The sequence below is a fragment of the Rhamphochromis longiceps genome, linkage group LG23, assembly GCF_057381845.1.
Source record: "Rhamphochromis longiceps isolate RC_006_pf linkage group LG23, R_longiceps_female_GT1.1, whole genome shotgun sequence".
Taxonomy (NCBI): Eukaryota; Metazoa; Chordata; class Actinopteri; order Cichliformes; family Cichlidae; genus Rhamphochromis; species Rhamphochromis longiceps.
This window is the reverse complement of record NC_140578.1, coordinates 21,959,073-22,103,251: the sequence shown is the minus strand read 5'-3', so window position 1 is coordinate 22,103,251 and position 144,179 is coordinate 21,959,073. Positions and strand designations below refer to the sequence as shown.

Here is a 144,179-nt window from a genome sequence, read left to right as displayed (position 1 = left end):
CGGGCTTGGTTAGCCTGTGGGACTCCGGAGGCAGCCGACAGGTATCGACAGGCCAAGCGGAATGCGGCTCGGGCAGTGGCTGAAGCAAAAACTCGGGTGTGGGAGGAGTTCGGAGAGGCCATGGAAAAAGACTTTCGGACTGCCTCGAAGAGATTCTGGCAAACCGTCAGACGTCTCAGGAGGGGAAAGCGGTGCTCTACCTGCACTGTGTATAGTGCTGGCGGAGCGCTGCTGACGTCGACTGAGAAAATTGTCAGGCGGTGGAAGGAATACTTCGAGGACCTCCTTAATCCCACTGACACGTCTTCCGAGGAGGAAGCAGAGTCTGGGGATGAGGGGAATGACCCGCCAATTTCCGGGGGCGAGGTCACTGAGGCAGTTAAACAACTCCTTGGTGGCAGAGCCCCTGGTGTTGATGAGGTCCGCCCCGAGTTCCTGAAGGCTCTGGACGTTGTAGGGCTGTCCTGGTTGACACGCCTCTGCAATGTTGCGTGGAGATCAGGGGCAGTACCTGTGGACTGGCAGACCGGGGTGGTGGTCCCCATCTTTAAGAAGGGGGACCGGAGGGTGTGTTCCAACTACAGGGGGATCACAGTCCTCAGCCTCCCTGGGAAAGTCTATGCCAGGGTGCTGGAAAGGAGAGTTCATCCGTTAGTCGAACCTCTGATACAGGAGGAACAATGCGGTTTTCGTCCTGGTCGCGGAACACTGGACCAGCTCTTTATTCTCTCCAGGATACTTGAGGGTGCATGGGAGTTTGCCCAACCAGTCTACATGTGTTTTGTGGACTTGGAGAAGGCATTCGACCGTGTCCCTCGGGGTGTCCTGTGGGAGGTGTTGCGGGAATATGGGGTGTCTGGCCCATTGCTACGGGCCATTCGATCCCTATACAACCGTTGCAAGAGCTTGGTTCGCATTGCCGGCAATAAGTCGGACTCGTTCCCGGTGGGTGATGGGCTCCGCCAGGGCTGCCCTTTGTCTCCGGTTCTGTTCATAATTTTTATGGACAGGATTTCTAGGCGCAGCCAAGTGGCGGAGGGCTTTCGCTTTGGTGGCCTCAGAATCTCATCTCTGATTTTTGCAGATGATGTGGTTCTGTTGGCTTCATCGGGTGAGGGCCTCCAGCTCGCACTGGAACGGATCGCAGCCGAGTGTGAAGCAGCGGGAATGAGGATCAGCACCTCCAAATCTGAGGCCATGGTCCTCAGCCGGAAAAGGGTGGAGTGCCCACTCCGGGTCGGGGATGAGTTCCTGCCCCAAGTGGAGGAGTTCAAGTATCTCGGGGTCTTGTTCGCGAGTGATGGGAGAAGGGAGCCGGAGATCGACAGACGGATTGGGGCTGCAGCTGCAGTAATGCGGACGCTGCACCGGTCCATCGTGGTGAAGCGGGAGCTGAGTGTAAAAGCGAAGCTCTCAATTTACCAGTCACCCTCACCTATGGCCACGAGCTGTGGGTAGTGACCGAAAGAACGAGATCGCGGATACAAACGGCAGAAATGAGCTTCCTCCGAAGGGTGGCTGGCCTCTCCCTTAGAGATAGGGTGAGAAGTTCGGCCATCCGGGAGGGGCTCAGAGTAGAGCAGCTGCTGCTCCACATCGAAAGGAGCCAGCTGAGGTGGTTCGGGCATCTGACAAGGATGCCCCCTGGGCGCCTCCTGGGTGAGGTGTTCCAGGCATGTCCCACCGGGAGGAGGCCCCGGGGCAGACCCAGGACACGCTGGAGAGATTATATCTCTCGGCTGGCCTTGGGAACGCCTTGGTATTCCCCCGGATAAGCTGGAGGAGGTGGCTGGGGAGAGGGAGGTCTGGGCCTCTTTGCTTAGGCTGCTGCCCCCGCGACCCGGCCTCGGATTAAGCGGATGAAGATGGATGGATGGATATATATATATATATATATATATATATACACTCAACAAAAATATAAATGCAACACCTTTGTTACTGCTCCCATTCCCCATGGGATGGACGTAGAGACCTAAAATTCATTCCAGATACACAATATAACCATCCCTCCCAAACAGTGGTCACAAATCAGTCCAAATGTGTGGTAGTGGGCACATCTGCTATATTGAGATAATCCATCCCACCTCACAGGTGTGCCACATCAGGATGCTGATCTGACATCATGAGTAGTGCACAGGTGTACCTCAGACTGCCCACAACAAAAGGCCATCCTGGAATGTGCAGTTTTTTGCGCTATTGGGGGTCTGTGCGAGGTTGTTGGATATTCGTGGGAACTGGTACACGCTGTCGTATACGCCGGTCAAGCACATCCCGAACATGCTCAATGGGTGACATGTCCGGTGAGTATGCTGGCCATGCAAGAACTGGGACATTCTCAGCTGCCATCTGCCCTGAACAATGTGAACCATGATTCATCCGTGAAGCGCACACCTCTCCAACGTGCCAGACGCCATCGAATGTGAGCATTTGCCCACACAAGTCTGTTACGGCGACGAGCTGGAGTCAGGTCAAGACCCCGATGAGGACGACGGGCATGCAGTTGAGCATCCCTGAGACGGTTTCTGACAGTTTGTGCAGAAATTGTTTGGTTGTGCAAACCAATTGTTCCAGCAGCTGTCTGGGTGGCTGGTCTCAGACGATCTTGGAGGTGAACCTGCTGGATGTGGAGGTCCTGGGCTGGTGTGGTTACACGAGGTCTGCGGTTGTGAGGCCGGTTGGATGTGCTGCCATATTCTCTGAAACGCCTGTGGAGACGGCTTATGGTTGAGAAATGAACATTCAATGCACGGGCGACAGATCTGGTTGACATTCCTGCTGTCAGCATGCCAATTGCACGCTCCCTCATTGCTTGTGGCATCTGTGGCATTTTGCTGTGAGACAAAACTGCACATTCCAGGGTGGCCTTTTGTTGTGGGCAGTCTGAGGTACACCTGTGCACTACTCATGATGTCAGATCAGCATCCTGATGTGGCACACCTGTGAGGTGGGATGGATTATCTCAATATAGCAGATGTGCCCACTACCACACATTTGGACTGATTTGTGACCACTGTTTGGGAGGGATGGTTATATTGTGTATCTGGAATGAATTTTAGGTCTCTACGTCCATCCCATGGGGAATGGGAGCAGTAACAAAGGTGTTGCATTTATATTTTTGTTGAGTGTACTTTGTAATTTCCAACTGCTTTTCTCTTTCAAGCATATTAGACATTAATCTTTTAACACATTGAACTGGCCTTTGTTCACTTTTGCATTGTTGCATGACCTATGCTAACATTAATGTGTAGTTTTATGTGGAACTCATATCCTTTAAATCTTTAAATTTCTCTTTCTGTTTGTATTCTATACCTCACACACATTAAAAACACATGCAGGTAGATGTAAAGTGGAAGGTTATTGGGAGTGAAACCACCAAACAAATTTTTTAGTTTGCATACAGCAAAGTGCAAATGCTCCAACAATCCATCAAGCGGTGTGGCTTCGTAGCTTACCAAAGTCGTACTAACACTTTTTGACAGAGTTTTGAGCGCCGTGTACTACATAAAATCAGTTCGAGATCAGTAAGCACAACCAGAATTCCTACATAAGGCGCACCGGATTATAAGGCGCACTGTCGATTTCTGAGAAACTTAAAGGATTTTAAGTGTGCCTTATAGTGCGGAAAATACAGTATATTAGTGTTTTATCATATTATTTAAAAAAGTATTCATTACAATGAAATATTAGCTACATAAAGTAACAGAGAGGGTCAGAGCACTACGATGATTTTGACTTTTGCCAGTGTCACCTCGAAACAGTTTCACCCCAGTCCTTGGATTCCTCAGGCCTCCAGAGACGACACGAGGACTCAGTAGTTACTTCACAAAACTGTTATTCATCCACAATCACTGATGCACCTTCTAGAAGGGAGATGTACAAGACCGGGCAATTCCTCTGCAAGATCTCCATTACCCGCTGTTTTATAGAAGCGACCCCCACCGTAAACCCTATATGATGTGCCATAAAACTAAAACACTGTGTTTGTGTATGTGTGTGCAAGCACGTGACTGCCTGCGTGTGCACATACCTGTGTGTGTGTGTGCATGTGTATATATGTCTCTGTGTGAGGGACTTCCTGCCGGTCATAAAAGTCCATCTCCCGTCCAGACCACAGTTATCCAGTTACAAATACTGAGACCCCCACCCAGGTATCCCCTGGAGAATTTCCACTCATCTCTCTTTGTTTTACTTTCACAGCTCAAGGTGGGGGAGGGTCTCCTACAAGTCTACTCCTAACTTTGTGACACATTTAGGCCTTTATTACATCCAGGGCAGTTTCAGTGTCTTTACAATACTTCTACATCCTATCTAACACATTTCTAAATCCTAAAATAAGCTACAAATATCTTCACCAGTAAGTGGCAGTAACAGCTAGGACAGATGGCACAGTACTCTCTTACAAAAGTAGCACAGACCAGTTATGGCAATGAAAGCCCACAGTATCACAGACCTGCTATTTTGCTGTTATTAAGTGAGAGTAGTATACAAGCATTATACACAGTTTTTATTTTTTGCTTTTTTTTAAGTTGATACTTCTTTAAAGTAGAAAGGTGTTTAATGTGACAAAGTAAGGGGACAGGGTGCGTGGAGGTTATGGTTGCGCCAGCTGAATCATGTTAGTCCAATGTTAGTGACTTTTTAACTGTATTGTCACATCAGGAATAAAAGAAATAAATGTAAATAAAAATAAAAACATCCATTTCTGACCTAAAAAAAGGTGATTTTTAAATCTGACAATTTTTGTATTTTAATACTTCTGTGCTTCACTAAAGGCAAATATTGTCATTTTTAGTTCTGTATTCATTTTGTTATTTTTATTAACCTTATAATGCCCTTTGTATGATATTTGATACATGAGTTTATGAGACCTCTATCTCATCAACATGATCAATACTTGCCATAATTTCAAAATGTTACGGACAAAACTCTTTTTTTGTCTGAAATTAACATTGTTGTTAACAAAACGTTGCCAAAAATGCCCAATGTATGAAACACAATACAAAAAATATATAATAAATACAAAAAAATATATATCATGCACAACATGATATAGCAAAAAAACACTTGTAGATTTTGTTATAAGGGTAATAAACATCTCAGTTCCAATCTGAATTTTAATGCCTGGTTCTGATGAATGTTAAATGCATCCCATGAAATTTTGTTATGTGACACAAATCTCTCTCCATGTGTCTTTGTGTCTCTCTCTAAATTACTATAGAATGTAATGAATGGCTCATAGTAAAGGGGAAAGAGGGACAAGACATTTTGGAAATGAATGAAATTTCAGACACAGATAACCCAATTTTTTTGAATTATGATGTCATTTATTAATGGAAAAAGTTATTCAAACCTACCTAGCTCTATATGAAGAAGTAGTGTCTTTCTAAACTTAACAAATGATTGTTCCTTACTTAGCAGCAAAAAATTGCAATCAAGATGTTTTTGATAACTGAATTACTGTGGAGGAGTTTTGGTTCACTCTTCATTGTAGAAACTGTTTTAATTCAGCCCCATTGGACAGTTTTCCAGCATAAACTGCCTTTTTAAGATCACGAGAAAGCATCTTAATATGATATAAGTACAAACTTTGAGTAAGCTACTCACAAACCTTTATTTTATCAATTTTTTTTACCAATTTAGAGGTGGAATCGCTATTTTGTGGATCATAACGTACATATCTGTAAGACCATTGAGCATAATTTAACCCCATTACATCCCTCATCCCAAGCTTCCCTCTAACTCGTAAACACATGTTTCTTCACTATGTCTGCAAACAGTGCAAACTCAAATCTTAAGAAAGTACTGTTGCTCTGAGGGAAGCAATATGGAAAAACATCTGGAAATGATCTCAAAATATTTTTATTTACTTTGAGTATAAAAGTAATAACATCAGTATCATTTCTCTTAACATTGTTACTCAGTGGAATAAAATTGATGAAACAGTTTAAGACAACCAAACAGACTTTTTAGCATTCTGACAAAACAGAAATGAAACTACACATCTACAATGACACATCAAGAAAGAAAGCACAAATAATTTAGATAAATAATCAACCTACTCTAACCACAGTAGATAGAAGGTAATTAATTTTACAATGTAAAGTAGCAAATAAAATTTAGTCTCTCCTCGCAGTCGTGTGCCTTCCAAGCACCCTTGCTTCCAACTGTCACCTGTAAGGCACCACACCTCATCTTGGCATGTGGACATGATGACTTTCCCTCTTCACCCCAGGCCTCATAGTCCATCTCCTGCCCGTCCACCCACAGCCAGTCACCAGCCAGGAAACGCAATCCAATCCAGACGTGTTCAGTGGTGTTTTGTTTGCTCAGCTCTTTCTGGATCAGCAGCATCTCAGTCTCAGACCCCACACTGGCCAGGTCATCGTTGTGCTCTCTGCAGTACTCCAGAGCTTCCTCCCAAGTCTTTTTCTCAGTCACCACTGATGCACTGTAGCAGAAAAAGGGTCTTTTATTCCATTGGCCTACATCATGCCACTTGCCTTTACGCATAATGCCATAGTCTTCTCTATGATCATAGTCATTAGGTTCATTTATTGCCCAGAAACACATAGTTGGTGCTCCACCTCCTGACCACAGCCATTCTGTTCTGTCTGAAGAATTTCTTACCAGTCCGATCCAGATATTTTCATTGACATTGCTGGCGAGCTGCTGAAGTTCATTATTATCCCTCTCATTACTGACAGGAGCCAGGTCTGTGTAATGCTGCTGACAGTACTTCTGAGCTTCAAGCCAATCCATTTTCTGGTCAATGTAAACGTACTTGGAAAAACATGCAGACAGGCTAAGCAGGAGCAGAATGAAGGTAAAGATCTGATCCATTGTTAGTATCTTTAGAGAGTCCCTCAGAGCAATGAGGATCCTGTCACGGTCGGACGGCCCTTTCCGGACGACCCTGCTTGTGTTTATGTTTTCTGTATATGTGTTTGCTTCTCCCTCCCTGGCCCTCGGGGTTGTTTACGGAAGTGCGCGCCGTGGGAGAGGCGTGTCCTGGCGACTGTCGTCATTGGGAGTCCCTCTTCGCTGTTGCCGGCCCACCTGCAGCTGATTACCTGACCAGTGGTTGGTAATCATTCCTCCAGGCTAGAAAGGGGTATTTAACCTGGACTCACGGCGACAGTCGACGTGGGATTATTACTCCGAACTGGTATAGTCTGTGCGAGCAGTGTGAGTGTGTTATTCGGCTAGCGTGTGGCTAACGCTGGATTTTCCTTCTTCCTCCAGGAGGGGCGAGCGGAGAAGCGAGTTGGGGAGCACACACACTAAGGGAGTTACTACACGGAACGCACTGGGAGCAAGGGACGAGCACGATTGGAAAATTGCACTTTTGAATGGATTGTTGGACTTGTCTGTTTCACTGTAAATAAACGCACTGTGTTTCTGTGAGCAAGAACCGCGCCTGGGTCCCTCTTTTCCGTGACAGATCCAAAAGGTTTGGAAAATATATGCTTGAGCTCTGAGTTTTGCCTGTCAATAAGTATTTGCAAATTAGGGCAGCCATGTTATTCTCGGAAAATGGTTCAACAGCATCAGGAACACACACCTATTGCACACTTGAAGTTGTTCAAGTAGCTGATGTGTCATGGTTATTATTTTGGTTTCATGATTCTTTCCTAGCATAAAGAAGATGATTTAAGTTCAAGTTTTGCATGGTTTAGTCTTAAATTTAGTTATTTTGTCGTCTCTGAGTTTATTTGTATTTCTGGTTCCCTGGTTTCTTGTCTGTTAGGTTCCAGTGAGAGTTAGTCATGCGCTCTAGATATTGGCCTGTTTCCTCAGTCATGTCTCTGTTTGTTTTCTCTGTGTGTCTATTGTGTCTCTAGCTCCCTGGCACTTGGTCATTGTCTGTCTATCATGTGATATTCTCTTTGTAGCAGAATGAGTATTATATTTGCTTTATAATTAATTTCAGGCCGATTTCAAATTTGCCTTTTCTAGCCAAAATTCTCAAAAAAAAATAGTGGCTGCATAGACACCTCACTGGAAATAACTTGTATGAACAGTTTTGGCAGTTCATCTTGTAATCAGAAGGTTGCCAGTTCGAGCCCCGGCTCCGACAGTCTCGGTTGTTGAGTCCTTGTGCAAGAAACTTCACTCGTTTCCTACTGGTGGTAGTCAGAGGGCCCAGTGACGCCAGCGTCTGGCAGCCTTGCCTCTGTCAGTGCGAGCTAGGGTTGCCAACTCCCTGAAAAATAAATAAGGGACACCTCGTGGCCAGGGCCGGGCAACCCAGTTCACCTTTCCCAGTGTGGTGAATTTTGTAGCTCTTTTTTTTGTGTGTGAAATTATTTTTTAACCATTTGACTCTAATTTGATTTAAGCAGATGCATATTCTTTGTGATATGACCATATGGGAAACAAATGATCATTTAGCCATTTATTTTTAGCTCAAAATGATAACATTAACACAGTAAAACAGGTCTCTTTCTTAAACAGAAGCCTGTCATGCTTAACTTTTGAGAATATAAGTAAATCTTTCTTTAAAAGAACTCTGTCCTGCTTAACTTAAAATTATATAAATTAATAGAAAACAATAGAACGAAAAATATTCTTGTAACAGTGCACATATAGTGCATTTAGTACAAATGGCTTCAGTTGAGGTATTATTTCAGCTTTTCTAATTCTAATCAGCTGCTCCTGTTTGTAAACCCACTTGTTCCCATGATTGCGCATCTTAACTCATCATCATTATTAATCTATTACTTTTATGTATTAGTCATCTATTTGTTGTAATCATCTATCCTTGCAGTTGTTTATTACACAAAATAAATTATATTATCACACTTCTGGCCACATAGCGCTGATATTCACTGCACATGCCCATAATAACCTTAACCAGAGGGTTTAAAAAAAACAAACCAGTGTTTACATACCATATCTGCTTCTGCCGTGGCCTGGTGGACAAGAAATTGGTTAAGGGTTCCCCGAGCTTTCACGCCCACCATTAGAAGCATACCTATGGAAAAAGTGCGCCGGCACATAGTGCAGTGCGCTTTATAGATGTTATCGTGCATTTTCCCAGCCAGGTGTTTTCCTTGTCCCATTCCTCCCTGTGCTTTTGCAGCCTATTTTTCTTTCTCTGAGGGGAACAAACATTGCTGCTCTAATGCTGGGCTCACACTGTGCGATTTTTGGCCAATTTTGAGACGATTTTTGAGTCGTGCGACCGATTTGGTGATCGGCCCGATTTTGGCCTTCATCGTGCATCGTGTAATATACGTGAGGTAACGAGAAGCGATTAACACCTCACGACCAGCTCCCGATCATCAATCGCTCGTGAGAGTGTCACCACAGCCGCTCACACTGCTCACGCGCAAACACGTAAACATCAGTGAAAAAGATGGAGCAGCACGGCTGTGCGGCGTGTGATCTGGACACAAGCGATGGAGGCACAACTTGTAGAACTTTGGAAAGCTCATCCGAGCCTTTTCGATGTGGCATCACAAAATTATCACGACCACAACAACCGTGAAAATAGTTGGATTTACATTGCTGCTCAATCACAGCTGCCTGATCAGTGTTTTTCATTAGCAATTTAGCAAAGTTGATGGTGGTGGTGTGAGTGAAAGACAGAGAGAGAGAGAGCGACAGATCTTCTGTTATAACCTTCATTTTATGGAGGCACAGTGTGAGCACTCAGGTCGCATCAGAGCATCGGGTGGTATAGTGTTTCCCTGTTGGCCATGCTTCTTGTTGTGGTCATCTGTTGCCTTCCGGTATTTTCTCCGTAAGCGACCTTTCCTGGACCAATGAGATGAGCGGTAATCTGAATTGTCATACTCGAATTGTCATAAGTGTGCTGTCAGCTCATTGGTCACAAAGCAGGAGAGGGGCTGGGAATTATGTTTTCAAACAAAGCGTTAATTCCATAAACATTTATAGACTACTTTTGATTCTCACTGTAATACGGGACAAAGTGCGTCCCTTATTAGCTCAATACGGGGCGTGTACTTTTGTTTCTAAATACGGGACGATTCCATTTTTTAAGGGACGGTTGACAACCCTAGTGCGAGCTGTAGCTACAACGTAGCTTACCATCACCGGTAAGCTACGTATGAATGGGTGGATGACTGAATGTGTAAAGCGCTTTGCGCTCCTTAGGGCCTAAGTAAAGCGTTATAAAAATACAGGCCATTTACCATTTTAATCTGGCTTCCGTTCATTTCATAGTACAGAAACAGCTCTAGTAAAAATCACAAAAGATCTTTTGCTTGCAGCTGGCTCTGGACTCATCACTATAGAATAGAATAGAATAGAATAGAATAGCCTTTATTGTCATTGTACAGAGTACAACGACATTGGAGTGCCACTCCCTTGGTGCAAGTTTCAATAATAAATATAAATGTAAAATATAAAAAGTACAAAAAAACAAACGTAAGTACTCAAACAATAGTATGTACAATATATACAGGATAGCAGCATTAATATAATGACAGTGATGGTATGGAATAGGTTCAATTGTTTTTGTGCTTATTTACTACTGTCACGGCCGGCGGAGTGAGCCGTGTGGTGTGGGGGAAAAGGAGGACCCAAAATGCGGCAGTGACTGATGATTCGAGTGTTTATTTACAAGTGGTGGAGTGGCAAAAACAGGCAGTGAGGCATGACAAAACAACTGAAGAAACCTAAACTGGGAGAACTAAATGACAAACCTGAGGCCATACAAAAGGGGTGCGGGGCAGAGAGACGCAGAGACAGGAACGGAACACCATAGAACGCAGACGAGCCGACAGAATAGAACAGGAAATCCAGAACACGAGCCTTCAAAGTAAAGTAGGTAACACACAGACTGATTTACAACACAACACGGGGACATGAACAGAGCACCAAGGACAGACACAGGTAGGGCTGAATATACACCAAACTTCAGGTTCAACCCTAAACTAATACAAAATCAGAATAAACACAAGGCACAAAAATTAACTTCAAGGAAACACAAAACGCTGGGTCAACGACCCAGGACCATGACAACTACGGTGATAGCTCTGGGAAAGAAGCTATCCCTGAATCTGTTTGTCCTGGTTTTATGTGACCTGTACCGTCGGCCTGACGGTAATAGTTCAAACAGTTGATTGCTGGGGTGAGAGTAGTCCTTGATGATATTGCCAGCTCTGCTGAGGTACCGAGAGTTTGCAGTGACCTGCAGGCTGGGCAGAGAGCAGCCAGTGATCTTCTGGGCTGTGTTGATGACCCTCTGCAGTACTTTCCTGTCCACAGCTGAGCACCCTGCATACCATGTTGTTATGCCGTACGTTAGGATGCTCTTTATGGTGGCTCTGTAAAATGTCACCAGCAGCCTCTCCTCCAGGTTGTTCCTCCTGAGCACTCTCAGAAAGTGGAGATGCTGCTGGGCCTTTTTTACCACCGCCGTGGTATTTGCAGTCCAGGAGAGGTCATCAGAGATCTGCACGCCCAGAAACCTCATGGAGTGTACCCTCTCCACACAGTTCCCGTGAATGTAAAGTGGGGCCGGGTCTGCTCTGCCCTTCCTGAAGTCCAAGATAAGTTCTTTAGTTTTCGTGGTGTTCAGTTAACAACCTCGTTAACTGAACACCACTCAGTCAGTCTGTTGACCTCATCTCTGTAGTCCGACTCATCCCCCCTTGAGATGAATCCAACCACTGTGGTGTCATCCGCGAACTTTATGATGGTGTTTGAGAGATGGGTAGGGGAGCAGTCGGATGTGTAGAGCGTAAACAGGAGGGGACTCAAAACACATCCTTGTGGAGACCCGGTGCTGAGTGTGATGGTGCTGGACCGGTGGGGGCCGAGTCTGACAGACTGTGGTCTATTTGTCAGGAAGTCCTTGATCCAGAGGCAGTTGGGGGTGGAGAGTCCCAGGTGAGACAGTTTCTGGACCAGGATCTCCGGGATGATATGATTGAATGCTGAGCTAAAGTCCAGGAAGAGCATTCTCACTATCCTCATTCTCCTTGACCTTCAGCTTACAACTTCCCACCTCATCCTTCTTCATAGATTACCATCTATTGGCATCAATGATATAGCACTCACCTGGTTTTCCTCATATCTCTGGCCGTTCACAGTTAGTTCAATTACTTACAGACCACTATCCGTTCCAGTGAGTGGGTCCTTCACTTTTTGTTATCTATCTCCTTCCCCTAAGTAATATTTCCAAGAATTATAACATCAAATTTTACTGTTGTGCAGATGATAGCCAGCTCTACCTATCTACCAAACGCACACCTACTCTCCCACCCACATCCATTTCTGATTGTTTAAGTGAAATCAAGGCTTGGTTTACTTATAACTTTCTTGAACTTAATGGCAATAAAGCAGAATTTATTTTAATAAGCACCAAATCAAAACTGACTAAAGTTTAAACCAGAAGTCTTTGATTATGCATTGATAACTCTGTTGTCACAACTTCCCCTCAGGTTGTAAGTCTTGGTGTCATCCTCGACAGAACTCTTTCCTTCACAGCACATATAAACAATATAATTCGGTTTTCTTATTTTCATCTCCGTAATATTAACCGCCTTTGTCCTTCACTCACTCCAAACATTAACGCCATACTTGTCAATGCTCTTGTCACATCTCATTTAGATTACTGTAATTCTCTTCTCTATGGTCTACCTCATAAATCTGTCAATTAGTGATGGGATTTCCGGCTCTTTTTAGAGAACCAGCTCTTTCGGTTCGGCTCCCAACCGGCTCTTCAGGTTGTTTTGTTGCTTTAATTAATTTATTATTAACAACAATATAAAATTATGCACAAAAGGAATTACTAATGTAAAAAAAAGTGGTTTTATTTATATATGTTTATATATAAATATATGCTGTGGCCCCAAGAGACAAAACACGTACAAACTCCAAAAAGCACATACAAACTCCAAAACACATTCCTGGCGTTAACTGAACTTCCAAAACAGAACTACCTAGATCACTTAAATTACACAATTGAAAGCATATGTGTATTGTTTGTGTATTTATACACAAGTACTCATATATATTCAAATAATTTAAAGAAAAAATGTTCATGTACCTGTTACCACACCAAATCCAGTCGTTGGTACTTGCTGCCTTGTGTAGCCACTAAGTAACAAAAGCTCAACACTGTGCCTAGCATCCTGGAGCACTTCTGTTGTCTTTTGTGCGTGCTATGGAGTTTTTACGTGTTTTGGAGTTTTTACGTGTTTTGGAGTTTGTACATGCTTCAGGGTATCATCGTAAATATACTTTTTTTTAATTCACTCCACATAAAATGTAATAAATAAATCATATAATACAAAAACCAACTATTCACATTTCAACTTTTAACTATTTAAATTTTCAGCTTTTTCCTTTAAAACAAATTTTAAGTGAAACAACACAAAACACTACAACCCACAACACAATTAAATATAAATTAAAATATGAAAACAAAAAGAAGATGCACATTCTCTGTCATATGGGCCATCCATCCATCCATCCATCCATCTTCATCCGCTTTATCCGGGGCCGGGTCGCGGGGGCAGCAGCCTAAGCAAATGTCATATGGGCCTGCATGAATAAACTTTTTGTATACTTTATCATCTGCAACTGAATATAGTTGTGGATGATTACTATACCTTTCTAATGTGACGTTGTTGTCCCTGGCTCTCTTTCTCTCTCTCTCCCTCCTGCTCTGTTCCTGTGCTACTGTGAGTGTAACTACCGCCCCTCCCCCTTTTCCCAGCACAAAGCACAAGGCTCGCATGCGGAGTGAAGCAGGAAAAAAGTGCGAAAGAGAGGGTGAGAGAAAGAAAAAAACAACAACCCACGGCTCGCAACAAGGAGCCGGCTCGCGTCATTCACGTCAAAGACCCGGCTCTAAGAGCCATTTCGTTCGCAACCGACACATCACTAATTTGTTTATGCTACGATTCAGCACAGGAAGGGAGGGGGTGAGTGAGTCCTGAGTGATTTGTTCATGCTACGATTCAGCACAGGACAGGAGGGGGTGAGTAACTCAAATGTGCTGTTAGCATGTTAGCAGAGCGATGCTACTGTGAACTGAGGAGCTATTGTCTTGATGTGAGCTTCTACTCAGGGTTTTTTCTTCCAATTCAGAGCAGATATGTTTTTGATAAGAAACTGGCTGTTGTTTTTTTTCCCACACAATTTTAATTATAAGCTAGATATATTTCTACTAATGAAATTAGTTTGCTAACAGCAACAGGGATGAGTCAGTGAGTCAGTTGGGCTTGTGAATCATGATTCACGAGTCAGTAAAGTGATTCTCGAGTATTGAATGATTGGCTCATGATTCGCGCATCACTAGCGTAGTCTCCTTCTGTTTAAGTTTAAACTTGCCTGCGTTCAACTTAATGTTTTTCTGCCTGCAACGAGTCAAAAACTGTCTCATCTTCTCGTCATGGTCACGTACTGCTTCAACATCTGAGTCCCCCTGACCAGTGATCAACACATCATCTGCAATGATGTAGATCTCTGCCAGTCTATCCAAAGCTTGTGTGAGCTTTCTCTGGAACACTTCCAAAGCTGGACTTATCCCCATTGGCATCCTCAGCCATCTGTAACGGTTTTGGATCGATGCACACCCTTAAGTCCCCACTCTGCTTTTGGACCACAACCATCCCACTGATCCACTCTGTGCTGCTTTCGACTGGTGTGATGATCCCTCTGCGCAGAAGATCCTGAAGCTCATTCTTTAACGGTTTTATCATTGCAATAGGGACACGCTGTTTTGGTAACTGCACTGGTTTCACAGTTTCATCCACCTCGAGCCTTAACTCTCCCTCCAAACAGCCATCCCCTGTGAAGACATCAGCATACTCTGCTTTAATCTGATCCATGTTCCACTCATTCGCTGTTGGGTGCTCTGCAGTAACAATGCTGTCCAGTTTCAAGATGTTTTCATAGTGCATTGAATATGTAGTCCCTTTAACTTCTTTCCTTCTATTATTAAACCATTCATTCATTCTTTTTCCTTACGTTCTTCTAACCTTTTCACTGTGTTTTCTTTGCGTCTTTACAACAAGAGTGTAAAGTTAATAGCAGTAAATGTCAAGGCTTTCTGATTCTCAGTGAGATAGAGCGAGCTAGAGGAGCAGAGAGGGATGTATTAAATGAGGGTTAACTACCACACTCATCCCAGAACAGAATGCATGTACAAATCAAGTTCTCTCCTTAGTTCGTTTTCATCCTCCTAGTCCTCCTCCTCATCTCCTTGTAACCCTGTTAGTGAGTCAGTATTTTACTGACTCACTAACTGACACTGGCACTATCGGGGGTTTAGAGGCGGTGTATGCACACAGATTGAGGAGGATCTAAGTATGACGTGGATGACAGAGGAAATCGGGCGTTTTACGTCTATCTTGCCTCCGACGGTTTTCTCACCTTGGTGGCCAGCTCCTTCTCACGATCCACCAGCTCTCGATGTCAGCGGAATCGTAGCTGCTGCTCTCGCTCGGCCTGATGGCGCTTTTGAAAGGTGGTGCTTGAGATCTGCAAGGAGATGGAGGTGGACGTGGACAGAGTGCCCGAGCTCACGCTGGGGGACAGAGACTCGCTCAGGGACTTGGTGGTGGGAGCTGTTCCCACGGGAGCCGCCTCTCCCAGTTTCTCTCTCAGCGCCAGAAGGTGACGGGTCTTTTCATCCACCTGGACGAAAGATGGGGACGAATGTGAGGTGGGGAGAAGAGGGGAGGGTTAGTCATGTAAAGTCTGTACTCTAAAAAACCCTTTTTAGAATAGCACTTTGGTCTTTGAGTTGAAAAGTCTTTTTTCCCTCTACGATATTAAACAGAGATTCATTTCTTTATAAATCTTTTAAGGCCCCACCTCCTGCAGCTGCTCCATCTTCTCTAGCTCCCACTGGTGCTCAAGGATGAGGCTATCTAAGGAAAGAAGGAAACTTTGTAACAGGGCAGATATCTTTGATTGTGAAACAGAGATGGCCACAGTGCAGCAGCCCAGATTTACCAGTCAGGAGTTCTGGAGTATTCAGTCCCAAAGAGGTTCTTGCGAGAACGGGGTGGGGACAACTGCAGATGTCTTTGGTGATAATGGCAGGCTGGATGCAATGGTCCAGCTGTAAAGAGGAGATAAAGGGTGTGTGTTAGACACGATGACATCAAGAGACTTACAAACACGTAAAAAAACAGGTACAACACGGCGGAGCAGCGGCTGACCTCCAGATACGCAGATAAGGTCATGTAGATCTTCTCTCCATAGGGAGTTACGCAGTTGAGCAGGGAGCTGTCCCACACTGCCTCAAAGCGATAGAAAGTGCTAAAAAAGACAGAAAGAGGAAAAGTTATCTTAACAGCATTATTTTTTTATGAAGTCCTACTTGGTGCTAACATTACAGGGTCTCTGTTTACAGCAGTGTGTCATGTTGTTAAAAAAAGTGAGTGACGTGAGCACAGTTCTGACATATCAAGAAGTGAACACAGTGACTGAAGCGGTGTTCACATTCATAGAATAGAATAGAATTCAACTTTATTGTCATTGTACATGCACAGGTACAGGGCAACGAAATGCAGTTTGCATCCATCCAGAAGTGCTTTAGTGATATAGATATATTACAATATATATTAGCAATAATATAGATATGTGAGTATATTACAGAAATGGGTCTATTATGGTATGTTATAATATACACGGTATGAAGTATGTTGTGAATATTCTATAACTATAAGTATGTACAGGCTGTAGTGAGTACAAGCTATGTACAGGATATGAACAGGATATAAATATGAAAAACTATACAGAATATGAAATAAATAACTTTACAGAATCTGGGATATACAGCTATACAGAAATGGGAACTATGCAAGTTGTAAACAGTTGTAGGATTAAAGATTATCGAATGTACAGAATGATTATTTACACAGAGCTATACAGTAGTGCAGTTAATCCTTTAATCATGACAAAACGTGAGGAATCGCACTGAGGTGAGACCTTGACAACAGACAAATCAGGAGCCACAGAGTGTCAAGTGTCAGCCGACACCAATCGGGACAATGATAAGAAAGAAATTCATTTACAGACACGTGAAAAAAGCAGTTTAAGGATCTGGATCTGGATTATTACACCACATCATCATTATACCTGTGATTCAGCAGCTGATGGAACCAACTTTAGCAGCAAAAACTTGAGGTAATCATTTTTTATTAGTGTTTCACAGCAATGTGGACGGATTTCTGGCCCATTTGTCTTTACAATGTTTCTTCGGTTCATTAAAGTTTGCAGATATTTATTCATTCACAGCTTTCTTAACGTTCAGTCATGTTGAAGTCTCAACTTTGAGCCACTGCAGCACCACTCTGTTGTTGCTTTGCTGCTGCGCTCTGGAGTCACTGACCCAACGATGATCTCTTTGACTCTCGAGTACTTCATGTCTCACTCAGTGACCTGGACACTTTGCAGGTTCTTTGGCAGCAAAAAAGCTCAAATAATCATCACCCGAGCAAAACCGTTGGTATGACCTGTTTGTCTGATATGCCGTGTTTGGTTTTCATCAATGTTGAAGCTGTGCATTAGGGCTTAGGTTTTCAACTTTGCAAACCTAACCCATGCTGCCATGTTGTATTTAGCATGCTAACTGTGGCCTGTAGAGCCTCAGATGTGTGGGGTGAATTTTCTGGGACGTCCACTCCTGGTAAGATTGGAAACAGTCTTTGAATTTTTTAACTTGCGAATAATCTTTCTTGCTGTAAAATGATGGACTTCAAAGCCTTCCCACATTCATGGGTATCAACAACTGCTTCTCTAATCCTCAGTAGTGGTTACACTTACTGATGATCTATTTCATTTGATTAGCACTTGGCTGATACTGACCCTCTTAACTAATTATGGAAATAGCCTTGGATGTACTACACCACATCTGAATTTCGGCTCAGTGTTTGTTAAATAAATAATGGCCTGGTATAATGTGTTATGTGTTGTTCATCTGAGGTTGCATTTACCTCATATTAAGACCTACTAAGGACCTGATTGGTTTTTTTTAAATTATGTCCTGATACATAAAACCTGAGAGCTCACATAACTGCATATGCTCAGAATATACAGCACACATGGATACAAATGACTGCCTTGCAGCAGCAATCGTAAGGCCATCACTATGAGCTCTATACAAGGTTACACTGTTCCTGTTATTAACAGCAGGGGGCACTATCAGCCACAGACTGAGAGCCAGATATGCTCTGCTGGTGCCTCATTGGCCTCATTGTTACTGAGGTAAGACTTTATAGTGAGAAACAGCTGAGGGGGAAAACATTGATCTGGAAACATCTGAGTGTTACAGAGGATATACATAGCACTACGGTTCAGTGTCACACAATCACAAACAAATACAGAAAAGTACTAAAAAGGGTGTTGCCTCCAAAGATCGCTTTTACTGGTTTGGAGCTTAGGAGGCTTAATATCGACAGGCATGAATGAAGACAGATCAGACAGCTGTTTTATCACAGCATCCAGTACCAACACAACCATCCACACTCAAGAGCCCTGTTGGCTTCAGAGTCAGCAGCTGGATGTCTAAAATATGAAATGCAATTTTTTGGTCCATCAGCTACAGCATGAACTGCTTACAGTGAGAAGCAGCCTAAAGCCCGACAGATTCATCTTTCCAGACTGAAAATATCTCAGAGTGGGGAGGAAGGGGAAGTGAGATAGCTGGTCAGCCTCGTCCTTCAGACTGGCCAGAGCAGAGGACACCAGGGAGTTGGCGTGCTCGGACAGCGTGTCCAACACTTTGCTGTTCACATAGCCGCTCATGAGGTAGCGGGTCAACTCTATCTTACGGGTATAGTCTGGATGTGCGATATTGATGAACGGTGAGAGAGATTGAAGGGGAAAAGAAGAGGAAGGAAGACAAAGTTGGGTAAGAGGATTACCGTAATTGTCGGGCTATAAGCGGCTACTTTTTGCACAAGCTTTGAACCCTGCGGCTTTTAGTCAGGTGCGGCTTTTCTATAGATTGTCCATGATTTTTGTGATATCGTAAGACGATTTGTTTTGTTTGTTCCGCTGTTGTACGGCACTACGTTGCCTGGCGGAAGGATCGGGGTTCAAGAGTGGTATGTTGGTCACATGTCCATCCGCCAGGCAACATAGTGCCGTACAAGTAGCGCGAAAAACAAACTTCAAAGTAGCGCTATGCGTTCAGCGGGAGTCGTGGATGACGAGCGGCGATAAACTTGCGAAAAGCAAGTTGTGCTCAACTCTACCGGTGGATTCTGACAGCGTGGAAAAGTGTGCAAACATCCACGATCACCAACGGATTTCGAAGGGCTGGACTGCTGCATGATGAAGAGGAGGACACCGCCACGGCCTTTCAGAGGGTGTTCGACTCCGACACTGACAATGACAATGAGGATTATCTTTGGTTTTGAAAGTGACAACGAAGGAAAGAAGCTGAGAGTGGATGACGAAGCCATCCTGAGCCTGTTCGTATCCGACACTGGAGAAGAGGACTTTGGTGGTTTTTTGCGCAGGAAGAAGAGGAAGATGGTGGTGAATGACTGACTTTTCTTCTTGTTAAAGCCGTGTCACTGCACCTGAGCCTAAAAGGTAGTCTGAATCTATTTTTCTGGTGTGCTGTAGGTTACTGTTATGTACTACATTTGTTACTCATTTATGAAGCACAGCACATGTGCAAATATGTACCCATAACTTGATTTTCAAAATATTAATAAAAGGGGTGTGTCTCCAAACAGCCATCTCTTTCCTGACAATTCGCTTTGTGCATATTCTCTTACATATGATAAGTCAATATTGAAACACCTGCGGCTTTTGGTCAGGTGCGGCTAATGTATGTACAAAACAGGATTTTCCCCTGATTTTAGCTTGTGCGGCTAATATTCAGGTGCGCTTTGTAGTCCGGGAAATACGGTATATAAATTGTGAGGAATGATTGAATAAGAGACAAAAGAAAAAAACAATCCAAAGGAGGTAATAAATGACAAGGGAAAAAAAGTGGAAGGACACATGACGCGTGCTTATGTAACAAAAAATCAACATAAAATTATTGATGGCAAAGAACACATTGAAGTGACATGAAAACACTTGCCTGGTTTGGACAGAGGCATGGGAATAGGATAGTACTTCCTGGATGCTGTTGGAGGACTGTTGACATAATAAAAAATACCTTTTATTTATATATGCATATAAAATTAGCCAATGTGATTAGAATACAATCGTTTACACATTTCTAACAAAATGCTGCTGCATTAAATATGAATTATCACTGCATGACTGGATCTGCTGTTTGACCCCCACCAACCTGGTCCCGTCCTGATATTCTAACTCTGTATGCAACTTCTGTCAGTGTTCTGATACTGGAAACTGAATTTCCCGGAGGAACCACCCGAGGGATTAATAAAGTTCTATCTAATCTACATCGACAACAGAAAAAGAAAATCTGCTGCTTGCAACAGCATTGTGTTAGAAGCATTTTTACTGGAGTGAATGCATTTAACTGTACTTGCATCATCTGTTAAAAGTACTTACATATTGCAATAAGACTGCAAAAAGCAAAGGGGACTGAATTCTATAGTATGTGGTATGTGTATAAGGTGACACATGTATGTAGTTTCCTGCCATTAGTGTAATGTAAACTTGGAATCATCACATATCTACAGGTATTTGTACTGAATGAAATGAGCTGTGGTGATTAAAAGCATTAGCAAAAGCATACTTACTAGTGGCCTTTTCTTCTTAGGTCTGGATCTTGATGCTTCTGGGACTGAAGATCACAGCCAAGTCACCAGTTTCATAAACAATAAACAAACAAAAAGCAAATAAACAAAACACTTTCAGAGATCGCACAACTTTTGTTTTCATCTTCATATGATAATGTTCCTTGAATCGAATCTACCATACACTACCACACACACTCTACTACAGTGTATCAAACTATTCTAAATACTTCCACAAACAATGACATACCCATCTTTGTCTTTTTGTGGCTTTCACCAAAAACTCTCCCCCTGCTGGATCCTGTGTTGACGTATGTGATTTTGGGAGAAAAACAAAAACAAAATCATTTTAAATGGTTACATTAAATGTAATAATATCAACATTCAATAGATTTGACTGTACATGTATCAACTGGTGTAAAAATATATGTTCCTTGATCCTTGGTCAGGGAACATAAATTACTGTTGTTTCAGCCATCAGGTACTCCTCTAAAAGTCAGCCTGGACTCCAAATATAAAGCATACAATACATACAAACATACAAATCACCTTTGCTGGTCTTGTTGCCTGCGTGCTCCACTTGCCCCTCTGAAGTGCTCAGTGGGTCATCCTGTCCCTTGTTGAGCTCAATCTTCTCCATCACATTCCTCACTTCCTCCACCTGCGTGGTCCTCACCTCCCGTGGCTCCATAATCGTTGCCTCCTCCTGGTTGTTGATCATTCAAGTTAGTTTACACAATGGGTCAAACTTTTAACTTTATCCTGCTTTACGCCTCCTGGTTTGTAGCAGACTAAGTATATATGACGTATGAAAGGGAACAGAGTGGAGTTAATGCTCTACCTGGCCCCATGGCAAAACTTTGCTAGACCCGCCCCTGCACAGTTACCAGCTGTCAGCTACATAGAAAAGGATCCTGGTGTAAGTTGTCTCTCAGAAACAGTTCATGGCTTTCCTTCAACCCATTCATGTCACCTAAAAGGTAAACCTGTTTCTCCATCACCTGTTCAGCGCTGATGATTCAGTAAGGACATCTCCTGGTTTCATCTTCATGTTTCCCTCTCACCAGATAACCAAACCGATATCATGACCAGCAGCTTTTACAGCTGTGGCTCCAACAAACATCAGCTGATACTAGAAAGTAATATTAAATAAATTCTAACAACAGCTTATCAAGTTTAAAGGCGCTTCTGCTGTTTAACGCGACCTCCGCTAGTTTCCTCTTTCTGGCGCAAAGTGGGAGGTAAACAAGCAAGAGAGATGGGACTTACAGCAGAAACGCAGATCAGCTGATCATTGATCAGTTTCATGATTGAAGTAGCAGCAGGAGAGGGAGGGGGGAGAGTGAGAGAAGAAGAGTCAGCTGTGCAGCAAAGACACAGAATAACTCCAGCTTTGTGTCTTTTTTTATTGTAGCTGAAGTACGGGACAAATCGCGTTTATTTTCAGCTCAATACAAAATGCATAATATTAACTCTGAATACCAGAGGATTACGTTTTTATGGGACAGTAGGCAACTCTACTAACTAACCATATGAATAAAATAAAGTTCACCAGTAACATCATAGCACCCACCCAACTGTACAGAAACTCCATCATGCTAGCTAGTACACAGTACGAGTTATTGTAACTGACTGTAAAAAGTTAGCACAATGAAAATAAACTACACCTAAACTTGGTTTGACCCAGATAGACTGCAGGTCATAACTAGGGATGGGTACCGGTGTCCGGTGGTTCTGACATAAACGGTAGTAACCAGACCGAAAAGCAGCGCACATATCGGTGCTTTATTTCGGTGCTTTTTTTCCTGAGCTGTGATACACTTCTAGCCAATCATTTTACGTTTCCGAGGATAGTAGGCGGGTCCAGGTACGTGCGTTCTTTCAGAGCAGAGCTACAGATTAAAAATGCCCAAGGCCAAGCGGTCAAAAGTCTGGCTGTACTTCACAGCAAAATATGCAAACTCAGCAGCCTGCAACAAGTACTTTAAGCTGATACTGTCATACTGTCAAAGGAGGTAACACCTCGAATCCGATGAAACACCTGGCAACGCATAGCGTTTTTTTTTTAAAAGCCAAGAAATGCGCTGTATTTGATAGCTTGCTGCGAGACCTCACACCAAGCACATCTACTGCGGGTGTGGTGCCTGTTATCAGACCCGGAGTTAGCAACATCCCCAAAAACACGAAGAGGAGAGTCCTGGCCCCTAGCCCTGCCAGTGTAGCAGAAATGATGACAGATGATGATGGCAGCAGCAGCCGTTCTTCTCTGCGTGAGTAGCTTAATGTTGTTCGTGTGTAATTTACATTGAGTAGGCTAACCACGTTATTACATTAATGAATGTAAGGTAAACTAGCAAACATCATCATAGCTACATGCGGCTGTCTTCTTGTTTGATGGCAGATACTCCCTTCACCCTGGCCAAAAAGGCTAAAATGACCAAAGAAAAAGAGGGAAACAGCTAAACATGAGAGGTTTTTGGACAAAGTTTGTGTTTTTTCCATTGTTTAAGCACTGCTTCCAGCCAAGAGTGATACCATATATGCCCTATAGCTGCAGAAAAGGCTAACATTGTTATCTTTTTACAAAAAACAGCTGAACACAAGAGGTTTTTGGACCAATTTTGTGTTCTCCATTCTTTAAGCACCGGTTTGAGCACCGGCACCGTTTCAAAAGTACCGATTTGGCACCGGTATCGGATAAAACCTAAACGATACCCATCCCTAGTCATAACTTCTTACCTGAAGCTCATTTCACCTGACAGTCGGACTGGCGGCCGCCTTGGGTCTCTCCACCTCCAGTCCTTTCCCCCATCCACCTGCTGGCCTCCACCACTTACTAATTTTACTGAATCTGTGAAAGCTCCACCATAGCCACTACCAAACAATTGAGTTATTTTTACACGTCTGCCAGCATCTGTCCAATCCGCCACCTTTCACTGTTTACACGTTTACGAAAAAAAGACAACAACAACAAAACATTGGCCCATTTAAAACGAAAAATTACCGATGGCCAGTCCAGCTATGGCTGTGGGGCGTGGCCGGGTGAACCAGAGTGTCTTAAAGAAGTATCCACGCGCCACGACCATGGGGGGTTGTACCCCTTACATATGGAATATGTAACGGTCGCTCACTAAGAGAAGTTGTTTTCTAGTGGTTTTACACCAGTAGGAAACATCCACCGAGGGAGAGAGTGGAAAATAGTCTCTCAGATAAAGACATTTAGCTACTAGCAACTAATTTAAACTAACTTTATTTAAGGTACTTACATTAAGCTTTCACATTATTCTACTTGACAAGATGGTATAATATTTAATAATTACGTGGGCAGAATGTTCAGTGTTTTTTTTTTTCTATGTACAGCTTTGAGATAATTATGTTTATATGACAAGGAAAAACAATGTTTAGGATGTCTAGGATTTAAATTCTGACTCTTTTATGTGAGTCAGAGAAAACAAGTTAATACTTTCAATTATTTAACTACCATTAAACTTAGCACCAAAAGTAAGGAAATTTGTGTGTTTGTCGATTAATTTTTGTTGTTGTAACAATGCCTCTTGGCAGTAAATGTTATACTGTTGGAAACCCTGTTTGTTTCCTCTTATGGTGCCACATTTGTAAAGATAATGTATTTTTGGTTGAGCAGCAGTTTTTAACCACAAAAAACCCCACTAGAGGGCAGCACAGAATAAAATAGTTAAAGCCACTGCTGCTCAGTCATGAAATAATAAATGGTTGTGGTGCACTGGAATGACTGAAAAAACTGAGAAGATGACTGAGAAGCATGAAAGCTGTGGTACTTGATAATAACACTTGGGTTTTTTCAGGGATGTCAAAATAATGCTAATTGTGACTGGAGAGTATCAAATATTGTTAAGAAACACAGAATGAAATGAGCTGAGAATATTTGATGTTTACAAGATTCCTCTGCTGACAAGGCTTCAGTGACAATACAGAGAGAAATTTCTATGATCTTTGCTGATATCAGTTCCACACAAAACTACATAATAATGACAATATAAGCAAAGAAAGAATGCAAAAAAGAATAAAGGCCATGTGGTGGCAGGGTGTGGTTGTGGTTTAGCTGCTGGGGGAGAGGTGGAGTGGAAGTTTGAGATGACAGTGCCCATCATGCCTCAGGCCAATTCAAGGTATTAAAAGGTAAATTTGCAAGATGCTGAATTAAAAAAACACTTCTGTATTTTCAACAGCTAGCTCTGAGCCAGAAAACTCAGTCTTAGAATTAACAGGTTGCGAAACATTCAGAATGAATACTAGCAGTAAGCTGGCACAGAAACTAAATACAGTCAGTGAAAAAGAAAAACTCAGTTTTACTATCTGGATTAGAACGTGGAATTGAAACCTGGACTTTAGATTGACTTGTTGATAAGCAGTTGAAACAGCACGGTTATTGGTCAGCTCAGAAATTGAAAACTTGATTGATAATATTTTGAAATTAACTGGACTAAAATTTTGTTTTCAACTGCTTTTATAGATGAGATATTAATCACATTCTGAGTGTAGATTTTGTTCACAGTGATGAGTTCCTTAAACTCCTTTAAGACAAACCTCAAGTCCATGTTATGCATATTTGTGGTTGCAGCCTTCTGTCATATAGTAGTGTCAAAACTGTTATTGGCTTTTAGAAGTTTAAAAAAATATTTTGAAAGTTCCTAAATTCCCAAGCTCCATGCATGAAATTAAAATTTCATTTGGCTTTTAACACACTTAATTAATTAAATAACATAAATTGGTTTGATGATTCATCAGCTAATTGAACAAATACAAGTGACCAATAGGTGTGTTTTCTTGTGATGTTGAAACATTTTCCAAGAATAAAAGGGCAGTCTTGATATGCAAATTCTTTTTGAAAAGCAAAACTCAGAGCTCAAGCATATATTTTTCAAAACCTTTTGGATCCTCATTGCTCTGAGGGATTCTTTCGAGAAACTTAACAATGGATCAGATCTTTACATTCATCCTGCTCCTGCTCAGTTTATCTGGCACTTTTTCCAAATACGTCTACATTAACCAGAAAATGGATTGGCGTCAAGCTCAGATTTACTGTCAGCAGCATTACACAGACCTGGCTCCTGTCAGTAATGAGAGGGATAATAATGAACTTCAGCAGCTCGCCAGCAATGTCAATGAAATTATCTGGATCGGACTGGTAAGAAATTCTTCAGACAGAACAGAATGGCTGTGGTCAGGAGGTGGAGCACCAACCATGTATTTCTGGGCAAAAACTGAACCTAATGACTATGATCATAGAGAAGACTATGGCTTTCTGTGGAAGAGCAAGTGGTACGATGGAGGCCTATGGTATAGAATAACCTTCTTCTGCTACAGTGCATCAGTGGTGACTGAGAAAAAGACTTGGGAGGAAGCTCTGGAGTACTGCAGAGAGCACAACGATGACCTGGCCAGTGTGGGGTCTGAGACTGAGATGCTGCTGATCCAGAAAGAGCTGAGCAAACAAAACACCACTGAACACGTCTGGATTGGATTGCGTTTCCTGTCTGGTGACTGGCTGTTGATGGACGGGCAGGAAATGGACTTTGAGGCCTGGGGTGAAGAGGGAAAACCATCATGTCCATATGCCAAGATGAGGTGTGCCTTACAGGTGGCAGTTGGACGCAAGGGTACTTGGAAGGCACATGACTGTGAGGAGAGACTAAATTTTATTTGCTCCTGAGTTTACATTATAAAATTCATTACCCTCTATCTACTGTGTATGTGTGAATGTGAGAGTGAATGAATAGTGGCATTGTAAAGCGCTTTGGGTGCCTTGAAAAGTGCTATATAAATCCAATCCATTATTATTATTATTATTGTTACTGTGGTTAGTGTAGGTTGATTATTTTTCGAATTTATTTGTGCTTTCTTTCTTGATGTGTCGTTGTAGATGTGTAGTTTCATTTCCGTTTTGTCAGAATGGTAAAAAGTCATTTTTTTCTTTCTTTTAGAACTACTATTTATTCTACTAAGTAAACAATATAGAGAGAAATAATATCGATGTTAATTCAAAGTAAACAAAAATATTTTGAGATCATTTCCAGATGTTTTTCCATAAGATTTGAGAATGCCTTACTGTTTGCAGGCAAGCTGTAGAGTGAAGCTACATGTGTTTACGAGTTAGAGGGAAGATTGTGGTGAGGGATGTAATGGGGTGAAATTATGCTCAAAGGTCTTACAGATATGTATGTTATGATCCAAAAAATAAACAGTCATTCCACCACTAAATGGCTGAAAAATTAATAAATAAATAAAATAAAGGTTTTGGAGTAGCTTACTCAAAGTTTGTACTTATATCATATTAAGATGCTTTGGCATGATCTTAAAAAGGGAGTTCATACTGAAAAACTGTCCAATGGGGCTGAATGAACAGTTTCCACAATGAAGACCGAACAAAAACTCCTCCATAGTGATTTAATTATCAAAAAAATCTTGGAGGAATTAAACTCCAAACATGCTACTTTAAAAAGCATCAACTTTAAAATACTGTGTATAGTGGTTGTATACCACTCTCACTTAAAAACAGAGAAACATAGCAGGTCTGTGTTACTGTGGACTTCCATCATTGTGACTGCCCTGTGTTACTTTTCTAAGAGATCACTTTGCCATCTGCCTTAGCCGTTACTGCCACTTAGTGGCGAAAGTCAGTTTTGCCTTAGTGCCACATCAGGTGGGAGCCAATGAGGTCTTTTTCTCTGTACCATGATGTTAAACTATTGTCACAACAAAAACAAAAAAGTTGACGTTGGGGGGGGCAACACCAGCGCAATAAAAGAAACTTTGACAGGAATCGTAAAACTTGTTTTGAATGCTTAAAATACTCAGGGTATAAACATATACACTTAATAATGACAGTATAAGCAAAGCAAGAATGCAAAAAAGAATAAAGGCCATATAGTTGCATGGTGTGGTTGTGGTGGATGATCTGATATCCTCGTGTTGGTGTTGTTCCCAGACCATCATGAAAATGTTGTTCCAGGTTCAACATTGCAAGTGACCAATCACATTGTTGTGACGTTATTCCTTTGCGCGCCAAGCCATTCGTGCATTTATGAAATTCCAATGTTGCAAGGACAATATCAATTCTGCTTACTGTTTATTAAAGGGTTACGGTTAGGGTTAGGGTCAGGGTCCGTTGATCGGCGGACAGAGGCGGTTTCACGCAGCTTTAGTACAGTTTTTTGTTTTACGCCGGTTTTTCCCGACGTCACAACATTCTGATTGGTCACTTGCAATGTTGAACCTGGAACAACATTTAGTATGATGATCTGGGAACAACACCAACACGAGGATATCAGATAAAACGGTTGTGGTTTAGCTGCAGGGGGAGAGGTGGAGTGGAAGTTTGAGGGGACAATGCCAGGAGAGACTGGCTGGTGCGCATTACCTATAATTCTGCCTCTTCCATTTATTTAGTAGTTTGTAATAACTAATATAGTAATACTGGGGAAACAACTGCAACATTACAGCATATAGTGAAAAAATAATCCAATTCTGTGCATTTCTGGGACACTCCTGTGTCACAATGCTACAGGCCAGTTCAAGGTATTAAAAGGCAAATTTTCAACATGATTTGAATTAATAAATAATGTTCAAAGGAAAAACAGCCAGTTGGGGGAAAACGATACAGATTCTATCTCTCTCACATAACATAATGAATTTTCCTCTTTCAGTCGATTCCCTTGACCTCTTCATTTCTTCTCCAAGCGCAACCATAACCTCCACGCACCCTGTCCCCTTACTTTGTCACATTAAACACCTTTCTACTTTAAAGAAGTATCAACTTAAAAAAAAGCAAAAAATAAAAACTGTGTATAATGCTTGTATACTACTCTCACTTAATAACAGCAAAATAGCAGGTCTGTGATACTGTGGGCTTTCATTGCCATAACTGGTCTGTGCTACTTTTGTAAGAGAGTACTGTGCCATCTGTCCTAGCTGTTACTGCCACTTACTGGTGAAGATATTTGTAGCTTATTTTAGGATTTAGAAATGTGTTAGATAGGATGTAGAAGTATTGTAAAGACACTGAAACTGCCCTGGATGTAATAAAGGCCTAAACGTGTCACAAAGTTAGGAGTAGACTTGTAGGAGACCCTCCCCCACCTTGAGCTGTGAAAGTAAAACAAAGAGAGATGAGTGGAAATTCTCCAGGGGATACCTGGGTGGGGGTCTCAGTATTTGTAACTGGATAACTGTGGTCTGGACGGGAGATGGACTTTTATGACCGGCAGGAAGTCCCGCACACAGAGACATATATACACATGCACACACACAAGTATGTGCACACGCAGGCAGTCACGTGCTTGCACACACATACACAAACACAGTGTTTTAGTTTTATGGCACATCATATAGGGTTTACGGTGGGTGTCGCTTCTATAAAACAGCGGGTAATGGAGATCTTGCAGAGGAATTGCCCGGTCTTGTACATCTCCCTTCTAGAAGGTGCATCAGTGATTGTGGATGAATAACAGTTTTGTGAAGTAACTACTGAGCCCTGGTGTCGTCTCTGGAGGCCTGAGGAATCCAAGGACTGGGGTGAAACTGTTTCGAGGTGACACTGGCAAAAGTCAAAATCATCATAGTGCCACATCAGGTGGTAGCGAATGAGCTCTTTTGAAAGGAATCCTAAAATTATATAAAACACCCAGCACGCCCCTGCGGGCGGTTTATCCTTCAAGCTCGGGTCCTCTACCAGAGGCCTGGGAGCTTGAGGGTCCTGCGCAGTATCTTAGCTGTTCCCAGGACTGCGCTCTTCTGGACAGAGATCTCCGATGTTATTCCCGGGATCTGCTGGAGCCACTCGCCTAGCTTGGGAGTCACAGCACCTAGTGCTCCGATTACCACGGGGACCACCGTTACCTTCACCCTCCACATCCTCTCGAGCTCTTCTCTGAGCCCTTGGTATTTCTCCAGCTTCTCGTGTTCCTTCTTCCTGATATTGCTGTCATTCGGAACCGCTACATCGATCACTACGGCCGTCTTCTTCTGTTTGTCTACCACCACTATGTCCAGTTGGTTAGCCACCACCATTTTGTCCGTCTGTATCTGGAAGTCCCACAGGATCTTAGCTCGGTCATTCTCCACCACCCTTGGGGGCATCTCCCATTTTGACCTCGGGACTTCCAGATTATACTCGGCACAGATGTTCCTGTACACTATGCCGGCCACTTGGTTATGGCGTTCCATGTATGCCTTGCCTGCTAGCGTCTTGCACCCTGCTGTTATGTGCTGGATTGTCTCTGGGGCATCTTTACACAGCCTGCACCTGGGGTCTTGCCTGGTGTGATAGACCCCAGCCTCTATGGATCTTGTGCTCAGAGCTTGTTCTTGTGCTGCCATGATTAGTGCCTCTGTGCTGTCTTTCAGTCCGGCTTTGTCCAGCCACTGGTAGGATTTCTGGATATCAGCCACCTCCTCTATCTGCCGGTGGTACATACCGTGCAGGGGCCTGTCCTTCCATGATGGTTCCTCGTCTCCCTCCTCTTTCTTGGGTTTCTGCTGCCTGAGGTATTCACTGAGCACTCGGTCAGTTGGGGCCATCTTCCCAATGTATTCTTGGATGTTCGTTGTCTCATCCTGGACTGTGGTGCTGACACTCACCAGTCCCCGGCCCCCTTCCTTCCGCTTAGCGTACAGCCTCAGGGTGCTGGACTTGGGGTGAAACCCTCCATGCATGGTAAGGAGCTTTCTTGTCTTTATGTCAGTGGCTTCTATCTCCTCCTTTGGCCAGCCTATTACCCCAGCAGGGTACCTGATCACGGGCAGGGCGTACGTGTTGATGGCCCGGATCTTGTTCTTACCATTCAGCTGACTCCTCAGGACTTGCCTGACCCTCTGCAGGTACTTGGTGGTTGCAGCTTTTCTAGCGGCCTCTTCATGGTTCCCATTCGCCTGCGGGATCCCCAGGTACTTGTAACTGTCCTCTATGTCTGCAATGTTGCCTTCTGGTAGTTCAATCCCCTCAGTTCTGACTACCTTCCCTCTCTTTGTTACCATCCGACTACACTTCTCCAGTGCGAATGACATTCCAATGTCATTGCTGTATAGCCTGGTAGTGTGGATCAGTGAATCGATGTCTCGTTCACTCTTGGCATACAGCTTGATGTCATCCATGTACAGGAGGTGGCTGACAACTGCTTCGTTCCGTAGTCGGTATCCGTAGCCAGTCTTGTTAATGATCTCACTGAGGGGATTCAGGCCTATGCAGAACAGCAGTGGGGACAGAGCATCTCCTTGGTAGATCCCGCACTTGATGGTGACTTGTGCTATGGGCTTGGAGTTGGCCTCTAGTGTTGTACGCCACATCCCCATTGATTTCCTGATGAAGGCTCTTAGTGTCCCATTGATCTTGTACAATTCTAGGCATTCCAGTATCCAGCTGTGGGGCATTGAGTCATAGGCCTTCTTGTAATCAATCCAGGCAGTGCACAGGTTGGTCAGTCTGGTCTTGCAGTCTCGGCTGACTGTTCTGTCTACCAGTAGCTGGTGTTTTGCGCCTCTGGTATTCTTGCCAATCCCTTTCTGTGTCCCGCTCATGTATTGACCCATGTGCCTGTTCATCTTAGCCGATATGATGCCTGACAGGAGCTTCCATGTAGTACTGAGGCAGGTTATTGGTCGGTAGTTGGAGGGGACCGGTCCCTTCTTGGGGTCCTTGGGGATCAGGACCGTCCGACCTTCGGTTAGCCATTCCGGGTGTCTCTCGTTAACTAGCAGCTGGTTCATTTGTGCTGCCAGACGCTCGTGGAGTGCAGTCAGCTTCTTTAGCCAGTAGGCGTGAACCATGTCGGGCCCTGGTGCTGTCCAACTCTTCATACTGGAGACCCTTTCTTGGATATCTGCCACTGTGATGGTTACTGGACCCTGTTCAGGGAGGTCGCTGTGGTCTGCCCTCAGATCCACTAGCCACTGAGCATTGCCGTTATGGGTTGCGTCCTTCTCCCATATGCTCTTCCAGTATTGCTCCGTCTCCAGCCTTGGTGGTGCTGTTCTCTTATTGTTCCCTTGCCACTGAGAGTACACCTTTGCTGGTTCTGTGGAGAACAGCTGGTTTATTCTCCTGCCTTCTATCTCTCTGGTGTACCTCCTCAAGCGGCTGGCCAAGGCTGTGAGTCTTTGCTTGGCAGTTTCCAAGGCCTCAGGTATGGACAGCTTGCTGTATTTCTTATGCACCTTCTTTGTCGCACCTTTCTGCAACTCCGTTAGTTGGCTAACCTCCCTCCGTGCTACTTTGATCTTGCCCTCTAGCCTCCTTCTCCATGGAGGGTACTGCCCCTTGTGGCTGTTCAACTTGTAGCCAAGCATCTCACTGATCACTGCTGCCATATTGTAGATCAGCTTGTTAGTGTCGGTAATCGTGGTTGTAGGTATCGTCCGTAGTGCTGCATTAACATCATCTAGCAGACCTTCTGAGGGTACTTCACGTAATCTTGTTAACCGACTACGGGGGATACAGGTTTCAAGCTTGGCCATGATCCTATTTTTCAGGTCAGTTCCTCTCGCACTCAACGATCCTTCTCCTATCGCACTTGGGGCTATGTACCCAATCTCGGGTGGGGGTGATGATATCTCCCCCCTGACCTGGCGTCCTGACTCCTCCTTGCCATAGTATTTGTGTTGTACCTCGTCAATCTCTAGCTGTGAGAGCAGTCCCTTCTTTCGAATGTTGGAACACTGAGCTACTAGTTGTTTCGCCGTCATTGTGGATGTCGGATATCGAAGAATCCATAGGTCCCGCAACCACCGTGCCACCGTGCTGCCCTTATTTTTATATATATATATATATATATATATATATATATATATATATATATATAAGGGCAGCACGGTGGCTAGCATTGTTGCCGCACAGCAAGAAGGTCCTGAGTTCAATTCCACCATCAGGCTGGGGTCTTTCTGTGTGGAGTTTGCATGTTCTCCCCGTGTTTGTGTGGGTTCTCTCCGGGTACTCCGGCTTCCTCCCACCGTCCAAAGACATGCAACTTGTGGGGATAGGTTAATTGGATAATCCAAATTGCCACTAGGTGTGAATGTGAGTGTGAATGGTTGTCTGTCCCTATGTGTTAGCCCTGCGACAGACTGGCGACCTGTCCAGGGTGTACCCTGCCTCTCGCCCTATGACAGCTGGGATAGGCTCCAGCACCCCCCGCGACCCTGAAAAGGATAAGCGGTAACGAATGGATGGATGGATGGATATATATATATATACTTCAAAAACGCAGATTATGTGGACTCTGACCCTCTCTGTTACTTTACGTAGCTAATATTTCATTGTAATGAATAATTTTTAAATAATATGATAAAACACTAATATACTGTATTTTCCGCACTATAAGGCACACTTAAAATCCTTTAAGTTTCTCAGAAATCGACAGTGCGCCTTATAATCCGGTGCGCCTTATGTAGGAATTCTGGTTGTGCTTACTGATCTCGAACTGATTTTATGTAGTACACGGCGCTCAAAACTCTGTCAAAAAAGTGTTAGTACGACTTTGGTAAGCTACGAAGCCACACCGCTTGATGGATTGTTGGAGCATTTGCACTTTGCTGTATGCAAACTAAAAAATTTGTTTGGTGGTTTCACTCCCAATAACCTTCCACTTTACATCTACCTGCATGTGTTTTTAATGTGTGTGAGGTATAGAATACAAACAGAAAGAGAAATTTAAAGATTTAAAGGATATGAGTTCCACATAAAACTACACATTAATGTTAGCATAGGTCATGCAACAATGCAAAAGTGAACAAAGGCCAGTTCAATGTGTTAAAAGATTAATGTCTAATATGGCTGAAAGAGAAAAGCAGTTGGAAATTACAAAGTATATTAATAATTAATCTCTCTCAAACAATATATAGAGCTATTTTTCTTCAGTCCTCTTCCAGTTTCTTCTCCTAACCTCTACATTTGTTAATTTCATAATATAAAAGAAATGAATTTTTAGGAGTCTTTTTAGCGATCCGAGCCGAAAGAGCCGGTTCTCTAAAAAGAGCCGGAAATCCCATCACTAAAATGAATCACTGGCTGTCTCCCAATTCAGGGTCTGCAGCTTTAAAGTACGCAGCCTCAACGATCCTCAAGGGCCGCGTACTCAAAGACCGCTAAGGCCGGAAGTGCGAGGCTTGTGTAATGGGACGGTCTAGCCTCCGTTGCGCTGATACTGTTGTTTGTCAATAAAGTAAAAAAAAAAAAAAAGCCTCTGTTGCGGTGCCCAGGTTGCCTAGCAACCATGATACTAACCACTGGAAACGTGTCATAGCTGTGTTTGACAGAAATGAAGGAGAAAATCTTTTGTTCATTTGTTTGTTTGTTTCTACATGAGCTTGGATCATTCTCTGTCAGCTATTGAACGGCGTATATTTTGAAGTAAAGGCTTTAAAACCAAGTTAGTACAAACGTCACTAATGTCACATAACTTTGCCGACATGTGGCCAACAGTAATGTTTTAATGTTCTTCGTTATTAAACATTTGCGCATAAATAAGTGACATAATATTCAGTACTTAAAGTCTACTCCTCGGCCGCCCCTCATCCGCCGTTTTTTTCTGCAAATTTATCCACACCCATCGCCACGCTATGCATTCTGGGATATGTTGGGCCACGAAGTCTACACTGCCACAGCCTTAAAATTCAGGGAAATGAAGGACGCATTTCAGGGCCGCATTTCGAGCAGCATTTGAAATGGGACAGCCTTCGGCGCGCCGCTGTGACGTAATTGGCCTTGAAGTCCATACTTTAAAGCTGCAGACCCTGAATTGGGAGACAGCCACTCACTCACTCAACCCCTCCCTCCTGGCTCACAGCTTCTTCTTCTTCTTCTTGGTTGGCAACCAAAGTTAAGGAGCATTACCGCCCCCTGGCTCACAGCTCAGTGGACATTTAGATGAGAAAATATAGGCTGTGTCCCAATTCAGGGTCTGCACGCTTGAAGTACGCGCACTACGCGTACTACGTACAGTGTGTACTATAAGTACGAGAACTGGGGAAGTGAGAGGTTTGTGAAATGGGACGTTTTAGCCTTCATTGCGCTGTTCAGGTTGCCTAGCAACCACGATACTAACCACGAGAAACGTTACATACAGCATTGTGTGACATAAATGAAGGAGAAAAAATGTTTCGTTGGTCATTCATTTTTGTCATGACATCACTTTAGTTGAGTATCTGAGGCTGAGACCGCGGGACTGTAAAAGATGATTGTTGGGCTTCATTTCTGTACTGAACAGTCATTTCAAGATTAGTTAGTAAATAACAACTAGCTAACGTTGTTCATGAGACTAAAATCATCTCACTGTGGTAATGTAAATATAATATGGCCAATATTATATGTATTGTCAGATTATTATGATATATATATATATTAGGGGTGCAACGATATTCGTATCGATATTGAACCGTTCGATACAGTGCTTTCGGTTCGGTACGCATATGTATCGAACAATACAACATTTGTAATTTATTTTATCAACTTTCCTTCTGACGATGCGGTCTGTGTTGAGCGCTCAGTGAATCTGCATTCGACTACTCCGCCTAGGCTGCACTGTCGAGCGCAGATCCACTGAGCGCTCAACACAGACAGCATAGTCAGAAGGAAGAGCGCAGGGCACCTCCCCCACCCCTCATTCAGATCTGGCGTTTGGAATTATTTTGGTTTTCATGTGACGTATGACCCTGAAGGTAAGCGAGTCATGGACTAAAGTAAAACAGTATGTTGGATGTGCCATGCAATGCTTAATTACATGGGTGGGAACTAGTGTGTTAGCGCAGTTAGCTCGTTAACGTGTTGGCCGTCTAGCCCCATGCACGGGGCGATCGGCGGTAGCTCGTTAACGGAGATTTGCCGTGTTGTGGCGTTAAGGTCATTTCAACGAGATTAACCTGAAAGCACTAGTGGGAACACAACGAATATGACTGCACATTTACGCCGACATCATCCTAGTGCAAAGACAAAAACAATAAGCATGCTACTAACTTTAGCCGAGTCATTTAGACAGCTGTTAGCACATGATTCTCCTTATGCTGCTGATAATATAGCCCAGAAGAAGCGGATAGTATAGCTTTTATTTTGGAAAGAGACATTTCTCTGTAATAAACTCTCTTTTCCAAAGATGAGTGATTCCTCAATCAGATACAGGGCTCGCAAAATCGCTAGCCCGATGTCCCGGAGCTAGCGATTTTTTTCAGACGGGCTACCCTGCCCGTCGGGCTATTGTAGGAAGGAAAAATATATGTCAATGCTTTTGCATTCTTTCGGAAATGTAGCTGGGTAATTATGTCATTGGCATTGGTGAGCCACTGTCAATATGTGACATATTGAAATCGGGTTTCAATTTGCGCTTGTTTTTTTGCTTTCACTTTGCAATCGTGCAAACTGTGTATAGAGAGCGACAGCACTGATCTGTGAGTGATGATAATTTGTGCACCAATTCCTCTGACATCGTCTTATTAATCGTTAGCTTACTATGCAAACATGACAAGTGAAATCTCCCGCAGCAAGCTTAAACATGTGAGAGGTTGATTGCGCAGAGAATCGCTGAGCTTATGTGAGTGAGTGTGTAAAAGCAGCAGTATATATATTTTAGTTCTGCTGAGCCAAATAAGACAGGTCAGGGTGAAGAAGTGACAGCCAAAGAAAAGCTTACCACAAAATGGAGAAGTTATGACAAATCAGACTATAAGGCAAAAAGAAAGTGCAGCTTTATGGTTTCATGGACAAAAGAATTTCTGTGGCTGCAATATGACGAGCTAAATAACCAGGGCTGCACATAAGTGGTCCGCAGGTGCGCATTCGCTGTCAAAATAAAAAACACGCACAAGGGTTAGGGTTAAATTTAAAAACTGTACTTTTGAGTTAAAATATATATTTATAATTTTAATAAATGACAAATTAAAAAGGCATGAACATTTTTTTTGTATCGAAAAAATATCGAACCGTGACACCAAAGTATCGAACCGAACCGTGAATTTTGTGTATCGTTGCACCCCTAATATATATATATATATATATATATATATATATATATTACACACACAGCAGTACTACTAATCCAAAATACTAAAAGCTTCATAGAACTGAAACAAACATTTATTTTTAGCTCCATTCTGCTGCTGATACATACTTTAGGTTTCTGAACATTAAACTTGTTTCTGCCTTTCATAGTGTTTAACTTGAAGGCCCTGAGTACTTTCTCCAACACTGAAAACACTGGACTGATATAATTATTTGAACATTACCTAATAAGACTGATTCAGGACAGACAATTAGTTATTTTAAACATTTCTAGCAGTCCTTCACAAACAGGGAACAGCCGAGTGGGGGAAAACGGTTAGACATGAACAGGTTGGTGGTGTACCTGGGGCTTCTGTTTAAGACTATGCTTCCTCCGCTGGCAAAAGCATCTGTGTCCTTCTGCTGAGCAGCCTCTGAGCTGGGCTGGTCTCCAGGCCTTATGATGGTGTGTTGCGATGGTCCAGAATCTCAAGATCCAGGTCCTGCCCCGCCATTTTTACTCTGAGGGTAACCTGGTGAAGATTAGTGCTGGGTATCGTCACTGATTTCTAGAATCGATTCAATTCCGATTCACAAGGTCCCGAATCGATTCGATCCACGATTCGATTTAATTCGATTCGATTCGAATCTGGGAAATTTTGACAGTCCGAAATATTATAATTCAGATCAGTACATTTACATATTTTTGTATCTATTAAAAGGAAGCTGACACACGCAAGACTTTATCAAAGGTGTGAGCATCACAGCAGAGGCCTTTGTGTCCAAGTAGCTGAAGATAAAACAGAAAAACATGAAGGTGATTTTCCTGGCCTGGGATTTTATAAAAATAATCTGCAGTACATCAAAAACGAAAGAAAACCATTAATCAACACATGAACATTACCTCTGAAGTTACAGCGGTTTTATTAGAGACACAGCTGAGCGTTTTGCATTTTGCTTAATTTTAAAATGTTTAAATTTGTTCAATATTGAACGGCAGAAATTAGGTTTACTTTTCGGAAGTAAGTAAAAGGGAAAAAAAACGTCAGCCGACAGCACTGTAAACAACGGTAGACTTGTGCGTAACAAGCAAGCGAATAATGCAGAAAAGAGAGAGAGAGAGAGAGAGAGCTGAGCATGAAGTGTGATTTTTATCCTGAAAAGTCAGCAAAAGTCAGAGGGAATTCATGACGATGTTTATGTGAAGCATAGTTTGGATCTTCTTTTGCTGCTGGTTCGGTCAATATTGTTTGGAGAGAGATAAAACTAACAGCCATATGATCAGCGCAAAAAGGGCGTAAACACACAGCGCGGACCCGCGGATCAGAATCAGCGAGCTGTCGGCTTTCAGCCCCGACCGTCAGCTGAGAAAGGCGACATCTCACTGATTCTGATCCGCGGGTCCGCGCTGTGTGTTTACGTCTTTGTGCGGAAGCCGTGTACCTGCTCTCATTTACTGTCTTAGCTGTTTGGTGGTTGTTGAAATTTTGTGATCTTTCACCTGAGATTCTGGCATTTCGGGCAAAATAAATTAATATTAAAAAATCGATTCAGGATTTTAATGAATCGATTTTACGTTATCCAAGCCAGAATCGATTTTAATCGATAAATCGATTATAAAAACCCACCCCTAGTGAAGATGTTTTGTGCTGGAAATTCCACAGTCGACTAAATCTCACAAACTCACCGGACGTATACTGTGGTCCATTTTCTGAAACAATAATGTCCGAGATGCCCTGTCTGGCAAGGTGAGCCTTTAACTTTCTAATCACTGTGGTGGACTTAGTGTCCGGGAGATAGTCAATTTCCCCAGAAGTTTGAATAGTAGTCCACTGTGATAAGGTAGTCCTTGTTGTGGAATATAAACAGGTCTGTGCCCACCTTAGCCCATGGTCTAGTTGGGATCTCATGTGGGACCAAAGTCTCTTTCTGCTGTCTGTAGTCAACTGACCTGCAGATGTCACACTTAGTCACATAAGTCTTAATTTGTTCGTTCATGTCTGGCCAATACACACACTCTCTGGCTCTCTTTAGACAACCTTCTACGCCTAGGTGTGTCGAGTGTAGTCTACCTATGATCTCCTATCTCTTGGTATTCAGGACAACAACACGCCTCTAAGCACAAGTCCATCCTGACTACTTAGTTCATCCTGGAATGAGAAGTATGGTTTGATGTCACTGTCAATGTCTCTTTTGTCAGTCGGCCAGCCTCTGTGCATTGTATCAATGAGGATCCTTAGTGCTTTGCCCTCTTGTATAGCAGTCCTTATCCTGTTTAGTATGTCAGGTGAGATGGGTGCATGAGTGACCATGTTAATGCTCTCTATTTCCTCCTCTATGGAGCCCTGCGGTGAGCACTCTGGAAGATATACCGTACTCAACGTGTCTGCTAATAACATGTCTTTCCCTGGCACATACACCACATCTAAGTCGTATTTCTGAATGTGCATAAGCATCCTTTGCAACCGTTTGGGTGCACTCAACAACGGTTTTCTTACAATGGTCTCTAAGGGTTTGTGATCACTCTATACCACCACTTTACGACCATATGTGTACTGATGAAACTTCTCCATACTGAAAACTACAGCCAAAAGCTCTTTTTCGATCTGGGCATAACCTTGCTCTGTACGTGTAAGTGCTCTAGTCGCAAAAGCCACAGGCTTATCCTTTTTCATGAGCGCTGCACCTAACCCTTTGTCAGAAGCGTCACATTGTACTGTCAGCTCTTCCTCTGGGCAGTAATACTTCAGGACTGGAGCCTGTGCTATAGTCTGTTTCAGTCTCTGGAATGCGTCCTCATGTCGAGTCGTCCATTTCCACTCACTGTCTTTGTGTGTCAGTTGTCTCAGTATGTCACAGTGGTCGGACAGATGTGGACAAAACCTGCTAAGTAGTTCACTATACCTAACAGTCTCTGTACTGCCTTCACGTAGGTCTGGGCATTTACTCTATAGCCCTAACCTTCTCTGGGTCTATTTTCAGACCATTGCGTGTCAGCTATTGCCCAATGTACATAGTCTAGTGATGGTAAATTCGATTCTTTTTACTAAATCGAGTTTCAACGAGTCACTCACCAAAGTGAATCGAGTTTTTTGAGTCATTTGAGTCACTGAGTCAGTTGACCAGAGAGTGCAAAAAATGTACATTTTCACTCAAACTTAATTTGTTTCTCTTTTCATGTAAATCCTACTGCTAAGATGAGTGATTGAAAAAGAAAATCAACTATTTTTATAGAGCAAAGAAGAGCAAAAAAAAAAAAGATTTCTAAAGGGAACATCTATTTTATTTATTTTTTATTTTATTTTATTAGTATTTTCCTCAAATGTGTCAAATATATGGCTGTATCCCAATTCAGGGTCTGCAGCCTTAAAGGCCGCATTTTAAGGCCGATTACGTCACAGCAACGCGACGAAGGCTGCTCGAAATGCGGCCCTCAAATGCGTCCTTCATTTCCTTGAATTTTAAGGATGTGGCAGTGTAGAATTCATGGCCCAACATATCCCAGACTTCATAGCGCGGCGGTGGGTGTGGATAATTTTGCAGAAAAAAACGGTGGAAGCGGAGCGGCCGAAGAGTAAACTTTTAAAAGTAAGTATGAATATTATGTAACTTACTTATGTGCAAATGTTTAATAATGAAGAACATTAAAATATTACTGTTGGCCACATGTCGGCAAAGTTATGTAACATTAGCGATGTTTGTACTTTCAGCGTTAACTTGGTTTTAAAGCCTTTACTTTAAAATATACCCTGTTCAATATTTGACCTTAATCTTACAGAGAATGTGATGATTTTATGGACAATTAAAGTCAGTCATATATCCACAAACAGAACAAGCTGAAAGTCAGTGATGCCGCTCGGCTTGCAGTCCTGAATATCACGGCACAAGCAGGATTCACTGCACTGTTAATGTTAGCTATGTTATATTGCTGCCTCTGTTCGGTGGTGTCGAGCCAAACGGACTTTAACGTGTGTTTGAACGACCTGATGGTGTGACAGGTTGAAGGACTACTGCATATAAAACTGTTCAATTAATACTAATTCATATCAGTTGATATAAGGACGAAAATAATGTAAATATGGTAAGAAAATGGTTAAGAGTTTATTATTTTTCATATTATATTAATGGCTTTCATGTTACTTAAGAGAACTACAATCTATACATCAGTGATCGGCTAGTAAGCCTTTTCTGGGATCGATTAGTAGTGTCTCTATTCTCCACTAGGGGGCTTTCACATGTTCTCCTCACTGCAATAAACTACTGCATGAGAGACGCAAGTCATAATCACTCTCGTGATTCTTTCCCCCCTGTTTTCAGGTAAAAGTGTTTAACAGTTGATATATCTCCAATGTGTACACTGTTAAGATATTTAAGAGGTAATCCTTCATTGTGTTGTAAGCGTTAGAAGCATTATATTACAGTTTTGTGCACATATACGTGGCGGTTTTGAGCCTCAGTTTTGTACTGTGTAATGGCCATTAAGATAACTGCAGGAGCTAAAAACGCCGCAATTGTCAGCCATTTTGTCAGGAAACCTGCTCAAGTATATGTATAGTAAGGACTTTAGTATTTCGGTTTATTATTTAGTGTTTTTCTTCCACCATGTGACATTTAGCAGTACAGAATGTGAAACGTTTCTGCTCATTTTCACTGCAATAAACTACTGCATGAGAGACGCAAGTCATAATCACTCTCGTGATTCTTTTCCCCCTGTTTTCAGGGGTGTAACAATGGTTCACTCGTTAAACTGAAAGAAAGATGCTGTAATCACAGGAGTCGCACATGTGTCCACTGTACCATCTGGGAACTCTTCTTGTTTAGCACTCGTAATAACACAAACACTAAATCCTCGTTCTGAGACTGTCACCTGTCTGTCTGTCCTGCACTCTCTCTGTTTTTCTTTCTCTCTGATTGTGGAATAAAAGTATGAACATGTATTCATAAGTTACACTTGTGTTTGAATCCTTATCACACATTTGATTTCCATGTGTGACAACTGCTAACCAGATTCTTACTCTGGATGGCACTACCTTGGCCTCCACTGGGAGGAACCTTGGAGTCCATTTTTGAACATTTTTGTCTCAGAGTGATGCTGAAAAACTAGTTCATGCATTTATTACTTGGGCTACTTGGACTACTGTAATTCATTATTATCAGGATGTCCTAAAAACTCCCTGAAAAGCCTTCAGCTAATCCAAAATGCTGCAGCAAGAGTACTGACAGGGACTAGTGTTACGTTCTGGTCCCGGCAAGTAAATAAACGTAACAAATAGTTTGCTCCACTCACTTCCCACCCACGCACAAACCCCAACAACGACACCTTTTTTAAGTATTTAAGCAGCCATTTATTTTCATCAGCAGTGAGCAATGCCAAAACAATAAACAAAACTCCCTATAAAACAATCCCTAATCTTCCCTACACCAAAATAAAAAGAAGCCAAAACAAAAGACAAGTCACTTACCTAACTATCTAACGAAAAACAGGAGAAAACTTGTTCAACAAAAGAAAACGGCTTCTCACGCCTACTAGGCTGCGACAGTGAAAGTTATACAGAAAAGGAACAAAAAAAAGTGACCGCCACTGGTTAACTTATTTACAATTATTTACATGGCAAGGCTAGAGGTACACGTGAATACTCCAGCCTGCACTACAATGACACAACACACAACTCTGTGACCGAGTCAACGGGGTTCCAAACAGCACTCCCAGGTGACTGTCATCCGGACGTTAAGTACTGGAGGTGGTCCATCAATTATCCAGTCGGAAGGTGTGTAGAGACTCCACCCAGATACCTAGCAGCCACGCCCAGGTGTCCACCTCCTAGGAGAGAAAAAAGGGAAAATACCGCCACCATCCTCCGGTGGGAGGCACAACACCAACAAACACATCACTGGGTCATAACAGTTTCCCCCACCCAAAAAAAATCAAACATCCAACCCCACACAAAGATGTTTGATTTACGACCTAGAGAGGGCATCAGCCATAACATTCTCTAAGCTCTTATATATCGGATCTCAATGTTGAAATCCTGTAGGAGTAAGGACCAACGCATGAGGCGCTGGTTGCTGTTTTAGAAATGTTCTAGAAAAGAAACAGACTGGGTGGTCAATGCCATTTTCATCCTCCTGCACGAGCACTGCACCCGCCCCCAAAACACTGGCGTCCACCTCTGAATCCTTGTCTTTTTCTAGCAGGTGGCCTGGTTTCAGCATTTTGCTGCTGACTGTCCTGAAAAGTGAATCTACTTGGGTCTGATTGCATGGTGGCTTCAGCGACCCTTGTGGTTTGAATATTTGTTCTTCTCGTCCCCTTGGGCTGCCTCCTATTCTGCTGCTGCTGTTGCTGGGATCCACTCGCACCTCTCCTCTGCCTAAATGTCTTTACACCGACGGTTTGAACAGCCTTTGATGTGGCACGATCGAAACCACTGTTATCTGTAAGTGGTATATCGACTACTTCTGGCGACGGAAAAACTGTGCCGCCAGCTAGATCGTTTCCCAAGATGATGTCAATACCTGCAACCGGTAACTGGGGTCGCACCCCAAGCTTAACCTCACCAGACAAAAACTGAGACGAAAGCTGCACCAAGTGTAAAGGAACCCGTATTACACACATCCTAACTCCCCAGGCTAACACATCCGCCCCACAACAGGATTGAGCTGAAAACGGTAAGACCCCCTCACGAATGAGCGACTGTTTCGCACCAGTGTCTCGCAAAATACTGACAGGAGTCCGCCGATCTTCTCCTATCAAGGAAACAAAGCCGTTTGACACAAACGGCTTAAACTCCTTATCTACTTTATCATTTTCGGGTGCCATCACCTCCCCCCAAGTAGGAGAGTTTGTCTGTAGAAGGTTTATTGGGGAAGGAGATGTACCCTCCCTGGTCATTTCTTTTCTCTTCAGAGCAGGGCAAACCGCAATAAGGTGTCCCTGCTCATGGCAAAAAAAACACACGCGGTTCTCAATGGATGAGGGGATGGCACGGCGGGTGCCCCTTGGAGACCATCTGGGCGGGCTACTGGAAGACGGAAAACTGTGAGCAGGAACCGAAAACACCACTTTGTGTGTCAACACAAACTCATCAGCCCGTATAGCAGCAGCGGTGAGAGTCGTAACCTTCTGTTCGTTTAAGTAGGTTACCACAGTGTCTGGTAGTTGATTTTTAAACTCTTCTAACGTCACCAACTCACGCAGGTCTTCCAAGGTTTTTACTTCTGTAGCATGACACCACTTATCAAACAGAGTTTTCTTTTCTCTGGCAAACTCCACATAGGTCTGGTTGGCGGATTTTTTCCCATCCCTAAATCTCTGCCTGTAAGCCTCTGGCACAAGCTCGTAAGCGCGTAGGACAGCAGCCTTCACCGTATCATAGTCAAAACTGTCCTCCAGAGAAAGAGCGGTGCATACCTCTTGAGCTTTCCCCACCAATCTACATTGGAGTAAAAGAGACCACACATCCTTTGGCCAGTGCAGCGCACCTGCGATACGTTCAAACACTGTGAAATACGAATCCACCTCAGTTTCCCGAAATGCCGGCACCATTTTGATGTGTTTACTCACATCAAAGCCACCACCTGGCATCGGGGCCGGTGGCTGCGGAGATGGCGACTGCGGGGATGATGACTCCGGGGAGGGTACCTGCGGGGATGATGACTCCGGGGAGGGTACCTGCGGGGATGGTGACTGCGGGGCTAACCGAGGTACAGGAGGGCTGGCAGACACAGAGGCTCCCCTCTCTACCTCCAGAGCCCTGATCCTCAAGTGCATAGCGTCCACCTCCAACTGCTGTTTCTTTAGCTCCACCTCCTTAATGCGCAGCGTTAACTGCAGCTCCTCCACAGAAGGGCTAGGTGGGAAAGGGAGATTTTTCAGTGGGGCAGAAACACCAGCAACAGCCCCCAGCTCAACCCCCCCTGCAGGACCCGGCTCACCAAACAACCCCCTGTCCGTCAACTGGACACACAGGAGCTCCCTAAGCTCTTTCTTCTTCGCAGTCAACGGCACAGTCACATCAAAGAATTCAGCAACAAGCAAGAGGTCAGCCTTTTTACACCTGTCCAACTTCTCCGCAGACGGGCTCAGAGTGAAGTCCTCCAACTTAAACTCCATCCTAACACACACCCCCCACACAAGAAAAAACCGCCAACCAAGAAAACAAGCCACAAAAAGAACCACCAAAGGGACGAGCCCCCAATATGTTACGTTCTGGTCCCGGCAAGTAAATAAACGTAACAAATAGTTTGCTCCACTCACTTCCCACCCACGCACAAACCCCAACAACGACACCTTTTTTAAGTATTTAAGCAGCCATTTATTTTCATCAGCAGTGAGCAATGCCAAAACAATAAACAAAACTCCCTATAAAACAATCCCTAATCTTCCCTACACCAAAATAAAAAGAAGCCAAAACAAAAGACAAGTCACTTACCTAACTATCTAACGAAAAACAGGAGAAAACTTGTTCAACAAAAGAAAACGGCTTCTCACGCCTACTAGGCTGCGACAGTGAAAGTTATACAGAAAAGGAACAAAAAAAAGTGACCGCCACTGGTTAACTTATTTACAATTATTTACATGGCAAGGCTAGAGGTACACGTGAATACTCCAGCCTGCACTACAATGACACAACACACAACTCTGTGACCGAGTCAACGGGGTTCCAAACAGCACTCCCAGGTGACTGTCATCCGGACGTTAAGTACTGGAGGTGGTCCATCAATTATCCAGTCGGAAGGTGTGTAGAGACTCCACCCAGATACCTAGCAGCCACGCCCAGGTGTCCACCTCCTAGGAGAGAAAAAAGGGAAAATACCGCCACCATCCTCCGGTGGGAGGCACAACACCAACAAACACATCACTGGGTCATAACACTAGAAAGAGAGAGCATATTTCTCCTGTTTTGGCTTCCCTTCATTGGCTTCCTGTTAAATCCAGAATTGAATTCAAAATCCTGCTCCTCACATACAAGGTCTTAAATAATCAGGCCCCATCTTATCTTAATGACCTTGTAGTACCATATCACCCCATTAGAGCACTTCGCTCTCGCTCTGCAGGCCTACTTGTTGTTCCTAGAGTATTTAAAAGTAGAATGGGAGGGAGAGCCTTCAGTTTTCAGGCCCCTCTTCTGTGGAACCAGCTTCCAGTTTGGATTCGGGAGACAGACACTATCTCTACTTTCAAGATTAGGCTTAAAACTTTCCTTTTTGGTAAAGCATATAGTTAGGGCTGGACCAGGTGACCCTGGATCCTCCCTTAGTTATGCTGCAATAGATGTAGGCTGCCGGGGGATTCCCATGATGCATTGAGTTTCTCCTTTCCAGTGACCTTTCTCACTCACTATGTGTTAATCGACCTCTCTGCATTGAATCATATCTGTTATTAACCTCTGTCTCTCTTCCACAGCATGTCTTTTATCCTGTCTTCCTTCTCTCACCCCAACCGGTCGCAGCAGATGGCCGCCCCTCCCTGAGCCTGGTTCTGCCGGAGGTTTCTTCCTGTTAAAAGGGAGTTTTTCCTTCCCAAAGTGCCAAAGTGCTTGCTCATAGGGGGTCATATGATTGTTGGGTTTTTCTCTGCATCTATGAAGCGCCTTGAGGCGACTTTTGTTGTGATTTGGCGCTATATAAATAAAATTGAATTGAATTGAATTGAATTGAAATTGAACCAGGACGAGCCTGCTAAGGACAAAAGTCATTCCAGCCCTGCGGGAGTTGGAGATGAAACAGAAGCACCAAAAAGTGTGCTATGACCGATCAGCAAGAGACATGGACTCTTTGAAGCTAGGGAACAGTGTCAGAGTTCAGCCTTTTGACCGCCATTCCACTTGGAGCAGGGGAGTGGTGATTGGGACTGTTGACCCGAGGTCCTATGAGGTGCAGTTGGACTCTGGAAGTGTCCTGAGGAGGAATCGGACGCACCTGAGACATGCAGGCATGATAGATCAAGAAAACGCCATGACAGACACTGGGGTGCTGAGCAGCTCAGTGACAGCTCAGTCAGAAACTCGTGAGCAGCAGATCAAGACTGACGAGGTTTCAGGGGGTGTCAGGACAAGGTCAGGCCGAAACGTGGTTCAGCCACTTGGGTACAAGGACTATGTTACATAATGAGGACTTGACAGCCTGTATTGTTTGAGGGGAAGAGTTGTGTATTCGGTGGAAATTGATGTTCACTATAGTTTGCAGAAATGTATGTTTGAATAGTGAAATGCTTTTGTATTCTTTGAGTGTTTCATATTGTTTTGTCCCTCAGTAAGAAGAAGGACAAATCAAAACAAAAAACAAGGACTTCTGATGTTTTAAAATAAAAAAAATAAATAAAAAAAAGAGAAGGGATGTAATAATGTGAATTATTGTTTGCAGGACGATTCGTTCCACAATGGATTGTGTTGCTGCACAGACGTTTTAGAGTGTGACACAAGTAACGAGTGTTGGGCCAGATCGTTAGGCTGTATGTTATTGTTTACATGGCAGAGGGCCAATCTGAGTCGCATGTCTTGTTAATAAACCTTACCCCTGTTGGGTAGGAAACAGATATTCTGGAGTCTGTTGTGAATGAGACCAGAATATAACATCCGCCTCCTGATAGTCAACCTCCACCGGCCCAGGACTCACAGAGGCGGGGCAATGGGAGGGACACTGGGGGAGTGGCCAGCAGTAAATCAGCAAACGGGTGTGGGAGGGGACCCAGCCCACGGCCTGCCTATCTGGTCTCCACTACAGTGGCAGCTACGTTAACCCGAGCTGCGTGAGTGGCGAGATAGTCTTGATATGCTAGAGAACACACAATTCAGGAAGAAGACAAATTAATTTGTTTTATATAATGAAATTATCTTTCCTCGAAAACAAATGCAATGTTAATAGAAGAAACTGGAAGACTGAAGAGAAATAGCTCCATGTGTTGTGTGAGAATATTTAATTTGTAATTTCCATCAGCTTTTTGCTTCTTCTTTAACCATACTAGACATTTGTCTTTTGATACATTGGATTGCCTTTCTTAATTTTTGCAATGTTGCATGTCCCGTGCTAACGTTATTAAGTAGTTTTGTGTGGAACTGATATCCTTTAAATCTCTCCTTCTGTTTGTATTTTATACATCACGCTCCTCCAGGTTTGACCAAGACTTAGAAAGCAAACACAGGTAGATGTAAAGCCAAAGGTTATTGGAAGTGAGCACACCAAACAAATGTTTTAGTTTGCATACAGCAAAGTGTAACCATTGCTTTCTTCTCATTAGAGAACCAAATGAAGTCATCATTCATACTGTCATGCCATTACCATGATGGAAAACAACACATGAATGAGAATTTGAAAGACAATTAAAAACCATAAAAAGACCATTAAAGAATAATATAGCTTCAAACTGTTCCCATAATTTAATTTTAAACACACAGGGGAAATTAATATACCTGTACTGTAAACACAATTATAGATTGTAAGAGTAATATTTTTAAAGGTATTTTCCCTTGTCTGCCTTTCCATCTCCTTTTCTTCTTTTTCTGTTTTTAATGTATTTTCTTTTGTGTGTCTGTGACAAAATGTGAGGACTGTATATAATTGTTTTTAATTTAATTTTTATCCTTTTGTTACAATCATAACATTTATCAAAACATGTTCTACATTTTCCTATTACATAGATTTACTATTTACAGTGAGGTTTATAAAGTAGGATAGTTTAAAAAAAGAATTCAGTCAAAGCCCTGTCAAGCCCAGCAGTTTCTGAAACCTCACATGTGGCATTTGCACTGTTACATAACCACCTGCCTGAATACAAAATGAGGAATTAGTTTTGGATGTGCCCTGCCATACACAACATGCAGAGACTTGGTCAGTTACTGGGTACTGCAAACCAAACAATTTTGTTGCACTACGCACTAAATATAGTATTAGCTGGAAACTTTCATTCCTTATTGACTTTCCTATTCGGATGCTGCAGAAGGTTTGGAAACATTGCTCAAAATGTTGGTTCAAAACATCCACTTCACCTGACCGCAAATAATTGAAGTTTTGGTGTGTTTCTCCACGGGATAACTTTTTTCACTCCAGTTTAGAGATGGCTCACCTGCTGCTTCTAGGTTTGATTTACAGTATGTGGGAGAAAACTGACACAGCAAACTCCCAAAAAGGTTTTAAAAAAGCATCAGCTGCAGCAACCATAGCACAGGACCATATTATACATTCACTATTTTCACTCTTTTATATACTGACAAAAAATACATAAACAAAAATACAATCGCAGTCACGCTAAGGAAGCCGACCCAGCCCCAAAAGTCACTACCCTGGAAAAATGAAAATCTGTAGCTTAAGTTTTTGTCTGTAAATGGTCTAATTGCTTCTGAAAATCCACTAAATTAAAAGTCCACAGGCCTCATGTGAAAGAGTGCACAACTGTATCACATGGTATGATAAACGATGCCATGACTGTATACAATGTTATGAAAAGTTAAATGAAAGTATTTGCCCCATCCTAATTTCTAACCCTAACCCATTCATCATACTTACATGTCATCAAAAACATTTAATATTAGACAAAAACAACCTGAAAATAATATCAAAATCCATTTTTTTTAAATGATGAGTTCTTTTATTAAGAGAAAAGAAGCATTTCAAATCCTACTTGGCCCTGAGTGAAACAAGAAATGTGGTTGTACCAGTTAGTAGATTTATTGTTGTTGTGCACATGTATCAAAGACCAAAGAATTGATTGTGGATTTTAGGAGGACCAGGAAACCAGTGACCCCTGTTTCAATCCAGGTGGTCGAATTGGACATTGTGGAGGACTATGAATACCTTGAAATACACAAAGACAATAAATTGAACTTGGTTAAAGACACCACTGCACTTTACAGGAAGGGCCAGAGTGGTCTCTGTTTTCTGAGGCGGCTGAGGTCCTTCAACATCTGTCAGACAACGCTCAGGACTTTCTGAGTCTGTTGTGGCCGGTGCCGTCCTCTATGCTGTTGCATGCTGGGGCAGCAGGTTGAAGGTCACAGATGCCAACAGACTCACTAAACTGATCTGCAAGCCCAATAATGTTGTGTGGATGGAGATGGACTCCCTTAAGGTGGTGTCAGAGAAGCAGATGTTGTCCAAAATAAGGACAATGCTGGACAATACCTCCCATCTACTCCATGACATTCCGGCTATTCACAGGAGCACGTTCAGTGCATTACATTACAAATGCACACAGAAAATCATTCCTGCCTGCGGCTATAAAATTCCTCTATCTAGTTTTCAGTACACACTGCAGTAGTTGCACACAATTAGTATCTGCACATCCTCTATAGTTACAATAACAAAATAATACAGCCTTACACTTTACAGTACAATTTTAATTGTATATATAAATTTTTCTTATATGTTTAAAATGTATTATATTTTTACATGTTTCTTCCCACAGCCAAAGACATTCAGTGAGTGGGGTTAGGTTAAATGGTTAAACCTAAATTGCCCAAAGGTGTGAATGTGAATGCAAATTGTTGACTGTTTCTATGTGTTAACCCTATGACAGACTGGGGACCTGTCCAGGGTGTTTCGCCCTGTGTAGCTCGGATAGGGTCCAGCGCCCACCTCATTTAAATGAGCTTTTTGTATATATTAGAGCTGTTTTTTATATTTAGTAACTTTGCAATAAGTTGTGTTGTTTTATTTAGTTTAGTCAGTTACTGTTCTTATTGTCTTGAAGTAACGGAAACCACATATTTTCCTCAGGGATTAATAAAGTATTCTGATATCACTTTTGACAGCAAGAAACAAAATCAAGCATTTGAATAACTGGCAATGAGTCTTTCACATCACTGTAGAGGAATTCTGACCCATTCTTCTTTACAGAATTGTTTTAATTCATCCACATTGGAGAGGTTTTGTACATGAATGGCCTGTTTAAGGCCAAACCATCTCAGTCTGGTTTAAGTGACTTCTAAGTCACAAAACCTTCATTTCTTTATTTCTTTATTTAGCCATTCAAAGGTGCAAAAACTAGAGAGAAATCTTAAAAAAAAGACTAAGTCTGAACCTTTATATTTGTTTTCCAGAAAAGAAAAGAAACATCATTGGTTAAATGTGCTGTTTGAAAATTACTGGCAGGTGACTTTGGCATTCTCCCACAATAAAAATTAGATAATTAAGCATTAAGCATAAAAATACAAATAAACAAATGAGATAAATAATCTACTACTATCTAATATCCAAAGTAAATAGAAGGAAATTCAAATGAATATTACAAAGCTCAGTAACAAATAAAATGTAGTCTCTCCTCACAGTCATGAGCGTCCCAAACAGCCTTGTTCCCTCCTGTCACCTGTAAGGCTCCACACTTTATCTTGGCATGTGGACATGATGGTTTTCCTTCTTCACCCCAGGCCTCATAGTCCATCTCCTGTCCGTCCACCCACAGCCAGTCCCCAGCCAGAAAGCGCAATCCAGTCCAGACATGTTCAGTGGTGTTATGTTTGCTCAGCTCTTTCTGAATGAGCAGCATCTCAGTTTCAGATGCCACACTGGCCAGGTCATCATGGTGCTCCCTGCAGTACTCCAGAGCTTCCTCCCAAGTCTTTTCCTGCTTCACCACTGCTGGACTGTAGCAGAAGAAGGTTATTTTATATAATAGGCTTGCATCATACCACTTGCTTTCCCACATACAGCCATAGTCTTCACGACCCAGAAGATAGTCATCAGGCTGACCTGGTTCCCACAAATACCAGGTTGGTGCTCCACCTCCTGACCACAGCCATTCTTTTCGGTTTGAGGAATTTCTTACCAGTCCTATCCAGATAAAGTCATTGACATTGCTGGAGAGCTGCTGAAGTTTGTCATTATCCTTCTCATTACTGACAGGGGCCAGGTCTGTGTAATTCTGCTGACAGTAAATTTGAGCTTGACGCCAATCCATTTTCTGGTCAATGTAAACGTACTTGGAAAAAGTTGCAGACAAGCTGAGCAGTAGCAGGATGAAGATGAAGATTTGATCCATAGTTGATTTACTCCAAAAAGTTCGTCAGAGTGGTGGGGATCCAAACAGTTTGGAAAATATATGCTGGAGATGTGAGTTTTACCTTTCAAAACCTATTTGCATGACAGGACTGCCCTTTCATTGTCAGTACCTGTTAGTATTCAGGAACACACACCTTATGCTCACTTGTTCAAGTAGCTGATAACTCACCAAAAACTCAAAATAGACCAATTTTGATATCTCAAACACATCAAAACTTGAATGAAATTTCTATTTCATATACGAAACTTGAAAATGTATGAACATTTATTATCACAATTTTCAAAAAGCAGAAGATTAGAGGACAGTTAAAGATACTAACTAATATTAATATTAACATATATTTGAATCTGGTTCTCCAAATCCAACAATTTTCATTTTGAACTTAATTTATTGCTCTCAATCCTAGAGCTATAAATTATTTCCTCCAACATCATTATATAGAGAAGGGAGCCGGAGATCGACAGACGGATTGGGGCTGCAGCTGCAGTATTGCGGACGCTGCACCGGTCCGTCGTGGTGAAGAGGGAGCTGAGTGTAAAAGCGAAGCTCTCAATTTACCGGTCGATCTACGTCCCTACCCTCACCTATGGCCACGAGCTGTGGGTAGTGACCGAAAGAACGAGATCGCGGATACAAGCGGCAGAAATGAGCTTCCTCCGAAGGGTGGCTGGCCTCTCCCTTAGAGATAGGGTGAGAAGTTCGGCCATCCGGGAGGGGCTCAGAGTAGAGCAGCTGCTGCTCCACATCGAAAGGAGCCAGCTGAGGTGGTTCGGGCATCTGACAAGGATGCCTCCTGGGTGAGGTATTCCAGGCATGTCCCACCGGGAGGAGGCCCCGGGGCAGACCCAGGACACGCTGGAGAGATTATATCTCTCGGCTGGCCTGGGAACGCCTTGGTATTCCCCCGGATAAGCTGGAGGAGGTGGCTGGGGAGAGGGAGGTCTGGGCCTCTTTGCTTAGGCTGCTGCCCCCGCGACCCGGCCCCGGACAAAGCGGATGAAGATGGATGGATGGATGGATCATTATATAGTAGTGGGCGACTGATATAGCTTTACAGCCAACCCGTTCTCACTCCCAAAGCGTAACATTTTACGCTAGGTGACAAATCGTCACCATATTACGTTTTCGGCTACCCACCACGTTCCTAAATGACGACCTCAGAAAAAAGAGGAAATATGAGAACCGTCTGGACTGAATCTACACATGTTCGCTCTTTTTCTTCAAATCGCTTAGAAACACGCTATTTAACATCATTAAAGTCCTGGTTAAAGCCAGGAATAAGGTTATGGTCAGGGCTAGGGATAAGGTTAGGTTTAGGACTGGAATACAGGGCTGGAACGTCTATTACCGCCGGAGCGTCATTGCACTGGATTCCAGCCATAACCCGCCGCGTACCATAAGAACACCGAAGGTCTCCTTTCGCGTTCCTCAGGAACGCCGCGGGACGTGACAAAACGTCGACATGTTACGCCTCGGGAGTGAAAACGCTCTGTTACAGCCGGGCCACAACTGCTTCTCTGGGCTACCTTTACAGAAGTGCTGCTGCTTTGCCTTTTTATGTTCTTTGTGCTTTGTCTTTTTTTTTTTTGCCAACTATCTTCTTTTGTTTAGGTTTTCTTCTGCCCATTTCAGTAACTGGCAGGGAATTAATTAGCTTGAGTCACTTTTTGTCTTATGCACAACTAACTTGTTTGAATGTTTGATCTTTGCACATTCCTCTGGCTTTTTTAGGTTTAGGTTTTTAGATTAGCGTTTAAGCGCTGGGAAGTTATCTGCTCAGAAGAGAAAATGTAATTTGTTTTGTGTTTGTACATTTGGTTTCTCAACGTTTTATTTGTAAATTCTCATTTTTTGTGTTACACCACTTTTAGGAGGCCATTTTTCTAGCTGCAGATAACCAGTGTTTTTCTGCAGTAGTGCTAACCACAGAGGGTGTGTATTTGATTTTTGTTTTGGATACATTAATAATTCGTTTTCTTTTACTCGGAAGCTGAAGAGCTAAAGTGGAGGTGACTGGGCGTTGTCCAGTTTCCCTTATGTGAGGAGAAAACTCTTAGGAGGCAAGAAACACAGACTCAAAGATTTTACATGTACATGGGCGATGCCCCGACACGATCCGATCTGCACCAACGTGTGCACTATGTGTGTGTCACAGAGGAATCACTCTAGTTTATACTCGAACAACAATAGGCGTGGCATGTATAGAATTCAATAACAACTCCTTAAAAGGAAAAACCGTTAGCTTATCTGTTGAAACAGGAGGTAGCTGTTTAGCTGTCACAGCACTTATTTTCTGCACACAATGTCTCACTTCCCTTTCCTGCAGTTGTACAACTCATAAGCTCTTCTTCCTTTAAATGAAGCTACAAATAAACATAACACAAAACTCAAAATCTCCCAACACCTTACAATTGTAAAAGGTTTTAAGCTCCCACTTGCCACACCAGCATTCTAGTGCGTGTGTGTATGACATCATTGCTTCCTCACTCTTTTCCACATTTTCCCCTTCGTGTTGCCACATATTCATGATATATTTATTAACCGTACATACTAACATTCAGAAGGTGAAAGTTTACATATTAAACCTTTTGAGTTTAAAGTAACTGCTGTTAGGCAGCTAAAAGTGTTTAGGTGTGTTGAAGAAAAACCCTATGCCAAGTTAATAACTTTGACTCACAATAACTGTATTTTATCAAACAAATGAGGCTCACAGGGTGCTAAATTTGGCAGTTTTCTTTCAGAAGTCCCAGACTTCAAGATGGCGCCGAGTATGGCAGCCTCGTCGCGAGCTCCCCCATGCAACAGCTTTTTTCTGTGTTTAATTTTACTTTTCCTTCATTTTTTCGCGAGTAGCACATGTCTCCTTGTGTACGACCGACAAACCTTACTGGACATAAAAGACGGTCTTTCTTATAACTTTCCGGAGTTCAAGTTTTGCAACACGGACGCTCCGTTTGCAGACCCCCATTCATCTCACCTGAGACGCCTTTGTTCTCTGGCCCTGGAGGCCGCAAACGCCGACGCAGAGGGAGAAGATCTGGCGTTCTGGTTCGACTGAGACGGCGCACTAACAGACCACCGTTACCCAGTTTATTACTGACTAATGTGCAGTCTCTGGAGAACAAGCTGTGCGAGCTTCGGGCACGGATCTCATTCCAGCGAGAGATGCGGGACTGCTGCGTGATCTGCCTCACAGAAACCTGGCTATCGGACAAGGTACCGGACTCCGCAATACAACTACCGGGGTTCTCTGTGCACCGCGCGGACAGGTCACAGGATCTTACTGGGAAAAGCAGAGGCGGTGGTGTATGTTTCATGATCAACAACAGCTGGTGTGATTATGCGAACGTGCACCCGGTCAAATCCTTCTGCGCACCGGACCTGGAGTACCTGATGATTAAGTGCCGGCCATTCTGGCTACCGAGGGAATTTACAGCAGTGATTATTACGGCTGTTTACATTCCCCCACAAGCCGACACTGACGAATCACTCAGGGAACTGTACAGCGCGATTAGCAGTGAGGAAACCGCACACCCAGAGGCAGCTTTTATCACGACAGGGGACTTTAATAAGGGAAACCTGAAGAAAGTCTCACCAAAACTCCACCAACACATCCATTTCAACACTCGTGGAGACCGGCTACTTGACCACTGCTACACCTCTTTCCGGGATGCGTACAAAGCCCTCCCCCGCGCCCCATTCGGCCAATCAGATCACCGCTCCATCCTGCTCCTGCCCGCCTACAGGCAGAAGCTGAAACAGGAAGCTCCAACTCGGAGGGCGGTGCACCGTTGGACCAACCAATCGGAGTCTGTGCTGCGGGACTGTTTTGATCACGCGGACTGGGAAATGTTTCACGTGGCTGCTAGGGACATTGACGAGTACACAGACTCAGTCTGCGGATTTATCAGGAAATGCGTGGAAGATGTCGTCCCATCCAGAACAGTTAAATCCTTCCCAAATCAAAAACCCTGGATTAACGGAGATGTTCGCACGGCACTGGTGGCACGGAGCACCGCCTTTGCTTCCGCGAACACATCGGACAACAAACACGCACATTACCAACTCCGGAAGACGATCAAAGCAGCCAAACGTGAGTACAGGGACAGGGTGGAGCAACAGTTTGACAACCCTCGGAGTATGTGGCAGGGACTAAACACGATCACAGACTTTAGAGGGAAAACCAGCACACCGCAGACCACGGCCTCTCTGTGTGAGGATCTAAACGTATTCTACGCTAGATTTGACACAGCGAACACCATGAGACCGGACAGTGTGCGCACCGCGGATGACGTCAGTGCGCACACTGTGTCTGAGGAGGATGTGCGGAAGTGCTTCAGGAAGGTGAACGCGCGCAAAGCTGCGCGGATCAGCTGGCTGGAGTGTTCACACACATCTTCAACCTTTCCCTCTCTCTGTCTGTAGTCCCAGCCTGCTTCAAAATGGCCACCATCGTCCCTGTACCCAAATCCTCCACCATCTCTTCACTGAACGACTGGCGACCTGTAGCCCTGACCCCCATCGTAAGCAAATGCTTCGAGAAGCTGGTCAGGGACTTCATCTGCTCTGCACTACCCGACTCACTGGACCCTCTACAGTTCGCATACCGCCACAACAGGTCCACTGATGATGCCATAGCCCTGACACTACATACTGCCCTGTCACACCTGGAGAAGAGAGACACGTATGTGAGAATGCTGTTTGTAGATTACAGCTCAGCATTCAATACCATCGTTCCCTCGAAGCTGGACAGGAAATTGCAGGATCTAGGACTGAGCAGCTCCCTCAAAGCTGGATCCTTAGCTTCCTGTCTGACAGACGCCAAGTGGTCAGACTGGGCAGCATCACCTCATCCCCCATCACACTGAACACTGGTGCTCCACAGGGGTGTGTACTGAGCCCTCTCCTGTATTCACTCTACACCTACGACTGCACGGCCACTAACAACTCCAACATCATTGTGAAGTTTGCGGACAACACTATAGTGGTGGGTCTTATCACCAATGGTGATGAGACGGCCTACAAGGAGGAGGTCAGCGCCCTGACCCACTGGTGTCAAGACAACCATCTCACCCTCAACGTCGCAAAGACAAAGGAGTTGATAGTGGACTTCCGGAGGTGCAGAGAAGTACACACCCCCATCACCATCAACGGCGCTGCTGTGGAGAGAGTGAGCAGCTTCCGGTTCCTTGGTGTACATCTGGCTGAGGATCTTACGTGGTCAGTACACATAAACAAAACAGTGAAGAAGGCGCAGCAGCGCCTCTTCTTTCTCAGGAGACAGAAAAGATTTGGCATGAACCCCCGCATCCTCAGGACCTTCTATCACTGTGCCATTGAGAGCATCCTCACTGGATGCATCACCACCTGGTATGGCAACAGCACCGCCTACAACTGCAAAGCTCTCCAGCGAGTAGTGCGGTGCTCTGAATGGATAATTGGAGGTGAGCTTCCCTCCCTCCAAGACATCTACAGGAAGCGCTGCCTGAGGAAAGCGGGGAGGATCATCAAGGACTCCAGTCACCCCAGCCATAAACTGTTCAGACTACTTCCCTCAGGAAGGAGGTTCTGCAGCATCCGGTCCCGTACCAGCAGACTGAGAGACAGCTTCTTCCACCAGGCCATCAGACTGCTGAACACGTCATAGACACCTCACCTTCACTACTGGAACTTCAACATTATGCACTCCATACTGTACAGTAATGCCACTGTTTTGCACATGTCTCAACTCTGTATATTTTTATAGATTTTATTTATTGTTTACTCTATTTAATTTGTAAAATATGTGTACACACACACACACACACACGTAGAAAATATTTAGTATACACATCCAGAAATGCATATACTATTATATATTGTACATATATTTATTAGTTTCAGATGTAGCCATTCTTGTATTTTGCTTGTTTACGTTATTGTATTTTGCACAACTCTGTTGCATGTGAAGCTCGGACACAAGAATTTCACTCACATGTACTGTACCAATGTACCTGCACATGTGATGTGACAATAAAAGTGATTTGATTTGATTTGATTTTGATTTGACTTAGAAACACTTTGAACCCATTGTAGCATTCCAGCCGGACTTTATTCAGACGGTGCACTCAATGATCATTACGGATGGACCATGGTGGGGTATTCCAACCCATTTATTCACAAGTTACCATAGGCACATCGTAAGAGCTGTAATCATGACATAAAACAAAATAAACATTCACTTGATATAACCACGTTTCCGTTATGCTAATTAATTCACAGAAAAGGCACAGGAGGTGCTAGCATCAGCCTGCTAGATCACTCATAAACTTATTAATAATCGAGTAATATATTTACAAATTGTCCGAAATGCAAACAAGTACAACACACAAACATACCTGTTCGCCTTCCAGCTAGATGCTAATTTGAAGATGGATGGAAAACGATAACCTTCTCATTAACCTTTTCTGCGGCAAGCAGTAGCAGTACGATCTTCCTTCCCGGAAGTTGCCCGTTCCGAATTTCAAAATAAGAGTCTAATCTATATTATAAGGTATAATTCGTTCAGGGATTTAACTGTTTGAAAAATATCAAATAAACAAATAATCTGGGTCATTTACACCCATACTGTGGAAAGCTTTCCAACACCCGAGCACCACACCACCATAGTGGTGAAAAAAAAAACAAGCATATTGGGCCAAGCTAAACAAATTTTTAATTTCCATAAGGCAAAACTGAAATGTTGCTGGCTTCACATCAGACAAACAAATCACTGTATTCAGGAACAAGACAAAGTCATTTTACATATTGTTATGTTTTCCTAATGGAAAAAACAAATGTAGAAGTCAGGAAAAGTAGTTCAAAGAGGACTGAAGTCCTACACTGAACTGGCCTTTGCTCTCTTTTGCATTCTTTCATTGTTTGTGCTGTGATTATTGTGTAATTTTGTTTGGAACTGCTATCAGCAAAAGTACTAAAAACTGTCTGTGTCAGATTTGTCCAAGACTTGTCCTTCAGAATTGGAGCTGAGATTTGTCAGCAGGTTCACTGGCAGTTCCAGGCCAGGCAGGTGACACAACTGATAACAACGGTCATGCCTTCCTTATTTCAGTAGAGTGCCAGAAAAGAGGAATACGAGAGCGGAGTCTGAGCCGTGTGAAGGAGTAGTGAGCTGGAGAAAAGCAGAGACTGAAATTGCAGTCTGAAAAGACAAATGTAAGAAAAGCAATTTATACGGAACCAAAGTCCATATGTGTATGTCATGGCAAAGGCAGATCACATGAAGCCCCATACAGCGGCTCATTTGAAAGTACTAACCTCTGCTGGTCATTCTTTGTATAGCAGCCCTGTTGTAGTAATACATGCGGGTACATACTGGTGAATATGTAAAAATAATGATGTAGAATACCCTTATGAGAGCTGGAGCCTATCCCAGCTACCATAGGGCGAGAGGCAGGTTACATCCTGCATCTTGCATATGACATAGAGCTAACAGAGACACATAACCATTCACACTCACATCTAAAAGGCAATTTAGAATCACTAGTTAACCCAACCCAACTAACTGCATGTCGTAGAACTGTGGGAGGAATCCAGAGAACCTGGAGAGAAACCTGGAACAAACTCCACACAGAAAGACCCCGGCCAGATGATGGAGGGGAACTCATGACCTTCTTGCAGTGTGAGATGTAACATCACTACTGAAAAGTGTTACAGTGATACACTTCAGTCACAATTAACATAATTTGAAAAGCCTTGTGGAAATGTAATTAAAGTTATCAGTTATAGCGGTTTTGATGCTTTTAAAATAATTCAAATGCACCACAGGTTTATAATTTCATGACTGAACAGCAAGTGGCTTTAATAGTTTTAGCCTGTGCTGCCCTCTAGTGTACAGGATGGCATAATGCCTCCAGTTTTTGCTTTCCTAGCCTTCAGTTGCTGATTCTAATGATGGCAAACACGGTAGGTTATTTTCAGCTCTTTAACTAGCTCTGATGCCCATACCTGCATTAGAACATCACAGCAAGCTCATTTTTACTCACTCTTGCTGTGTGTGTGTGTGTGTGTGTGTGTGTGTGTGTGTGTGTGTGTGTGTGTGTGTGTGTGTGTGTGTGTGTGTGTGTGTGTGTGTGTGTCAATGTATGTATTTTGATGCAGATTTGCCTTCTTGCATGTGTTGTACTATCATTATTGTGTAGTTTTGCATAGAACTCATATGACTGAAGATCCTTTAAATCCCTTTGTTTGTGTTCTTTAGCTCACTCTCCTCCAGGTTTGACTGAGACTCATCTTGTGCGAGTATTGGGACCGAAGCCTCATCAGTAAAGTGGATCAGGTCAGTTATGAACACCATATATTTTTATCTACATATACTTTTTGTCCATTAACATTATTAAAGATTCCCCAGTCATAGATGGAATCATTTGACAACTGTGAAGGAAGTTAATCATAGCTTTCAAATGTAGCAGCTTTAGGTTTTTCCAGATCCATTATTTTTTACTGTAGCTGACTGAGAACAGTGACTGATCAGACTTTAAGCACCGGATCCAAATAGCCAGGAGTCTACCATAGATGACAGGATCTAAGTTGCAGACTCTGCAAAGGTGCTCTGGAGAATATGTAGCACACAGTAGTAGGATGTAAGCAAGCTGGCATAGCACACACTAAGAAGCACAACCCAAATGGCTTCAAGAATGTGCAGGAATATCTATGCCACATATGGATTAGGACAACAGGTTGAGAAAAGAGTTAAAGTCCTGTGGGACTTCAAGTTCCAGACAGACAAGCATCTTCTGGCCAACAAAAAAGACGTAGTGGTGGCAGACAGGGAGAAGAGAACACTGCAAATGTGATGGTGAGTGTGTGATGGAGCTGAGATTTCTTGTTTAATCCCCATGGATGCTGTCACACTTAACCAAGCTGTGTTTCTAGTGTTGCCATAATGCGGCATTTCAGGAATAAATTTTTCTGGTTTTAAAGATTACATTAAATTTGCACAAACGTTAATTTCCAGTCTTTTATGAGGACATGATTTTAAGGGCTATTAAATCATGCAGGCAACACTTTTAAGCATCAAAATGAGAGTTATTACGTGCACATTTATACAATTTCTCACCTGTTTCAATTTTTTTTGTTGGTTTTCAGTCTAATCAATTGCAGCCTCTTACATGTTGTTGAGACCTGTTAGACATTAAAGCATGTTATGGACATGGCTTTAATGTCTGCTTTTTCAGAAAATAAGGTTTTCATGTTATGTAAGTTCTGTAAGATGACTGTATGTCTGCATTCATGATTATAAATTTTACCAAATAACACAGAAAAGAACACAGCAAAAATAGCAAAAATAAAACAATGAAAAAATATATTGTAAAAAGAAGCCAAATGCCTGACGAAATGTCTGTTTTCAGTAGAGCTCCATCACACTCACTCACTTTCTCTTCTCTCATCCAACATTTGCTAGCTTATATTGGATCCTAGTTTTGATCAGAATCAAAGATGATTCAAAATTTGGTTGTACACTTTTGTGACCTTGTGTCACGGCTCATGAGGCAAGCCGTATGGAATTATTAAGGAACCAAGATGCGGCAGCTCAGATGCAAGTGAGTTCATTCGTCAAATGTAGATACAAACAGAGATGGCTAGGCTGAGCATGAAACTAAGCAAACCTAAACTGGGAAAACTAACAGAATCAACCAGAAACAGATGCAGGGAGACACGGAGAGACAATTATCGATGACGGAGGAAGATACACAGATGAACCAGTAACGAGGACGAGGTAACACACACTATAAATACACACACCAGGAATCAGGGGCTGGGAAACAGTAGGGGGACGAGGCAGGGGAAACGTAAACAGAACGCACTGACATCAGACAGGAACCTTCAAAGTAAAACAGGAACACATACACACAAAAACACAGTCTAAGAAAAGCGGACTTGACACAGGAATACAGAGGCAGAAAAGACTAAACACTAAACTGAGGAAGAACAGAACCAAAACCCAAAGAAATAGAAAACCAGAACCAAAATACATCACAACAATAGAAAACACAAAACGCTGGGTCAAAAGACCCAGGATCATGACACCTTGTATCTGGAAGAGCAATTATAAATAAGCCTTACTTACTAAATGTTTGTAAATGTTAACAAAGAACTAAGCAAAAATTGTAAAATAAATTAAACAAAAGTGGACTTAATATTGGTCCAGTAGAGTAGAGTGTAGTCGACATCGTTCGACTACACGATGTATGCCTGGGGATGTTACCGTAGTAGACAGAATTTTGCATCCAGTCATCGTGGCAGTGTCATGCAAAATGTTCTTTTGCTGGGTGGAATGATTGTACAGCGAAAATCTTCACTGACAAAAACATGGGTGCACAAGTTTTCATTTATTTTGGATTTTCTGTAATCTAGGTCAAGGTCAAGGTTCTTTATTTGTCACATGCATAGTTATACAAGTATAACACACAGTGAAATGTAGCCTGACACGCTCCTCGACATGTGCAAAAAAATTGGGGGGGGGGGGGTGTAGAGGAAAAACATTATATATATATATATATATATATATATATATATATATATATGTAGTATATATGTAGTATATACATTGGGTGAATGTGCAGTAGTAGCAGCAAGCAGGTGAATTCTGTACATTAATATGAATAGACATCTAATCTACAAAGTGTCATGGGTACACATAAAGGGATCAAATATATAGTCTCACTCACTTAAAACTTTTAATAAGTGGTACACCTTGGTGCTCTTTCTCCTTTAAGTGTGTGGTTACCGCACTTTACATTTCAGAGGCAGGATCCTCTTGGTCCCCTCCCTCCGGCCTGGCACATATGATAATCAACAGTAATGTTTAGAAACTGGCTGGTTCAGCCACCCACTACTACATGAAGTACCAGTGTTTCCTTTTTCTTTTCGTTTTTTTTTTTTTCAACAATACATTATTTTTACATTCTTTTTTAGGACAACTTGGTCCACACAGTTTGTCTTCATCATACATCTACATTTGGGTCCTCATCACTCCACAACTCAGCTGTTCAATAAAGAAATTATGAATTACATCAATCTACCTTTATAAACATAAATGAACTAGATTATTTCGATTTCGATTGTTATTTATTTTAATTAAGATAAAAAAAAATTAGTCTTTATCGGTCAGTGAGGTAACATTGAAGTGTCAGCTGCAATTACCCAACATCACTTGGACTATATAAACACATGCAAGAGATCAGTTAGCATATATTCATGCCAGAGGATGAGCCACAGGGAGGCACAAGTTAGTCTTTAGTCTGTAACTGCCCTGCAACTGTTTTTCCGGTAGAAGCACATCCAACATGCACCAGCAGCTTATGTAAACAATATATTCTAATGTGTTTTTTAGTAGAGCAGTAATGAACTGTTGTCAGATTTTTTTTATTTGAGAAAAAAAAATACCACAGTTTTACACTAGTGGTGTGCGACACTGCAGATATTGGTATCGATCCAATACCAGGTAAATATAAGGCCAGTATTGCCAATACCAATACATATGCTGATACTTAAAATCTATAAAGGCAGCTTATGTAGGGGAGAGCAGTGTATCATGATTTAGAACATGAGGCATCGTAACTTTGCAAATTCTGAACACATTTCAATAACCATGAAATCACTGTGATTCTACAATAATGAGCCAATTCAATAAAAACACCTTTTTTTCTCCTTTTTAGCTTTTTCTGCCTTTTGAAACTAAGGGTTTTTGTTTTTTGAAAACCTGAACTGTAAATGTGCCGTCTCTAAAGCACAACTTACAGTGGGGCAAAAAAGTATTTAGTCAGCCACCGATTGTGCAAGTTCCCCCACTTAAAATGATGACAGAGGTCAGTAATTTGCACCAGAGGTACACTTCAAATGTGAGAGACAGAATGTGAAAAAAAAATCCATGAATTCACATGGTAGGATTTGTAAAGAATTTATTCGTAAATTAGGGTGGAAAATAAGTATTTGGTCACCTCAAACATGGAAAATCTCTGGCTCTCACAGACCTGTAACGTCTTCTGTAAGAAGCTTTTCTGTCCCCCACTCGTTACCTGTATGAATGGCACCTGTTTGAACTCATCATCTGTATAAAAGACACCTGTCCACAGCCTCAAACAGTCAGACTCCAAACGCCGCCATGGCCAAGACCAAAGAGCTTTCGAAGGACACCAGGAAAAGTATTGTAGACCTGCACCAGACTGGGAAGAGTGAATCTACAATAGGCAAGCAGCTTGGTGTGAAAAAATCAACTGTGGGAGCAATCATCAGAAAATGGAAGACATACAAGACCACTGATAATCTCCCTCGATCTGGGGCTCCACGCAAGATCTCATCCCGTGGGGTCAAAATGATCATGAGAACGGTGAGCAAAGATCCCAGAACCACACGGGGGGACCTGGTGAATGACCTGCAGAGAGCTGGGACCAAAGTAACAAAGGTCACCATCAGTAACACACTACAATGGCAGGGAATCAAATCCCGCAGTGCCAGACGTGTTCCGCTGCTGAAGCCAGTGCATGTCCAGGCCCGTCTGAAGTTTGCCAGAGAGCACATGGATGATACAGCAGAGGATTGGGAGAATGTCATGTGGTCAGATGAAACCAAAGTAGAACTTTTTGGTATAAACTCAACTCGTCGTGTTTGGAGGAAGAAGAATACTGAGTTGCATCCCAAGAACACCATACCTACTGTGAAGCATGGGGGTGGAAACATCATGCTATGGGGCTGTTTTTCTGCCAAGGGGACAGGACGACTGATCCGTGTTAAGGACAGAATGAATGGGGCCATGTATCGTGAGATTTTGAGCCAAAACCTCCTTCCATCAGTGAGAACTTTGAAGATGAAACGAGGCTGGGTCTTCCAACATGACAATGATCCAAAACACACCGCCCGGGCAACAAAGGAGTGGCTCCGTAAGAAGCATTTGAAAGTCCTGGAGTGGCCTAGCCAGTCTCCAGACCTCAACCCCATAGAAAATCTGTGGCGGGAGTTGAAAGTCCGTGTTGCTTCCCCTGCCAGTGGCGGACCCCCTCAGACATCGGTGCGTTGGTGGTTCTTTGTGTCCGGGGATGGGCGTCCAGGTACACACCGGCTCACTCCTTGGCGGCCGCTTATCGGGGCCTGGAGCCTGGGGCTCGCTCGGGCCACTTCGGAGGTGGGGTGCCCCCGGCCCCTCGGCCTGGGGCTCGGTCACTCAGGCGCAGCTGGCTGCCGGCGGAGCTCACGGGCGCGTCACTGCAACTCCCCCTGGCTTCTGCTCCGCGGCTGCTGAGTGAGCCCTCATCTGGGACTCTCCTCAGCTCTTTCCGGGACAGTGGCGCAGCTGCCCCTCTGTTGGTCTTCCTTGGTCTCTTGTGTTCTGGGGGCCTCTGGATGTCTGGAGTTTTGATCTCCTCCACACCTGCTTCACGCCCTGGAGGACGGGGCTGTGGCCCCCCCACACCCTCTAGCAGATCATTACATGAAGGAACCTTTTAAAAAAACAAAAAACAAGCGTGTCCATGCTCACAGGTGTACACACGGGTGATCACACCCACAAACTACACCCTTTTTGGCTCCTACCTCAAAGCACACTGTGTTCTGTTGATCTTATGTGCTGCACAATAATGTTTAACATTTAGTATTTACTGTCATATTCCCATATATCATTGTGATGTTGTTTATTCTATTACTCTTGTTCTCTTCTGCTTGCTTTCTTTTTTCTTTCTCAGCAGGTGATCCAGGTGATTGATATATGCATTTTTTTTCTCTGCCCGTTCTGTTGGTTTTTGTCTTTTGCCCTTCTCCCCCGTCCCTCTTCTCAGCTGTTTCTCTTTCCGTCTTTCTTTCTCCCCTTCTTTCCCCCAGTCAAGTCTGTCCCGTATTCAGTAAGTGAAAATAAAATAAACAATAAAAGGTGAATCAAATGGACCATTACGGCAAGGCTGGGATGGTCAGTTTGGTAAAGTAAATCCGTTGGGCATCTTTCTTTGCCTTTAGACAACAATTCTGATGGCAAAAGAGCCAAAAAAAAAAAAAGAATCATGATGTCCTTTGTCTGGAGAGAGTTCTCTGGAGAGAACCCACAAAGACACGGGGGGAAGATACACATTCCACACAGAAAGGCCCAAAGCTGAATATGAACCCAGGAGCTTTTGCTGTGATATAATTCACTGCTTTACAATATTTCAACCTTGTTGCCAAGTTTTCACTCTTCACTCTATTTCATTTTCAGATTACAAAGCTTAACTGTACTTTCTATTTAATTTTCCCCCTCCTCCTATAAACAGACACTATGGAGGTACCCAATACAGGTTTCCCAGCACCACCGTACCCCGGTCCCCCTTTGGACTACAACGCTGTTCAGCCTGTTGTTCAGCCTGTTGTTCAGCCTGTTGTCCAGCCTGCGGTTCAGCCAGTTGTCCAGCCTGTTGTTCAGCCAGCTGTTCAGATTGTTCAACAGCCTGCATACCAATACAATGCACTACAACCTCAGGTTGTGCAGCCAGTGAGTCAGGTGGTGGTGATGCAAAGTCATCTCCCAAAAGATGTTCCTGGACAGATGAAGTGTCCTCATTGCCAAACCGATGTTGTGACTAAAACAGAGTACAAAATTGGGATCCTCACCTGGTTAATTTTTGGCGTATTACTACTTGTAGGCTGCTGGCCTTGCTATGTGATCCCCTTCTTCGTCAAAGAATGCAAGGATGTGGAGCATTCCTGCCCCGCCTGTAACAGCGTAATCCACATCCATAAGGTCCTATGAAGCAGAACTACAGTTTACCTTCTACTGGACCAACAGCAGCAAGGCAATATATGTTTTACCTGTATATGTACTGAACATACTGATAAAAGCTATACATATCAGCAATAAAAGAGAAAAAAAAAAAAAAAAAAAAAAAGTCCGTGTTGCTCGGCGACAGCCCCAAAACATCACTGCTCTCGAGAAGATCTGCATGGAGGAATGGGCCAAAATACCAGCTACTGTGTGTGCAAACCTGGTAAAGACCTATAGTAAACGTTTGACCTCTGTTATTGCCAACAAAGGTTATGTTACAAAGTATTGAGTTGTATTTTTGTTATTGACCAAATACTTATTTTCCACCCTGATTTACGAATAAATTCTTTACAAATCCTACCATGTGGATTCATGGATTTTTTTTTTTCACATTCTGTCTCTCACAGTTGAAGTGTACCTCTGGTGCAAATTACTGACCTCTGTCATCATTTTAGGTGGGGAACTTGCACAATCGGTGGCTGACTAAATACTTTTTTGCCCCACTGTATGTTGTTTAAATGTGCTGTTGGTTACAAATAAAACAAACCTGACAAATTCAGACGTTTTTTATAGTGCATAGTTGATGTATAATTTTTTTCATTTCACAAAAACAAAGTTATGATACAATTCAGTGTGAAAAGAGTCTCAAAATGTGATCTGTGAATATCAGGCGATTTATGCATTTAATGGCTTTTAAGTGAGTGAAAAGATTGTGAACAGTATCTTTAGAGATTTATCCAGACAGGAAAGCATAGCTAAAATGATTTGATTTATGAACTTGTGTATAGAACTGTGATTATTGAGTCAGATTTTTATATACAAATTTCTAAATAGTTTTGCTTCTGTTCAGATTGCCTGTATTTGTGTATGGATTGGAGCATGCATTTGTTACTAAATTTGCAAATTTATTAGTTAGTTTAGTTTACACTTATCGATCATATCATATGTGCTTTTAAACCTTTCAGAATAATTCCATTCCATCACAGTGGGGCATTCTCAAAATGTAACACGAGACTGCTTGTGTTGGGTCTGTCTAGCACAGGCCCACCGCTGGAACGAGACAATTTAAAAACACAGCAAAAGCATTGAACACCAAGTAGGCAAAGTTCTTCGTGTTACTCATGCATGAGGGAGACCTGCCTGGAGCCAAGTGTCGTTCCACCACTTGACCTCCGTCAGACTCTCAGCCAGGTTCCCCATAGCACCTTTTATTGTGGTTACATGAATATGCATAGGTTCATTCAAAAGGCACTTAGCCTAACAGATATAGCCACGTTTATCCTACCATAAAACAATAAGACAAGGTACGACTTCTTCCCATGCTCCCAGGATGTAGGTGTGCACACAAAGTTTGCAGACTATTAAGGATCAAACCTCTACCAATCTAAGACTAATTATAAAACTCTAAGCATATATAAGTAGATATTTCTAAGCATAAATGACAATCAACAATACAAAACCTAACAGCTTGTCTATTATGAGTGTTTTTCTTTGTGTGCAAGAAAAGCTATAAAAGCTAGAATGATGAACAGGATCTGGAGATTATTTTCAGTACCTTTTCTTATTTTTAAAACTTTTTACTCACTGAAACAAGAAATGAAGAAACACAATGTTTGTTAAATAATTGAAAGCTGACTTTGCCATTCCCACAAGATAGAAATGAAAGAAATACACATGAAGAAGATGTAGGTGACAAATAACACAATTGTTTTGATTCAAAACTTTATCAATCACAGAAATGTATGATTAATGCAAATGAATTTTGCACAGTAAATAGGCTCAGTAGCAAATAAAATGTAGTCTCTCCTCACAGTCATGAGCGTCCCAAACAGCCTTGTTCCCTCCTGTCACCTTCAAGGCTCCACACTTAATCTTAGCATGTGGACATGATGGTTTTCCTTCTTCACCCCAGGCCTCATAGTCCATCTCCTGCCCATCGACCCACAGCCAGTCCCGAGCCAGGAAACGCAAGCCAATCCAGACGTGATCAGTGGTGTTATGTTTGCTCAACTCTTTCTGGATCAGCAGCATCTCAGTCTCAGATGCCACACTGGCCAGGTCATCATGGTGCTCCCTGCAGTACTCCAGAGCTTCCTCCCAAGTCTTTTTCTCCTTCACCACAATGGCACCGTAACAGAAGAAGGTTTTTCGATGCTGTAGATTTTCATCATTCCACATTTTATTCCACACACAGCCACCATCTTCATTCCCGTTAAAGTCATTAGGTTCACCTGGTTTCCAGAAACACGTGGATGCCACTCCACCTCCTGACCACAGCCATTGCATTCTGTTTGAGCTATTTCTCACGAGTCCTATCCAGATAAAGTCATTGACATTGCTGGAGCGCTGCTGAAGTTTGTTGGCATCCTTGTCGTTACTGACAGGGGCCAGGTCTGTGTAGTGCTGCCGACAGTAAGTCTGAGCTTCAAGCCAATTCATTTTGTCATTAACGTGAATGTACTTTGTAAAAGTTCCAAACAATCCCATCAGGAATAGGATGCAGGTGAAGATCTGATCCATTGTTGAATTTCTCTAAAGGGTTCAGCAGAGAAATGAGGATCCAAAGAGGTTTTGTAAGATATTTGCTGGAGATGTGAGCTTTGCATGTCAAAGCATATTTACATGTCAGGGCGGCCCTTTTATCCATGCTGTAGTACAACACAAGTTGAATGAAACGGTCACTTCAGATGTGGAGGTTGAAAATTTGTGATTATTGATCATCTGAATTTCATTGAGCAAAAAATTTGAAAGAACCTGAATAAAAGTATAAAATTAATCTGTTTCATCAACTGACTCAATAGGAATGTATCTTTTATTTTAACCTTCAGCTACACACACACGTCACAAGGAGGACATATTGGTAATATAGCTGTTTTAGGTTTTTTTTCAGTTTACCCAAAGTTAACAATACTTGGAAACCATTCATATGCTTAAAGAAATCCAAGGTTAATAGGAGAAGCTAGACAAACATCTTTTTTGCATAAGACAAACTGACGTGTTGTTGGTTCCCATTACACAAACAAATCACAGTTTTCGGGAACAAGGCAAAGTATTTTTCCATATTGTCATGTCAACCTTCTGGGAAACAAATGAACAGGTCAAGAGAATAAATTAAAAGAGGACTGAAAATGGTCCTTATATTTTTTGAGAGGGATTTAATTAGTTGGGTTTTTCTTGTATTTTCCTATTTTTCTCCTTTCTCTATTCTTTCTTGTATTCTGCATATTTCAGATCTGCCTTTCTATACATAATATAAATAACCCACAGCAGACCCCATGACAACTTCATGCTTTTCAGCATTTTTCAACAGTATTATTTCATCCTGAGGCTACGTCCACAGGTACTTTTGAAAACGCAGACTTTTCAATGCGTTTGGGCCTTTCGTCCACACATTTTTGATCACTCAAATCTTTTGAATTGAATGTCCACCCCTGCTAGGGTGGATATTTTGTTTCGAAGACTCAGTTTTTGCGCTTACGTGTGGACGAGGAAAACAGAGATTTAGTCACGAACGTGAAAGGTGTGCGTCGTTTTTGATGTCACACTGCGCCACAATATTGTTCACAAGAAATTTCTCCAAAAAAACAAAAAACAAACTGTTGCTGTTAATCTTACTATCTGCAGTTTTTACACGCTTACATATACAGTCAGTATCAGTTGCTGTTTACACTCTGGCTGCAGCTTTGCAGCTCACAGCCACACGTACCAACAACAGCAATAACCAGGATTCAGTGCAGACTTGTTATGCCGGCGAGGCGTGATTGCAGGGCCCTATTTCAGGAAGCCGGTTTAGAAAACTCAGAGTGAAAAACGATACTCAGGGTTGAGTAACCCCGAACTGTCCAACTCTGAACTGTGCTGTCCCCTCTTCTCTTCACCCTGTACACCTCTGACTTCTGCTACAACTCTGAATTATGCCATATTCAGAAGTTTGCAGATGACACGGCCATCATGGGGTGTATCTGGGATGATCAGGAAGAGGAGTACAGAAGTCTGGTGAGGAACTTTGTCGCATGGAGTCACACAAACCACCTGCAACTCAACACCTCAAAGACTAAGGAACTGGTTGTGGACTTCGGGAGGTCCAGAGAAGGTCCACTGCCAGTTCAGATAGAGGGGGAGGAGGTGGAGGTGGTCAACAAGTACAAGTACCTCGGGCTGTGGATGGACAATAAACTGGACTGGTCATGCAACACAGAGCACCTGTATAAAAAAGCCCAAAGCCGACTGTACTTCCTCAGGAGGCTGAGGTCTTTTAACATCTGCAGGAAGCTCCTGAGGATGTTTTACCAGTCAGTGGTTGCTGGAGTACTTTTCTATGCTGTGGTGTGCTGGGGGAGCAGCACAGCAAAGAGGGACTCATCCAGGCTGGAGAAACTGATCAGGATGGCTAGCTCTGTGGTCGGCATGAAGCTGGACACTCTGGTGACAGTGGCAGAGAAAAGGACATTAAAGAAACTGATGGACATTATGGACAATGCTGGGCATCCTCTGCACACGGCCATAAACAACCAGAAGAGTCTGTTCAGTGACAGGTTGCTTCTCCCCAAGACAAGAACTAACAGACTTAAAAACTCCTTTGTCCCACACGCCATCAGACTGTTGAACTCCTCTCTGGAGGGGAGAGGGAGGGGAAACAGGAGGACAAAGGAGGGGGGAACAACTAAGCTGTAGTGCCTCTGCACCTCACTGTACAATACCTTGTGCAATACTTTTTGTAAATAGTCAACGGTGCAATAGACTCAATACTTGAAATGTGCAATTCACTTGTATTTTTATTTTTTATTCCTATTTATTCTATTTATCCCCTTTGTATATTTTATTTATATTTGTCTCTGTATTTATATATGTGTGTGTGTGTGTGTGTATATATATATATATAACAGTTCTGTAACTGTAACTTTGGTCGTTGCTGTGCTTTTTTTGGAAGTCGAATTTCCCAGAGGAACCCACCCGAGGGATTAATAAAGTTCTATCTTATCTTATCTTATCTTATCTTAACTCGGAATATTCGGTTTCAGAAAGGCTGATAACAATTAGTTCAGTCAACGCGGAATTGCTTTAACCCCAAGTTAAGCGCGCGCACGAGGATACATAAAGCCCTGATTAGTAAAGCACAGATTAAGCGAGTCACCATGGAGACGGAGGGAAAGAAGGCGCGGTCAATGTATTTTACAGCGCTTGAGGCCGAAATTCTGATGGCAGCATATGCCGATAACATCCAAATTCCGCGGAAAAAAAGTAACGCAGCCTCAGCTGCAAAAGAAAGGGAGCATGCATGGCAAAACATAGCCGACAGAGTCAATGCGTGAGTGTTAATTTAAACATTGATCTAGGGATTTCCACCCATTTAACACGTTATTTTATTATATTTTATTTTATTTTTTATTTTATACATTTTATTTCGTGATGTGATGTGAGCGCAGGTGCAACCCAACAGGCCCCAAACGTTCCTGGCAGCAAGTAAAAATGAAATATAAAAATATAGTCCAAACAGGTAAGGTGTAATTGTATTATGAGCCATAGTGCTTGGTCTGTTTGTCCGATGTAAATCAATTGCAGTTAGAGGCTACATTAATTTCCCCTCTGTAAGCACTTATTGAAATTATCTGAGCACATTACAAGTACATATTTGCTTACTCTGTATGCTCAAATGTGACCCGTTATAGCCAACAGAAAAAAAAAGCGGAGGCCCGAAAAACAGGTGGGGGTCCTCCACCACCACCACTCACAGAGGCTGAGCAGTTGGCTTCCACATTTGTGATAATGTTGGCAGCATCACATATGATCTTCACAGTGCAGAGAACACAAATTAGCATCCATTACTATAATGAAATAATTTGTTAGTTTGAAATGCTACAGGGAACTATGTACCTGTACATTAATGCTGTGGAAAGACTTCCTGTTCACATAGTCTCCTTCATTTACTGAAGGAGCAATGATTGGAATGTGAGTGCCATCTATACAGCCAATCACGCCTGGGAACCGTGAGAATAAATGTAAAATTTAAGTAGTAGTTCAAATATCACCACATCATGGATTAAGTTTCGTTCATCCTGATACCTGCAATTTTGTGGCATCCCTCTTTGATAAATCTTGTGGGTCTATGACCGGGGAACACCAGAAACGAGTACAGGAGACGTTTCAGTGCAACTGTAACATTCCTGACTGCCCGACAGATGGTAGCCTTGGAAACGTGCTCAGCGTCACCAATATTATACAGAAAGCTCCCGTTTGCAAAAAACCAAAGTGCAATACAAATAATATGTACAGAACTGAGAGGATGTCCGCGATGTGTCACATGAGCAATATTAGGCCTGAGGATGTTATTCAAATAAATTATAGATTGTGCTGAAAAACGGTAACATTCACACAGAAAATCATCAGGAAATGATAAAATGTCCGAACGCGCTCTAATCACTCTCTCCCGGCGGAGAGCTCTGCGGAGAATTTGGGCTTCAACATCTACTGGCTCTTCAAGGAAGGGGCACGCCATGTCTGACACTTCCTACAGTCAGGTTTCCGGAGAAAGTCAGGGTTAGTTGAAGTAAACCTGCTAGGGGGCAGGTTAGCTTCACGGAGTGTGTCGTCATAGTAACTCACTCAGAATTAATCTAAACTCGATTTGTGAAACCAAAAACCCAGAGTTTTCGTTAACTCAGGGTATACTTACTCAGAGTTTGCACTAAACCGGCTTCCTGAAATAGGGCCCAGGTGCATCCATCTCCCATGCCACGGCATCGTAGACCACGCCCCACCATAATATAACTTTTTTTCATTCTTGCATGGCTTGTGGTGTCACTGCTGTGTAGTTTTTTTCTATGGACCATATTTTAGAAATGATTGTCAAAAAAAATATTCTCTGTTTGTATCCCCCAGCTCGCTTTTCATTCAGTTACTTCCCAAGACGCATCCTCCAACTTTTGTAAGTCAAAGTGATCAGATTTTATTATGTCATGATATATCATATCATGCACATTTGTAAACCTTCTGAGACTAACCCCCCTCCTAAAGCTTCTTCAATATGTGCGCCTTCACTCTGATGGATTAAGCTCAATATCGTGTGAAATGTTTTTTACTCAGTGGCGATTTACTTGAGTTCAGTTCAGTTTTATTTATACAGCGCCAAGTCACAACAATAGTTGTCTCAAGTTGGTTTACAGTGCAAAATAAAGACTCTAACAATCAGAGGACACTTAGCGACAGTAGGGAGGAAAAACTCTCTTTTAACAGGAAGGAACCTCTGAAGAGGTTTCTCTTCTTTCCAGAGGATCATCGGCTGTGCTCTTCCCTCCCTAGAGGAGCTGTACAGATCCCGCTACCACAGAAAAGCCTGTAGCATCCTGAAGGACACATCCCACCCGCACATCACCTGTTCCAGCTGTTAACCTTAGGATTGGTGTACAGGACAATTAAGGCCCAAACAGCACATACACCAGGGCTGTTACATTAATGAATATACTCAGGGGATAAACCACTGTGAAAAATACAAACTTAACTGTGCAATATTCTTTAACTATGCAATGTTTCCAAGGACTATTTCACTGTGCGACAACCACATTTTTCACTGTTCACGCTTACATACAGCCTTGTGTATATACTACAGGTGGGCCATGTATATGGATACACTGTAATAACATGGGAATGGTTTGTGATATTAAAGTCCTGTTTGTGGCACATTAGTTTATGTGAGGGGGCAAACTCCTCAAGATGGGTGGTGACCATGGTGGCCAATTAGAAGTCGGCCATCTTGGATACAACTTTTGTTTTTTCAATAGAGATTGACAGACCACGTGACTTTCGCGCATTGCATTGTGGGTACATGTGGCAACAACATCAAGACACTGCATCAAACACTAGCATTTCCAGCACCGGTAATCATTAATTCTGCGGTTTTAATCCCTACTTTCATTTTATTTGCCCCAAAAACAGTTATGTACAAAACAACGGAGAACACGGCAGGTCCGTACAAAGACAGACTTGACGAAAAGGCAAAAAAAAAAAAAGTACGAGGAAAAAAATCAAAGGAGTGAAAGGGTCAGACCCATACGAGCATACAGAGTGGAGTAAGGATGATAGCGTGCTGCCCAACTTTCATCACGCACATATTTATTATTATATGATCCTGAGTGAAGTGTGAGTCCCTACACTCACAAAATGTTTAATAACTTCAGATCCCTGCAACAAGCCCAGGTCCAGTTTACTTGATTTGGACTATTCCATTTCACCGCTGTTGTTACATTTTTTTTCTTCATCTCCTGTACAGGCCAACGCAATCTATTTGTTGTTTCAGGTTGTAGTATTACACAACATTTTCAGATCTAATAGAAAAAAAGAGTGTTTTGTAATTAATTCAATGTTTCTGTATTTATAAATGGCATTATGTGAATGTGTGTGAATGTGTGTGTGAATGGGTGGATGACTGGATATGTAAAGTGCTTTGGGGTCCTTAGGGACTAGTAAAGCGCTATATAAATACAGGCCATTTACCATTTTTACCATTATTGTTTCACTCTATTATAGAATCTTACAAGAAAGAGGCAAAATTGTATTCCATCATGCTTTGTTAGCAGCTTTGGTGAAAAACAAATCGACAATGAAAAAAAAAAACATATTCAAAAACAGTTATTCATCACTTGTTTCAATACAACACTTGGGAACATATATGCGTGACTTTTCGCTTTTCGTGGCTGTTTTGATATCGCTCTCTCTCTCTTAACCAATCGCTGTGGTAGCAGCTTTAAACTTGGTATGACCCAGGTTGATAGAGGGCGCCCAGTCTGGATCGCATTCCAGCATTTTGTAGGCTGGTTTTTCTATAAAACACATCAAAAAATTGGCAAACATTAGCCCGCAAAGCCACAGTGAACAAAGCAGCATAGCGCGACGAATTCAATTCAAATCAATATAAGACTTATTTGTAACCTACATCAGCAATTATGTTACGATAAATTACGTAATAACTACAACAGAAAACTTACCTTTGTGGAAATGTTTGGAGCAGACTAACATGTGAGCAGTGTTGGGGAGTAACGGAATACATGTACCGCCGTTACGTATTTAAAATACAAAATATGAGTAACTGTATTCCGTTACAGTTACCGTTTAAAAAGGTGGTATTCAGAATACAGTTACTTTGTTGAAATAAATGGATTACACTGCGGTACTTTCCTGTTTCATTTCGTCGCGGGTCAGGACTGTTTGGGTTTTGTTTGACAGCTGTTGTTCCAGGCGGCAGCGTTACGGTTGCCATGGTTACAGGGCGACGCTCTCTCTCTCTCTGCGACTGTGTGTTTCCTGGGTGAGAGAGCGCCTTTTCGTTGTTGTTGTGCTAAGCTAACAGGCAGAATGCTACAAGCATAGCTCTAAAGAATGTAGCATCATGGGCAGTGTAGTCCGTGTTGCAGGGAGAATGGACTGCCATACACGTTATGGGTCTGTGAGCGTGAGGAGGGAGAAAAAGGGGAGTGGAAAGGTATGAGTTGTCATCAAGGAAAAACGGGAGCTGGAAGCATGTAAATATAATAATAACCACTTCAGCCAAGAAGAGTGCCTGACGAGCCCAGTTGTAAGTAAGCTATTAAGACTCGACTGTACACTGTGTTCGTGTTTTCCTCCGAAAACAATAAGTTCCGTTGGAGCAGTCTTTCAACGCCTCTCTCTGTCTCTCGCAAGAAAAGTTGACCCACACAACAAAGTAAAGCTATTTTTCGGCTACGAGCCGACAGGGACCCCGCCGTATTAGTCAGAGGTCCCTTTACTACAGTTCGGAGTCGCGGACCTTCAGTAATAGTAATAAATCACACAGCAATAGTACATTCACGTTGTTGTAAAAAGCATGATAATATATTAAGTAATCCAAAGTATTCAGAATACGTTACTGTCATTGAGTAACGTAACGGAATACGTTACAGAATACATTTTGGGGCATGTATTCTGTATTCTGTAATGGAATACATTTTAAAAGTAACCTTCCCAACACTGCATGTGAGCTGGAGTGTTCTGAAACGTTATATTTGGTCTTCGAATTGCTGCAATCCAGGCCATCCGTCGGTTCTTTGTTACTTCAGAAACGTGGCTTAAACAATTTCTCTTCCATGACGTAATCCGATAACAACTGATCTCTTTACCCGTCTGCTTCCCGTGGCTGTCATGCGACCGGCTATTGCAGTTAATAATACAACAGCTTCTTGCCATTTTTTGTGTTTCTTTTTATTGCTGTGTGACTATTTTCATGTGAAAGCCTGCAGTGCTCTAGTACCGCTTGCCACCCATTCCCAGAATCCTTTGCGGTTATGCCCCTGAATGACGTCACATTTTCAATCTCTATAGGAAGAGGGCCATGTGACACGTCAAACTTATTGGTAATGTCACAAGAAAAACAATGGTGTGCTTGCTTTCAACATAACTTTATTCTTTCATGAGTTATTTACAAGTTTCTCTTTGTTCACAGCCATTGGCATGTCGAAGAGGTTAACACGTGAAGAGCGGATCGAAATCGTGTTGATATCTGGTGAATGCAGTAACCGGGTCATTGCAGCAGATTTCAATGCAAGACACCCTACGAGATAGGGCAGGGTATTGTCACTGATTTCTAGAATCGATTCGATTCCAATTCACAAGGTTCTGAATCGATTCGATCCACGATTCGATTGGATTGGATTCAATTTAATTCGATTTGAATCTGGGAAATTTTGCCTCCGACAGTCAGAAATATTAAAATTCAGATCAGTAAATTTACATCTTTTTGTATCTATAAAAAGGAAGCTGAACCTCGCAAGACTTTATCAAAGGTGTAAGCGTCACACCAGATGCCTTTGTGTCAAAGTAGCTGAAGATAAAACACAGAAAAACATGAAGGTGATTTTCCTTTTATTAGAGACACGGCTAAGCGTTTTGCATAATTTTTAAAAATGTTAAATTTGTTCAGTAGCGTATTGAATGGCAGAAATTAGGTTTTCTTTTCAGAAGTAAAAGGAAAAAAAACAGCGGCCGACAGCGCTGTAAACAACAGTAGACTTGTGCGTAATTGTGATGTGCGGATCGATCCTGAAATATCGATTCCTCCAATACCAATCATTTATGTTCTAGAATCGATTCTCACATTAAAATATCGATATTTTAGTACTTTAGAGCAAATTTGTAGTTTGTAGTGGGTGGCTGTAGCTCAGGTGGTAGAGCAGGTCATCTACTGATCGGAAGGTTGGTGGTTCGATTCCCGGCTTCCCCTAGTCTGCATGCCAAATATCCTTGGGCAAGATACTAACCCGAAATTGCTCTCCGATGCATTCATCGGAGTGTGAATGTCAGTTGTGCTTGTGCGAATGGGTGTGAATGGGTGAATGCACAAGTTGTGTAAAGCGCTTTGAGTGCTCAGAAGAGTGGAAAAGCGCTATATAAGAACTAGTCCATTTATCATTAACAGGAACACAGTGGAAAGAAAGTATAACATATTGTAATGACCTGGCTGGGGTTGTTAGCCAGATGCATTCTGGGTATTGTGTTGTCTGTGTTTTCTATCGTTCTGCTAGTTCCTATGTGTTTGATTCGCGTGTCAGCCAACCATGCCAATTCAACCCACTCCACAGAACACACATCAACTTCACTGTGGCTTATATTAACATAACACTGACACAACATGCGAATCAAACACATAGGAACTAGCAGAACGATAGAAAACACAGACAACACAATACCCAGAATGCATCTGGCTAACAACCCCAGCCAGGTCATTACAATATATATTCGGATTGTCTACATTCAAAGGAACTACTTCCTCTTCCGCCTTTCATAGTCATGTGCGAAATATGTGCCTTGGCGTGCGCACTCACAACAATGGCTGAGCGTAATTGTGTGAACGTATTTTATCTCCACAAAAAGCTGAGACGTGGTTTGCGATACATGTGGCAAAGAAGTGCTCCAAGAGTGAGGTGTTGTGGGCATACTAGGGAGACATTCAAAAGGGCTGTTGGGGGGGGGGGGGATACATTTTACAGGGTTTATTTATCGGATAAAATATGTTAAATGTCCCCGTTATTATTGGCCGGCCCGGAAACAGCGGGGGTGTCCAAATTCAGAGGCTGCTTCCACCTGAGGACCCGGAAAGCCGGGTAGTACGTCACGAGCTCCCTCAGTGGAGTGAAACTCTGCTGTCGGCTCCTTGCTATCTAAAATATAACCGGGCGCTGGCGTAAACTCTTCTGTTTAATCTTTTTCTGTTTGACGTTTATTCAGCTGTGTGAAAACCCCGGAGGAACCCTCCCGAGGGATTAATACAGTTAAATTGAATTTAATCTAATCTAATAACTTTAATCTCAGCCAAACCGATTTACTCACGGACAAATAAAACACTGAAAAAGCCAAACAATAACATTTTTAAGTTATCAAAGTGACTTATATATCATGTTTAACCCGAGTGGTGAAAGACTGCGGGGGTTTGAAAACGATGTGTCGGTCGGCTCAGATATTTGAAGTTTACACAGCTACATTCTCACCTGAAAATATGTTAAAAAAAAATTTGCGACCCAGAAAGAGAAATAAGAGTAATATTAAAACTAAGTCGCTGCCGCCATTGTTGGAAACTGGAATTGGCTGGGCCGCGCTATGAATTCTGCGATATGGTTTTTTAATTTTGTTGTCCGGGTGGAAAATCTGGAAAAATTCGGGAGAATGGTGGCTCCGGGAGATTTTCGGGAGGGGCACTGAAATTCGGGATTCTCCCAGAAAAATCAGCAGGGTTGGCATGTATGGTTGTGGCAACATCACTAACCTTGTCAAACACCTCAGAGTAAATCATATCACAGAATATGAGGCGCGTATGTTGAGATGAACTGAAGAGGAGGAGAGGGACAGGTGCTGCTAGGGCGAGACAGACGTTTCTCATGGAGTCCTTTAGTGCTGCAGGCAGGCAAGGTGTTCAAATAGACTTCAGGTTTTTTATTTCTATATGATGAACTCTGCATTATTAAGTGATAAGAACAAGTAATCTGATGTCCTGTAATCATTATGACGCTATAATTTGAGATACAATAAATAAAATACGTTTTTGTACAAAGTATCGTATTGGATCAGTATCGTCGATGCCACCCTGAATATTACTTGGTATCGGATCGGAAAGGAAATCAGTGGTATCGCACATCACTTGTGCGTAACAAGCAAGCGAATAATGCAGAAAACAGATTTTTAGACGGGAAACTGTTCTTGAAGTACACTGAGAAAGAGAGAGTGAGCTGTGCATGAAGTGTGATTTTATTGTGGTGGAAGCAAAACAGCAAAAGTCAGAGGGAATTCATGACGATGTTTACGTGAAGCATAGTTTGGATCTTTCAGCCCCGACCGTGTCCGTGCTTTTGGGTGAGATAGGCGACATCTCACTGATTCTGATCCGCGGGTCCACGCTGTGTGTTTACTCCTTTGAGCAGAATCCGTGTACCTGCTCTCATTTACTGTTTTAGCTGTTTGGTCGTTGTCAAAATTTTCTGAGGTTTCACCTGAGATTCTGGTTTTTAAGGCAAAACAAATTTATATTAAAAAATCGATTCAGGATTTTAATGAATCAATATCACGTTATCCAAGCCAGAATCGATTGTAATCGATAAATCGATTATCAAAACCCACCCCTACTACAAGACCACCCATCTCCCATGCTACAGTCAGCAAACTGCTTGCTAAGTTTCGTGAAACTGGTTCAGTGTTGGATTTGCCAAAATGTGGACGCAATAAAACTGTTACTAATGAAGAAACATCAGTGGCTGTCCTAGCTTCATTCAGCAAGAGCCCACAGCGTAGCACTCGCCGCATGTCACTGGAGAGTGGCATTAGTCGAACATCCCTTCGGCAGATATTAGCTACTCACAAATGGCACCCTTACAAACTCCAACTACTGTAGCATCTTTTAAAGGCATTAGAAAGCTGCTGATATTCTACCTAATCTTGTGATCATTGCACTAGCCGTAGCTCAGCCGCAACAAGAAGTGGTCATTCCTATATTCAAAGATCACCTCTTCCGAAAGAAGCGAAACCTACTAACAAGGTTATTCACATGGTGTGGAACAACTGAAGATGATGGAGACCAACTACCAGATACTAAAAATATTTCCAAAACACTTTTACAAGAGTTTGAGCTAATATATTTCAAATACTGGGGGAAAAAAATTACCATCTGCTGTTAGTGGCAATTCTTTTGAGGCTGATGAAAAGGAGTGTGCGAGCACTTATTCATGCTGTGCTCTCACATGCTGCAGAAAAGTCCCACTACAAACCACCTGTTCCACACCACAACTTACTCTTTGACAACATGTTGTCTGACGTCAGGATCAAAGACCTGCATATAGATGAAAAATAAATTAAATAGGATTGATGAGGCCATTTACCAAGAGCTCCATAGCAAAACATTTTGTAAATAAAAACATTTACTAATGTTACTGAATGACCGGGACCCAGTACCGGGAAACAGATCCATATAATTAAAAGCACTTGATCGAGTCTATGCAGAATCCAGCCCTGAGTGCGGCTGAAAAGGTTAAAAAAACAGGTCTTCTGTGGAAATCTGTATCGAGAACTTGGTGAAGCATGTCATTCAAAATGCTGACTCGTCCTGCTCTTCTGAAAAAGCCGATGCCATCTGGCCTAGAATTAAAAAAATTCAAATCCCTGCTGAAAATGGTAAATTCTCACTAATATGGTGTACAAGTCTCTCATTGAGAAATGGAAAGACCCAGATGTCATACTGACATTAGACCACAGATACGTTTAATAGCTCATTATTAAGGTCTTCAAAGAGTATGCCATCACTATATTGGAAAGTCAAACTTTCATCAGAAGCTTCTTTTCCTCTGTGGGTCAAGCTTAGGGGTCACACACAGACAAAACAAATGAATCCATCAGGATTGCCTGTAAATATTTATTTCAAATTATTTGGACCATGTAAGTGTATTAGTTGACATCAAAGTGAGCCTTTAAATTGCCTAACAACAAACAATTCAAACAAGGCAATTTATTTCACATCCAGTGAATCATTTTAAAAACCCCAAGACCGGTTTGAGGCAGATGGCCACCCCTCACTGAGCCTGGTTCTGCCAGAGGTTTCTCTCTCACTCATTCACACATCGGTCATGGCAAGCTACATTGTAGCCACAGCTGCCCGGGGCTCACTGACAGAGGCGTGGCTGCTGGACACTGGCCATGTTCACCCCGATAATAAGAAAAGTCTACAGCTTGTTGAATATTTTATTTATTTTTGTGTAAACATCAAATGTATGTCATGTCTATCATATCTATCAGTCACACAGATGGATAGATCACAGGGGGCTGTGGGTGATGAATTAATTATAAACATTTTTGCTTCTCTATTGAGGCATGCAAATAATCAACTGTAAATGAGTTTATAAATATATTAGACAAAAATACTCTTACACAGTAAATGTGTTTGGGACATCTTTAAACAGGTATTCTGTATTTAAACATTTACATATATCATATATTGATCAATGGTCATGACAATTTGCATTTTAATGACAAGGAAACTGACCTCACAGCCCATTTTTCTTCAGTGGTGTTAGTTCCAGTCATTATGCAAACCCGCTGTTTATAGAGTTGAGGAAACCTTTTCTGTCACTTGGATGAGTGACGAAACGTTTCTCCCACTGAAAACGCTACGTCCAGATGAACAGAATCAACTTTTCGGGATTAGTAAGAAAAAGTAAATCAATTTAGTAATTACAACCAGGTGACTTTTGTAATCTAAGATATTTGTTGCTTAAAGATTGGAGATTGGAATGTTGCTGGAAATGTTATTAATAATATGTAGCTGTGTAAGTTACATTAAGTATAGCAGAGATGAATTTGATATTAAGCTGATGATGCTTAGATTCATTGACTGAATTCCACCTCCATACTATCTAGTAAAAAGACAGCATAAAGAGTGTACTGTCAGTGTAGAGGATGGAACAGGACAACTCATGAAACATCTGCTTACATTTTGTTACCTTCAGTTGTGTAACTCCACAAACAGCAGTAAACCTCGGAGCAGCAGCAGCCAAGATCAGGTGATCAAAAATAAATAAATAAATCAATCAAATCAATTGAAATTGTGACACTAAACTGATTTTGGATTTTGGAAAAGAAATGATGAAACAGTATTTATAATATGATGGAAAGGTGACTTTGTCATGCTCACACGATCGAAATGAAACTAGATTAGACATCAAGAGGGAAAATACAATTAAATAAAATATATAAAACACAGATTTGTGCTAACCGTAGGTAAATAAAGGCTAATTCAAATGAAGTTGGCAAAGTAAACTACTTTAGTAGCAAACAAAATGTAGTCTGTCCTCACAGTCACGAGCCTTCCAAGCACCCTTATTGGCTCCTGTCACCTGTAGGGCTCCACACTTCATATTGGGTTGTGGACACATTGGTTTTCCCCCTTGACCCCAGGCCTCGTAGTCCATCTCCTGCCCATCCACCCAGAGCCAGTCCCCAGGCAGGAAACGCAAGCCAATCCAGACGATTTCAGTGGTGTTAAGTGTGTTCAGCTCTTTCTGGATCAGCAGCTTCTCGGTCTCAGATGCCACACTGGCCAGGTCCTTGTAGCGCTCTCTGCAGTACTCCAAGGCTTCCTCCCAAGTCTTTTCCTCCATCACCACTTCTGCACTGTAGCAGAAGAAGGTTGTTTGATACAATAGGGTTGCATCGTACCACTTGCTTTCCTGCATACAGCCACGATCTTCATTACCCTGACAGTTGTCAGGTTGATTTTCCGCCCAGAAATTCCTGGACACCACTTCACCTCCTGACCATCTCCAGTTCTCATTACCTGGCAAATTTCTCACCAGTCCTATCCAGATATGGTGAGTGACATTTCTGGAGAGCTGCTTTAGTTTGTTGACATCCTTCTCAGTACTTACAGGGGCCAGGTCTGTGTAGTTCTGCCGACAGTAACTCTGAGCTTCAAGCCAATCCATTTTCTGGTCAACATAAATGTACTTGGTAAGCGTTCCAGACAAATTCAGCAAGAGCAGGATGAAGGTGAAGAGTTGATCCATTGTTGTCGTCTTTAGAAGAATCTTTCATAGCAATGAGGAGCCCAAGACGTTTGTAAGATATATGCTGGAGATGTGAGCATGTCATAAAGTATTTGCATAACAGGACATCCCTTTTATTCTAAGAACCTATTTGCTTTCAGCAGTAGGGACACAGACTTCTGACTTATACTTGTTCAAGCAGCTCATGTATTTATTAGTCATTGTAAAATGAAACTGGACTAAGGTGGATTTTTAAAGTACAAAACAATTTAAATGAAACTTTCATCTCATAAATTAAATTAAAGTTTTTGAATCTGGTTAAATCTTTTATTTTAACTTCAACTAATTAAACTACTTCTAGAGGTACACATATTTTCTCCTCCCATTTACGTATAATTATCTCAAAAGTGTACAAAGTTGTAAATATAAAACATTCATAATAGCGTGAAAGTTCCACTTACTTTACTACTACATATTATAGCATCTTGTCAAATCCATGAAAGTGAAAGCTTGTTTAAACATAAGCAATTTAATTCGAGTTCAAATTAGTTACTGTTAAATGTATTCAGCTATAGTTAAAGAAAGAGATTCTAGGTCAGGTTATTTACTTTATTTCATATTAACTGAGCCTAACCATAAAAATGAGTGACTCAGTTTATTTCATGATCATTGTACTTAAACACACTAATGAGAACCACAAGGAGATTACTTTGGGAAATAGTTTTCTTTCAGGGATCCCCAAAAACACTGAAAATATACTGTGGACAGCCAAGCCACAAACCACACCCAACCACAACACATACACAAGATGAAAAAAACCACAAGGTTATCGGGACAAGTTAAACAAATTTTTATTTTCCATAAGGCAAAAATGAAATGTTGCTTGGTTCACATCAGACAAGAAAATCATAATATTCAGGAAGAAGGCAAAGTCATTTTTCATACCACTGCGTCAGCCCCCTTGGAAAACAAATGAAGAGGTCAAGAAAGCAAATTCAAAGAGGAATGAATAAATATGTAATACAAATGGTTTATTTGTTTGTTTTTCTGAACTGCTTTTTGTTCTGCTTTCAACATTTTTGCTTTAATTCTGTATATTGCATCTTTGTCTTTTTATATGTAGAAGTGGCCAGTGGTCTCATTATACTGTAAACGTCAAATGTTTTCACCCATTAAATACTTTTTGAGGATAGTGAAGATTACATCGCAGAGTTTGTATCTAGGGGTCCAAATGATTGGACTCTGAATGGTACTCATGGCCATTGATTATTGTCATTGATCAATGATCATTGGTCACTGATGAATGGTCTTTAATCGGTGGTCTTGAAAATTTGCATATTAATGATCAAGAAGCTTGCCTCACACCCCATTGTTCAGCAGTGGTGCTGGTTTCAGTGATTATGCAAATGCATTGTTTATAAGGTTGGGGAAACCTGCATTTAGCTGAGACTGAAGAAGTCACTTGGATGAGTGATGAAATGGTTCTCCCACTGAAAACATTATGTCCAGTAGTGATGGGAATTCCGGCTCTTTTTAGAGAACTGTACGGTGGCCCTGAGAGGCCAAACAGACTGCAACTTCAGACAACACCTGCAAAAAGAAAAACGCTGGAAAACACACAAAACACAACAGAAATAGGAAAAAACACAATGGAAATTTTTCTGGGGAGACAACCCGACGGACCAGTTGCACGAACCAAAACATGCTAACAAGTGCGCTGGGACTGGGAGACACTTCAAAAAAGTGGAGGAGAGGTAAATGTGTTGTAATTATAGGATTCCAATAATACTACAGATATCTGGAATATAAATACATGTTTTAGTTCATGCAAGTGGTGTGTATTTGTGAGCATTTAAACACTGCAGAGAGTACAATTAACAGTATTTTGTCTAAGTCCCCCATTGTAGAAATTCATTTCACCGAAACAATAACGTGGTGCACAGTGTGACATTAAAAAAGCGCACACCTTTGACGCTGCGTTTTCTCCGTTTTCCTCGTCCACACGTAAATGCAAAAACTGAGTTTTCGAAAATATCCACCCTGGCAGGCGTTTTTAAAAATCTCAGTTTTCAGTGACCGAAAACGCCGTTTACGTGTGGACAAAGGTGCAAACGCATAGAAAAATCTCAGTTTTTAAAAATACCCGGGTACGTGTGGACGTAGCCTTAGAGCCTGAGTACCTGGCCTTCTTTCAGGTACTAGGTGGCGCGCAGGAGAGTATTCAACACGAGAGGACTTCAATGCTCACCTGGGCAATGACCGTATGACCTAGAGGGATGTGACTGCCAGGAACGACCTGCCCAATCTGAACCCAAATGGTGGTGACAGGTTAATCAGATTTTGAAGTTGCTTTAGGCACTTTGTGATCAACAAACAAATTATATTTTGTTTCAGAAGGCAAAGTAGTTTTTCATAGTAACTAATTAAAACCATTAACCTAAATACTGAGAACAGACTTTACATCGTTTTCAGACCCCTGTGGTCTTTCGCTACTCAGGTTAAACATGATATACAAGTCACTTAGATAACTTAAAAATATAATTGTTTGGCTTTTTTCAGCGTTTTATTTCTTTCTAAGTAAATCGCTTTGGCTGAGATTAAAGTTATAGTTTTCACATCTGAATAAACGTCAAACAGAAAACTGGTTAAACAGAAGTGTGAGGTTGTCGAGAATTTACTCCAGTGTCGTGTTATTTATTAGCGAGAAAGGAGCAGATGACTTAGTCTATTAAACTCCACCGAGACAGCTGGTAATGCAAATCTGAAGGCTAGACCGTCCCATTTCACAGCCTCGCACTTCCGGCCTTCTCGGTCTTCGAAGGAGCCGGCCCACGCAGACCACGAAGGCCGGATCTCCCGAAGTGTGCGGCCTATGAATTGGGACATAGCTTTTGTGTGTGTGAGTAAGAGAGATAGTGAGAATGTAAAATATTATCTGTTAATGATATAGTTGACATGATGTTGCATACTCTATGCTATTAATTTTAAAACTGAAGTGCTGCTAATTGAACAGTATGTGCTGTAATGCATTAATACAATGTACCAGAATAGAACAGAATGGAATAATACAGTGAACAGGAGCAATGAGAAGTATGCAATGTAATGATGAGCACTCCTAAAGATCTGCAGAAAGGTTCACAGAATCATTTTCCCACTGAATCGACAGGGTAACTCAAAGCCATCAGGTACCATTCTGAGCAGTAGAGGGCAGCGCAGACTGTCTATTGACATCATGTATACCGGTAGATGCTGCGCAATGGAAGTATTATCTTTCCTATGTATTGAGATAAAAATAATGGAGTCAAACTAACTTACAACAACCTAGAAATTTGTATAGAATGTTCTTCCCACAAACAAAGCTTCAGGTATTTCATTGGTGACTTTTATGTTGCAACAAGTCTTTAGTAGACTATAGCATAATGGTAAATGGCCTGTATTTGTATAGCACTTTACTTAGACCCTAAGGACCCCAAAGCGCTTTACACTACATTCAGTCATCCACCCATTGACACACCGGTCATGGCAAGCTACACTATTAAAAAAAATTCCGTTATAAAACGGAAAAAGTGCTGGTAATTAATTACCAGCACTTTTTCCGTTATTGTACGGGCACTTCCGTAAACCTTAAAACGGATATTTCTGTAGATTTACCCGAGTTTTTCTGTACCATTGACGGACATTTCCGTCAAACCTAAAATGGAAAATTCCGTATTTTCCATAAATTTCGGCGTTATTGCACAGACAATTCCGTAAACCCTATAACAGATATTTCCGTAGATTTACCTGACTTTTTCTTTACCATTTACGGACAGTTCCATCAAACCTAAAATGGAATATTCCGTATTATTTAAGTACTCAATCCATACCATTTACGGACACTTCAGTCATCCTAAAATGTTTAATTCTGTACCATTCTCTATACCGTTTACCATCAATAAAGCACAAATGTAGAATCACAGCAATTATTTATTTCCTTTAACAGCTGCCAGTGCTTTAAAGTGATTTCACTTTTTGTGGTGAATGATTTGCAATATTTACACTACAACCATTAAAACATTCAGAACATCACCTTCACATTCAGAGAAATTTTACATACATAAACCAGCTGTTTTCTCAAAGAAGTACAGCCATGTCCTTTAACAGGGAGATGCCAAATCTAGCAACTTTTTAGCATCCACAGGCTGACAGGCATTAATAACAAATTGATTTGTTAAAGACAATGACAAAATAAGACAATAAAACTGCCAGCATTGCTGTTGCTGTCTCACCTGTCAGTGCAAAATGAGGAGCCCCCTCCAGGAGGATGCAGAAACCTACACCTCCAACTCCACATATCACACCGACAGGCAGAGCTCTGCAACCAGTGGCTGACCTTTCTACAAAAAACAAATAGAACATTAGAAGTATTACATTATACAACTTTTCTATAAAACATCAGTGCAGCAATAACAACCATGACCTTAGAAGGATGACTGTGCAACATGCCATAAAGAGATTTTTAAAACTCTTAAAACAACTTAAAACTAAAAAAAAATTAAAACTTACACCTCCAACTCCACAATGACAGGAAAAGCTTAACTGGAATGACAAATATCGCCCACCTTCCCTCCCCCTTAACATGGGGGATTTGAAACTGCAGCATGTGTGTTGTGGGCATCTAGTTAAAACATCTGAACTCACCTAATACTGTAAAAATCTGTATTTCTACTCCCAAGCCCCATGTTTTTGGATTTGCCTTTGTGTGTGTGTGTGTGTGTGTGTGTGTGTGTGTGTGTGTGTGTACATTCAGTCCAAAAAGGTATTTTCTGAGCTCTGAGAACAGCTCAAATGGCCCATTCAGATTCCTTCTGCTTGCATTCAAATTCCTTCAGCTGAGAAACCAGCTTGCACACCTGTGGAGGAATGAAGTGCCGTTTCTTCCCCTTCTTCTCTGCCTTGGAGCCTCGCTCAGGATTGACCCCAAAGAAAACTCTGAGGGAAAAAAAAAAAACAATAGTGATATGCAGACAAAGTTTGCACATGTAGTGTGGCTTGACAGGAGTGGAGCAGTTCAATAAAATCCTACATTTGTTTTCTTCAATATGCCCCTATGTGTGAACCTCTCTATCATTCTAGTTGACCATCTGTCTAGAACCCAATGTTGTTGTGGTGCTGGTGCCAGTGGCTAAGCTCTCTTCCTTTGTCTTTTCAAGACACATGCATTCACACTGTGCATATACAGAAATGTTTGCAAGGGTGAGAAGTCTGCTTATCACTAACACATGACAGCATGCATCCTCAATGTGTATGCAGGGATATTATAAATGCACAGAACACAGAAGGGGATAGAAAACACAGTTGACATTGTCCTATCAAAAGGTGTAACAGCACATTTGAACACGGACTGTCCTGGGGGTTATTCAAACATGGAGTGGAGAAACTGTGACATTCAGTGCACGTTACACATCAGTACAAGTATTAACATTTGGGCATGAATCCACTATGTAGTATTTTTTAAATTAATATGTTTAGTCTTTCCTTCGGGGGGGGGGGGGGGGGTCCCTGGAACAACATATTTTGAGTTTGGGGTCTGCAGCCAAATAAATTTCAGTTTGTGTGTCTTTGACATGAAAAGGTTTGACCACCACTGACATAACCTGGTCTCAGGTGCTAATGGTTTTAAAGAGATAGCTCAAACGAATTTTGTGTCAACAAACCATTCTGAGAAAAATATGTTTTTGCTCCATTTCCCAACTGGAATCATGTTATGTTTGTTTTGTTATTGATTGACTTAGGACACTATTTAAAGCAAAAAGCATGTTACCTGCCCTTTAAAAAGATATGACACATTTATTCCAACAATAGTCTTCAACAGGGAGCTACAAAATCTCTGAACAAATCCATATTCAGTAGTGATGGGATTTCCGGCTCTTTTTAGAGATCCGGCTCTTTCGGTTCGGCTCACTAAAAAAGAGCCGGCTCTTTCGGCTCCGAACCGGCTCTTCAGGTTGTTTTGTTGCTTTAATTAATTTATTATTAACAATAATATAAAATTATGCACAAAAGGAATTACTAACGTAAAAACAAGTGGTTTTATTTATATATGTTTATATATAAATATATGCGGTGGCCCCTAGAGACAAAACACGTACAAACTCCAAAACACATTTCTAGCATGAACTGAACTTCCAAAGCAGAGCTACTAGATCACTTAAATTACACAATTGAAAGCATGTGTGTATTGTTTGTATATTTATACACAGGCACTCATATATATATTCAAATAATTTAAAAAAAAGTTCATTTACCTGTTATTACCACACACCAAATCCGGTCGTTGGTACTTGCTGGCTTGTGTAGCCACAAGATAACAAAGGCTCAACACTGCGCCCAGCATCCTGGAGCACTTCTGTTGTCTTTTGTACGTGTTTTGAGTTTTTATGTGCTTCTGAGTTTTTATATGCTTCTGAGTTTTTACGTGCTTCGGAGTTTGTACGTGTTTTTACGTGTTTTTGGAGTTTTTACGTGTTTTGGAGTTTGTACATGTTTTTACGTGTTTTGGAGTTTGTACATGCTTCAGAGTTCGTACGTGATTTGAAGTTTGTATGTGCTTTGTCTCTAGGGGCCACCGTAAATATACTTTTATTTTTTCACTCCACATAAAATGTAATAAATAAATCATATAATACAAAAATCAACTATTCACATTTCAAGTTTTAACTATTTAAATTTTCAGCTTTTTCCTTTCACAAATTTAAAGTGAAAAGAACACAAAACACTGCAAACCACAACACAATTAAATATAAATTATAATATGAAAACTAAAAGAACATGCATATTCTCTGTCATATGGACCTGCATGAATAAACTTTCTCAATCCTTTATCATCTGCAACCGAAAATAGTTGTGGATGATTACTATACCTTTCTAATGTTGTTGTCCCTGCCTCTCTTTCTCTCTCTCTGGCTCTGTTCCTGTGCTACTGAGTGTAACTACCGCCCCTCCCCCCTCTGCCCAGCGTAAAGCACAAGGCTCGCGTGCAGAGTGAAGCGGAAAAAAAGTGCGAGAGAGAGGCTGAGAGAAAGAAAAAAAAAAAAAAAACCCCACGTGACGGCTCGCGATAAGGAGCCGGCTCGCGTCGTTCACGTCAAAGAACCGGCTCTAAGAGCCATTTCGTTCGCGAACGACCCATCACTAATATTCAGGGGGATCATAAGCCAATAACAGCTGATCTAAAAGCTCACAGCATGTGACGACACATTTTGAGCTTGTACATCTCAGACAAACGGGTTTAGTGTAGATTGACAAAAAGCAGGTCAGGTGCAGAAAGGCACGGCAAAGTCACATTTACAAAGTATTTCCAAACAATGAGTGCTTACCTTTGCATGAATTCGAGAGTAAAAGCCATCTCCGGTGGGTATTGGACGTTGCAGACATAAAACATGGAGAAGACGTAGCTCAAGGCCACAATGGGAGAGGTGATGTGGTCATTGACAAGTAACCCATCAACAGCAATCTTGAATTGCTGGTCACCTTAAACACAGATAAAAACCATGTACCATTTACAAAAAAAAAAAAAATCCTATATTTTAAGGCAAGCAAAAATTTCTTTAATAAATATGACACAACAACAGCTTATAACAACAGCTAACAACAGCTTGCTGGGATACAAAAAAAGATTTAACTACAAACCTCTGATTAGGATGCATGGGGTCACTGGGAGTTCGACTTCAGGATCTGCAGAGATCTGTTTTGGTGACAGACATGATACATGAATTAATGTTTCCAGTACACACAAACCTGCTGGCAAATTGACTATCTGCTAGTGTCTTCATCAGACAGAGGTAGCCATTATGCAAAAACATTAATGTAAATAGTTTATAGATAGAGAGTTTATAGAGAATATCAGCAGCACAATTAGGGGAATCTATACTTCCTACTGTGGTTGGTTACTTGGTTCACCACTGGATGCAAATAATTATCTTGCACACAGTTTAAAATCTACAACATCTACCTCTTTTTTGTGGAAGAGTTTATAAGAGTCTTCCTTGAAGTATTTTGAAATGCCACAGATGAGCTGTATTGGACCTTCGCCCATCTTCATCCCTTTGGAGTCAAGGAAGTCATTGATCCCCTTTTCTTTTTTGGAAAGTTCCTGTTCAAGGTTCAAGGTGTTAATTTTGTACAAGTACATAAGACTAACACTCATTTTCGTTTGGAGCTATGGAGAGAATTTTGAAAAAAATAAAAATAAAAATGAATTATTTCATTTTCATTTGCAACCTGTTCTGTTTTGATCTCAAATGTCCTGCTTTTTTGGTTGTCACTTCCTGATTTTTGGTCTCAAATCTATTCCATTTGATTGTTCATCCAAGTTATTCTATTTGATTGGTTGCCAGTTTATCTTTTTTGGTCTCAACTCTCTTTTTGGTTGCAAATCTTTTTCTGATTGATTAATAAAGACAAAATTCTCTCCATATGGAGCAGCACAGCACAATCATAATAATAACAATAACAACACACCTGTGCCAGCTTGTTTTGTACAGAGAAGCCAAGGAGTTTAGATGCATGATCAAACAGGTGAGGAACTTCAAACAGGAACGGCCACTCGTCCTTTACAACGGCAATAGTGGTATCATCATCGTTGAGGATTTCACGCTGAATGGGATATGTTTCAGTCATCAATTTTCGAACAGATGACTCCTAAAGATATGAGGCAGTTAGACAAACAGTCGAACAGTTAGTCAAACTAACCAATTAAAATAATAAAACAGGGTATCAATTTCAATTGACTATGGGCATAGTGATCTACAGACGATCTACAATTTCACAATGTGTCCTAAATTGTACTTGGACCCAGACCTTATCGCATTACTCCTGCTATATACTATTGCTGTGTGAATGGTTGTATGTCTAGATGGTGGACTGTAGGAACCGAATTGCCCTTCGAGGATTAATAAAGCTTTCTGTATCTGTAATGGATGATTGCAGACCCACCTGAAGATCCTGGGTTTGAAAGGCACGTTTCAACTCATCTCGTTTAGACAGCAGGTCTTCTCTACACACGGCCCCCTCAATGATTGGATCCCACGCCACACATCCATACAGATCTGAATTCCTGGGCCTTTTCTTTGTTGAATTTTCACCCCCTGCTTGCCTCTTCAGTGAGCTTTGTGGCCTCTTCATATTTTCAATTCTGTGTTCCAGCTGACGAAAGAGAGTTTCAGAACCATCTTTTGCAAAAGGTTTGTTTCCAAACGGCTCTGTCAGCTTGAAGGAGGCAGGATATTGTCCTACAATCATACTGGCGAGTTCCCTCAGCTTTTGTCTACCAGGTCTTCCTGGGTGTTTATGGAGGTAATCTTCAGCGACGATCCGAACCATCTCTCGTCTGTCTTTCCCCATTATGTACTTTTTTTCACGCAACTCATCCATGACTTTTGAGGGAAATTTGTGCCATGGTACAGAATATGCGTCTTGGGATGGGGAGTCGGCTGTCTCAGGTGGTGTTGAGGGCAGCTGAAACCTCTGTGGTTCAGGTGTTGATGAGGGGCCAGGCCGGGTGAACTGCGGTGGAGTTTGTGAATCTATGGATGACATGACAAACATCTCCATAAATTAAACACATCACAATTGTTGCAAATCAATTAATACATTGGTCCTCAATGTCCAGTTTGGGTCAACCAGGAATACAAATGGACCTAATTATGAAAACCAATTATAGAGTAATTATTGCCATGTACAGCTGATGGCAACTTTTTTTTTGCATTTTTGGAATAAACCTTTGTAGTTTCAGAAAACTTGCATTAAAACAGAGGGGCAAAAACTCACCTGCTTCCAATGCTTTGACAGCTCTGACGAATCTTTTGCACTGAATGAATGGCAGAGTGTCTTTAATGTCCTCCGGGTCCACAAGGCTCAGGTCATCTACAGAGAGAACTCCTAATTCCTCCAGTTTAGCCATGAGTGTATCCATCTGATCGCTACTGAGCGATGGCATTGCTTTCTTGACATAGTTTTTCACAAGTTCCATGTTGGTGTGTGTTTAAGAGGAATGAGCCACCGAGTACCTCTCTGGTAAGAATAAAGTGGATGATAATCAGCAAGTTTGTTCAAATCATGGCAACTGAACAGGTCAGAAGCATTTTCATCAAGTTCATAGAGTCCAAGCTCAGGTATCCAGCTGGCAGTTTTCCCTCGAAGCAAAAGTAGGACAGTAGTTTCATTTTTTACAAAAATGCTTGCTATTTGTCCTAACTGCAGTAGTCCTTTTGTGTAGCTCAGTAAGACCAGCATACCATTTGCATATGTAGTGCCTTTAACCTGCACACTCTCTGTGACAACTGAGTTACTTGAGTTCAAATCAAATTCTCCAACCACTGTCTTTATGTTCTGGTCATAGAGCTCTGGATAGAACCGTGTTGAGTCTGAGACATGAACCTGGGAACGAAACAAGGTACCACAAGACTGATAAGCCTGAAGCAACTGGTGCCGTTCAGCCAGAGACTTGGTTACATTTATGAAGTTCTTACTTGCTCTAATGCACCTTTTAAAATAAGAATGTTTTGATTCAAAGCGCATTGTCCAAGTATATATGAGTGGGCCAAATTGTAAAGTCAAGTGTGCATAGTGAAGCAGATAGTGGTGTTTTGGTCTAAGTTGAACTCTTGGAAACAGCTCTTGCCTCAATTCCACATACAGTTCAATCAGTCCCTTCATGAAAGCAATCTGCAACTCTGAGAGCCGAGGTGCACAGACAAATTCAACAAGCTCCCTCAGAAGTAGTACAAGTCCCCATACTTCATTATCAGCATCTTCAATTGTGTCATGCACCAAAACAGGCAAGAATTTCAAAAGCCACCTGTTTTGGGCTGCATGTCCTCCAAGCCTGGCTCCTGTAGTGGGAATAGTGTTTAGCTTGTCGCTGCTTTCACCAGGAAATGATTTGATTCTTTCATTAAGAACCTCATAACTGAACCACTTTTGTGTTCTGATTAAGAACTGCAAAAACAATGCCAAATCATAATCTACTACCCCCTCAAACAGATCATGAGCTAAACAAGCTGGTAAGCCTGGCTGACACACATGAAAGTTGGACAGTTTGTTGAAAACACTGTCACATTTAACACCGTGATGAGTGTGTACTTCATTGTTACTTTCCAGAAACCGCACAGTCTCATTATGATCAGCTGGATTTCTATGAGTGAAAACTGTGAGAGGGTTCGACTGAAATTCACTTTTTGTTGCCAAACAGTATCTGCAGAAATATTGAGCTGTGCTGAAATTTTCTGTAAAGCCACCAATCATGTGGGAGCCCAGATTATCGCCCATTATGCACGCAACAGTGCCTTTATATATTTTTCCATTGAAAGATATGCCCCTTTCCTCCAGCTCACACAAGTCTGACACTAGCTTATTGAAAATCTTATCCATTCCAAAGTATTTGCAATCTTTCTCTACACAGAGTAATGCCAACTGTATCTGATCAACAGTTGATCGTTGGTGTGGATGAAAATTTCCAAGTGTGAAGTAGACAGCCAATACTTTATGCTTTGTCTTGGCAGATCCGAGTGGATTAGCCACCTCAAAAGCATCCTGAAAGAGCATTACCTTTAAACTGTCTGGGTCTGAGGAAAACATGGCATTGGATTTGATGGCCCACCCATCAGTGACATCACACAGTACATCATCTTCAGAATTTGAACTAGGACTGTGCTGATCTAAACCTTGCTGTTTCAGAATTACTTTGAGGGTTTCCAGTATTGGGATGTAATGATAGTGCCTCTTCTGGCCACTGCGATTGCGTCCAAGAAAGACTTCAACAGGTTCAACATAGTCATAGTGTGACTTGTAATATTTCAGCCTCTTGTGTTGCGTAGTTAAATGACCCTTTTCATGTAATGCCTTGTGCATAGGGCTCTGCTCGTATATACTATTCCCAAGAGATGTTACAGTCTCCTTTGGAACACCATACTGCCCCAGTTCACAGGCTAGTGCATCCACAGTATATTCCTGTTGAATATCACTTATAGTTCTCATTTCATTTGCTATTTCTGTTATTGTGGAGGCTGGAACCAAATATTTTGCCTGTAAACCCAAGTAAAACTGAGCAAGACTCTCTGTGAAGTTGTCTTTCACTTGATCACTGCAGAAATTATCACTTTGTTCTGCATCAATGTTAAAACTTTCAGGTTCTTCAGGTGATCCTTCACCTTGGAAAGACCGTTCTGTTAGTTCACATATATGAACTGGGGCTATCTTGGTAACATCCCACCCTTTATGGTATCTGGAAATATGCGTTAAAAATGATGACTTTACATTGAATGTCTTAGAACATCCATCAAAGGGACATGTTACAGTCAAACCCTCATCTATGTGACCACTCAAATGACACTTTAAAGTTTTAAGATCATCATATTCACTGCTGCAAAAATTAAACAAGCACCTTAACTGTACAGACACATTACGGTTCCATGTTTGTGTGCTCCTTCTGTCTACATGAGCTCGTGACATATGCACAGCAAGGCTACTGTATGTGTTAAACCTCCTTCTGCAATCCCTATGGCCACATAAAAAAGATACATTATTATTATTTCTGTGTGTTCGGCAGTGTTTCAAGTAATCAGTCGAAGACCGAGCGTTAAAGCCACAAATGTTACAAGTCAACATTTTTAAGAGATTGAATTTGCCAATTGAAGGATAGCCAGAATCAGAACAGAATCAATATGAAAACAATAAATTTATATCAGCACAGTGAAGCACATTCACTTTTCAGGTACCTTCAAATAAGTAATCTGCGTTGGGCTGCATGGGCCACTCTCTTTGGGCTGCAATGTTTTCTGCAATGAAATCTGATTCTACTTAACTATCACCCCTTTTAATTATTACCATGTTCAGTTGCATGCTAACGTAACACAGCGAGCTATAACAATACACACATGTGGCTAATTTACACACACACACACACACACACAAGCGCGCGCATCCAACTTATGGGCTAACGTTAACTTTAGTTGGGCAAACCACGCTTCAAAATAACGCAAAACCCACACATTCAAATGTTACCATGAAACACACACGGCTACCAACTGACTATCGAGACCAAATTTCATGTAAGAGGGAGGGAAAAAATGGTTTTTGACGTACTTACGAAGCGCAGGCGGCTGGCTAATGCTAACGCAGCTAGCAGCAAACGTCCACTCACATACACACCACTACCAACTGCCTATCGAGACCAATTTAATGTACAAGGTGGCACTCAATTCTCATTCTCATTCCACACAACCAACCTGTTTCCAACTTTCCTTGTGACTTGCAGAAATTTAGGTAGGCACTGACCGCACTGAAAGTAATGGCGTCGGAATATTCTGGGTGGGGGAGAAAATTCTGCCTTGCGCAACAGCAAACTTTCCGTATTTCGCAAAACGGAGCGAATCCGTAGCAAATCCACGGTAAAGGGACCCCTAAATTTACGGATTTTTTTAACAGTGTACATTGTATCCAGGGACCCAATACCACTGACGAATGTTCTGTAAATATTTATTTCAAATTATTTGGACCATGTAAGTGTATTAGTTGACATCAAAGTGAGCCTTTAAATTGCCTAACAACAAACAATTCAAACAAGGCAATTTATTTCACATCCAGTGAATCATTTTAAAAACCCCAAGACCGGTTTGAGGCAGATGGCCACCCCTCACTGAGCCTGGTTCTGCCAGAGGTTTCTCTCTCACTCATTCACACACCAGTCATGGCAAGCTACATTGTAGCCACAGCTGCCCGGGGCTCACTGACAGAGGCGTGGCTGCTGGACACTGGCCATGTTCACCCCGATAATAAGAAAAGTCTACAGCTTGTTGAATATTTTATTTATTTTTGTGTAAACATCAAATGTATGTCATGTCTATCATATCTATCAGTCACACAGATGGATAGATCACAGGGGGCTGTGGGTGATGAATTAATTATAAACATTTTTGCTTCTCTATTGAGGCATGCAAATAATCAACTGTAAATGAGTTTATAAATATATTAGACAAAAATACTCTTACACAGTAAATGTGTTTGGGACATCTTTAAACAGGTATTCTGTATTTAAACATTTACATATATCATATATTGATCAATGGTCATGACAATTTGCATTTTAATGACAAGGAAACTGACCTCACAGCCCATTTTTCTTCAGTGGTGTTAGTTCCAGTCATTATGCAAACCCGCTGTTTATAGAGTTGAGGAAACCTTTTCTGTCACTTGGATGAGTGACGAAACGTTTCTCCCACTGAAAACGCTACGTCCAGATGAACAGAATCAACTTTTCGGGATTAGTAAGAAAAAGTAAATCAATTTAGTAATTACAACCAGGTGACTTTTGTAATCTAAGATATTTGTTGCTTAAAGATTGGAGATTGGAATGTTGCTGGAAATGTTATTAATAATATGTAGCTGTGTAAGTTACATTAAGTATAGCAGAGATGAATTTGATATTAAGCTGATGATGCTTAGATTCATTGACTGAATTCCACCTCCATACTATCTAGTAAAAAGACAGCATAAAGAGTGTACTGTCAGTGTAGAGGATGGAACAGGACAACTCATGAAACATCTGCTTACATTTTGTTACCTTCAGTTGTGTAACTCCACAAACAGCAGTAAACCTCGGAGCAGCAGCAGCCAAGATCAGGTGATCAAAAATAAATAAATCAATCAATCAAATCAATTGAAATTGTGACACTAAACTGATTTTGGATTTTGGAAAAGAAATGATGAAACAGTATTTATAATATGATGGAAAGGTGACTTTGTCATGCTCACACGATCGAAATGAAACTAGATTAGACATCAAGAGGGAAAATACAAATAAATAAAATATATAAAACACAGATTTGTGCTAACCGTAGGTAAATAAAGGCTAATTCAAATGAAGTTGGCAAAGTAAACTACTTCAGTAGCAAACAAAATGTAGTCTGTCCTCACAGTCACGAGCCTTCCAAGCACCCTTATTGTCTCCTGTCACCTGTAGGGCTCCACACTTCATATTGGGTTGTGGACACATTGGTTTTCCCCCTTGACCCCAGGCCTCGTAGTCCATCTCCTGCCCATCCACCCAGAGCCAGTCCCCAGGCAGGAAACGCAAGCCAATCCAGACGATTTCAGTGGTGTTAAGTGTGTTCAGCTCTTTCTGGATCAGCAGCTTCTCGGTCTCAGATGCCACACTGGCCAGGTCCTTGTAGCGCTCTCTGCAGTACTCCAAGGCTTCCTCCCAAGTCTTTTCCTCCATCACCACTTCTGCACTGTAGCAGAAGAAGGTTGTTTGATACAATAGGGTTGCATCGTACCACTTGCTTTCCTGCATACAGCCACGATCTTCATTACCCTGACAGTTGTCAGGTTGATTTTCCGCCCAGAAATTCCTGGACACCACTTCACCTCCTGACCATCTCCAGTTCTCATTACCTGGCAAATTTCTCACCAGTCCTATCCAGATATGGTGAGTGACATTTCTGGAGAGCTGCTTTAGTTTGTTGACATCCTTCTCAGTACTTACAGGGGCCAGGTCTGTGTAGTTCTGCCGACAGTAACTCTGAGCTTCAAGCCAATCCATTTTCTGGTCAACATAAATGTACTTGGTAAGCGTTCCAGACAAATTCAGCAAGAGCAGGATGAAGGTGAAGAGTTGATCCATTGTTGTCTTCTTTAGAAGAATCTTTCATAGCAATGAGGAGCCCAAGACGTTTGTAAAATATATGCTGGATTTGTCAACTTTGCCATTCAAAAATATTTGCATATCAGGATGGCCCTTTTATTCTGAGAACTCGTTTGTTCTCAGCAGCAGAGACACGCACCTACTGCTCACATGTACTTCAAGTAGCTGATTTATCAATTTATTAATCACCATAAACTAAACAGTGCAATAAAAGTTGGATGAAATCTTCAGCTCAAATGTCCTATGATGGCTCCTGAGTCGTTGAGCCAGTGCTTTGAGTTTATTCTCTTATGTTTTCAGTCCAGAGTTTTTGTATTAATATCCAGTGGTTCTTTTAAATTATGTTTTGGATAATTTTTTGATTTCTTTGTTATTATTTAGTCATTGAGCTTCAGTTACTGTCTGTTTTATATTTGTATTCTGCTTTGGGTTTTTAGTTTTTTTCTCTTCCTGCTTTCCTCAGCCTCCTTCTGTGTTTGCTGTATCCAGTTAAGTTTCCCTCTGAGTAGTTGTTATGTTTTGTCACTTCTTGTGTTATTTTGCATCATCTCATGTATTTTGTGTTCAGTTTGGCTTCTTCTTGCAGTGTTCTTTCGTCCTAATTACCCCATATAAACATTTAAACACTCAGTTTCCTTCTGTTCCTTGCCCTGCTCTCTCACACTGTATGCTCCTTCTTTTTTTCTTTAATCCCTCAGTTTTGCATCTCTGGCCGTGTCATAGCTTTGCTTGTATTTTTACATGAGCTTCAGCAATAAAGCTGTCATTTGAGTTCACCACTTGTCTTCAGAGTACTGCATAGCGAGTCCTAAATCTGCCTCCTGTAGCATATTTTGCTTCATGTGGAGCTTCAAAAAAAAAAAAATCGGTTAGTGATAGAAAGATATAAGGCAGTTGAATGTGAGGCAGCTAAATGTTAAGGTTGAAGAAAAAGATTGTAGGTCAATTTATTTAGTTTATTTAACATTAATTGGGCCTAATCACAAATATGTGGTTCACAGGGGGTTATTTATTTGTTTTCTTGATGGATGCCAGATTTAAAACACTTTGAACCTTTACATAAGCTGAAAGAAAGACCAAGGTTGTTTGAACAAGGTAAACAAATTTTTAATTTGCAAAAGGCAAAACTGAAGTGCTGCTGGCTTCGCACAAACAAATTAGTTTTCAGGAAGAAGTCGAAGTCATTTCTCATATTATCACGTCATCCTACTTGAAAAATAAATGAAAAGGTTTAGAAGAGAAATTGTATGATGACTGAAAAAAAAATCTTAAAATGTATGAGAGGGATAAGAATGTGTTTTACTTTGTTTTGTTGGTTTTTTTGTCTTTTTATTCCTAATTCTTTCTTTAATTCTCCTACTGCTACTCTGCCTGTTAATACCTTGAATTAGCATATAGCACGACAGGCTGCTGGAGCGTCCCAGCACAGACAGACTATCTTTCAATATTTTTCACTGTATGCTGTGACTTTGTAGCTGTTCCCATTGTAACAGCTGCTCACCGTACTGCTTCTCCCTGATCCCAGCACACTATTACATAAATAGGAGAAGCAGAATTATAATATTCACACCAGCCAGCCTCTCCTGGTACTTTCCACTGTACCCTCAAGCCCTCCTCTCTCTGCAGCTTACCCATGATCATACCACACCTTACTGCCACTTGGCATTTGTTCATTTTTGTATTTTGGCATGGCTTGTACTGCCCTTATTGTGTAGTTTTGTGTAAACCTCATATAAAAAACTTCATAGTTCTTCCTCCAGACATTTCCAAGACTCCTTGTTTGCATCTGAAGTCCTTTGCATTGGAAGTTGAATCTTTGTCAGTAGAGTGATCTTTGCAGCTTGTAAACATCAAATATTCTTAGATACATTTCATGCAGGATTTCTTAATGATATTTGAAACTCTTTAAACATAATTTGCATTATTTTGACATCCTTGAAGGAACTTAATTGCAGTTGTAGTTAAAAGCATCAAAACTGTTATTCAAGTAAAGTAGTTTTGATGCTTTTAAAGTCCAGTGCAGCACATTAGTTTGTTATTTCATGACTGAGCAGCACATGGCTTTTAGTTTTTGTTTCTGGTGCCCTTTATTTCACAGAGTTGCATATAGTTGTGTTTGTGGTTGATGTTTTGCACTTGTGAAATTATTACAGATTTATTTACATTAAGGTAAAGTCTAAGTTAAATGTGTAAGGTCTTCAGCTAAGGTTGTGATGAGGTTGAACCTAATCCCACAAGATATAAAAAGAATTTGAAAAAAATATGCACGAGCTGACAAAAATCCAAAGTTTATCATGACAAGGTAAACACCATTTTTAATTGGTGTAGCTGGGTACAAATCAAACAAAACAAACAAAGTGCAGAGGTCAAGAGAAGAAATTGAAGGGTATGAAATATGAAAATATGAAAAATATGTCTTTATATGGTGTGTGAGAGGGATACAATTGATATTTTTTACAATTTTTTCTCAATTGCAGTTTTATTTTCCCTTCACCATTCTTACTTTCATTCTTCACAAGTCTGTTTTCTTCATCTTATCTTCTGCTTATTTGGGTAGAATTACATTGCAAATCTAGAAACGTGTTCAATACATTTTCAGATAGTATTTGTGTCCGTTCGTATTCATGCTTGCCTCAAACCTCAAACTATAAATCCAAAAATATAAATTGTCCATGATAGCTAAGAGATGTTGTAACAGTGGGCTCGTCACATTTACAAAGCAAGTCTGAAGCATAGACACTGAACTGCTACCTGACACAGTCTGTTATGTTCTCCACTCTGTGACTAGTAAAATCCAGACACAGCATCCCCATCCCCCTCTTCCTTGTTTCTGGTGACTTTAATCATGCCTCTCTGGACCCAATGTTACCATCATTTACCCAGTATGTTACGTACCTCACCAGAAGCGGCCATGTGGGAATTACTTTGTGATGACGGTGAAGACATTGGTGGTCTGGTGGATTAGCTACAGTCCATACCAACCAGGATTGTATGGTGTTTCATAAGCAATAAACTAAGGATCCCTCCTGACATCGAGGCTGTGTTCATGAAACGTGATTTAAAAATGTTTAGATTAAGTAAGTTGAGCTCTTGGAATGTTTTAATCCTTCACAATTTTGTCATTTTATTCCAATCCTATTCAATAACCTTTACCCCACTACTACTCTTAAATACTACAAGTTGTCTTCATATTACATAATGTTCAACAAAGTCTAGAGTCTGGTTAAAGTAAAAAATTGAATGGATTTACAACAACTGCCGTCCTCCTATCTTTATCCGGGTTGCAGGATTAAAATTCTGGAAAATCATTAGTCTTCATTTGATTTGCCAAATGTTGGTCATAATACAAAATTATGTGGGGCTCTTGTCAGTAGGGGCATACAAAGTGATTAGGTTACAATGAATAACTAAATACTAAATGGTATCTCAGTACAGTAACGATAACTCCTGTCTCTGGATATAAATTAAGAGCATGAAACAGTTAAAAAAATAATCATGTGCAGGCGATCAAGGAAGCCAGCTGCTGTAATAAGATAACAGTAGATCTGTTATATACACATGAAAATGAAAGAAGCAAGACTGGACTGAACAAGTGTTCAGTGAAGTTGAGTTTAGGAATGAAGGCAGGGAAATCCACCTGCTAGCTCACCAATTCCAGAGGTAATCTCTGATAAACAATCTCTCTTTGGATGATGCAAATTTGGAGATGGCACCAGGGCTCACTACAAATAATGTTGCATTTGTTTTTATGGAACATATGCTTGAAGTCACCCTATGGCATAGGTCCTATCCTAATCAGTCAAACATGGCATAATTAGAGAAGAAACCAACTGACCACTGCAGCAGGATCAATGCTCACAGTTGCTGCAAAGTAGGCACCAGTCAAGTATCTGATTGTTAGCGCCTGGAGTACCAGAAGCTCAAAACAAGAGTCAACAGCAGAATAAGCTGTTTGGCACTGGCAGAGAAGAATTGGCAGGTTTGTTCATGAGTGCAACCCACAAATGCATTTTCCTTTCAAAAGTGGTTTAAGGGGAACTAAGCAGGCTTTCCGATAGTATAAGATTTACTGCAAGAAACAATGTTACCATAAAGAAATAATCAACCAAACACAAATTTCCCTACTATTCGGGCAATGTTCATGTTTAAAACATGTACTTATGCTGTAATATCTGTGTGCGGTATATGTAGAAGCTGGTCCTGGTCCCTTGGTCTTTAACTCTTTGTTTTGAGTTTTGTGGGTTTGTGTTTTTTTGTGTGTGTTTTGAGAAGTGGTTTATGTTTAGTTTCTTTTAATGTTTTGTGAGAATTTCTGATCCCTGTTTTGGTCAATATTTTATTCTTTGTGACTCCAGTTTAGTTACAGATGACTTAAAGTTTTTAGATCCTTTCCTATTACATTCGTCTCCTCTTGTTTTGTCCTTTGATGTTTTCCATGTGAAAACAGTGTTCTTCTCGGGATCCTGGCTCTCTCGACCCAGTGTTTTGAGTTTTCTTGTGTCTTTGTGATTTTGTGTTGTGGATTTATGTTCAAAGTTCACTTTGTTAGTTATAGTTCGTCCTACAGTGTTTAGTGTTCTAGTTTAGGTTTCCTGTATTCTCTGTTTAGTTCGCTGAATATTTAATAGGTTTCCCTCATATATTTGCCCTCTGTGTCTCCCTCTGTGTGTCTGTGTTCATGTTGTGATGTTAGTTCTGGTGCCATGTTCCCACTCCTTGTGTTCTGTGTTTTCCTCATCCCGTCATGTGCTCCTCCATCTCCTCTTTCTCCCTCCACTCTGTGTCTGTGTACTTGCTGTTTTACTTTGAAGGTCTGTGTCTCATGTTAATGTATTTTGCTTCCTTGTCTCCTTTGCTCCTGTGAGTATATAAGTCTTGTGTTTTCTCCTGCTTTGTGCTGGCTTGTCTGTGTCTCTCTTTCTCTGTCTCCCTATGGATTCAGGTTTCAGCTAAGTTTCATTAGTTTCTGCCTATGCCATCTCTGATCCTGTTTTTCTTGATGGGTGAATTGTCATACTGCATATATCTTCAATCACTATAAAAAGGGAAACAAGACTTTTGGTTTGAATATAAATGTTTGTATTTTTCTTTTAAATGTGTGCAAGAAAAACTAGAATAAATAAATAAAATTATGAACAAAATCAAGAAATTATTTTGAACTACTTTTATTATTAGTTTTTATTTATTTTGAATTAACATCCACATTGTTTCTAAATGTATTTTGTTTACACAACAAAATATTACAACATAGTTTGCTTAAAGTAATTGCAACTGAAATACACAAGATACACAAGAGATAAATGAGACAATTACAAGATTCAAGATGTAAAATACAAATAAACAAACGAGAGAGATAATCAAACAGCACTAACCACAGTAGTCAGAGTGTATTTCAAATGAACTTTGCACAGTAAACTAGCTCAGTAGCAAATAAAATGTAGTCTCTCCTCACAGTCATGAGCGTCCCAAACAGCCTTACTCCCTTCTGTCACCTTCAAGGCTCCACACTTAATCTTAGCATGTGGACATGATGGTTTTCCTTCTTCACCCCAGGCCTCATAGTCCATCTCCTGCCCATCGACCCACAGCCAGTCCCGAGCCAGGAAACGCAAGCCAATCCAGACGTGATCAGTGGTGTTATGTTTGCTCAACTCTTTCTGGATCAGCAGCATCTCAGTCTCAGATGCCACACTGGCCAGGTCATCATGGTGCTCCCTGCAGTACTCCAGAGCTTCCTCCCAAGTCTTTTTCTCAGTCACCACTGCTGCACTGTAGCAGAAGAAGGTTATTTTATACCATAGGCCTCCATCGTACCACTTGCTTTTCCACATACAGCCATAGTCTTCATTATCGTTAAAGTCGTTAGGTTCACCTGGTTTCCAGGAAAATCTGGATACTGCTCCACCTCCTGACCACAGCCATTGCATTGTGTTTGAGCAATTTCTCACGAGTCCTATCCAGATATAGTGATTGACATTGCTGGAGAGCTGCTGAAGTTTGTTGGCATCCTTGTCGTTACTGACAGGGGCCAGGTCTGTGTAGTGCTGCCGACAGTAAGTCTGAGCTTGAGGCCAATTCATTTTGTCATTAACGTGAATGTACTTTGTAAAAGTTCCAAACAATCCCATCAGGAATAGGATGCAGGTGAAGATCTGATCCATTGTTGTCTCGTTTTGAAGGGTTCTGCAGAGCAATGAGGATCCACAGAGGTTTTGGAAGATATATGCTGAAGATGTGAGCTTTGCCTGTCAAAAAGCCAGGACAGCCCTTTGATTCTCGGCGCCTGTAGTTCCTGCTACCTATTCAGTAGCAGGAACACAAAACTACTTTACATCTTGTACTTTTCCAAGCAGCAGATGAATCAAATTATTAATAACTAAAAACTTAACTGGTACCAATTTAGAATTCTAAAGTGTAACATTTATTTCTCACAGATATTGTGGCCTCCTTTGAGTAATATGTTTTTTTTTTTTTTTAAAAAAAGATGGTTGCATTTTGTAAATTAATCTTCTTAGCAGATTGGCATTTGACTTCAAACTTTTCTTTAAATCACCATAAATGCAAATTAAAAAGAAACAAATGATTTAGGATTTGCACATGATCTGGTTATTTAGTTAAAAAGAAGAACTTTATGCTAAAAACAAACAAAACAGACACTAAGGGAACAAACTGTGTTCCATGAAACATCATAAACTTTAAAATGATAAAGTTTAGGAAGTACAGTACTGTGCAAAAGTTTTAGGCAGGTATGAAAAAATGGTGTAAACAAATAATGCTTTCAGAAATATAAATGATTTTTTATTGGCCCCAAATGTATTCTGCAGCAGGACAACGACCCCACATATCCCAGAATTCATAGCGCGGCGGTGGGTGTGGATAATTTTGCCGGAAAAAAAAAATGGCGGATGAGGGCCGCCTGAAGAGCAAACTTTAAGTACTGAATATTATGTCACTTGCAAATGTTTAATAACGAAGAACATTAAAACATTACTGTTGGCCACATGTCGGCAAAGTTACGTGACATTAGTGACGTTTGTACTAACTTGGTTTTAAAGCCTTTACTTTAAAATATACGCCGTTCAATAGCTGAGCTTAATCCTACAGAGAATGATCAAAGCTCATGTAGAAACAAACAAACAAATGAACAAAAGATTTTCTCCTTCATTTCTGTCAAACAAAGCTGTATGAAACCTTTTCAGCTGTTAGTATCATGATTGCTAGGCAACCTGGGCAGCACGATGGAGGCTAGACCGTCCCATTTCGCAAGCCTCGCTCTTCCGGCCTTAGCGGCCTTTGAGTACGCGGCCCTTGTGGACCGTTAAGGCTGCGTACTTTAAGACTGCAGACCCTGAATTGGGATACAGCCCTTTTCTCCACTTGAACTGTCAGATCAGCAAACCTGGCCTGATGACAGTTTGCCATGTAGTCATGATTCCAGCAATAACAGGCATTTATCCACCTGCAGTCCCCAGTGATGTCTAATAGAAAGTTTGCTCTTACAGCAAAAATAAATGGAGTATCACTCGTCTGCCTCTCACTGGCATGCTGTTTCCATGGAGAAACACATACGTAAAACCTGTAGGTATAGTGGGTTATTTTGGTTTGCAAATGATAAACTCGCCTTATCAGGGCTGCTCTTTTTTTTTTTTTTAAGTATGTTTATTGAGATTTTTTGATATAAGGAAAAAAAGAGACACAAAAAAAGACAAAAAAACAACAGACAACACAACAGCAAGGGCTAAAACACACAAATAAGACAAAAGATTACACTGCAAAGACAAAAATACTACTTCAACACTGGCAATAAACAGAAATAAAACGCTAAGGGGGTAGTCGATCAAACAGGACTTTGTTTTAATACATGGTCTAAAAATGGCTGCCACACATCAAAGAAATTACTAAGTTTGTCCGCTAATGTGTACCTAATTCTCTCCATATGCAGTAGAGCAGTCAGTTCTGTTAGCCACATTTTGAATTGAGGTACAATATCCGACTTCCAGACAGCCCAATAATAAAACTGAAACAATAGCAAAGCAAATTCACCCTTAGGTTTAGACTTACATAGATGAACTTTTGATATCCTGTGAGTTTTAAAGCCCCAAACAAATGGTAATACTACTGAGTCGATCACTTTAAAAAATTGCTTATTCAAAAAAATAGGTAAGTTTAAAAATAAATATAGAAATTTAGGAAGGGAATGGCTGCTCATTTTTGACCCACTAATTTGTTTTATCCATGGCTACAACAGCTCAGGATCAGTCAACAACATCAGCCTCTACAATTAACCACTAGGGTCAATCAGAGCCCACTTAGACAGTATCAAGTTTAGTCTTCCCACAGCTGGCTGTTGACTTAAGATCAATTACATATGCACATACATTTAAAAAGACTAAAAACCTTTTTTGTTTTTTTTTGTTTATATTTCTGACGTTTTCATTGCCTTAAAAAAATGTAAACCTACACAATTTTGTTTGGTTTTTATCTTCCTGTTGAATTATTTTATCTTTATGGTCTGTTTCCTTGTAATAGGGGAAAGACAGAATATCAACCAAATTCTAGAAAAACAACACATTTAAATAAAAGTTTGAATTTTTTTTGCATGTCAGTGAAATTTGTACTTGATACCCAAGAAAAAAACAAATTAGTACTTTCCTGGTAAATACATCAAGATGAAATCTTAGTTAACTTAAGTTAGAGTTTGAATTAGTTGCCATTAGGCATTCCATTTATTTATTCAATAATAATTCATACTCATACATATGAGGTTTACAATGAGGTCTTTTTAATAAGAAGTTTGAAAAACTCTTTAAAACCACAAGCTAATAAAAACAAAAACAACCCAAGGTTGTTGGGACAAGTAAATCAAATTTTCAGTTTGTATAAGGGAAAACTTGACATGACACTGGCTTCACATTAGACAAGCAAATTGCAGATATCAGGAAGTCATCTTTTATAGTAGCACCTGCTTCAAGATATTACTAAATCATTGTATTTTGAAAAACACAAGAGGTCAACAAATTGAAAGGAAAACTGAAGAAAATTTTATTTTTACATTTAGTGTGAAAGGGATTTTCTTTCCCAGTTTTTTCTCCTTACAGCATTCATTCTATAAGTCTTCATATTTCTTATTTCTTATTATTATTTTGGGAGACGCATGTTGGAAATCCTCCAGTGTTTCATTGTTGTATACTTGCTCTGTGTTCTGGTGATACTGCTTGTATCACCAGAACACATTTTGTAATTTTTTAAGTTACATAGTTTTATCAGAATTCATTCAAAACTTCTTTACAGACAGAATGAAGTGCTCAAAAGCTACCAACAAATGGTACTGTTCCATACCACCATCTTCAACTCCCTGATGTATCCTTCGAGCAGCTCATCTCAGACTGCCATCTTCCTGATGCATTTACAGATGCTCTCTCTTTCATCCTCCATTGAAATTTACTAATCCTCTGCCTCTCTCTTTTCATTGCTTACAAATCCTCAGGGTGCTGGACTTTGAGTGGAGCCTATTGTTCCAGCTCGGTATCTGATGACTGGTAGGGCATTGTATCTTATTCGTACCATAGAACTGGCTTCTCAGCACCCCTCTGGAGGTATCTGGCTGTGGCTGACCTTCCATCTTTATCGTGGTTACTTCTGTCTGGTATATCTGTTATTCTGCTGTCTGGTAGTTCTGCGTCTTTAGACCAGATCACCTTCTCTTTGCAACCATTCAGCCACACTCATAGTGTGTGTGTAGCTTTTACAAATATCTGCGGATGTCTGGCTTGTATCCATAACATATGTTATACTTTCTTTAACCAAGCCAAGTTTTTTACTTTAAATCAGAATTAGACTTAATACCACATTTACCCCCTCTCATCAGAAGGCAGAAATTTTGATAACTGGTGCCCTATAGGGGGTCCAAGATTCACAAACACTTTGAAAACATACACAAACATAGACAGATGTAAAGCCCAGGGTTGGAAGAGAGCAGCAAGCAAATTTTTTTAATTTGCCTAAGGCAAAACATAAGAGATGCTTTGCTTTACGTCAGACAGCCAAATCATATTCATTGTTCCTACTGTCTTATCGTCTTACAATGGAAATCACCTGAAAAAAAATGTATACACACACACACACACACACACACACACACACACACACACACACACACACACACACACACACCATCTTCTTTAGATTATCTCTCTACCTTTTATCTCTTTAGGCATGTTCATGATTAAATATAAAGAAAGGTTTGGAAGATATCCAGGGGTAGACATACGAGACTGTGATTCAGCAGTATTTTTGATTTTGGAGGGTTTTTTGGACATTGGACCACCACACAAACATGTTAAATATTAACGTATTTATGCTTTATGCCAGATACATGAGTAAAGACAGACTCTCACTGCAAGTGACAGGCCAAATGACAGCTCCTGGAATTGAGAGCTTTGGCCTCAGAAAGCAAATCAAAGAAAACAAATCTCCAACATAACCCCAAATAGACGTACACATTCTGGGCTAACAAGCCTTAAATCTATCCCTTCCAAGACAAATTCTGAATGTCAGTCAGAATCTAAAAGCTTCATGTTCGAACTGTTACCCTCCACTGCCTCAAACGGTTAGAGCATTTATCAGTGTCACATACCTCCTTTATATTTGATAATGATGATTGTTGTGAGTACTTCTAATGTTCCCTGTCAGGGGAGCAAATCACAAGATTACCTACATCATCCCTGAAGTGAGCAGTCTCCAAGCATGAGGGACATTGCCTGTGCCCATGACATGTGAATTAGTACCTGACAACATGGGAGTCATTCTGAAGCGATGTTTTCCTGACAAACAGGAAAGGCCACAACGCAAACACCTGACGTTGAAATGCAGTTACGGAATGAACAAGTCTACACACAGAAAATGGCCTGAAAAAGTCTTTGAATGTACCTGGCAGGCCCACATAAAACCCAATAACTGCAAACTCTTAAAAAACTCTTATTGAGAAATATATAATACATAATATATAATATATATGTTATATAACTCTGTGTTACCTGAAAGAATTACAAATGATCACAAACACTCTGGAGGCATTGCTAGCATATTAGTAAACTGTTGACGGGTAACAAACAAACAATAAAAAAAATTCCCAAACTGTGGGCCAGGGCCCCCTGGTGGGCCATAATGGTATTGCAAGTGGGCCTCAGTAATAACTCAAATTCAATATGAATTTCACTCAGAGTGCAACTCCCATTTAAGGGTATACTAAAACCGTCTTTTTGCTAGAATAAGCACAAATGATCTGTGAAGACAATATTAAATTATTAATAAAATTTTGATTATGCTTGTGTTTAGGCTAATCCTTACACCGTCTTTTTAGTGACATTAATGCAAAACTAATGAATACATTAATGCAATTAGTTTTAGATTAATATAATTAATTAATTAATTGGGCTAAGGCCCAAATACCAAACACCCTCAAACCTGGCCCAGGCTACGTAAAGGAATCCTTGATGTCTTTTATTTATTTATTTATTTATGTAGTATATTTAGCTTGGGAGACCCTACCAAGGGCAAGCTTCCCTCAACAACATGACCTTTGTTACTAGGATCAAAGGAACGCACAACCACCTCCACAGTGACAAGGTGGTGATTCACAGAGGGGTATTTTCCATCAATAGTAGGAATTTGTTTTTTGATTTGGCATAAACACATCATCTCTGGTTCACTGAATCACTTTTCCACTAAAGCAACAGACAAAACTCAAAAACAAAATGTACAATGGTGAGCACTAGAGTGTAGCAGAGACCAACATCAAAGACACTTTCTGCTCAGTCAGCTACAGTATGCCATCATGTAGTGATGCTGTGCACTGAAAGTATTTAAGAAAATAGGTCAAGGCTCATATACTTAATGATAGCCTGCAAGATTTTTAAAACAATCTAAATATAATCCGAGAACAGACAAACTAAAGGAAGCTGAGGATATCTGATGTTTGCAAACTACCATCAAATTTGCCCAATGAATTAAAAAAAACAAAACAAAACAAGACCCATGTTCTTCAAGGGTCAGGGGGTATGGGTTTAGCCTTCAGTTTTCAGCCGCTAATTACAATCTCCCTGTCTATATCAGTAAAATCAATCTGCCTCCACACAATACAGGTCAGGCCATGTTAGGTGTTAGGGTTGAAAATTATTAAACAGATTACAAAATTATTAAATAAAGCTCTTTTATTATTTTTTTATGCACAATGCAAATGTGCTCATAAACGTGTTGGTCCTCCGTGTTTGAGGGTAAAAAGCTTTGTCCGGTGCTATGTCTGGATTTTAAAAACTGAAGGGTAGACGTAGAGCGCACAGGGTTTTTCAGCATGCTTACACATCACACTTGAAATTAAAGTAAATAAAATCTTTTAAACAACAGACATTTCTCCCTACTTCCTTGTGAAAAAATTTGAACACGACATAAGCTAGACTATTGACAAATAGCATCTTCAAGAACCCCGGGTGGTCCGTGTGAGTTATTTTTGTTTTACTGAATTTATTTGATTTACTTTTTCTTTTGATTTTATTGACCTATTATTGCTAGTATGAATCACCCATCATTGTTACCAATTTGCTGGAAATCTTAATAATCTCTAATTTTCCTGGGGATTTTAGCACCAGCATTGTGAAACTCTGATGCCTTACTGGCTACATCATCTCACCAAAGGACAGATGACAGCGTGTGCCATGGCACTGCATCTGTCCTTCCACAATGTACAGCAGGGGTCGCCAACCTTTCTGATGATGAGTGCCATCCAAAATTTTGTCAGAAGTCAATGTGCCATATGATTGCATTAGCAATAAACGTAATACCGCTCTATATCAACAGTTACACACTATATACAACAACTTTATAGGATTATATTTGTTCGCAGATGTAGCCAGCTATCAGCGAATATTTATCAGCTATTTTGAAACAAAAAAGGACACTTTTTATCCATATCAAGAACTCCATAATAGCAAAAATAAAAAAAATAAAAAAAATGCAAATGCTATTTATGGTCTCCACACAACAATGATAAGAAAAATAAACTGGGCCAATATGGCATGTTTGTTAATACAGAGATATGTATGTTAATGTGAACTCTGGTCTCCCACTCAGAGACACAGGTCTCCGAGTGTCCAGCATTCAGACCTGAGGACACTCTCCGTGTGAGAGAAAATCTGCTCACACAGATATGTAGAGCCAAATACTGTCAATAAGGCCTCTGCAATGTTCTGAAGACAGTTAAACTTGTATGCAGAGGTGGGTAGTAACTAGTTACATTTAATCCGTTATATTTACTTGAGTAAGTTTTTGAAAAAAATGTACTTTTAAAGTAGCTTTTTTGCACGATACTTTTTACTTTTACTTGAGTACATTTGTGAAGAAGAAATGGTACTTTTACATTTGCAAAATTCGACGCTTTACTTTTAAAAAATAATTAGTTTAACACATTAGATAACATGCCGCCAGTAGAGTTTCCGGTAACTTTTTTACCAATCAGATGTGGCCATGCAGTCACATGACCAGTCTGAAACTGTGGCGGGCAGAGCGGCCCAAGCGTTTCAAAGTGGCGGACACACGGAAAGAAGAAACATGAAAAATTGAAGAGGATGAACACCCTTGGCCTCATATACAAAGAATGCTTAGCTTAAAAGCAGTACAAAAGAACAGCCATGTCTTCAGTGTCGGTGTCTTCAGTGAGAGCCAAAACAAACCTACTTTTCAGCGTGAAAAAAACTCAGCTCGTGTAACCTGAGCTATATCACGTTATAACGTGATATAGCATGACAAATATATTGTTCTAACAATACACCTTTCACGTTTGAATAATATAATATCACGTTATTACAATATACATAATTATCACGTTCGTACAATATAAATATTATATAGGCTACATCGCAGCTCCAGTCACGGCTTCCATCACTGTCTTTCTCGTCTTTTCCCAGAGTAACAGCCAAACATTGGCTAGCACTGCTTAGCCTTGCACGCGTTCTTATTTTAAACTTAATCTGGAATTCATTGCAAACTGTTTGTGCGGGATATGAATAACAAGATTTTGTTTTTCTACAAGAGTTAGTAAAAAACATCAACAATATGATCAAATCTTCTTGCCAAACATCCACAGCTTGGCAGTGTATACAGCACTATAATGACCAGACCTAATTCTTTTGAAAACCATACATCTTTCCACAGGTCTCAACTTCATCAGACATCACCTAGACTCAGAGCTGGATGAGGCCAGCACAGACAGCGGCCTAACCAACGAAGATGATGGATCCATGGGGTCAGGAAAGCCAGAAGCAGGGCTGGAGAGGTACCTTTCATGACCATTCACTGGAGGTATGGATCTATTGCATGGCTTTCCTCACATCAAGAAGCTGTCCATCAAAATCAATACAGCTCTTCCTGCATCTGGAGCTTGTGAAGGACTTCTCAGTCATGCAGGACTCCTGTTCACTGCTGAACAGTTAGAGCTTCACAGAAAGAACCTTGAGAGCAAACTGCTGCTGAAGCTTAACCATCACTTCACTGAGTAAAGAAATGGCACATTTTTGCTAAATATGCAGAAATAAATGCACACCCATACAATTTTATGGTAAACTGAGCTGCCTTGTATGAACACATGTTGAACATGCCTTGTTCTAATGTTTTCTCTGAGACTGCTGCCATTTGGAACAAAAATGAATATAAAGTTTACAGCATATCTTGTCACTGGAAATTGTTTGCACTGTTTATATATTTATATTATTTACTGTAGGCATTGGTAAAAAAAAGCTTTATGTTGAGGAAAAATGAAATCTGGAAATTAGAATTGTTGTGCCTTATTTTGTTGATGATTTTACATATATTCCTTTTGAAAATACTAAAATTTGTATATTTATTTATTTTTGTTTGTCTGATAGCATTTATTTAAAAAGTAAATCGGACATTTCAAACAGTTACTCACTACTTGAGTAGTCTTTTCACCAAGTACTTTTTTACTCTTACTTGAGTAACTTTTTTTAAGACTACTTTTCACTTTTACTTGAGTAATAATAGTTTAAAGTAATACTTTTTTCGCATCGCTTGAAAAACCTGCCAGCTAGCAGCGTCCCCCTCCCCGGTAGGTGAAGTTATTTTTAGCCAATTACAAGTTGAATCTGGTAGTTGGGGTTGTTAGCTAAGATACAGTCATTAAGAAGTGGCACAACTAATGTGTCTATGTGAGCTAAATTGCGATGTGCACCGCTGGCCCGGCCATTTATTTTTTAATGCACCTTCTCAGATTAATTCACTGCGTGTCGTGCTCAGGGCTGGACTGTGACAAAAAAATCAGCCGGGGCATTTTAACTAGAGACCAGCCCACCAGGTATTATAGGAAAAGCCATAAAGCCTTTGAATGAAAACAAACGCTGTTGTGATAGTGATGTACACCGTCTTGTTGGTATATGTATGATTTCTATACATTTTACATCAAATAAAACTTTGGTTGTAAGATTCAGATAATTATTTATTAAAAGCGAGACATTTTAAATAAGAATAAGAAGGAAAAGTATTTCTTTGTGCCCCCCTTTCCCTGTTAGTGCCCTCCTGTGTAACACGCAGACACTAAAGCGGTTGCGCCATAATGTCATGCTGCAAAAGAAAAAAAAGGACGATTCTTTTAAATACAAGGGAGAGTAAGCGAGTCAGATACCAAGGCACAGAGATGTACGGAGCCCCTCTGATGACATGGTCCAAAAAATTAATAAATTGTGGCCACAAAATACTACTTCGTGCCCTTGAAATGGGTATAACGTGCCCACGAAATACTTATTTGTGACCACGAATTGGGTATAACGTGGCAACGAATTACGCATTTGTGGCAACGAAATAGATAACGTGCGCACATCATATTGACACAATTCCTGGACAGCTGCATAGAGACATAAGCATAAGAGTAGGCTAAACCTATACACCATGGACAGACAGTATGATTGAGTTTTATTTTACGCTGGGAATGAGCTACAAATGCATTTCGAAAAGCCTGGCAATGCAAGGAACCATCATTACGGAGAGACATTTAAACAGGATATTGAGACCCCAGTTGCTTTACAGACATAAGTACGACTTGGACACCAGGAACACCAGGATAGATTTTATTGTCTACCAACTGCAAGGGCCTGGGAAGGATCACGGTTATATATTAAATACAATCTTCTACGTTCACTAAATTCCCTCTAATGTTAGTATGCCACATGTTCATTATGGGTCCACCAGCAGTCCAGGAATTCCTTCTTTAGAGTGGAGTCCACACCAGCCTTGTCTTCGGCAGATGAGGAGGAGCCTCCTATCCTCTTGTCTTTCCACTGGGCCCATCACATCCCTGCCCAGCTTGCATTCTGCACCCGAGTCCGTCCTGCGATGCCACCACAGCTCCCCTTGCGTCGGCACCCTGTAAAATAACAAATAGGGGCCAGAACAATGGTCCCAAGAGGGCCCTGGCTTATAGCCATGGCGACCCTCTCCCAACCCGGCTGCACCCAGTAAACGACAGTGGAGACCCTACTCACAAATGCTGCCACTCACACGTGTTGTCTCCTACTGTCTTTGTAAGTGAATTGAGGGTCATACACAGCTAGTTACAGCTAAATTACAATAATTTGAAATTCTTTATTGCCAGTTATGTGGAACCTAAAGAAAGGTCCTGTTGTAACTTAAAAATCAACTTTTTTAACTTTTTCAACTCTTTTAAAAAAAGATTTCTTTAATACAGTGGAACCCCGACTTACGAATACCCCATTTAACGAAAAATTCAACTTACGAAGGGAGTTAACGCCAATATTTCTGCCTGTGTTACTGCAAAATGCTCGCGTAACGAAAGCCCAGAATGCCTACAATGCCCACAATGCCTTCCGAATCATGTGACAACCCCCTTGGCTTTCGTACTTGCACTTCGCTGTTCCACTTGAACCGATGTATTGTTGTTGCAGTTAACAATTAGCCTATGGCCTATCGTTTACTCAAAAGGCACAATGGGTGCTTTGACTTACGAAAATTTTCGACTTATAAAAGACCCTCGGGAACAAATTAATTTCACAAGTCGGGGTTCCATTGTACATGAAAACCAGACGTTCGTATTAAAGGAGAAAATTTAAACTGTAGAAATCTCAATAATAATAAAAAAACCAAGTTTTAAATATTTTAATAACAATGAATGAAAGAAGTAATAATGTTGTGTGGGGAAAATTAGGCACAGAGCTGGGTCGCCACGTCACATCGGCCGATCTGTCTCCAGGTTAGGCGTCGCACCCCCACAATTAGGCAGCGGGTCCCTCTTTTCACATGGCCTCCACACATTCCTCCTCATATCTGGGGCCTCTCTCCTCCCAGTGCTCAGCTAGCCTGCTTTTGAAAGGTCTTTGCACAGCTGATAGGCCACCTCTGGACACACCCATGCCTCAGCAGGTGATCCCTATCAGCTAATTTGTCCCATGTGCAGCCAGTCCACAGTGATTAAAACCATGCAATATAAATATCAACATACAAACATGCAAAAGAAACAATAAAATCATGCAAATAAAAAATGCACTCATAAATAGACACTAAAAATTAGAATAAAACCAATGTACAAGATAAATACAGATTTCCACTGTGTGACACCTGCCTCCTGGCAACACTTTGCTAGACCCGCCCCTGCACAGTTACCAGCTGTCAGCTACTTAGAAAAGGATCCTGGTGTAATTTTTCTCTCAGAAACAGTTCATAACTTCCCTTCAACTCATTCATGTCACCTAAAAGGTAAACCTGTTTCTCCATCACCTGTTCAGCTCTGATGATTCAGTAAGGACATCTCCTGGTTTGTTTCCCTCTCACCACATATCCAAACCGACATCATGACCAGCAGGTTTACAGCTGTGGCTCCAGCAAACATCAGCTGATACGAGAAATTAATATGAAATCAATTCTAACAAAAGCTGATCAAGCTTAAACGTGCTGCTGTTTTTTAGCGCGACATCCGCTGGTTTCCTCTTTCTGTCGCAAAGTGGGCGATAAATAAACCAGAGAGAAAAGCTGATCAGCTGATCATTGATCAGTTTCATGATTGAAGTAGCAACAGGAGAGGGAGGGTGAGAGGATGAGAGAAGAAGAGGCAGCTGCAGCGTAAAGACACAGAATAAATCCAGCTTTGTGTCTTTTTCATTCTAACTGAAGTCCGGGACAAACTTTTCAGCTCAATACGAAACGCGTAATATTTTCTCCGAATACGGGACGATTCCGTATTTTGCAGGACGGTTGGCAACTCTACTAACTAACCTTATGAATAAAATAAAGTTCACTATCAGTAACATCATAGCACCCACCCAGCTGTATAGAAACTCCGTCATACTAGCTAGTACGCAGTACGAGTTATTGTAACTGACTGTAAAAAGTCAGCACAACGATAAACGATAAACTCCACCTAAACTTGGTTTATATCTGACCCAGACAGACTGCAGGTCATAACTTCTTACCTGAAGTTCCAGCGTCCGTCAGCCCATAAAAACGAAAAATCACCGGGCCAGTCCAGCTATGCTCGTGCCATCGGTTAACCCTTCGCGTGCCACCTCCTGTGGTGCTGAACAGAATAAGTGGAAGAAAAATGCATAGATGTGTCTTTGTTGGTTTTTCAGCATTTTTTGTGGAGCACTTTGTGATATTTATCTTGAAAACAACTAGATAAATAAAATCATGTAAGAACAAAAAACTCACAAAACACGTGATATGTGGTTATTTATTTATTTATTTAGATAGTTAGGTGGTTACATATCCATAGGTTACATCCAGAAAGTGACTTCTTATATTGACAGCTTTGTAGTGAGAATCTTGCTTGAACAGATTTTCACTGTGGTAAAGCTTACATTGCAACAAACTGATATCTTCTAATTTCTTCCAATAATTTTTTCCCAAAAAGCAGTTATCTTTGACCCTATGTATTTTACTGTCATTACCAAAATTAGCAACAGTCATTTCTTAATAATTGGTAAAGACATGATTGTCCACATTTCCCTGCATATAACTGCACGTTCTTTGAGGTGCATTTATATTGCATGTTACACAAACAGTGGTCTTGTAAAATCGACCAGCCTGTGTATACACAGTTTTTTTCTTCACTGCCTTTGTTTGTAAATTTCATTTTCATTTTTATGGTTTATCTTTATGCAAAATGAAAGTAAATAAAATATACTGATCCATTCCTCAGTAAGTTGAAACAGGTCAACGGCACACAGTTGCACACAAAGGTAGTTATATAAAGTGTCCAGCAGGTGTCAGACTCAGACCCAGACACAGCCAGCGTCCAACAAGGTAGAGCGTCAAACCTTGCTGGACCTTTTGTAGCCCATATATTGTACCATTATATCTTTAGCCTTTATCTATCCATTGCTAACTATTGACATCAAAACGGACATATCAAAAAAGCATTTTTAATGAAATAGCGAAGATCTCAAAACTCTGAGCAAACTGCGGTCTCTTGTAAAAATCTAGTGGCTTTTGTGCAGAGATAAGCAGCTTTTGTACACATAGGTATTTGGACTCTCTGCACCACTGTTGCTTTTTGTTGCTTTTTAAAAGTCTAGCATAATTAAACGCTGTCACCAGAGATGACGTGTGTTGCTTTGCAAACTTCACAGAGATTCTGTGATTGAACAGCCACTGCAAGTAACACATTCCACAGTTGGCCAACTTCAAAATGTGTCCAGTGTCAAACATACGAGCTTGTGTGACCTGTCACTGCTAAATCATTTTTTATGCAGTTTAGCAATAAATTAACAACCTGTTTGCTCAATGGTGTTTGTTCTGTGCTACATTAAAAATGCTGCTTGAATGTACACCAGTTTCATGTACAGTTTGATGTATAGTTTGAACTATAATCCTACAGGTATCACAGACATAAGGAATTAATCGATACTAGCATGTGTAAGGATGGAAAATTTTAACATATCACTCAAATCTAATAAAAATAGATGTTCTTTTAGTGCATGCTACAAAAAACAAAACAGGAAATTGTGTCATGTGTTCTAAATGTCAGAAAGAGAAATTGGTTTCCTGGGACCTCCCCCAACTAAGCAAGAAATTTAATGATGATATTTGACTTGGATTTTATTTTAACTGGGTTTTTATTTTTAAATCTGCCATAATTTGTAGTGTGATTCTTTCCTTTGCCTGAGAAAATCACACACTGTGTTTTTAATAGGCCTAACTGATTCACTAACCGAGCACTTACTATAAGACACCTACTTCTTCTAGAGTTACACTGGTTTGCCTTTCAGATATTGTAGTGAGAGTAAAAGAAAAACTGAAAAAGCAGCCTACTCATCCATCTGTTTACCATGATGTCACGGTTCTGGGTCCGTCGGACCCAGTAGTTTGAGTTTTATTATGTTTTGGTTTTAGTTTGCATCAGGGGTTGTTTTCTTGTTCTCTGGTAGTGTTGATTATGATGATGTTTATTATTTGAGTTTCATGTTTCTGTGGTGTTTAGGATTTGTTCTTCAGTTGTGTCTGCTTAGTATTTGTCTAGCTCCATGTGCGATTTTCTGCCTGTCTCTCTATGTCGAGTTTGTGTCTTAGTGTGATGGTTGCTTGTTCCTGTTTTATTGTGATGGTCTGCGTCTCATGTGAGTGTGTTCAGTTTTACCTTTGTCTCGTCTTGTTGATTATTCCCAGCTGTGTCCACCACCTGTGTGTAATTCCCCTGTGATTCTCTGTGTATTTAAGTCATGTCTGCCGTCATTGTAGTTGCTGGTCTGTCTGTGTATTCCACCCTGCCTCATCTGTGTATTCCACCCTGCCTCATCTGTGTATTCCACCCTGCCTCATCTGTGTGTTTCCCTGCTGTCAACCGCCAAGTGTTTCTGCTCATGTTCAGGTTCGTGTTCTGTAGTTAGTTTGTTCCCAGTCTAGTTAGTCATAGCTCCCTTTGCCGTTTGTATTTACTTTCATGCTCAATAAACCACCTTCACACCTTCACGACTGCCTGCGTTTGGATCCTCCTTCATTGCCTCCACACGGCTCACCTCACTCGCCGTGACAGTACGGACCAGCCAGATATGGATCCAGCGGCATTCACCCCACCCACGGAGCTTCGGGACCTCATCACGAACTCCGCTTCACAAATAATCAACCTGTGGCTAGAGCATGAGGGAGAAGCATTCCTCCACGTTCTGGAAGCCAGACTGCAACAGCTGCTCACGGAATATCCCTGGCTATTGGACTCACTACACCCACTCGCGCAAGACTTCATCCTTCACGAACTTCACCTACACCCACCAGCCGCTATCGCTTCCCAACCCAGCCGGACGCCGGAGGTTTTGCCCGGCCCGCCGGAGGTTTTGCCCGGCCCGCCGGAGGTTTTGCCCGGCCCGCCGGAGGTTTTGCCCGGCCCGCCGGAGGTTTTGCCCGGGAGGAAGCGACGATCGCGCCGTCGGCGCGTCGCCCCACAGCTGGAGAATAGGACTTCAGAACTGCCGGCTGTGGTGAGTGGAAAAGACGCTCTGTCTGTTTCACCAGTTCATATGACTGTTTATACCGGGGCTGTGTTCGTTGAGTCAGCTGCTCAGCCGGTAGCTCGGTTAGCTTCCCAGCAGTCGCTAACTCAGTCAGCCACTCACTCATCACCTCCATCACAGTCACAGTCAGACCCAGTAGACACCATGTTACAGTCCGTAGCCCAGTCAATAGCTCAGTTGGCAAGAGAGTCATCAGCCTTATCAGTTCAGCCAGCCACTCCACCACCTGTTACTACTTTGCTACCTGTAGCTCAGTTGCCACCAGTTCAGCAGCCTGTCCACTCATTTACCCAGCCTTTATCCTCACAGCCTCATTACAAGCAGGGAACACACTCCACACAAACTTTTGCTGGTTCATTTAAGCTGGCCATCTCAGAGACAGTTGCTCCCTCTAGGGCCTCCCCAGAGGCTGGGTGTCAGTCACCAGCCAACTCTGGACCCCTAGAGGTCAAGACACCAGCACCAGCAGCCTCACCGGAGAACTCACCTGAACAGTCTCGGCTCTCAGCACCCCCTGAGAGCTCAAGTGAGTTCACCCGTCCGCCTCAGTCCTCTGCTGAGTGTATTGGGGAACACTTCCAGCCCTCTGAGGACTGTATCCCACTGTTGCTGCCTGAGTCTAGCCACGGTGCTGCTCAGTCCCAGCCAGTGTCCACACTGGCAGAGGTCTCCGTACCTGCTGCTTCAGAGACTGCTTTCCCTGGAGGGCCTGAGGAGCCCGTCCAGTCTCAAGTCATGTTAGCTGGGGGTTCAGGTGAACCCAGCCAGCGTCCTGCCTCGTCGGCTGGAGGGCCTGAGGAGCCCGGCCAGCCTCAAGCGTCGTCTGCTGGGGGTTTAGGAGAACCCAGCCAGCCTCAAGCCTCGTCTGCTGGAGGGCCCGTGGAGCCCACCCAGCACATCCTCACATCTGCTGGTGGTCCTGGAGGACCCAGCCAGCACATCTCCACATCACCTTCTGCAGCATCACCACCGTCAGGTTCCGCAGCCGTCCCGCTGCCGTCAGGTTCCGCAGCCGTCCCGCTGCCGTCAGGTTCCGCAGCCGTCCCGCTGCCGTCTTCATCATCTTCGCCTGCTCCGGCCTCGCCTGGTCCGGCCTCGCCTGGTCCTGTGGTTGCCACGCCGCCGTCGGTGCCAGCTCGACCCGTTCCGCCTCGCCTCTGCCGGCCGTTTTCAGGGCCTCTAAGATGGCGTCATGGCCTTCGGGGACTGCCTCCGGAAGGTGTTCGTCGCCGCCGCTGGCATCGCGGCCGTCCTCCGGACCTGCTCGGTGGCCGCCACTGCCTTCCACGTGGTCGGCCTCCGGAACTGTTTGCCCGCCGTTGCCGTGTGCACGGTCGGCCCCCAGAACTGCATTCGCGCCGCCGTTGCCGTCCGCACGGTCGGCCCCCGGACCTGCTTCCTCGCCGCCGTTGCTGCACGCACGGTCTGCCTCCGGAACTGTTTGCCTGTCGCCGCCGTTGCTGTGTGCAGGGTCGGCCCCCTGAACTGTTTCGGCTCTTGTGTTGTCGGCCCCCGGACTTTACTGTGGACTCGTGAATGGTCTTGTTTTGTGTTGGCCTGTTTTGGTTTATTCTGGTCTCTTGTGCTCCTTGTTTTTTTTTTTTTGTGCTCCTTCCTGGACCCCCTCCGCCCGCCCTGGCTTGGTGCTTTGTGCTTTTTTGTTTGGGGCTGTCGGGAGCCAGCCCTTAGAGGGGGGGTACTGTCACGGTTCTGGGTCCGTCGGACCCAGTAGTTTGAGTTTTATTATGTTTTGGTTTTAGTTTGCATCAGGGGTTGTTTTCTTGTTCTCTGGTAGTGTTGATTATGATGATGTTTATTATTTGAGTTTCATGTTTCTGTGGTGTTTAGGATTTGTTCTTCAGTTGTGTCTGCTTAGTATTTGTCTAGCTCCATGTGCGATTTTCTGCCTGTCTCTCTGTCGAGTTTGTGTCTTAGTGTGATGGTTGCTTGTTCCTGTTTTATTGTGATGGTCTGCATCTCATGTGAGTGTGTTCAGTTTTACCTTTGTCTCGTCTTGTTGATTATTCCCAGCTGTGTCCACCACCTGTGTGTAATTCCCCTGTGATTCTCTGTGTATTTAAGTCATGTCTGCCGTCATTGTAGTTGCTGGTCCGTCTGTGTATTCCACCCTGCCTCATCTGTGTGTTTCCCTGCTGTCAACCGCCAAGTGTTTCTGCTCATGTTCAGGTTCGTGTTCTGTAGTTTGTTCCCAGTCTAGTTAGTCATAGCTCCCTTTGCCGTTTGTATTTACTTTCATGCTCAATAAACCACCTTCACACCTTCACGACTGCCTGCGTTTGGATCCTCCTTCATTGCCTCCACACGGCTCACCTCACTCGCCGTGACACATGATTATTTCTATTTACAGTAAAAGAACCAAATTCTGTCACAACATAGTTCAATATCTGTTTACTCATCATGAAGCACAACAATTAAAACATTTTGGGAACTGAGTGAAATGAGAGTTTTATTTTAAAAGATAATCTACCAAAACCAAAAGATTAGCATTATATCAAAAGAAAGGACAAAAAGCTGACCTGAGTGCAAATAATAGTACTAAACTTAATTCCTCCATCTTCAGCCTGACTTTTTATTAATTTTGAAATATAGACATTACTCTAATCTAGTTTGTATTTACTTATGACATTTTATCTACCGGAGTTTGCTTTCTGTGTTTATTGTTTTGATGTTTTCAAATCTATTCAGCACTCTTTAATTTGATCAAGTGTCCCTTTACCATAGAAAGAAAAGAATCAAGGAGCAAAACAGAAATTGCAAATGGAAATGAACAACCAAAGTATAGCAACCACAATTATTAAAGGGTAATTCAAATTAATTTTGCAAACTTGCTCAATAGCAAATAAAATTAAGTTTTTTCTCACAGTTATGAGCCCCCCAGACACCTCCACTATTATATACAGTTGCAGCAAGAGTTGCCTTATCTCTCCACAAAGTATTTGCTAAAAAATGATAAACACTTCCAATGACAGACGTGCCAGAAGAAGCCGAGGTTGTGTCACTGGCCGACCATTCCATTGCCTGTAAGGCGGCACACTCTGCACTCTGGACTTCTGGACATGTTGGTTTTACCCCTTGACCCCAAGATGCGTAGCGCAGCTCCTGGCCGTCCACCCACAGCCAGTCTTTAAAGAAGAAATGCAATCCAATCCAGAAGGGACCTGTGGTGTTTTGCTTTTTCAGTTCTCTCTGTATCAGCAACATCTCGGTCACTGATGCCACACTGGCGAGGTCACTGTAGGTCTTTCTGCGAGGTCACTGTAGGTCTTTCTGCAGTACTCCAGAGCTTCCTCCCAAGTCTTTTTCTCATTCACCACTTTTGGACTGTAGCAGAAGAAGGCTATACTGTCAGCTTCTTTTCCATCACTCAGTCCATTGTCATCGATATAGCCATTGGTATCTGACTCGCCATTGTCGGGTTGCTTATTTGCCCAAGGAACCTCCATTGGTCCACCTCCTGACCAGGTCCAATTATTTGTGCCTAAAATTCTTTGCAGTCCTACCCAGACACGGCCTGAGGGTCTCATCTTCTGAAGTTTGTTCAAGTCCTGTTCATTACTAACAGGGGCCAGGTCTGTGTACTTTTCCCGGCAGTAATTCTGAGCGGCATTCCAAGTCTTCTGATCTTCGATGTAAATGTACTTACTCTTACTAAAAGTCCCAGACAAATTCAACAGGAACAGGATGTAAGTGAAGAGTCTGTCCATTGTGCTCTTGGATTTAAAAAGATTTGGGAAATCTGTTGTGGAGCTGTCACCTTTTATGCTTGTCCTTCAGACATGCATTTGCATATAGGTCGGCCCTTTCATTCTCTTAACCACACAATAATCACAAGCTGAGTGAGAAAACACAGCTGCTTTAACGTTCTTCTTTTTTTGACAGCCCATAAAACTGCTTACAGGGCCCCGAACCTGTCCCAGCATTAAATAAACAAGTAAAATAGGTAGCTAAGGCTGTATAAAAAAAGACTTAAAGCATTTTAAGTAAATTCACAGAAATATTTCCTGACATGTTGGTAGTTGGTGTTGTTATAGGGGTTCCAGAGTTAGGAAACATACACAGACAGACATAAATCTAAAGGTTCTTGGAAGAGGACGCCCTAAACAAATTTAAGAATTTGCTTAAGGCAAAGCACAAGGGATGGGTGGCAAACAAACAAACCATATTATTCTGCAGTGAGAGCAAGTCGTTTTTTATATTGTCATAGCATTTCACTGGAAAATAAATAAAGAGATAAAGAGAAATTATTTAAGGAGAAATTGAAGCCATATCACTTCAGTTCAAGTTAACTTTACAGATATATATATATATATATATATATATATATATATTTAGTTATTTATTTATCTATAAAAGAATATATTTTGTACATACTGGACAGGTCACCACCAGTCTGTTGCAGGGCAAAGACAGACAGACAGAACACCATTGTGACAAAACAACTACACCTGTGGCCAATTTAGATGCACAAATATGTGTTTTTGATTTTATTTTGATACTATATTAATTTCAGATCAATTTAATTTCAGTTATATAGATTAAAGATTCAAAGTGTTCATTGTCATATTTACAAAGAAAAGCATTTCTCTGTACAATGAAATTCTTTCTCTGCTGTCCACACACAGATGCCTGTTAATATGTACAGATAGAACTAGAACAGATAAATACAAATAGTATGAACAAATAAATTGAGACAAAAAAAATAAATACATTTGTGTGCAAAAGAGCTCTGAGCTTAATATGCTGGTTCGATATGTAAAATGACCTGATCTGCAAAAATTATTATTACTGTTAAAACAGGTCAGCTGTTCAAGAGTCTGATAGCAAACAAATCAACAGTTGCCTAAAGGTGCAGAAATATAGAAATATAACAATACAGAAAATACCCAGATTACAGACAGGATGATGGTGAAACAGCACAGGTAAGACTCAGCGACTTAGCCTCCCTTTTTATTTTTTATCTATTAACATATCAGCACTAATGGTGAGGTATATTTCCCAAAGTTGTTAGGACAAGAAAAATAAACAAATTTAGAATTTTCTTAGGGTAAAGCATAAGTGCTGCCTTACTTCACAGTAGATATGCAAAACGCATGTTTGTATAGCAAGTCAAATGAGTATTTCAGTGTCTTTCTTGGGAAACAATCAAAGATCATGAGAATAAATTTAGAAAGGAGAATAGGAAATACAGCTTTACATTTTTCACACTGATAAGATTTTGAACAAAATACAGTGTTTAAATACATTTGTGTGTAGTAGCAGCATTTAATTTAAGTTGCCTTACCTTTTTTCTTGTGGTTGCTTTTTTTAAGTTCTGTTATTACTACACTTTCATGAGTTTTTTCTTTTTTCCCTATTTCCTATTTTCATGATTGTCTTTTCACTTTTACATTACTGTCTAAATTAACTTTCATTTTATTCAGTAAAAGGACTAGATGTTACAATCCCTGACAATGACATACGCAAGTTTTTGGGAGCTAGACACCTGAGGACCAGGTTGTGTCTCCATGTGTATCTGCCCTGAGTAAGGCTAGTCCTACAACCAACTAAGATGTTCTTGAGTGTGGCTGGGACTGTAAACAGGGGGCAGGCTGTGTTTTTTCCGAACCTCTAGCATGTCTGGCTGTTTCCTCCTGTCGACGCACCTTCTCCACTACCCTTTTTTGAAGTTACAGATGCCTGTTGCCACAGAGGTGTTACTGCTCCAAGACCAAATCCTCCTGTGCCCTGTTGGATGTGACCAACCACGTCATGTTGCCGAAGAGCAGATTTGGCCTGTAGCTTAGATGTGGCTGGAGTCCACTTCCTCCCTTGCTAGGGTGGGAGCAGTGCCTCTTAAGCCTCGCTTTTGCACATTTAAACCCCTCTACCTGGCAATGACAGTATCCTGTCGCTATAGAGTGCAATGCTGCTGAGGCATTTGAGAAGTCCGAGCCACTTCTTAACGTAGGAGCTCACTAGCCTCTTTAGTCGATTGCATGATTAAGTGAGACCTCATACATTGTCAATGGCCACAGTAGTCTGCGTAATAACCTAAATTGAAAGCACCAGAGCTTCAGTTTTCCTGGGAGTGCAGTGTTGTTAATCCGCTGGAGATCATTAGCCAAGTTCTGCCTTAGTTGTTCTAGTTGCCAAGTATCATTGAGGTCTGCATTATACCACCGTCCCAGGCTCTTTATGGGCTTCTGTAATACTGTTGGAATTTGTTCTCCACTGATTGATTGGCTGTCAGTTTTCCTTTTATGATGGAGATGCTGCGAGATTTACTTGGCTTAAACTCCATTCTTGCCCATTCGATGTTTTCCTGGAGCTTCTGTAGCAATCGCCTAGTACATGGTTTTGTTGTTGCAATGATGGTCATGTCATCCATGTAGGCTCTAATGGGAGGAAGATGAAGGCCACTCTAAGCTGAGCGCGTGAGCAGTCGCGCACTGCTCACATGGTCTCACAGAAAATCTGCGCTGCGCACACAAAAAAATCCAGTCTGAATTGGAATTAAAGTAAATACATGTATTTATTTTATTTTGCTGATTTTCTGTGCGTGGAGACTGTGTTAGCAGTGCGCAATTTCTCACGTGCTCAGCTTAGAGGGAACAGTGCTCTTGAGTCTCTCACCTACCACTACCCACCGAGATGCCCGCATGACCAACTCCATTGCCATGATAAATGCCAGAGGGGAAATCTTGCAGCCTGTCATTAACTCCAATTCCCAGGTGCTGCTAAGCTGGTCACCAGGACATAAACACTCCACGGCTGAAGATTTATTTAAAGCACATAAAATGCATTTTATTGAAGAAAAGAAACAATGCGTGGGGTTGGAGAGTCCAGTCTTGAAATCATATGGACAGTCTCTTTAGGTTGGAAGAGAATCTGTGTTTCCTGAACTGTAGGACAGCATTATATAACTTCTTGTATGTGTCGAACAGCATGCCAGACACAGCAGTGCACATAGTCGTGTAGTAATGTCAACTAAAGTATAAAACTTGTAATTCAGCATTAATGTTTTCATATTAGTTGTCACACTGGCATTCCAATCCAAGAGTTAATGTCACTCCTCGCACTATGTTTCAAATATTTTTTATTAGACGGAAGAACAAATTAGATGCACTTATGCCTCATTTTTTTGTTTTTCAGTACCTCCATAATAATAACAATAATAGTAAGTGTGCCTTGCATAGGGAACTTAATGATAGAGATGGTACTACTAATAATAGTTGAAATAGTAACAATTATAATAATAGGGGTGGCCATGTGGTTAGCACTATTGTCTCACATCAAGAAAGTCTTGAGTTGAATTCCACCATCGGGGTCTTTAGTCCAAAGACATGCAGCTATGAGGATATTATTATTAACCTATCAACCATTATTAACCTATCATTAATAACCTATCCTCACTAGCTGAGTGAGCTATCACTCATGCCATGTTGTGACGTCAGCCAGTGACGTATGAAATATAAACATGAGCTAGATACATGAACATGCCCGGAACAGAATCATGAAATACACCCATACTCAGGAACCAAAACCATACTCAACAACCTGTGCCAGCAGTGCATGGACCATGACACCGAACCATTGAGCTACCTTTTCTTCTAAACATCTTACACTTTGTTACGATCCAATGTTGTCAGTGTTTTGTGTTAGGCGTGACTGTTATGTGTTTCCTGTTTTACTTTGAAGGTCTGTCTTATCTCAGTGTGTTCAGTTTACGCTTCCTTGTCTAGTCAGTTCTGATTTGCCCCAGCTGTGTTTCCCTCCTGTTGTCCATTCCCTGATTGCTCCCTCTATGTATTTAAGCCCTGTGTTTCAGTTTGTCATGGTTGTGATCTCCTCCCGTGTTGTAAATAGTTTGTCGTATATAGATGTAAATACTAGGGGTGCAACGATACACAAAATTCACGGTTCGGTTCGATACTTTGGTGTCACGGTTCGATAATTTTTCGATACAAAAAAAATATTCATGCCTTTTTAATTTGTCATTTATTAAAATTATAAATATATATTTTAACTCAAAAGTACAGTTTTTAAATTTAATGTTGCTGAAACAAAAGTAATTAAAAAAATAAATATATCTCAGTGCTCTCAAAATTTCAAAATCCCTGGTAGCCCATCGGGCAGGGACTCTTCAGTTTTTGGTAGCCCAAAATAAATGTAAGTAGCCCGAATAAAAAAGAGAGCAATTTTTTGATTGATGTTGTGTTTCCTTTACAATATTATACATTAAAGTATAATATTGTAAAGGAAACAAAACATTAATCAAAAAATTGTTGAAAAACAAATTACAATTGAATCAGTCTGTGTCAGATCCTGAATATGAAATTTCCACTGAAGTCACGGGTAAGAGACAAGTGAAACCAAGATCTAGGCCATTTGCTTTTTGAAGTTTGCAAAGACTGCTAAATTTTGCCAGTGGTAGTTCACTCTTTGCAACATAGTACGCTGTTCTAAACAGATTTTTCAGGTTTATTTTTAGTATGTTATTTGCAATTGGTGTTTGTTCTGGGAAAGGTATTGCAGACTCAGCAATAATGCATTTCTTGCATTTCTCATGGGTTCTAATGGGGGCCTTTCTTAAAATGACTGGTCCCAGTAACAAAGGCGCTTGTCAACTCAGAGATCGAGAGAGAGAAAACCAACAACACACCCGGCAGAACATTATGTTATTTACACGGGTGCACATAAGTGGTCCGCATGTGCGCATTCGCTGTCAAAATAAAAGACGCGCACCAGATAAGAAGTTGCAACGCGCGTTTGCGTCCATGTAAAAAGCACTGTTTTTGTCCGCTAGAGTGGGCACATTCCGCACCACATCTCTGTGCGTTCATCATTTGTTTGAAGCCAGCTCACCTCCTGCAACCACTTTTCTGAGAATACGTGCTTCTTTTGTGGTTCGGACTCCTTCTGACATTTGTTTGGAGGTGGAGGAACTCCAAAGTAATTGCTTAAAGGAGCTTCTTTGACATCTTTAAGAGTTCTAAACAAATGTCTGTCCTCCTCCAGAAAATCGTATGTACGCAAACACGCGTTGCAACTTCATATCTTGTGCGCGTTTTTTTTATTTTATTTTGACAACGAATGCGCACCTGCGGACCACTTATGTGCAGCCCTGGTTATTTAGCTCGTCATATTGCAGCCACAGAAATTCTTTTGTCCATGAAACCATAAAGCTGCACTTTCTTTTTGCCTTATAGTCTGATTTGTCATAACTTTTCCGTTTTGTGGTAAGCTTTTCTTTGGCTGTCACTTCTTCACCCTGACCTGTCTTATTTGACTCAGCAGAACTAAAATATATATCCTGCTGCTTTTACACGCGCACTCACATAAGCTCAGCGATTCTCTGCGCGATCAACCTCTCACATGTTTAAGCTTGCTGCGGGAGATTTCACTTGTCATGTTTGCATAGTAAGCTAACGATTGATAAGACGATGTCAGAGGAATTGGTGCGCAAATTATCATCACTCACCAATCAGTGCTGTCGCTCTCTATACACAGTTCGCGCGATTGCAAAGTGAAAGCAAAAAACAAGCGCAAATTCAAAAGCGATTTCAATATGTCACATATTGACAGTGGCTCACCGATGCCAATGACATAATTACCCAGCTACATTTCCGAAAGAATGCAAAAGCATTGACATATATTTTTCCTTCCTATAATAGCCCGACGGGCAGGGCAGAGATAGATTTTGGTAGCCCGACTGGAAAAATCGCTAGCCCCGGGACGTCGGGCTAGCAATTTTGCAAGCCCTGTATCTGATTGAGGAATCACTCATCTTTGGAAAAGAGAGTTTATTACAGAGAAATGGCTCTTTCCAAAATAAAAGCAATACTATACGCTTCTTCTGGGCTATATTCTCAGCAGCATATTGTAGCGGGTCAGGGCTGTTCGGGGCAGCGTTCTTCTGCAGATGTCAATAAACGGCTGTGCTCCCTGGCTAGCTCACGGGAAGCAAGACCAAACGACACCTCCGTCTCCTCCTTGTCTGAGCTTGCCACATTGGTGTCAGAAGTGGGATGATGGTGGCACCCCATGTTCTGACCCGAGTGACTTTTCCCCCGCCGGTCGTGACCGGCCGGTGCGCCAAAAGAAGGCACCTGGACATTTGCAGGACTTTGTGTGGGGTAATGGGGTCGTCGGGGACGACTGACCCCTTAGGTGGGGGCTATGTAGCGGGTCAGGGCTGTTCGGGGTTCTGTTTGTACAGTTATGTTTTGTTTATGTTGCCATAGTGACGGGTGACGCCCTCTCGCTGCGACGGTGTGTCCTTCCGGGGTCAGAGGGCGCCCTGTGTGTTGTTGTTGTTGTTGCTGTGCGGTTGCCACGCTGAGCAGTTAGCTAGCGGCAGTGTTCTTCTGCAGATGTCAATAAACGGCTGTGCTCCCTGGCTAGCTCACGGGAAGCAAGACCAAACGACACCTCCGTCTCCTCCTTGTCTGAGCTCGTCACAATATTAAACATATCAGGTTCCCATAAGGAGAATCATGTGCTAACGGCTGTCTAAATGACTCGGGTAAAGTTTGTAGCATGCATGCTTGTTGTTTTTGTCTGCTTCCACTTGTCTTTGCACTAGGATGATTTCGGCGTAAATGTGCAGTCATATTCGTTGTGTTCCCACTAGTGCTGTCAGCGTTAATCTCGTTGAAATGACGTTAACGCCACAACACGGCAAATCTCCGTTAACGAGCTACCCCTGATGCGTGGGGCTAGACGGCCAACACGTTAACGAGCTAACTGCGCTAACACACTAGTTCCCACCCATGTAATTGAGCATTGCGTGGCACATCCAACATACTGTTTTACTTTAGTCCATGACGCGCTTACCTTCAGGGTCATACGTTACATGAAAACCAAAATAATTCCAAACGCCAGATCTGAATGAGGGTGGGGAGGTTCAATTTGCCATGTTGCAAGGAGAGCTTAACTTCTGTCTCGCTAGCTTGCCCTGCGCTCTTCCTTCTGACAATGCTGTCTGTGTTGAGCGCTCAGTGGATCTGCGCTCGACAGTGCAGCCTAGGCGGAGTAGTCGAATGCAGATTCACTGAGCGCTCAACACAGACAGCATCGTCAGAAGGAAAGTTGATAAAATAAATTACAAATTTTGTATTGTTCGATACATATGCGTACCGAACCGAAAGCACTGTATCGAACGGTTCAATATCGATACGAGTATCGTTGCACCCCTAGTAAATAGTTGTCGATACTTTTTTTTTTACTCGGTAGCTGTAGGGGTGAGAAGCCATTTTTCTTTGGGAACCTTTTCTCCTGTTTTTGGTTAGGGAGGCAGGTAAGACACCTTTAATTTTCGTTTGGGGTTTTCTGTGAAGGTAAGCCAGCTGCATTTCATTTCTAGAGTTTATGTTTGTTGTTTTGGCCATGCTCACCCTGATGCCTGCTACCTTTTGGGACTCAATAAACTGACTGGCTGTTGTGAAATCCGTGGTAGCTGTTTTTTGTTGGTTTGTCCTCCTTGAGAGCAGGGAGTGTGGGGGCATTTTTCCTTATTTTTATTTTCCTTATGTTGCACGCCAGTTTTCCCTGGGCTGGGGTGTAACAACTTAAATGATGCCCTTTTCAGTGCAATCTGGAAATACAGAAGAACTTATGAAGGACAATGACAACAAGCACAACAACCAAATTTTTAAAATTTGCTTAAGGAAAAGCACGAGGGTTGATTAGGTTCACAGGACACAAACAAATTATATTGTTGGTTGACAGGACAAAGTTGTTTTCATGTTACATCATCGTACTTGGAGAACAAATGAAGATGACAAGAGAATAAATTTAAGTTTCATCCTGTCAAAATGTTTATCATGCACTGACTGAACTAGTCTCTGGGCAACCCACAAATAAGTTTAATAAGTCCATCCATCCATCCATCCATCCATCCATTCGCTTCCGCTTATCCTTTTCAGGGTCGCGGGGGGCGCTGGAGCCTATCCCAGCTGTCAAATATGAAAATAATAACAGAAAAAAAGTTTTTTTTCTCAAAGCATTGTTAGTTTTGTGATTAATGTCATCTGAAGAAAACAAATACCATTATTATTTTTGCAGGGTTACATTTAATCCAACATACTCTTTAGTAGTAGAGCTCTTTAGCCTCCAGCCTCTGAGGGTGAGCCCAACCACATAAGGATTCTCATTTCTGCCTCCTCTATTTGCATTCTTATTCTTTTAGTCACCACCCACTCTTTTTGTTAGCCCGACAACTTGTGCAAGGATAGGCTTCAGCCTCCCTAAACCAGAATTTAATAAATAAAAGAAAATGGATGGGCAAGTCAAAGCAGAAATAGAAAAGCAAAAAATGACATCATTGGGAACAAACTCATCGACAAACTCACAGATTTATTAGCTTTCAAACTCCAAAAAGTCAGCTGTTGACAGTGTTTGAATAAGATTCATCATTCCCGTATGTAGATTTACAGATAAATCATAAAAAAAAAATCAAACAATCAATAAATCAAAGTGAGCCACTGCAGATGATGCTCTGTGAGGCAAGCCAAAAAATAAGTGTGTCATTCAAGCAGACTGTTTATTAGGAATGTAGTGGTTTGTTAAATAAATGCACAAGCAGCCAGCCCAGAGATATAATTTGTCCAGCATTCCCTGGGTCTGTCCTGTGATATTCTCCAGGGAGAAAACATCTCACCAAGTCCATTCAACCAAGACCAAAACCAGCTCCACAATCAGCTTGGTCATTCAAGAGGGACCCCTTGTCTGTATCACTTTCTCTCCCTGGTGGTAGAATCAAAAGTGATGCCAACACAATGTTTATGGAAACTGTCACTAATGAAGTGCTTTTTTTTTGTTCTTTTAGCGCTGGATTTTCTTTAGGTGACTGTATCCCATAATCTTGGTAACCTACCTACTGTCATTATGATATGGAGAACACAATAACAACTAAATCGAATCCTTTGCAAATAATTGACAGTAAATTGTCTTCAAAAAGCAAAGACATCTAATGCTGAAGCTAAAAGATTGCTTTTTGTTTGTTTTTGAAAAATATAATAATATTTTTGGTTCTATGTCAACAACATATCCCAAATAAAGTTTACAGCATGCTTCACTCTGTGGCATCATCTGCTTATTTAACAAAATCTAGTTAGCATTGGAAATTCTTGTTAATACAAGATTTAAGCTACTCAACTGTTCAAGGCCTCATTGATTGTATATTTTGTTTCGTGTGTTTTTTTTGTTTTTGTTTTTATGAGTGACAGTTTTGGGTTGTTGGTCAAGATGCGAATAAAATGCAGACTTTCCATTTTAACTCAGCTCGCCTTCCGGACCTTCACTGACCCTCTCCTCAAATCATCACAAGCTCCTCCTGTAACGTAAGCCATTCACACCTCTAAAACTTCATTCACATCTGCGTAAGTGCCAGTTCTCCACTAATTCAACTCTCCTCTGTTCACAGTTCACTGCATTAGATCATCACACCATGATTAACAGGGAGGATTAACAAGCAGCCACGAGTCCCTTGCTGAAATCAACCTTGCATTCAGCTTTCAAATCGATGCAAGTCATATACAGCAGAAAATAAATAAAATCAAAGACTCAGTGGTGCTGTTGCTCTTAAATCTATTTTAACCTGTTTAGCAGGAGTGGGGCTGGCGGAGTTTACCCTGGTCATGTAAGTGGAAGGATCTGGGAGTTTCTCTGTGAATTTCACATTCCTGCACACATGTGCAACTGCAGTTCCAAAAAGGTTTCAGACACTGTGTAAAATGTAAATAAAAACTTTTGGTGCTGGTGCATTGTATTTAATGTTTTTTTAATTTTATAACTGGGTTTAAAGGCTGAAATCTTTTTTGTAACATATTATGAGATTTAGCTGTTTGTTTGAGATAAGATAAAAGAAAACGTTAAATGACGAAGCCCCAAAAGTTGTTTCTGTTCATCTGGACGTAGCGTTGTCAGTGAGAGAAATGTTTTGTCACTCATCCAAGTGACTTCTTCAGTCTCAGCTGACTGCAGGTTTCCCCAATCTTATAAACAGTACCTTTTCACAATGACTGAAACTAGCCGGCTGAATGAAAAATGGGCTCTGAGGTCAGTTCCTTGATCATTTATATGCAAATTGTCATGACCATTGATCAACAACCACTGATCAATGGCCATGAGGGAATGATTGCAATCACAGCATTGTAAGATGGTGAAAGTTGTACCCTTAGGCCCCCTCCTTGATTCAGAGATGGTCTTTCCCTTTTCACGTAAATGGCCTCCTTGACTCTGCACTCAAACCAGCGTTCCTCCTGTCCAGGATGTGCACATCCTCATCACTGAAAGAGTGTCCACTGGCCTGTAGGTGTGATTAGACTGTGAAGTCCAGGTCTGACAAGTTAGCTCTTCTGTGTTGTGCCATCCGCTTTGGTTTTCCCAATGTATAAATCATCGCAATCCTCCTGGCACTTAACAGCGTACACTATGTTACTCTGTGTTGGGGGACTCGATCCTTTGGGTGGAACAAATTTGGCGCAGCGTGTTTTGGGGTTTAAAAGCCACAGAGGTGCGGTGTTTAGAAAAAAATGCGTCTCAACTGCTCCTATACTCCTGACACTAGAGATGGCACGATACCACTTTTTAATGTCTGATATCGGTTCCGATATCATAAATTTGGATATCTGCCGATACCGATATGAATCCGATATAGCGTATTTTGTAATCAATAAAACAGTTTTTTTTTATAAATATCTTGCTGCATTTTGTATAAGTTTATACTCAAGTTTTAAAAAACAAGAGACTGAAGCTATTCTGTTATACCTGTATGCAAAAAATACACTGCACCCAAAACATTTTATAGTTCAGCAACACTGATCAATCTAATAAATTTAAACCTACACCATCCTCCCTATTCTGGCTTTTTATAGAGTACTTACCTACCTAACTAATAGGGTTGCCAACTCCGAGCAAAAATATTAGGGAACCACCGTCCGCCCTTAATCGATGTAATCACCTTTAATTTAATGCAAGTGTAAAACAAATGCACAGAAATAAATTATTTTTCTACAATAATTAAATAGATTCAACATCTTTCTTCAACAGAATTACAGACTGCACAGATGGTACCTTCCCAAAGGAAAAAGTACTATAGCTTACTAGGGTGTATATTAGACTTATTAGTTACTATATGCAATAATGGATTTCTGTACATTTAATCAGATGACCACTTTTGTTGTAAGATTCAGATAATTATTTATTCAAAGTTTTTAAATGACATAACAAAGAAAAAAAATTCTTTGTGCCCCCCTTTCCCTGTTAATGCCCAACCTGGCCCCCGACAAAACTTTGCTAGACCCGCCCCTGCACAGTTACCAGCCGTCAGCTACGTAGAAAAAGGATCCTGGTGTTATTTGTCTCTCAGAAACAGTTCATAACTTCCCTTCAACTCATTCATGTCACCTAAAAGGTAAACCTGTTTCTCCATCACCTGTTCAGCTCTGATGATTCAGTAAGGACATCTCCTGGTTTCATCTTCATGTTTCCCTCTCATCACATATTCAAACACATATCATGACCAGCAGCTTTTAAAGCTGTGGCTCCAGCAAACCTCAGCTGATACTAGAAAGTAATATTAAATAAATTCTAACAACAGCTCATCAAGCTTTTTTTTTTTTTTTTTTGGTGTCCCATTTGGATCTTTAGCCATCAGAATTGTTGTCTTAAGGCCAAGAAAGATGCCAAGCGGATTTATTTTACCAAGTGGATCATCATGGCCTTGCCATATTGGTCCATTTGATTGACCTTTATTATAATTATGAATTTATTTTATTTTCAGTTGCTACAAACGGGACAGACATGACTGGGGGATAGGACAGGGAGAAAGAATGAAAGAAAGAGAGGGAGAGAAAGAAAACCAAAGGGGAGAAGAGACGGTGAGAAGGGGGGGAAGAAAGAAAAAAACAAACAAACAAAAAAAAACAAAACACCTGGGTCACCTGTATGGAGAAAAAAAACAGAAGAGAAAGCAAACAACAAAGAGCAACATAATTTAAAAAACGGCACCATCACAATAAACTAGCTAGCAGTAGATATCAGTAGATACTAGAGATGGACCGATCCGATATTCAGTATCGGTATCGGTCCGATATTGACGTAAGTTACTGGATCGGATATCGGAGAGAAATTTAAAATTTTTTATCCGATCCAGTGAATATCACAAAAGCACCTCAAAAACTTGCTAACATGGTATAACCCAGGTCATGACCTTAGCACGTCAGAGCAGTATGCGTCACGTGATCGAGTGGTTATCGTGTGGGAGAGCTCAGAGCCATCATGTCAGCAGTGTGGATTTATTTCAAACTAAAAGACGAAAAAAGCAAGACTGCCGAATGCAACTTATGCGATGCAAGTGTTTCGCGGGGTGGTAGCAGTGTGGGGAATTTTAACACCACAAACATGATTAAACACTTACAGAAACACCACGCAAAGGAGTACGCGGAATTTAGCCTGGCCTCCAAAGCTAAGCAGAAAAGTGTACCATATCAACAAACGCTTTTGGAAAATATTCAGAGACGTGAGAAATTCCCTCCGGAAAGCAATAGAGCGAAGCTGATAACGGAGAAAATAGTTGAATTTGTTGTGCTTGATGACCAGCCCCTTTCCGTTGTGGAAAATGATGGTTTTCGACGCTTAATTGAGCATTTAGAGCCTCGCTACATGCTGCCAAACCGGCATTTCATCTCGGAGGAAGCTATCCCAGGCAAGTACAAACAGGTGCGCAAGTTCATCTCCGAAAGTTTGGAAATAATTCCCACGTTAAGCATGACGACTGATATCTGGAGCTTGGACGTTTGTCCGTTGTCCCTGCTAAGCTTGACTGTACACTGGATAGACTCGAGTTTTACAATGCAAAAAGCAGTGTTGCAGGCCAAAGAGTTTCGTGGTTCACACACAGGAGAGTCCATCGCTGCAGCTATAGAGGAAATGTTAAATGCGTGGAAAATTCCGAAGAATAAAGTCCACGTTGTTTTGCGAGACAATGCCAGCAATATAAAAAAGGCAATGGACCGGCTAGGTGTTGCAAGTTTGGGATGCTTCGCGCACACTTTGCAACTTGTGGTGAATGAGGGACTGCTTGCACAACGTGGTGTATGTGATGCTGTGACAGTGGGCAGAAAAATAGTGGGTCACTTCAAATACTCACCACAGGCATATTCGCGTTTGGAGGACATTCAAATGGAGCTGAACATGTCACCCAAACGTCTGATACAAGATGTGTGAACAAGATGGAATAGCACATATTATATGATCAAGACCCTCACAGAACAGAAGCGAGCCTTGTGTGCATACAGTGGGGCAAAAAAGTATTTAGTCAGCCACCGATTGTGCAAGTTCCCCCACTTAAAATGATGACAGAGGTCAGTAATTTGCACCAGAGGTACACTTCAACTGTGAGAGACAGAATGTGAAAAAAAAATCCATGAGTCCACATGGTAGGATTTGTAAAGAATTTATTCGTAAATCAGGGTGGAAAATAAGTATTTGGTCACCTCAAACAAGGAAAATCTCTGGCTCTCACAGACCAGTAACGTCTTCTGTAAGAAACTTTTCTGTCCCCCACTCGTTACCTGTATGAATGGCACCTGTTTGAACTCATCATCTGTATAAAAGACACCTGTCCACAGCCTCAAACAGTCAGACTCCAAACTCCGCCATGGCCAAGACCAAAGAGCTTTCGAAGGACACCAGGAAAAGTATTGTAGACCTGCACCAGACTGGGAAGAGTGAATCTACAATAGGCAAGCAGCTTGGTGTGAAAAAAATCAACTGTGGGAGCAATCATCAGAAAATGGAAGACATACAAGACCACTGATAATCTCCCTCGATCTGGGGCTCCACGCAAGATCTCATCCCGTGGGGTCAAAATGATCATGAGAACGGTGAGCAAAGATCCCAGAACCACACGGGGGGACCTGGTGAATGACCTGCAGAGAGCTGGGACCAAAGTAACAAAGGTCACCATCAGTAACACACTACAACGGCAGGGAATCAAATCCCGCAGTGCCAGACGTGTTCCGCTGCTGAAGCCAGTGCATGTCCAGGCCCGTCTGAAGTTTGCCAGAGAGCACATGGATGATACAGCAGAGGATTGGGAGAATGTCATGTGGTCAGATGAAACCAAAGTAGAACTTTTTGGTATAAACTCAACTCGTCGTGTTTGGAGGAAGAAGAATACTGAGTTGCATCCCAAGAACACCATACCTACTGTGAAGCATGGGGGTGGAAACATCATGCTATGGGGCTGTTTTTCTGCCAAGGGGACAGGACGACTGATCCGTGTTAAGGACAGAATGAATGGGGCCATGTATCGTGAGATTTTGAGCCAAAACCTCCTTCCATCAGTGAGAACTTTGAAGATGAAACGAGGCTGGGTCTTCCAACATGACAATGATCCAAAACACACCGCCCGGGCAACAAAGGAGTGGCTCCGTAAGAAGCATTTGAAAGTCCTGGAGTGGCCTAGCCAGTCTCCAGACCTCAACCCCATAGAAAATCTGTGGCGGGAGTTGAAAGTCCGTGTTGCTCGGCGACAGCCCCAAAACATCACTGCTCTCGAGAAGATCTGCATGGAGGAATGAGCCAAAATACCAGCTACTGTGTGTGCAAACCTGGTAAAGACCTATAGTAAACGTTTGACCTCTGTTATTGCCAACAAAGGTTATGTTACAAAGTATTGAGTTGTATTTTTGTTATTGACCAAATACTTATTTTCCACCCTGATTTACGAATAAATTCTTTACAAATCCTACCATGTGGATTCATGGATTTTTTTTTTTCACATTCTGTCTCTCACAGTTGAAGTGTACCTCTGGTGCAAATTACTGACCTCTGTCATCATTTTAGGTGGGGGAACTTGCACAATCGGTGGCTGACTAAATACTTTTTTGCCCCACTGTATTCTGCAGAGTATGATCTGCCTGCCACACTTAGTGCACAGCAGTGGGGGTTACTGGAAAAGGTCCTGACAGCTCTAGCTCCCTTTGAGGAGTTAACAAAGGAGGTAAGCGCATCATCCTCATCTGCATCTGATGTCATCCCTATTGTCTGCGTCCTTAAGCGCGTGCTCTCCCGAGAAAACGAGGCCGACGATGGAATAAAGAAAATGAAAGGCACTCTTCTCGAAGCAGTTAACAGACGCTTCAGAGACGTGGAATCCGAGCCACTATACACAGTTGCAACACTGCTGGATCCAAGATATAAAGACAGGTATGTAAGGCTTCACTCATGTTATTTTAACAGATCAACTTGTTGTGTGTGTGTGTGTGTGTGTGTGTGTGTGTGTGTGTGTGTGTGTGTGTGTGTGTGTGTGTATATAAGTGATAGTGCATTAGAGAGAGTGTGTCAGAAAATGGTGAGGACATTCTAGATTAGTTGTGATAGACTTGTCATTCAGTCAGGACACCACCATTGCGCATTATAACGTATTGTCTGATTCAGAGTAGTACAGCAAAGTATGTTGAGGTCTTTATAATGGGCATGGAATAAAAAGCAAGAATGAGGAATGATAGTTTAATCACACTGCTGAATGCTACTAATGATAAATTTAATGATTGTTTAATATTCAAGTTTGGACTTTTTTCATTTCAGGTACTTCACGAGTGTAGAAACCTCAAAACAAGCTAAGGATGCTTTGATGGCAGAGGTGAGGAAGATGGAGTTTTTGAGAACTACATTAAACTCCTCAGAGCCAGCAGAGGGGACATCAGCAGTCTTGGAGCCAGCAAAGAAGACTCCACGGGTGGAATCTTCCAGCCAAAGCAGACTTGAAAGTGTTTTTGATGAAATCCTGAAGGAAAACACTCAAGATCCTGTTCCTCAGTTAGCCACGACAAGTGCACGTATTGAAGTGCAAACTTACCTTAGTGAGCCAACCATTCAACGCTCAGATAATCCACTGCTGTACTGGCAAGCCAACAAACTTAGATTTCCCACTCTGGTTTCTACAGCAGCTAAATTTCTCTGTGCACCTACCACAAGTATTGAGAGTGAGAGACTCTTCAGTACAGCCTCCATTATCATTAATGAAAGGAGAAGCAGGCTGACAGCTGAGAAGGTTGAAATGTTGATCTTTCTGAAGAAGAACCTACCTCTCATGTTAAAGTGAAAAAAAAAAGTTACAACTGCATTATTACAAGAATGTTGTTTGCTCTGCTAAAATTTCACCTTTTTTCAGTACCAAAGGGGTTTTGAAATTTGTATAAAGTTGCACTTTTATTTACTTGAATTTTACTTTAAATACTTCAAGATTTAAAGTTCTGCATAATGTTGCACTTTTATTTTGATGAATGTTACTTTAAATACTTCGAGATTTAAAGTTCTGCATAATGTTGCACTTTTATTTTGATGAATGTTACTTTAAATACTTCGAGATTTAAAGTTCTGCATAATGTTGCACTTTTATTTTGATGAATGTTACTTTAAATACTTCGAGATTTAAAGTTCTGCATAATGTTGCACTTTTATTTTGATGAATGTTACTTTAAATACTTCGACATTTAAAGTTCTGCATAATGTTGCACTTTTATTTTGATGAATGTTACTTTAAATACTTCGACATTTAAAGTTCTGCATAATGTTGCACTTTTATTTTGATGAATGTTACTTTAAATACTTCGACATTTAAAGTTCTGCATTATGTTGCGCACTTTCAGGATGGATATTTTGATAGTGGTGACAGCTAAACAGTGCTAAAGTTTAAATAAAGAGATATGCATTGTTGAAGTGAGCAATATTTTGGGTGCAGTCTTTTTCTTGCATGCAAGTATAAGAGAATAGCTTTAGTGCTTTGTCTTTTTAAATTTGACTTTGAACTTATACAAAAACAGTTTAAAAAATAGATATATCGGATTTATATCGGTATCGGCAGATATCCAAATTTATGATATCGGTATCGGTATCGGATATAAAAAAGTGGTATCGTGCCATCCCTAGTAGATACTAAATAATAAACGATATTGTGCAGCACGCAAGATAGACAGCGCACAATGTGCTTTGAGGCAGCAGCCAAGAAAGCTGAAGTCCGCGTCTGTGAATACCCGTGTGTACACCTGTGTGCATACCTGTGTGGATCAGCATGCTTGCATTCCAAAGGTTTCTCCATGTAACGATCTGCTAGGGAGTGTGGGGGGGCCACAGCCCCGTCCTCCAGGGTATGAAGCAGGTATGGAGGAGATCAAAACTCCAGACATCCAGAGGCCCCCAGCGCAAAGTGGGCGATAAACAAACAAGAAAGACGGGACTTGCGACAGAAAAGCCGATCAGCTGATCAGTTTCATGTTTGAAGTAATAACAGGAGAGGGAGGGGGAGTGAATGAGAGAAGAAGATGCAACTGCGCAGCAAAGACAGAATAACTCCAGCTTTGTGTCTACTTTTTAATTCTAACTGAAGTACGAGACAAATCGCTTCCTTTTCACTTCAATATGGAACTGCGATGGCCAGTCCATCTGTGGCTCAATATATCAGTTAACTTAACGTGGAAATACTATGCAAACATTCGGGGATGAACTTACACACTTGTTTTACTTCTCTGGGATAGTTTTTGCTGAGATGAAATGCCGCGGTTAGGAAGCATGTAGCGAGGCTCCAAATGCTCCAACAGACCACCGACAGGTCTCGCAGACAACAGTTGCTCTATCACGTGACACATACTGCTCCGATGCGCCGAGCTGGGTTACGCTAAGTAGCATGTTTTGTGAAGTGATTCTGTGATACTTCGGATCGGATTACATTTTTTATTTCTCTCCGATATCCGATCCAGTAATTTAGGTCAGTATCGGACCGATACCGATACGTAATATCGGATCGGTCCATCTCTACCTGACACATAAGGGATCACTAATGTTTGTCGCTAAGGGAGCAGTTGTTCTTCTCTCCTGGATCGGCTGGAACTTTTTTTAGCCGCCTTCCCAGCTTTGACAAATGTCCAGCTGGCATAACCACATTTACTCAGAGCCTTCTTGATGTGATGTTCTTCTGCTTCCCTGTTCGCTCTATTTTGTACCATCCTGATCACACCCAGTTTGTGCTCTAGCAGATGATCAAACCTTAACCTCCTAATACCCGAACTCTTTCATGGCATGCATTTTTAATTTCTCTTGGCTTTTGTGGCTGTTTGGGACCTGATGAATTTAAAAACAAAGAATTACCAGATTTTTTTTTTACCTGATTTTTGATTATGAGAAAAATGAGATTCAAATAGGACAATTGTTTTAAATTTCAATAGAACAGTGGCAGTATAATGTCCTCGTAAGTGGATATCAGGCCCTTGTAGAGCAAAATCTCGTATTTTGGTCTAGACAACCCAAAATGTGATGTCCACATATTTGGACGCCAGGTCCTAGGAGGTTAAATACTGTTCCGTATGTGTAGGTTTATGGTACACATCAATTTTTCAATGTCCCCCATTACTGATGGAAATCTCACAGTCTTAGAAGGCTAACCTGCCACTTTCCTTATCCTCCCTGGTGGACATGATGTATTTGTCTAACTAGTTAATGTGATCAGTGAATTGTGGTCCATCCTGAAATTTGACTTCCACCCAGGTGTCATCCACATATCAGAACCAATGACTTGTGGTCTAAGGAGCTTGGAAAGAAAAGTGTCTGCACTTCTTTAAGTTGCTTGAAGACGTTTCACCTCTCATCCAAGAAGCTTCTTCAGTTCAAGGTCACCTTCACCCGTCTTCACACCTTGGCTTGTGTGAATAGGTAGAGGATCATTAGTGGGTCCATTGTTCCTCTTGAGGTTACACATCCACAGGGCTTAAATCTGGGACTCTCCACCACTTGACCCTTGAACTGAAGAAACAATGCCCTGGATGACTGAGAAGCTTCACAGACAATGACTTGGTGGTGTTACAGGGTAGAAAAACAAAGCCCTCTTTCTTAACAACTCAAAATCAAAACTCCCATGTGCCTACTTTGTGTAAATGTTGAAACGTGATAGGCTTGTGTGACCTTAGATTCACCAGCTGTCCCCACCTTTCTTCCTCCAGTGTTATTTGAATGTCAAATTGTTTCATGGCTTTGTTTACCCTGTAATCCTTTGGTGGCAAAAAAGATCATTTATCTACCTCAATTCCTCTTAAGTATTTGCATTTAAACAGACATGCCTTAACGTGCCTTGGCAACACTCCACTTTCTGTGACTCATAATAAAGCAACTGAACAAAGAAAGTAAGAAAAGTGGGACCCACATGAACAAACATAATAAACGAATCAAAATTACTTCGTGTGCATGCTTCATTCTACTCCAATGTAGTGTACAATTTTATTTCATGGGGGGGGGGGGGGGGGGGCGGCATTTGGGGGGGTTACTAAAACATTGGGGTGGCACACAGAAAACAGAATTTCCAGTTTTATTATGCTGTTGTCAAATATAGGTTACTTATAATATATAGCAAAAACGAAAGAAAGAAAAGAATTATATCCCTAATTAATGTTTTTCTGTTAAAGCTGATATCACTGAAAATGGGTACATATGAAAACCGAATAAGAAATCCATAATAATC

General features: G+C 41.5%; 10 protein-coding genes and 2 pseudogenes across 15 annotated transcripts; 3 read left to right on the top strand and 9 right to left on the bottom strand.

Annotated features, from left to right (window-relative positions):
• Nucleotides 1-5,613: 5,613 nt before the first annotated feature.
• On the bottom strand, nt 5,614-8,678 carry LOC146641934 (C-type lectin lectoxin-Phi1-like). Its single transcript, XM_085398669.1, has one exon. It carries the CDS (start codon nt 6,841-6,843, stop codon nt 6,094-6,096), a length of 750 nt encoding a protein of 249 aa, XP_085254795.1. The 5' UTR covers nt 6,844-8,678; the 3' UTR covers nt 5,614-6,093.
• Nucleotides 8,679-25,617: 16,939 nt separating this feature from the next.
• Nucleotides 25,618-26,269, top strand: LOC146641933 (lectin-like; annotated as a pseudogene).
• Nucleotides 26,270-41,893: 15,624 nt separating this feature from the next.
• On the bottom strand, nt 41,894-45,530 carry LOC146641932 (uncharacterized). The gene is made up of 2 exons (XM_085399398.1): nt 44,336-45,530; nt 41,894-44,305 (listed from the first exon to the last, which is right to left on the bottom strand). The coding sequence occupies exons 1-2, from the start codon at nt 44,774-44,776 to the stop codon at nt 42,782-42,784; spliced, it is 1,965 nt and encodes a 654-aa protein (XP_085255524.1). The 5' UTR covers nt 44,777-45,530; the 3' UTR covers nt 41,894-42,781.
• A 5,452-nt stretch (nt 45,531-50,982) lies between these two features.
• On the bottom strand, nt 50,983-51,637 carry LOC146641931 (E-selectin-like; annotated as a pseudogene).
• A 14,302-nt stretch (nt 51,638-65,939) lies between these two features.
• On the top strand, nt 65,940-66,414 carry LOC146641930 (lipopolysaccharide-induced tumor necrosis factor-alpha factor homolog). Its single transcript, XM_085399116.1, has one exon. It carries the CDS (start codon nt 65,940-65,942, stop codon nt 66,408-66,410), a length of 471 nt encoding a protein of 156 aa, XP_085255242.1. The 3' UTR covers nt 66,411-66,414.
• Nucleotides 66,415-68,201: 1,787 nt separating this feature from the next.
• LOC146641929 (macrophage mannose receptor 1-like) lies at nt 68,202-68,942 on the bottom strand. The gene has a single exon (XM_085397742.1). The coding sequence runs from the start codon at nt 68,940-68,942 to the stop codon at nt 68,202-68,204; it is 741 nt and encodes a 246-aa protein (XP_085253868.1).
• Nucleotides 68,943-82,729: 13,787 nt separating this feature from the next.
• Nucleotides 82,730-83,470, bottom strand: LOC146641928 (macrophage mannose receptor 1-like). Its single transcript, XM_085397899.1, has one exon. The coding sequence runs from the start codon at nt 83,468-83,470 to the stop codon at nt 82,730-82,732; it is 741 nt and encodes a 246-aa protein (XP_085254025.1).
• A 3,927-nt stretch (nt 83,471-87,397) lies between these two features.
• LOC146641927 (uncharacterized) lies at nt 87,398-96,917 on the bottom strand. Of its 6 annotated transcripts, XM_085398961.1 has the most exons (9): nt 96,718-96,917; nt 93,260-93,502; nt 92,426-93,015; nt 91,952-92,131; nt 91,443-91,583; nt 91,121-91,175; nt 90,808-90,961; nt 88,342-88,420; nt 87,398-87,825 (listed from the first exon to the last, which is right to left on the bottom strand). In XM_085398961.1, the coding sequence occupies exons 2-9, from the start codon at nt 93,459-93,461 to the stop codon at nt 87,784-87,786; spliced, it is 1,443 nt and encodes a 480-aa protein (XP_085255087.1). In that variant the 5' UTR covers nt 93,462-93,502; nt 96,718-96,917; the 3' UTR covers nt 87,398-87,783. The 6 variants fall into 6 exon arrangements, with proteins under 6 accessions (XP_085255087.1, XP_085255083.1, XP_085255085.1 ...); XM_085398957.1 differs by having other exon boundaries at nt 87,398-88,420; XM_085398959.1 differs by lacking the exon at nt 96,718-96,917 and adding an exon at nt 96,575-96,628 and having other exon boundaries at nt 87,398-88,420.
• Nucleotides 96,918-98,185: 1,268 nt separating this feature from the next.
• On the bottom strand, nt 98,186-99,113 carry LOC146641926 (macrophage mannose receptor 1-like). The gene has a single exon (XM_085397758.1). The coding sequence runs from the start codon at nt 99,111-99,113 to the stop codon at nt 98,373-98,375; it is 741 nt and encodes a 246-aa protein (XP_085253884.1). The 3' UTR covers nt 98,186-98,372.
• Nucleotides 99,114-104,554: 5,441 nt separating this feature from the next.
• LOC146641925 (secretory phospholipase A2 receptor-like) lies at nt 104,555-105,295 on the bottom strand. The gene has a single exon (XM_085397609.1). It carries the CDS (start codon nt 105,293-105,295, stop codon nt 104,555-104,557), a length of 741 nt encoding a protein of 246 aa, XP_085253735.1.
• Nucleotides 105,296-115,373: 10,078 nt separating this feature from the next.
• LOC146641924 (C-type mannose receptor 2-like) lies at nt 115,374-124,383 on the bottom strand. The gene is given in 3 exon segments (XM_085398260.1): nt 115,374-115,563; nt 123,651-123,946; nt 123,949-124,383. Coding segments are annotated over 3 exon segments (921 nt in total).
• Nucleotides 124,384-139,658: 15,275 nt separating this feature from the next.
• LOC146641923 (zinc finger BED domain-containing protein 4-like) lies at nt 139,659-140,774 on the top strand. Its single transcript, XM_085398258.1, has 2 exons — nt 139,659-139,876; nt 140,258-140,774. Exons 1-2 carry the CDS (start codon nt 139,773-139,775, stop codon nt 140,772-140,774), a joined length of 621 nt encoding a protein of 206 aa, XP_085254384.1. The 5' UTR covers nt 139,659-139,772.
• The last annotated feature ends 3,405 nt before the right edge of the window (nt 140,775-144,179 follow it).

What these genes read in the sequence shown, in the direction of transcription:
- LOC146641926 (XM_085397758.1), bottom strand. Translation starts at nt 99,113, where the DNA reads ATGGATCAACTCTTCACCTTCATCCTGCTCTTGCTGAATTTGTCTGGA.
- LOC146641925 (XM_085397609.1), bottom strand. Translation starts at nt 105,295, where the DNA reads ATGGATCAGATCTTCACCTGCATCCTATTCCTGATGGGATTGTTTGGA.
- LOC146641927 (XM_085398957.1), bottom strand. Translation starts at nt 93,461, where the DNA reads ATGGAACTTGTGAAAAACTATGTCAAGAAAGCAATGCCATCGCTCAGT. An exon ending in TGTCAAAGCATTGGAAGCAG is followed by an intron (nt 93,016 to 93,259) that starts GTGAGTTTTTGC and finishes TGTCATCCATAG; the next exon opens with ATTCACAAACTCCACCGCAG. An exon ending in ACTCTCGAATTCATGCAAAG is followed by an intron (nt 88,421 to 90,807) that starts GTAAGCACTCAT and finishes TTTTTCCCTCAG; the next exon opens with AGTTTTCTTTGGGGTCAATC.
- LOC146641932 (XM_085399398.1), bottom strand. Translation starts at nt 44,776, where the DNA reads ATGGAGTTTAAGTTGGAGGACTTCACTCTGAGCCCGTCTGCGGAGAAG. An exon ending in CGCAGTCACCATCCCCGCAG is followed by an intron (nt 44,306 to 44,335) that starts GTACCCTCCCCG and finishes TCATCCCCGCAG; the next exon opens with GTACCCTCCCCGGAGTCATC.
- LOC146641934 (XM_085398669.1), bottom strand. Translation starts at nt 6,843, where the DNA reads ATGGATCAGATCTTTACCTTCATTCTGCTCCTGCTTAGCCTGTCTGCA.
- LOC146641929 (XM_085397742.1), bottom strand. Translation starts at nt 68,942, where the DNA reads ATGGATCAGATCTTCACCTGCATCCTATTCCTGATGGGATTGTTTGGA.
- LOC146641930 (XM_085399116.1), top strand. Translation starts at nt 65,940, where the DNA reads ATGGAGGTACCCAATACAGGTTTCCCAGCACCACCGTACCCCGGTCCC.
- LOC146641923 (XM_085398258.1), top strand. Translation starts at nt 139,773, where the DNA reads ATGAAAGGCACTCTTCTCGAAGCAGTTAACAGACGCTTCAGAGACGTG. An exon ending in GATCCAAGATATAAAGACAG is followed by an intron (nt 139,877 to 140,257) that starts GTATGTAAGGCT and finishes TTTTCATTTCAG; the next exon opens with GTACTTCACGAGTGTAGAAA.
- LOC146641928 (XM_085397899.1), bottom strand. Translation starts at nt 83,470, where the DNA reads ATGGATCAACTCTTCACCTTCATCCTGCTCTTGCTGAATTTGTCTGGA.